The sequence below is a fragment of the Marmota flaviventris genome, chromosome X (genome assembly GCF_047511675.1).
Source record: "Marmota flaviventris isolate mMarFla1 chromosome X, mMarFla1.hap1, whole genome shotgun sequence".
Lineage (NCBI taxonomy): Eukaryota > Metazoa > Chordata > Mammalia > Rodentia > Sciuridae > Marmota > Marmota flaviventris.
This window is the reverse complement of record NC_092518.1, coordinates 306,899-442,741: the sequence shown is the minus strand read 5'-3', so window position 1 is coordinate 442,741 and position 135,843 is coordinate 306,899. Positions and strand designations below refer to the sequence as shown.

At 64.5% G+C, this 135,843-nt stretch overlaps 4 protein-coding genes and 1 long non-coding RNA gene across 12 annotated transcripts; 2 read left to right on the top strand and 3 right to left on the bottom strand.

Annotated features, from left to right (window-relative positions):
* The first annotated feature begins 17,082 nt into the window (after window positions 1–17,082).
* On the top strand, window positions 17,083–55,967 carry LOC114082137 (serine/threonine-protein phosphatase 2A regulatory subunit B'' subunit beta). Of its 2 annotated transcripts, none has more exons than XM_071606176.1 (13): window positions 17,083–17,421; window positions 37,231–37,416; window positions 43,261–43,364; window positions 43,570–43,672; window positions 45,317–45,391; window positions 46,418–46,504; window positions 47,682–47,838; window positions 50,853–50,901; window positions 51,843–51,932; window positions 52,334–52,509; window positions 53,421–53,539; window positions 53,616–53,722; window positions 55,402–55,967. In XM_071606176.1, exons 1-13 carry the CDS (start codon window positions 17,098–17,100, stop codon window positions 55,550–55,552), a joined length of 1,728 nt encoding a protein of 575 aa, XP_071462277.1. In that variant the 5' UTR covers window positions 17,083–17,097; the 3' UTR covers window positions 55,553–55,967. The 2 variants fall into 2 exon arrangements, with proteins under 2 accessions (XP_071462277.1, XP_071462278.1); XM_071606177.1 differs by lacking the exon at window positions 17,083–17,421 and adding an exon at window positions 27,894–28,148.
* On the bottom strand, window positions 55,634–58,421 carry LOC139703214 (uncharacterized). The gene is made up of 2 exons (XR_011705591.1): window positions 58,343–58,421; window positions 55,634–57,081 (listed from the first exon to the last, which is right to left on the bottom strand). It is a non-coding gene; the product is annotated as an uncharacterized lncRNA (long non-coding RNA).
* Window positions 58,422–58,569: 148 nt separating this feature from the next.
* On the top strand, window positions 58,570–68,270 carry Gtpbp6 (GTP binding protein 6 (putative)). The gene is made up of 10 exons (XM_027954094.2): window positions 58,570–58,933; window positions 62,542–62,679; window positions 63,281–63,351; window positions 63,491–63,621; window positions 63,916–63,986; window positions 65,012–65,170; window positions 65,962–66,170; window positions 67,024–67,172; window positions 67,459–67,611; window positions 67,958–68,270. Exons 1-10 carry the CDS (start codon window positions 58,570–58,572, stop codon window positions 68,079–68,081), a joined length of 1,569 nt encoding a protein of 522 aa, XP_027809895.2. The 3' UTR covers window positions 68,082–68,270.
* A 1,029-nt stretch (window positions 68,271–69,299) lies between these two features.
* Window positions 69,300–84,730, bottom strand: Plcxd1 (phosphatidylinositol specific phospholipase C X domain containing 1). Of its 7 annotated transcripts, XM_071606263.1 has the most exons (8): window positions 84,355–84,452; window positions 83,775–83,840; window positions 79,200–79,345; window positions 76,921–77,057; window positions 73,325–73,453; window positions 72,212–72,367; window positions 71,310–71,493; window positions 69,300–71,224 (listed from the first exon to the last, which is right to left on the bottom strand). In XM_071606263.1, exons 3-8 carry the CDS (start codon window positions 79,324–79,326, stop codon window positions 70,986–70,988), a joined length of 972 nt encoding a protein of 323 aa, XP_071462364.1. In that variant the 5' UTR covers window positions 79,327–79,345; window positions 83,775–83,840; window positions 84,355–84,452; the 3' UTR covers window positions 69,300–70,985. The 7 variants fall into 7 exon arrangements, with proteins under 7 accessions (XP_071462364.1, XP_071462362.1, XP_071462363.1 ...); XM_071606261.1 differs by lacking the exons at window positions 69,300–71,224; window positions 71,310–71,493 and adding an exon at window positions 82,161–82,298 and having other exon boundaries at window positions 71,500–72,367; window positions 84,355–84,453; XM_071606262.1 differs by lacking the exons at window positions 69,300–71,224; window positions 71,310–71,493 and adding an exon at window positions 82,193–82,298 and having other exon boundaries at window positions 71,500–72,367; window positions 84,355–84,453.
* A 23,111-nt stretch (window positions 84,731–107,841) lies between these two features.
* Window positions 107,842–120,931, bottom strand: LOC114083793 (regucalcin-like). The gene is made up of 7 exons (XM_071606053.1): window positions 120,910–120,931; window positions 111,833–111,998; window positions 110,642–110,824; window positions 109,927–110,142; window positions 109,172–109,303; window positions 108,196–108,350; window positions 107,842–107,930 (listed from the first exon to the last, which is right to left on the bottom strand). Exons 2-7 carry the CDS (start codon window positions 111,993–111,995, stop codon window positions 107,880–107,882), a joined length of 900 nt encoding a protein of 299 aa, XP_071462154.1. The 5' UTR covers window positions 111,996–111,998; window positions 120,910–120,931; the 3' UTR covers window positions 107,842–107,879.
* Between the last annotated feature and the right edge of the window lie 14,912 nt (window positions 120,932–135,843).

The window sequence follows — 135,843 nt, the reverse complement described above, 5'->3', positions numbered from 1 at the left end:
GCGGCCGCAGCGGCTGGAATGCTCCGGGCTCGTAAAGGTTCCACCGGCCCGTAAAACGCCCTTTACGAGGCCGCGTCCACTTAGCCAGGGTTTCCCCACAACCTCGGGGTCCCAGCAGCCGCGCGAGCCAGCCCGAGGCCGTCGGACGTGAGCCGACCTGGGCTCGGTGACCACAAGCCACGCCGCAGACCCTGACCCTCAGCGGGCGGATGGCTGGCGGAGGAGAGGACAAGGCCAGGCCCCCGGGCAGCGAGAAAGGCCAGCGCGGAGGGATTGGGCCGGCTCCGTGCGCGCACGCGGACCCCCAGGAGCTGCCCCCGCGGGTCAGGAGCGCGATGGCCAAGCCATCCAGAAGACGCGGTGTTGGAGGGCACGTGCAGAGATGGCAGCCCCGTGTGCAAACAGGGCACGGGGAGCGGGCAGTCTCTGGGGAGAGCGAGGAGGAAGTCCACTGGTCACCTGCAAGTTCCCTTCTGGGACTCCTCTGCAGAGAATTGCAGCCCAACAGAGCCCCTCAACAGCCTCATGGACGGCAGTTAAATGAGCAATCAACTGAATGCCCATCAGAGGCCACACGGACGAGCAGAGTCCGGCCACAGAGGGGAATATTACACGGCCTTGAAAAGGAGTGCCGCTCTGACACCTGCAGATGGGCCTTGAAGCGTGGTGCTTGGTGGGACAACCCAGGCACAGACGACCCCACCCCTAGAGCCTCGGACCCACACCGTCCTGGAGGGAAGGAGTGGGGTGTGCCCGGCCAGTTTTGCAAAATGAAAAAATTTCCCCCGAGATGGACCGAGTGGCCTCCCTTCCTCTGGGTCCCACCGCGGGAAAGATCTGAGCCTTTGGATTCTCTCCAGCCGCATTCAGTAGGTGGCTGACGGGTTTAAAAAGCGCAGGATGGTTTGTGGCATCTGGCGTCTGCCCTGAAATCTAACGAGGGACCTCGAGCTTGTCTTAATTAACGGTTTTCAAGTCCGTGCCTCCGGCCGCTGGCTGGTTCGTACCACCCGCGTGTTATTGGTAGGAACTTCATTGTCACCTGGAATGAACCCGAGTTTACAGCCCTGAGGCTGGCCCAGGCTCTGAGAGGCGTGCACAGAGCCAGGGAGGTGTGTGCCAAGAAAGTTCATGTCCTACTGGGTCCAGAAACGCAGGGCGGGGGAGGACGGGACGGAAACCCAGACGCCATCGCTGTGTGTTGGAGCACGCCAGTTGGTCTCCGGATGTCCCTTTAACAGCCGCCCCAGGTACCTGGCACTCACCTCTGTATGGCCGGAGACCCCAAAGCACTGTCGACCACAGCCCAGCCAGGTGGGGTGAGGGACACCTGTCATCCCAGCGGCCTGGGAGTCTGAGGCAGAAGGATCACAGGTTGGAGGCCAGCCTCAGCAACTTAGGCCATAAGCAACCACCAAGTTCACTGTGGACCTATTCGCCAAGGTGTGGAAGCAACTGGAGTGTCCATCAGAGGATGAGTGAACCATGTGGAGATGTATGTACACATATATTAAACACACCCCCACACACACACGTCTGTTTCTCTCTACATATACCCACACACATATGATTTACAGTGGAATACTATTCAGCCATGAAAAAGGGTGAGTCTTGTCATTTGCAGCAACATCGATGAACGGCAGAACATTAATTGACAGAGCCAGGCACAGGAAGACCGGTTCCACCCAAGCCCCTCAACCCTCGCCTCCTAAGGGCAGTGGTCACTTGGCTTTCTAGCAGGGTCCTCCGGAGCTAACTCGGGCAGCTTGACTCGTCTCCTTTTTCCTGGGTATTTCCTGTGGCCCTAAGCAGCTCAGCAAGACGTCCTTTGTCCTGGGCAAAGGACACTAACCCTAACCCTTTTTTGCTGTATTTTCCGGCGGTGCTGGGAATTGAAGCCAGGACCACTAGGCCCTGGCTCTGTCACTGAGCCGCCCCCGGCCAGAGCTCCTTCATTGGCAAAGGGTGCAGACCTGCGGAGGTCAGAGCCACCCTGGGTGTCCTGGGGCCCGGAAAGGCCAGGGTGCACACTCCGTGTTCCTAAAATGACCCACGGTGCAGAATCCCGTGCATCCACCCACTGGGGTCAGTGACCCGCTGCAGTAGTGGCCTCGACACTGCGTGGACGCTTTGTCAAGGTCTCTGCGCAGGCCGCCAGGTCAACCCGGGGGGATTCCAAACTCCCCCACGCGCGGGTGTAGACGCCGCCCTCGCCCTCGCTCCAGCTGACCGCGGTGTGCACTTGGCCCAGCCTGAAAATGCAGAGCGGGATCCGCCAGGCTGCGTGGCCACAGCGGGGCGGGGCCGAGGGGGACGCCGACCCCGGGTCACATCTGTGCCAGGGCCCTGGTCCCCAAGACACGCGAGGGTCCAAGGGGCTGAGGCAGGAGGCTGCGCGCAGCCGGGGCCCGGGCGAGACCCTGCCTCGGGGCAACGCCAGGGCGCGGGGGTCGCCCAGGGGTCCTCCCCGCGGGCCTGGCCAGCCCTGGCCTCGGGTTTCCGAATCTCAAGATGTCCCCTGCAGTCCCCCCCCCCCCCCGGGGATCTGCCGAGTTCGCGGGGCTTGGCACGTCGCAGACTGCCCCGTGGTTTGTTAGGGCTGGTTCCCGGGCAACGGCGACAGCCGGCGCAGGACACCTGGCCCCGGCTGACCCGGCTATTAATACCCGCGTCTCCGGCCACGGCGCCAACAGCCCGCAGCTGCCGCGCACCGACGGGGGCTGCAGAGGAGCCCGGGAAGCGCGCGGCTGAGCGCGCGGGTCCCCGCTCCGGCCCCCTCCCCCGGGCCCCTCCCTCAGGGTCCCCTCCCCCGGGGGCCCCTCCTGCGGGTCCACCCCTGCGCCCCAGCCCACATCGCAGCTGGCCGCGCGGCCCCCAGGGCACAGCCCGACCCCAAGCCGCCAGCCCGAGCCCCTCCCGGACCCAGAGCTAATCTGGAGGTGGGACATTCCCCGGGGCTGAGGTCAGGCTGCCTGGGGACAGCTCTCCGTCACCGTCACCGGGCCTGGCTGGCTGCGGCTGGGACCCCAGGGCGTGGCGTGGGTGGAGCCCGAGCTCGGGGCCGGTCCCGCCTCCTCTCCGCCCAGGCGGCTCCGGGGACCTGGCCACGGGGAAGGGGGACGCATTTCAGGTGGAGGGGACAGCGGTGGCAGCTGCCCCAGCCCCCAGCCCTGTGCCCCAGCCTCTCCAGCCCGGTGTCCCCGCCTCTGCCCGCAGCCTCGCTAGCCCCCAGCCTCCGGCCTCCCTCCCGGCCTCCGCAGCCCGGGCCTCTGAACCCGCCCCGTCTAAATCGGGCCCCGGCGCTAAGCCGTCGCTGGCCTCCGGAATGCGAGGTCGCCGGCGCCAGGTGAGCGGCCTCGCCCTGCTGCTGGCCGCAGCCTCGCGGCCGTTTTTAGCCCGCTAAGCCCGGGCCTTGGCTGCTCTGGGATTCCTGGTGCCGGGCCTGGGGGGCAGCGTCCGCAGCTGTGCCCGGGGGCGGGGGCCGGCTCCATTTCTGTTTCCGCCCAGCGGGCCGCAGGCTGCCCTCGCTGGGTCCTCCTGTAGGTGGCGGGGCACCCTGACCTGGTCAGCGACGGCCCTGAGCGAGCTCCACTCTTCCTCCCAAGTCCTCTTTGCGGACCAGCGTCTCTCCCTCCAGGTCACCAAGGGAGGTGCCACTTTACGCTCGAGATAACGCCATCCCGCTCCTGCTACAAGGCAGCCCTGTGGCCCACATCAGCCAGTAAGCCCCAGAGGGCCTCCACCCCCCAGCAAATCAGGGGCTCTGTGCCCCAAGGACACCCCAAGTCCATGCACATCTGACCCACTGGACCATCTCCCAGGGTCCAGCCTGCCCCCTCCTGGGCTCCCGACCCCCAGCTCCCAGGACCGCCCTCTCTCCCAGGTACAGTCCCGCCCAGCTGCACACTCCCAATCCTCTCCTGGTGCTGAGAGGCAGAGTCCCGGGCAGAACTTGGTGCACCCCGTGGAGTAGTACGCAGCCATGAAAAGGAGTGACGATCTGACACCGGCCACAGGGTGGACAGACCCTGAGGACCTGGAGGTGCTCAGTGAGAGAATCACACGTGAAGGTCCCCACAGGGTGTGAATCTGTCCATTCAGAAGGTTCACAACAGGAAACTCAAAGAGACAGGACATGGGTCAGGGTCGCCAGGGGCCGGGCAGGAGAGCTGGGAGTGGGTGCTACCTAAGGTACCAGGTGGAGGGAACGTGCTGGGACTTGACAGAGGTGACAGTTGTGCCACATGGTGAGTGTGCTAGACACCACCCTGCCACACACCTCAAAGCCTGATTTAGGTCTCTTTGTTCCTTTAGGGACTGACTGCCCAGCACCCCACACGGTGGCCACACCTGTCATTCTGCAGCTTGGGAGGCTGAGGCAGGAGGATTGCAGTGGAGGCCAGCCTCAGCAATTTGGCCAGACCCTCAGCAACTTAGCAAGAGCTTGTCTCAAAATAAAAAGTAAAAAGGGGCCTGGGGACGGGGCCCAGTTAGAGCACCCTGGGGTCCATCCCTGGCACCAACGCGGCCACCACGTCACCTGTTTCATAGGTGACCCACACAGCTCCTTCCCCGCTGGTGTGTCCCATCTATGAAGCTCCCCGCCCTCCCTGCCCTCCCGAGGCGCCTCCTCCTTGCCTCTGAGGCTGTGGACACTCCCTGGGCAGGGCCGTCCACTCTGCCTCTGTCTCCCACTGGCAGGTCCTGGGGTGTTGGAAAGGTCTTGGACCCCGGCCCAGTGGGGGCCACCTGGTTCCTTGAAGTCCAGGAATCTCTCCCTGTCCCTGGCGGAGGGTCCCCGGGCACCGGTGTCCCATGGGGCAGGGCCGGGTGGGCGCCCCCCGGGTTCCATCAACCTCTTCCTGAGCGCTGGACCCCGGGAGCCGTCAGCTGCTCTGCGGAGCTGGACACCCGGGTCAGAGGGAGGAAGCAGCTTGTGCGCGTGGGAGATTCCGGGCAGCTGGATGCCGCGGGAGACCTCCGGAGAACGCCCGGCTCTCGGAAGCAGCCGGCAGGTCCCAGAGGTCTGGGATGCCACTCAGGGTCCCCGTCACCAGCACCCGGGGTGCAGGGGACTTGGGGGTCGGCCACCTCCAGGCCCAGTGGGGAGACAGAAGCAGCCAGTGCAGAAAATCAATCCCCTGGGACGGCCCTCGTCCCTCGGTCCCCGCCCTCATGTCCCCAGGGAGGCTGGCTGTGCTCTGTGCCAGGGCGGGAGGCTCCAAGGAGAGAGGGACGCAGTGTCACCAGACGTGCGATCCCTGACCCTTGCCACCTCCTCCAGACCCCGGCCTCTCCGTCCACATGCACCAGGTCCCCGGGCAGCCGGGCTGGGACACCCGGTCTGCCCCCCTGCTCCTCCTCCTCGGGCACGTGGTGGCCAAGGGCAGGGTGCAGCTCAGCACCCCCAAGAGACGCACCAGGCTGGGGGCCCCTCCTTCCCCTGCAGGTCGGAAGTGCCCGCCAGGCAGGGGACCTTGGTGCCCCTGGACAGACAGGTGACGGACAGCAGGTAGCTGGGGGACAGACAGACAGCAGGAGGCCATAGCTGGATGGCAGGACAGGGACTGGAGCCCAGGGCTCCCTGGGTAGGTGCGGGAGGAAGCCGGGTGTGAGCGTCACTAGAGTAGTGCACGTGACAGCCGCTGTAGAAGTGACACGGTGCGTGTCTGTCTGCACACGTGTGGTCTCAGGGAGCCTTGGCCAGTGGAAACCTCCACTGCCCAGCACGTGGCCCATGCTGTCAGCCCAGCGGCTCAGGAGGCTGCGACAGGAGGATCACGGGTTCTCAGCAGCCGCAGCAAGTGAGTGAGGCTGAGCAACCTAGGGAGGCCCTGTCTCAAGGGAGAAATAAAAGGGGCTGGGGACGGGGCTCCGCGGTCAGCACCCCGGGTTCCTTCCCTGGAGAAGGAGGAGAGGGAGGAGGAGGAAGAGAAAAAGAAACCGTCCGTCTGAGCCAGACACAGTGTCAGGAGGCTGAGGCAGGAGGACCTCAAGTGGGAGGCCAGCCTCAGCAACTCGGGGAGACTGTGTCTCAAAAGGAAATAAAGGGTGCGGTCACCTCAGGGGTAGAGCGCCCTCCGCTGGCTGCCTAACGGGGGGTTTTCCGGTCCCTTCTCTGGGACAGCCCGGGTCACAAGCAGCCGGGCGTATTGATGTGGAAGGAGGCACGTGACACAGACGCTGGACACTTATCCTTGTCCTCAGAGCCCCAGGTCCCCTCCTGCCTTCCCCGGGGCACGAGGTCCACCCAGTCCCTGGGCACCTGGCCTCACTCCTGCTGCCCGGAGCCCTGCTCTCTGTCCCTGTCACCTGACTCTGTGCACCTGCCTATTGTCACCTACCTCCTGCCCTACGTCCCCCCAACTCCTGCCTCTGTCCCCTACATCTCTGTTCCATGGGTCCATTGCCACCAAGCCCTATGTCGTCCATGCACCCGGCCCTTTGGCATCTGTCAATCACGTATCTACCTGTCCTGTCTGCCTGCGTCTGTCCGTCCTCTGTGGACCTGAGTGGTCTACCTGTCCATCAGGGATCTGTCTGTCCATCATCTGGTCTTCATCTGCCTGCGCTCCATCACCCATCCCTCTGTCCATCACCCATCCCTCTGTCCATCACCCATCCATCTGTCCATCACCCATCCATCTATCATCCATCCATCTGTCCATCATCCATCTGTCCATCACCCATCTGTCCATCACCCATCCATCTGTCCATCACCCATCCATGTGTCCACTATCCATCCATCTATCATCCGTCCATCTGTCCATCATTCATCTGTCCATCACCCATCCCTCTGTCCATCACCCATCCCTCTGTCCATCCGTCACCAGCCTGTCCCGACCCACAGACCCCCTCCTTGGTCCAAGAGTGGCCCTCGGGGTCTCTGCTGCCCACCCCTGGTGCCTTCCCAGGGGGGACAGACACTGTTTGGGGGTGGCGTGGGGCTTGGGTGCTGCATGGGGAGGACTCGTGACCTAGTGACCCCGTCTTCACGCTGCCCCGTCCCTGTCCCCAGCCAACGTCGACCTCACAGGAAGTGCAGACCGTGCAGGGCCTGAGGCTCCGAGATGACCCTCCCCACGCGGTGGACGGGGCTGGGGACGTGGGCCTCCTGCTGAAGGCTCGGGGGCCTCCGCGTCTCCCAAGGCTGGGTGGTCCCCAGGACGCCCACCAGCCCCTCGGCCACGATGCCCCTCGGGTGGCCCTGCAGAGCACCCCGCAGCCTGCGCCCCGCGGACGACCCCGCGCACGTCCTGCGCAGCCAGCCGCGTAGCCCAGGGCTGAGCGCATTCCTGGGATTCTGCAGGAGGGCATCTGGGCTCGGTCCCCGGGGGCTGCGGCTTCCTGACCGTCCGGCGGCTCCCGGCCGGGACAGGAGCCAGCCCCAAATACCAGCCCTGAGCCCGCAGCTGCTCGCCCCTGGACATTCCTTCCTCTCAGCCTCCAGGGGCCACAGCCGCTCGGGCAGCAGGCCGCCCACCTCGAGGCCTCGCGGTGCAGAGTCAGGGGGTGCTTAGTGGGGTGCTTAGTGGGGTGCTTAGTGGGGTGCAGAGTCAGTGGGGTGCTTAGTGGGGTGCACTCAGTGGGTGCAGAGTCAGTGGGGTGCTTAGTGGGGTGCACTCAGTGGGTACACAATCAGTGGGGTGCTTAGTGGGGTGCACTCAGTGGGTACACAATCAGTGGGGTACACTCAGTGGGGTGCAGAGTCAGTGGGGTGCTTAGTGGGGTGCACTCAGTGGGTGCATGTTAGAGTGCTGCAGCCGGACTGCGGCAGGTGCAGAGTCAGTGGGGTGCACAGTCAGTGGGTGCAGAGTCAGTGGGGTGCACAGTCAGTGGGTGCAGATTTAGTGGGGTGCTCAGTGCGGTGCAGTCAGTGGGTGCAGAGTCAGTGGGGTGCTTAGTGGGGTGCAGAGTCAGTGGGGTGCTTAGTGGGGTGCAGAGTCAGTGGGTGCACGACTCTCGGCCACGATGCCAGCTGGAAGCCTGTGGAGACCCAGCCCCCTGTGCACCTCAGGAGCCTGTGACCGACCCCTCTGCTCACCCCACCACACGTGCCCTCTGGCATGGACCCCCCAGACCCGCCCCACCCCCTTACCCCCCAGACCCGCCCCACCCCTCGCCCGTCTTTCCTGGTTCATTCTTGAAAACAGACCTCACAGTCCACCCGTTTACGGCACAGCTCGGCAGCCCGGGGTCACTCACAGGGTGGGAGGCCATCGAGTCCACTCAGAGCGGTGCGGAGCCTGCAGAAGAAGCTGTCCCCCACCCCTACCTCCTTGTGCCTAAGCGATTAAGGAGGTGTCCTTCCGCTTTCCGCCCCGTGGGTGCCTGTCCTGCACATCTCCTGGCCGGGTGGGTTGCTGTCGCTGAGCACCCTGCCTTGACGGTCAGTCATGGTGGAGCAGCCGTTCCTTTTCACGGCCAAGTAATATTCCACTGCGCAGATGGACCCCACTCTATCCGTTCCCCAGTTCAGAGGCATCGTGGCTGTTTCTCCTTCAGGGGCATCGTGAACGTGGCGGCTCTGTGCACACTCACCCCGTGTGTGGCCCCAGCTGCCCACCCTGGGCCACTCCTCTCTTGCTCTGTGGGACCGTCCCCTGAAGCATGACAGAGTGAATTCTCTGGGAGACTCACTGCCACACCTAGGGCTCAGCACCCCGGGTCCCCTGAAGGGACCTCAGTTTTGGCCCTGTGGACGGGGCCAGTGGACACCCTCAGTCATGGGGTCCACGGTGCCTGGGAGACCCCGGGGTCCACCTCTGGCTGGGGTCACTGCCCCTGCGGGGTCCACCGACTGGGGATCCCACAAGCATCCTCTGTTCAGTCCACACCTGCAGCCAGCAGCAGGGTGCTCCTTTCTTGCCTGTCCCTGGGAATCCCTGGGCCCTCCTGCGGGAGCCACAGGCCCGGGACGCCTGGACAGCTGGGCCTGCGTCCAGGGCCACTTCCCCACGGGGCTATTTTGAGCCCTGAGGATGTGGCTATTTAAAGCGCGGTGGGTCTGAGCCTTCCACCCGCCGGCGGCTTCCAACACAGCTGTGGGCCGCGTCCCGGGGGCCCCCTCGGCAGCTCGGGGACACACGGGGGGCCCGCGGCTCACTTCAGGCTGGACCCGGCCCGCGTAGAGTTGGCACAGACCCCGCTGTCCCCTCTGAGCCCCCGACATCCGTGGGGTGGGGTGCCCCTGACCTCCCTCCTCTGCCAGCGTGTCATGAGGGGTGGGACGCTCAGGTCCACCCCAGGGACAGGTGGGCGCGGGCTGCAGACCGGGCAGTAATGGAGTGGGTCAGGCCTGCTGAGTGGACGTCCATCGAGTCCCGCGTGGGGGGTTCCCTGATAGAGGTGCAGAGCTGTTCTAGCAACGTCCAGCCCCGAGAGGCCCGTGGGAGCTCCTAAGTGACCGCCGTTTGGTCAGCAGGAGGGTGGGCCTGGGACCCGGGGACGTGTGCAGTGGGGAGCATGCTGGGGGCCAGCGGGGTCAGAAGCCCACCAAAGGCGCAGGCTCACCCAGAGCAGGGCACCTCGCGGGGGCTGAGGACCTGCTTCCCCCAGAGGCCGAGGGACAGCAAGTGCCTTCGCACAGCGGCTCCTCCCAGGACAGTCACCCCCAGCAAGGGACGGGCTGCACGTGGCAGAGGCAGGGTCCCACAGGGGGCCCGAGGCACTCTGAAAGCTCTCACGCCCGCACTGCTCCTTTTAAAGAGATCAGAGACGGGCGTGAGGGGCAGACCCCGGGCCCAGCCAGCGGGGAGGCTGAGGAAGGTGGATGGCAAGTTGGAGGCCAGGCTCAGCAACTGAGCGAGGCCCTGAGCAACTTAGCGAGACCCTGTCTCAAAATAAGAAATAAAGGGGGCTGCGGGTGTGGCTCAGTGGGACCTGGAGACGTCTGACCACTCCGTGACCCTCTGGCTGAAAACCAGTGAAATCAATAGAGGGCCACTTGCATGTTGTGCCGACGTCACAAAATCTGTCGGTACAAAATCTGGAAAGGGGAATTTCAGACAGAGCCTGAGAGGTTGTCTGGCGGCATCGCGGTGCTCTGAAGAATCTGCCGAGGACACTGTAACCCACGGAGCCGTGCTGAGGGATGACACACAAAATCATATTCACAATGAGCCCTTTGGTGGGCCGTGTTTAATCAGAGATGGCAAATGGGAATTACCGCCACTTAGAGTGTGAACTGAAGACGCAAGGTGCCCCTTGAACACGCATTTAAAATGCAGCCAGCCGTCGGCATCTGCAGGCTCCGGATCCGTAGATTCAGCCCAGCTGGGGTCAGAAATACTCAGGGAAGTGAGGTCGCCTTGGTATTGAACAGGTATAGATTTCTGCCTTCTCCTTATTGCCTCAAGGATACAATGTGACACTCTGCACAGAACATTTACATGGCGTCGGGTCTCACAGGTCATGCGGCCACCGCTCAAAGCGCACAGTCAAGCACCACACCATTTATGGCAGGGAATCGAGCTCCCGGGGGTGGTACCCAATGTGTGGGGACCCTGGACCTGGTGAATTCTTCCCAGTGTGCCTTAGGGTGATACACAGGGGGACAGAAGGTAGCCACCTGGACAGGGTCTGCTTCTTGGAGCTGCTAGTTTTAACGCACACCCGCAGATCCAAGCCCAGACCTCGGACCTGTGGCCCAGCGCGGGCGCTGCAGGCTGCCCGGGCCTGCACCAGGACCTCATCTGCGGGGACGCGTTTTCAATTCTGCACGGCCTCCCAAGGATTCATCTTCCCGGCTCCAATCCTCGCTGGGCAGGCGGGCGCTCATTAGGTCCGGCAGCTTCCCGGGTTCTGTCCAGGAGACGATCCATATTCCTCCACTCACGGTGGCACCCCCCCCCCCGCCCCTTGGCCCTGGTAGCGATTCCATTTCACGTTCCCGCGCATTAATTCTTAATTCCTGACCACATTTCCCTCCCCCCAACAACGGAGACGTTATTGGAAAGGTAATAAGAGAAAGCCCGGGTCCCGCGCCGCCAGTGCGCTCCGGACCCTTCGCAGAAGATCATGGAGACTTCATTATTTCTTTCAATAGCAGCGCGCACTCCGCCTTTTGATTACGCATTTCCATACGCCATCCATCACCCCGGCCGGAGCGAAACGCTGAATATTCAGATTAAATTGGAACTTTTTCCCTATGAATAAAGAATCTGATTCTATTCTGTAATATACACTGTCTCCGGGGAGAGGAAATTGAGTTGAAGGTTGCTGAAGGCAAGTGAGAAAATTGTATTATCCAAATACAAAATTCTTTTGCTCATCATCAAAACCTGAACCACAGCCGTGGGGGACGAAAGGGTCAGGAGAGAATTCAATTAGAGATGAAAATGGAAAAAAAAAGGGGCCTTTCCAACTTATGTTTCCAAACAAGTGGCGCGAGGTGCGCGCGGGAGGAAGCGGATGCGACAAGGTCCTGCGGGAGAATCAGGCCGCGGGGATGACTCGACCCCCCATCGCTCCCCACCCGGCCCTGCTCCGGGGTGCATGAACCCCTCGCAGGCCCGCAGGACCCCCGGAGGACGCACAGGGCGGTCCTGCGGCTCTGGGGTATCGGGGAGGCAGGTTGCGCCTTGGTCTGCGGCTGCTGCAGGGTCTCAACCATCCTGCGCACCGGGCGCGGCCCCCCAGCTCCCCCCAACTCAAATGCGCAACTTGCTGAGGGGCAGACGCACCCTCCACAGGGGAAAGGAGAGGCCCACAGCACGAGCCACTTAGGGAACAAACGTACCCTTAAACAAAGAGCGGGCCCTCCAGAGACAGGCGCGGGCCTGGGCTCTCTGGAGGAAGGGTGGCTCCCTTTGATTGGGCCTGGCATTTAAAATGCACCAAACTGACAAAATAGACCCACCAGGCAGTTTCTCAGAAAAGCACCTCCGCCAGGCTGGGTGGGAAGCACAGCTCTCCAGACCATTCCCCGAGGCCCCGGGTCTAAACAAGCTCCGCTTGTGACTTCCAACCCCGCCTGACCAGGTGCCAGACACCCAGGGCTTAAACCACAGGAGTCCAGCTCCCCAGTCCTGGAGGGCAGAGGCTGGACCAGGGTCCCAGGCTGAGCTCCCTCCACGGACTCCACCACGGAGGCTCCTCCTGCCTGTCCAGCTCCTGGGCTCCAGGTGGCCCTGGGCTGGTGGCCCCTCACTGCAGTCTCTGCCTCCGTCTCCACGGGGCTCCTCCTCTGGGTCTGTGTCCCCTCCTCTGTCTCTTGTGTGGACACGGCCATTGCAGGAGGGTCCCCTGACCCAGGAGGAGCCCATCTCAGAACCCTTCACTAACGACCCCTGCAGAGACCCTGTTTCCAATTAACCCCCCACAGTTCTGGGGTTGGGTTGGGCATGCCTTGGGCACCCAAGCGCCTGGGCTGGCGAGGGGCCAGGACACTAACGTACAGGAAACTGGCTTGTGGCGAGCTACACTGAGTGTTCACGACGTCACTGCCAACTGTCAACTCTCTTCAGATGTCCTGGTTTCCTCGTGTCCCGGTGAACAGCCCCACCTCACCAGACGGTCCTAAACCCTTCCTGGGAAATCCCACGCAAAACATGCCCAGCCCTGGGGGTGGGGGTGGGGGGCAGGATGAGAATCACTCTGGAACCTCATTGTCCACTGGGCAGCGAAGAAGGCAGACGCCAGTGCGCCCCCAAGACGGGAGCCGGACCCTCACGCGCTCCAGGTGCTGACCTAGGAGAACACAGACGCGGAGCGCTCTGTGCGCCCCCAAGATGGGAGCCGGACCCTCACACGCTCCAGGTGCCGACCGAGGAGAACGCAGACGTGGAGCGCTCTGTGCACCCCCAAGATGGGAGCGGGACCCTTACGCGCTCCAGGTGCCAACCGAGGAGAACGCAGACGCGGAGCGCTCTGTGCGCCCCTAAGATGGGAGCCACCTTGAGCACCCAATACGGGAAAGGGACCCTCAGGCGCTCCAGATGCGGGTTTGCCGGGGGTCCCTCTGATGGGGGCTGGCCACCCTCCTCGTCCAGCGCCTTTCCACCTGCCCGTGGCGCCCCTTCTTCCTACACCGTCCACAGGGGCTTTCCAGGGGCTTCTCGACCGCTCTCCTGCACAGCCTCCTCCCTCTTTGTGGAAGTGAAATTCGCTGTATGTGAGGTCGACCATTGGTGGGAGCTAACGGCCTTAGTTTCCTCTCCAGGTTGTGACCACCACCTCTGCCTTGTTCCAGGTCAGGCTCAACCCCAGCAGGAGACCCCTCCCCATTCCCTGCCCAGCCCTGGCACTGACCAATCTGTTTTCTGTCTGCGGTCATTGGCACAGTTTGTGCCCAGACACTGGACCTCAAAGTGATGGCCCAAAATGTGCCCAAGGGCTAAAGGACAAGAGGAGGAGGGAGTCCCTCCAGATGGACGGCCTCAACACAGACTCGATAAACTGGAGCAGGAAGCAGCCTTCCTGTTCCCCAGCTCTCTGCTGCGGGATCCTGAGCTTCCCAAGGGACGGTGGTCACCAACGTGTACCAGCCTCTCCCACCACCGAGGCCACACGTGGGCCCTGCTGTGGGCTGATCATGCCTCCACTGGCCCCAGGACCTTGGGATGTGCTGTGTGGGGGGGGCAGGTATGTGGCCTCAGGGTGGCCCTGACCCAGCAGGACTGGGGTCCCTGTAAGAAGAGGAGAGGAGGACACAGACACACACAGAAGGACGACCCTGTGAGGACACAGGGAGAAGACGGCATCTGTGAGCCCAGGAGACAGAGAGGCCTCAGGAGGAGCCAGCCCTGCCCACCCTGGACCTTGGACCCTCCAGCCTCCGGGACACAGACATAGACCTCTGCTGATCCAACCACCCAGGCTGGGGGCTTTGCTATGGCAGTCAGATACACAAGCAAACACAATGAAGGCCTTTCTGGGTGCCTAAATCAAGGGTCTTGAGATGGGGACATTACGCTGGGTCATCTGAGTGGATCCCATGTCACAACGGGCTCCAAGTGAGAGGGAGACAGAGGCAATGAGGTCAGAGGTGACCACAGAGACGGGGTGATGAGCTGTGAGGCCCGGCCCAGGAGCCCCCATAAGCTGAGAGACATGAAAATCACGTGGTCACTGTGCCCCCACACGGTGGCCGGGAGCTGGTCAGGTGGTGACCGTTCCTGTCGCTATAACACTTCCTGGGATGACTGACCGAGAACAAGGAACAGAGCAGAGCAGTTCTTCACCTCGTGGAGAACAAGAGGAAGAGCCCGGGGTCCCAGGATCCCCTTCCAAGCCACACCCCCAAAGACCTAACTTGCTCCCACCAGGCCCCGCCTCTTAAAGGCTACACCACCTCTCAGCAGCACCAAGCCACGAGCCAGGCCTTTATCACGTGGGGCTTTGGGGACACCCAGAGCCAACCTCTCAGGCCTGTGGCACCCGCTCACAGGCTGGCTCGGCACCAGCTTTCCTCTCCGCAGCTCAGCCCGTAAATACATTGAGACGGGTGACACCGGCAGAGCTTCTCACAGCAATTGGTCCCCGGGATACGAAGGCCCACGGCGGAAGCAGCACCAAACCACGAGTCAGGGTGAGGGGTGCAGCCTTCCTCTTGTCACAGGAAGGTCCCCTCTGCCTGACCCACACCCTTGGGCTCCCGAGGTCCCCCTGGGAGTTGGAATCAAGAAAGAAGCCGCATGTGGTGGCACAAGCCTGTAATGCCAGCAGCCTGGAGGCTGAGGCAGGAGGACAGCAAGTTGGAGGCCAGCCTGAAGAACTGAGCGAGGCTCTAAGCAAGTGAGCGAGACCCTGTCTCTGAGTAAAAAATAAAAAGGGCTGGGGTGCGGCTCTGTGGTCACGCACCCCTGGACCCCAGCCCTGTTAAAAAACAAAGCAAGAGGAAGCCAGAGTGCTCTGGTAAAGGCCGATCAAAATGGAGCAGAACCCGGGCCTGTGCCCATGCCACTGTATCCAATGTCTCCTTGGTGACAGAAGAGAAGGGACTCTGAGCCCATCCCGGGTCCCATCTGGGCGTCTGGGATTCTCAGCCCTCCTTGGCTGATGGTTGCCTGGTCTTTGGACGTGCCATGTCCCAGCGGCCTGACCCCTTCCCACGGAGCCACCTGGCAGTGCCACAGAAAAGCTAGCACCTGCACTTGTTTAAGACGTTTAGCGAGGGACCTTTTATAGGTTTGCAAACCAAACCAAATGCCGGGAGGAAACACGTCGCATTAAAGGAGAGCAAAGGACGAGGGACAGCAAGCCACGCTGGCGGTGGCATAGACTGGGTGGCACTTTCCCCTCCGGCTGCAGGACCCACACCTCTGGGGCTCACCCAGGGCCAGGTCACCCAGGCTGGCCAGGTCTCAAGCAGCCTCCAGGGCCGGGGGTGGAGGTAAGCAGGGCACTTCCTGATCCACAAATAAACAGGGCACTTCCTGAGCCACAGGCGCTGCCAGGGGGATTCTGCAAGCCCAGCAGCTGCAGGTGGGGCTGGGGACACAGGGGCTCAGGGCTGAGGTGGCAGGGGGCGGGCCTCACCTGGAGGCCCCAACCCTTAGAGCTTCATTGTGCCTCGAGCCAAGGAGGACCCCGGCTTCTGCTGGGGACAGCTCTGCAGACTCCAGGCCCCGCCAGCCAGCCCGGCTCCACAGCCCCTTTATTCTCCCTGCCCAGGGCCTCCCCGAGGGGACCCCAGGCCCGCAGGGGCCTGAAGGCCCACTGTGTCTGCCCCGCGCCCGCCCTGCCCTGGCGTCTCCGCGGTGCCCGCGTCTATAAATCCAGCTCTGCAGGCGCTCAAAGGAGCCCTTTCCCCGAAACCACAGCGATGAATCAAACGGCTCCTGTCAAGGCGCACGGTGAAAAGCGCCCCTGTTCCCGGCAGAGGTGGGTCTGCGCTCCGCGGACGCGGACCTGCCTGGGCGCACGCCTGGGCGCACGCCCCGGGGAGCGGAGCGCACACAGCCTCGGCACCTCGCCTCGGCCTCGGCCTCCCTGCGAGACGCGCCCCGGGACGAGCGCGCCACGGTCACACCCAGCAAGAAACGAGGCCCAAGTGTGAGACCCTCGCCCTCCAAATAGGCCGGCGCCTGGCTGCGGGGGAGCTCAGCTCCTGCCGGACCGTGCAGTTTCCCTGCCAAGCAGGCCCGGCCGGGAAGGTCGCCTTGGCGTCACTTAGGTCTAGAGGGTGAGCGGGGCTGCGGTCAGCTCGGGTGCTGGGCGGGGCCCCGGTGGCACGCCCAGAAAACCCTGTCTCCTCCGGCGGCCGGGCTACGTTGTGGCCATCAGAGCAGTTTATGCCCACCCTAGAGAGCCTGCGTGGAAGGACTCGCACTCCCCGGCCTGCCATTCTGCTTGATACGTGAAACCAACCGAAACACGGCCCTCGGTGTCCGAGGCCGCCCGCCGAATCGCAAACCCGACCTCGGGCCCCACTCGCACTCCTGGAGCCCAGGCTCGCTCCCGCGATCGGCGGGCACGCACCGCGCGTGCTCCTCCGCTTCCGCGCACACCCACTGCGCAGGCCCGCGGCCGTTCTCCGCCCTCCCGCTCGAGCTCAGCCGTGCCTCTGGCTCGCTCCTCGCGGGCCTGCACTGCGCCTGCTCGACCACTAGGCCTTCGGACTCTGGTCTTCAGCGGTCTGCTCCGCGCATGCTCGATCCAGGGGCCTGCCCCGCCTACTCCGGCGGGCACGCGCCGCGCATGCTCCCACCACTGCCTGTCCTGAGGCGTCGCGTGCCGCCCCCCCTTAGCTCCCGGAAGGCCGAGCGGCCTCCGGCGGCACGGCCATCGCCGCCCATTTCTCATCCCACTGCAGCCCCTCAGCCCGACCCAGCCCCCTGCGGAGGCCGGGAGGACGGCGAGGCCCGCGCGCCGAGCGGCGGCGTCGCCGTGGTGATGACGTGTTCGCCGTGGTGACGTCGCGCGGCGCGGTGACGCGCGACGCGGCGCCCGGGTGGGGGAGCGCGGCGGGCGCGCCCGTTTTGAAGCGGCGCTGAGCGGCGCGGGCGTCGTCGGGGCCCGGGCCGCCGCCCCGGCCCACCGCGCGACCCCCGCCGGGCCCGGGCCGCCCGCTCGCGGCCGCCGCGCCCCCGCCTCGGCCCGCGCCCCCGGGCGGCAGAGCCCCGGGAGGCCGGGGCGGCCCGGGCCGCGCCCACCATGCCGCCGGGCAAGGTGCTGCAGCCGGTGCTGAAGATGAAGGTGGACGAGCTGTTCCTGTGCTGGCTCAGCGAGGCCAGCACGCAGCGCATGCTGCAGGACGGCCTGCACCGCATCAAGGCGCCCGGCCCCGCCGCGCTGGGCGCCGGCGACGCGGGCCCGCCCGGAGCCTGGCCGCCCGCCTGCAGGCCCGGCGCGCCCGAGCCCCCGGGGGCCGCCGCCGCCACGCCCGGGCCCGCGCCCGCGCTGCCCCTGGGAGCCGCCGCCAGCCCCCGGCCCGGGCCGCACGCCCGCGGCGCCCGCAGGTCCGCGGGCCCCAGAGCAGTAAGTCGCTCTCGCCCCTCCGCCCGCCCGCGCCGAGCCCCTGCCCGCCGCCGCCCGCCGCCGAGTGGCCCCGCGTCCCCGGCCCTGTCGTGACAGTTGCAGTCCCACGGTGCACGCGCTTGGAGAGTCCAGCTCCCCGGGCTGGCAGCCCTCGTCCCCTTCCCAGAAGTCGTTTCCACCGGCCCCAGGAGTGAGCCGAGGGTTCCTGCCCGAGTGTGTCTGGGGTCCGGTGCCCGGTTCCGGGAACTCGACACAGTGTGTTGCTTCCTCCGTTAAAGGCGCCTCCTGTCATTTAACACTGCATCAGTTTAACGGAGTGCACCGTGGGCCCCGGGCGGGACAGAGAAAGGTGTGGTGGGTGCGCCTTGCACACCCAGGACCGTCCCTTGAGCTCCTTTGGCACACGGACAGTGCTTCCACTTGGCAGTGCCCGGCCGCCCTGAGCACGTCAGGAAGGGATTGTGATGCACCCCGTAGTCCCCTTCCCAGCCCGGAGGGTCTGCCCGCGGAGTCATTTGCAGAAGAGAGCTTGTCATTGTAAGGCTCTGGTGGTGGTCTGCTGTGACCTGATCTGGGACCCTTTACAGAAAGTAGGGCTCGGGGCAGTGAGTGACAGCTGGCGGCAGCCTTGGGGAGCACCTGCTTAGCCCCCACCCACCCTGGTGTGTCCGCCAGGGGGCTCGTCTCGGCCTGTAGAACGCGAGGCCCAGGACCCTCCCTTGAGCTCGGGGCCAGTGCCCTTTCCCAGGAAGCTGCCCAGCTTTGGCACCGCGGAATCCCGCCTGGATCCCCATTCGCTGTGGACGGGACGCGGCCGTTGGTCCTCCCAGCCCCGCCTGGCACTCTGAGTCATGGGTTGCTGATGAGCTGCCAGCCGGGGATAGAGGGGTCCCTCAGGAGTGAGGGGCTAGAGGGGAGAGCCGTGGTTATTTTCAGTGACAAAGCCAGAAGCCACTTGTAGCCCCTGACCCTGAGACTGTGGGGAAGGCCCGAGGGCTGAAATATGCACAGCTCTTCAGGGAGGGCACTTGTGACCTCTGCCTTCTGCAGAGCTGCCGCGAGCAGCCTGGGAGTGCAAGTGAAGCTCCGCAGGTGTGCAAAGCTCCACAGGTGTGCAAAGCAGGGAGAGGCCGTGTCTCTGCATGCAGACGTGGTCAGGGAGTGCGTGTGGCCAGGAAGTGGGGGGGGCCTGGGAGAGCGCCAGGGGGACTGAGCAGGGGTGGGTGGTGAGGGGTGGAGTCTGGCTCAGCCCCCAGGGTGGGCAGAGGGGCCATGTGGGCTGGCCGAGGCTGGGTGGGCAGGGTGCAGGACTCTGGGCTCGGGAGCCTGCTGGGTGTGAGGCTGCTGCTGCTGGCTTCTAGGGGCTGCCCACGAGCCCCCGGAGAGGGACCTGCTGCAGTCTGGAGGGTGGCCTTGGCCTGGGAGCCCAGCAGGGGTCGAGTCATGTGACCTGTGGCTGGGGAAGGGCGTCCGTAGGATCTCTGGCTCACAGGGTGGGGTGGGGACCCCACAGCTGGCCTGCAGCCGCCCGACCAGGACAAGGAGCCTGGTTTTGAGAGGGAGCAGGATGACGGGTGTCTGAAGTGTCCTAGGGTCTGTCTTCCCGACGTCCTGGGGTCTGGAATCTGCGGGTCACTTCAGTGCAGCTTCTAGAAGGCAGGTGTCCCACTCGTGTCACCATGCGTGCCAGTGTGCGGCAGAGCCTGGTGGGTCTCACGTCTACAGGAGGCACGCTCCCCCTGCTGAGGACACTCAGGGTCACGCTCACCCCTGCTGAGGACACTCAGGGTCACGCTCACCCTCCTGAGGACACTCAGGGTCACGCTCACCCCTCCTGAGGACACTCAGGGTCACGCTCACCCTCCTGAGGACACTCAGGGTCACGCTCACCCTGCTGAGGACACTCAGGGTCACGCTCCCCCTGCTGAGGACACTCAGGGTCACGCTCACCCCTGCTGAGGACACTCAGGGTCACGCTCACCCTGCTGATGACAGTCAGGGTCACACTCACCCCTGCTGAGGACACTCAGGGTCACGCTCACCCCTCCTGAGGACACTCAGGGTCACGCTCACCCCCCTGAGGACACTCAGGGTCACGCTCACCCCCCTGAGGACACTCAGGGTCACGCTCACCCCTCCTGAGGACACTCAGGGTCACGCTCACCCCTCCTGAGGACACTCAGGGTCACGCTCACCCCTCCTGAGGACACTCAGGGTCACGCTCACCCCTCCTGAGGACACTCAGGGTCACGCTCACCACCCTGAGGACACTCAGGGTCACGCTCACCCTCCTGAGGACACTCAGGGTCACGCTCACCCCTCCTGAGGACACTCAGGGTCACGCTCACCCCTCCTGAGGACACTCAGGGTCACGCTCACCCCTGCTGAGGACACTCAGGGTCACGCTCACCCTCCTGAGGACACTCAGGGTCACGCTCACCCCTGCTGAGGACACTCAGGGTCACGCTCACCCTCCTGAGGACACTCAGGGTCACGCTCACCCTCCTGAGGACACTCAGGGTCACGCTCACCCTCCTGAGGACACTCAGGGTCACGCTCACCCCCCTGAGGACACTCAGGGTCACGCTCACCCTCCTGAGGACACTCAGGGTCACGCTCACCCTCCTGAGGACACTCAGGGTCACACTCACCCCTGCTGAGGACACTCAGGGTCACGCTCACCCTCCTGAGGACACTCAGGGTCACGCTCACCCTGCTGAGGACACTCAGGGTCACGCTCACCCCTGCTGAGGACACTCAGGGTCACGCTCACCCCTGCTGAGGACACTCAGGGTCACGCTCACCCTCCTGAGGACACTCAGGGTCACGCTCACCCCTCCTGAGGACACTCAGGGTCACGCTCACCCTGCTGAGGACACTCAGGGTCACGCTCACCCCTCCTGAGGACACTCAGGGTCACGCTCACCCTGCTGAGGACACTCAGGGTCACGCTCACCCTCCTGAGGACACTCAGGGTCACGCTCACCCCTGCTGAGGACACTCAGGGTCACGCTCACCCTCCTGAGGACACTCAGGGTCACGCTCACCCCTGCTGAGGACACTCAGGGTCACGCTCACCCTCCTGAGGACACTCAGGGTCACGCTCACCCTCCTGAGGACACTCAGGGTCACGCTCACCCTCCTGAGGACACTCAGGGTCACGCTCACCCTCCTGAGGACACTCAGGGTCACGCTCACCCTGCTGAGGACACTCAGGGTCACACTCACCCCTCCTGAGGACACTCAGGGTCACGCTCACCCTGCTGAGGACACTCAGGGTCACGCTCACCCCTGCTGAGGACACTCAGGGTCACGCTCACCCTCCTGTGGACACTCAGGGTCACGCTCACCCTCCTGAGGACACTCAGGGTCACGCTCACCCTCCTGAGGACACTCAGGGTCACGCTCACCCCTCCTGAGGACACTCAGGGTCACGCTCACCCTGCTGAGGACACTCAGGGTCACGCTCACCCTCCTGAGGACACTCAGGGTCACGCTCACCCCTGCTGAGGACACTCAGGGTCACGCTCACCCTCCTGAGGACACTCAGGGTCACGCTCACCCCTGCTGAGGACACTCAGGGTCACGCTCACCCTCCTGAGGACACTCAGGGTCACGCTCACCCTCCTGAGGACACTCAGGGTCACGCTCACCCTCCTGAGGACACTCAGGGTCACGCTCACCCTGCTGAGGAGGGGGAGAGGGTGGGGTGTGGGGGGCCCATGGGGAGGTGAGGGGTGAGGGTGGGGTCCATGGGGAGGTGAGGGGTGTGGGGGCTTCTGTTAGGAAGTGAGGGGTGTGGAGGGGTCTGCAGGGCTCGGTCGGGAGTGGGGTGTGGAAGTGTTCATGGGAGGTGAGGGGGTAGGGGGTCCGTGGGGAGGTGAGGGGGTAGAGGGGTCCCTCGGGAGGTGAGGGGGTAGAGGGTCCGTGGGGAGGTGAGGGGGTAGAGGGGTCCCTCAGGAGGTGAGGGGGTAGAGGGGTCCCTCAGGAGGTGAGGGGGTAGAGGGTCCGTGGGGAGGTGAGGGGGTAGAGGGTCCGTGGGGAGGTGAGGGGGTAGGGGGTCCGTGGGGAGGTGAGGGGGTAGAGGGTCCGTGGGGAGGTGAGGGGGTAGGGGGTCCCTCAGGAGGTGAGGGGGTAGAGGGTCCCTCAGGAGGTGAGGGGGTAGGGGGTCCCTCGGGAGGTGAGGGGGCAGAGGGTCCGTGGGGAGGTGAGGGGGTAGGGGGTCCCTCGGGAGGTGAGGGTCTGCCGGGCTCTGTTGGTTGTGGGTGTGGCTGTGGAGGCACCTGGGCTTTGGGGTCCAAGGTCAAGGCCACCTCCCCACCCACCGTGGCTCTGGGGTGGCCTGCCTGGTCCCCAGGCCTCCCTGGTGGGTGCACCTCCCGGCCTCTGGGTGGCTGGGTGGGTTGTCCCAGCCGAGGGCGCCTGGTGCTGCCAGGGAGGTGGGAGGGTCTCCGTGCGGCTGCCCGCGCCTTGGGGCAGACCTGCAGTGGGTACCAGCGCTGTGGTCACTTCCCCAGGTGGCCCCGGCCTCACGTGCCTGCAGGGGGGCCCCTCACCGCCACGTGGGTGCCGAGGGCGCTCCCCAGTGCCCACTGGAACCAGGGGTGTCCCCGGCTCTGGCGCTGGGTGCACTTCCTGAGGCTGAGCGCCGGCCTGCGTCCACCCCAGGTGTCTCGGTCAGCTCTCCTTCACCCCCACGCTGCCCAGTGGCTGTGGTCTGCTGCTGAGGGCTGGGCCCCTCTGGGTGCTGAGTCCCGCCGGGGATGAGCTCCTGGGACTCTGGGTCCTGCTTTCTCCCACCGTGAGCCTCGGAGGCGTGGTGTCTCCACACAGGTGTCCCCTGTGCAGAGGACGCTACTTCCTCCTGTGCCCCGTGCCCCTCGCTGGTCTGCCACCGCTGCCTCTGGCAGAACCTCCCTCCTCGGCCCAGCGCGCTGACAGCGACTCGCCTGTGTCCAGGCTTGCGGGGGACACTCGCGACCCTTCTCAGGGCAGTGCGTCCTCCTTGAATTGGACTCCGGGCCGTCCTCCTGCCTCCTGTGCTGGGGACCTGAGGTCAGTGGGGCTGGGGCTGCTCACGGCTGGGTCCTGCCATGGCGTCCGCGTGTGGCGCGGGTCTCCTGGGCGCGGCCCTTTCTGGCCGGAGTCAGAGCGGGGGCCACCCGGCCTCTGGAGCGTGAAGGTGCTGAGCGTGAGGCTCCTGTGGTCCTGTGGGGACGTGGGGGACAGCGGCTCCGCCTGGAGGGGCCCTCTGACAGGTGGACGCTGGGTGCCACCTGGTTGTGCTGGACCTCACGGAGGTTCTCCGTTGTGCGGTGAGGGACCCCCACTGGCTTCTGTCGTCTGGCCTCGGCATGGGTGAGCTGGCCTCGGGTGTCAGCCTGCAGTGGTCCCTCGGTCTCCACTCTGGGTGACATGGTGCAGGATGGTGTCCCGCGTGGCCCCTCCCTCGAGAACGGGCAGGTGCCTGTGTTCCGTCCCCCTCCCCTGGCAGCAGGGCCTCCCCTTGGTCTGCGGAAGCCGTCTGGGCTGTGGACGGCTCCTCAGGCCGCGTCTCAGCAGCGTGCTGGGAGGGTCAGCGTGGGCTGGACGGCTCCTCGATGGTCGTGGTCCCAGAGGGCTGCCGGGCCCCAGGCGGGTGGGGCCCCAGGAGCCGCGCCTTCCCCCTCTCCCGGGCGCTGCCTCCAGCCTGCAGAGCTTGTGCCCACAGCCCAGGCGGCCATGCCAGATGACCTGCACGAGGGCCTCTTGCCTGCCTGCCCCCCGGGCGATGGGCTAAACGTCCCTGGGCTGCTTTCGGCAAGTTATTTATTTATGGCAAATTGCGGAAATAAATCTTTTACTGTCTGGCCAGCGTTTGGCCCAGTGTGGGGGGATTCTGGGGAGTCAGCCGCCTGCGTCTGCGTTGGACAGCCACGCAGAGAGGCCAGGGCCTCAGGGGCCCCCTGGCCTGTGCGGTGGGTCGAGGGCCTCAGGGGCCCCCTGGCCTGTGCGGTGGGTCCAGGGCCTCAGGGGCCCCCTGGCCTGTGCGGTGGGTCCAGGGCCTCAGGGGCCCCCTGGCCTGTGCGGTGGGTCCAGGGCCTCAGTGGTCCCCTGGCCTGTGCGGTGGGTCCAGGGCCTCAGGGGCCCCCTGGCCTGTGCGGTGGGTCCAGGGCCTCAGGGGTCCCCTGGCCTGTGCGGTGGGTCCAGGGTTCCTTTGGCCCCTGGCCTGAGGAGTGGGTCCAGGGCTCCTGGGCCCCCTGGCCTGTGTGGTGAGTCAGGGTGCGTCAGGCCTCTCTCGGGGCTGACCTCTTTCCGCCCACCCCTGGTCCTCTGTGTGCATTTGTACCTGGGGCAGAAATTTGCAACTCAAGCCCAAGAAAGGAGGCTGACGTGGCTGAGCGCGTCTCGCGTGGTGACGTGGCTGAGCGCGTGGTGACGGGTGAGCGCGTGTCGCGTAGTGACGTGGCTGAGCGCGTGTCGCGTGGAGATGCCAAGCGGGTGGCTTCCCGCTGTCCCCTGTGCGCCCCTGCTCTAGTCAGCCTCCACCTCTGTGACGTGAGGGCAGGTCAGCTGGAGAGGAGGGCAAGTCTGTGTGGCGCTCGGGGCTCTAGAGGTCTGTCCACGGAGGGCCAGCTCCCCTCCTCAGGGCTGCAGTCAGGCAGGACATCGTGGCGGAGGGACGCAGCTCACGGGTCATCAGGAAGCAGACTGCACTCTCCAGAGCCCACGGCCCAGTGACCCCTTCCTCCTGCCACACCCCGGCCTCCAGGTGCCACCCAGCTGGGGACCCATGACTGATCAGGCCCTGGCTCTGGTCACTGAGATGGCGGGCACAACTGCCGTGGGTCTGGTCACCGAGATGGCCGGGCACAACTGCCGTGGGCTCTGGTCCCCAGGGTGTGTCACGGGGATGAGGTTCAGAGCAGCAGAGGGGCCTCCCACAGTGGAGCCCGCCCATACTGCCCTGCTCCGCACCACGCCCTGTGGCCCAGCCACCCCGGGCAGCGGCCACCCCTGGACAGGTCTCAGGGTGAGGCTGGGCACCCTGCAGAGGGTCAGGGTGGGGCTGGCTGTGGTTTCCAGCACACGGACGGCTCCTCAGGTTTGCAGGAAGCAGGTGCAGTGGGGTGGCCCGTCCCCTAGGATGGCCAGAGCCCAGTGTGGGGTGACGGGCTGAGCCATGCCACCCGCCTCCTGGGGCTGGTCAGCCCAGGCGCAGGGCTCCTCCCCGGGGTCTGGCGCACCCAGGCTCAGGGTTGAGGCTGTGGGCGCTGCGGCAGCCTGGGTCCTGCCGCAAGGACGGGCAGAGGGGTGGGAGGGTGGGGTCCCCAGGTCCCCACGAGAGCCTGGGAAGGGCGGGGGTGGGGCATGGGGACATGTGCCGCTGCAGAGGCCCCGCGCTGAGGCCGCCAGCCACAGCCCAGCCGGGAAGGCGAAGGCCACGAGGACCCTGGGCTGGGCAGGTGGAGGACCCTGGGCTGAGGAGCAGGGGACGGGCGTGGAGGACCCTGGGCTGAGGAGCAGGGGCCGGGCGTGGAGGACCCTGGGTGGGCTGAGGAGCAGGGGTCAGGCGTGGAGGACCCTGGGCTGGGCTGAGGAGCAGGGGACGGGCGTGGAGGACCCTGGGCTGAGGAGCAGGGGACGGGCGTGGAGGACCCTGGGCTGAGGAGCAGGGTTCAGGGGCGTGGAGGACCCTGGGCTGAGGAGCAGGGGTCAGGGGCGTGGAGGACCCTGGGCTGAGGAGCAGGGGACGGGCGTGGAGGACCCTGGGCTGAGGAGCAGCGGGCAGGGGCGTGGAGGACCCTGGGTGGGCTGAGGAGCAGCGGGCAGGGGCGTGGAGGACCCTGGGTGGGCTGAGGAGCAGGGGACGGGCGTGGAGGACCCTGGGTGGGCTGAGGAGCAGGGGACGGGCGTGGAGGACCCTGGGTGGGCTGAGGAGCAGGGGTCAGGCGTGGAGGACCCTGGGCTGGGCTGAGGAGCAGGGGACGGGCGTGGAGGACCCTGGGCTGAGGAGCAGGGGACGGGCGTGGAGGACCCTGGGCTGAGGAGCAGCGGGCAGGGGCGTGGAGGACCCTGGGTGGGCTGAGGAGCAGCGGGCAGGGGCGTGGAGGACCCTGGGTGGGCTGAGGAGCAGGGGACGGGCGTGGAGGACCCTGGGTGGGCTGAGGAGCAGGGGACGGGCGTGGAGGACCCTGGGTGGGCTGAGGAGCAGGGGTCAGGCGTGGAGGACCCTGGGCTGGGCTGAGGAGCAGGGGACGGGCGTGGAGGACCCTGGGCTGAGGAGCAGGGGACGGGCGTGGAGGACCCTGGGCTGAGGAGCAGGGTTCAGGGGCGTGGAGGACCCTGGGCTGAGGAGCAGGGGTCAGGGGCGTGGAGGACCCTGGGCTGAGGAGCAGGGGACGGGCGTGGAGGACCCTGGGCTGAGGAGCAGGGGTCAGGCGTGGAGGACCCTGGGCTGAGGAGCAGGGGACGGGCGTGGAGGACCCTGGGTGGGCTGAGGAGCAGGGGTCAGGGGCGTGGAGGACCCTGGGTGGGCTGAGGAGCAGGGGACGGGCGTGGAGGACCCTGGGTGGGCTGAGGAGCAGGGGACGGGCGTGGAGGACCCTGGGCTGAGGAGCAGGGGACGGGCGTGGAGGACCCTGGGCTGAGGAGCAGGGGTCAGGCGTGGAGGACCCTGGGATGAGGAGCAGGGGTCAGGCGTGGAGGACCCTGGGCTGAGGAGCAGGGGTCAGGGGCGTGGAGGACCCTGGGTGGGCTGAGGAGCAGCGGGCAGGGGCGTGCTTGGGCAGGAGATGTCCCCCTGCCCCTCTGCAGACCGGGGACGCAGCGTGGCCGGGAGACCTTGGCCCTGTGCTAACGAGAGGAGTCCCCCAGGTCGGAAGGACAGGGACCGTGACAGGACGGAAAGCGAAGTCTGTCGACAGAGGGGAGGGCAGAGCCCAGGGCACCCCTGCCTGGAGTCAGGCCACCGCCTTCCACCCGCTGTCCCGGGGGCCAGGGGGCTGTGTCTCTGGTCAGGTGCCCGCCAGGGCTCTTGGGGACCTGAGGCCCTGGGCCCCTGGCTGGCTGTCGGGCGACGGTTGCACTCGGTTCCTCCACTGGGCGCGACCCAGCCCTTGTTGCTTGCTTGCTTTTTAGTGTTCTGGGTTTTCAGTTTTGCTGCACACCACGTGTTTATTGTGTTTTTTACGCGGTGCTGAGCATGGAACCCAGCGCCCCGCGCAGGCCAGGCGAGCGCGCCATTGAGCCGGTCCCCAGCCCCCTGTTGCTCTTTGACACAGACGGCGGTCCTCCTGGTGGTCCTCCTGCCTCGGCCTCGCGGCCTGGGACCTCAGGGGTGTGCCCGGCTTCCCCCTCCTGAGGGGCGCCTTCTCCTGGGGCAGCCGGGGCTGGGTGGCCTGCCGGGGCTGGGTGGCCTGCCGGGGCTGGGTGGCCTGTCGGGGCTGGGTGGCCTGCCGGGGCTGGGTGGCCTGCCGGGGCTGGGTGGCGCGGCTCCCTAGATGGGGCACGGGCTCCCTCGCAGGCCCCGGTCAGTGCCTGGGCTCCCTCTCAGGGCCCCCCCTCGGTCAGTGCCTGGCCCCTGCAGGTGCCCTGTCCTGCTCTCTGTCCGCCTGTCTGTCTGTGAGCCTGGCCTGGACTGGTTCTGAGGGTTGGTCAGCAGCCTGAGGGCCAGGCCCTGCTGAGGGCAGCCAGCGTGGGCACTTGCATCTTCCTCCTGCTGGGGACAAGCGGGAGGCCCCTGTGCTGCCCTCGATGTGCCCTGAGCCAGCTGCCCACGGCCCTGCTCTCCCCCATGTGGGCTGGGCCCTGGGCTCCTGGCAGTGTGTGAACTGGACCTCAGAGAGACGCTGGGCCCTGACCCCTCTCAGGCTGAGAAGGACGTGTTGCCTTCCGCTGCAGTGGGCTGGCCAGGGAGGGTGCGGCCAGGCAGGTGGACCCCTGTGTCCAGCGTGGGGCAGGGGCCTGCGGGGAAGGAGCCAGCCGTCTGGCCCCAGGTGCAGGCCGCAGGGTCTGGTCGTGGTGCGGACGGGCGCCACAGTTCCGTGAGGGACGGGCCTCTGGGTCCCCGTGCTGTGGCCAGGCCAGGCCCCCCTGAGGGAGACTTGTTTGTGCTCAGGGGACGAGCCACGTGACGCAGGGTCACCGCCTGAAGCTCCCGCTGCTGGGCGGCCCCTCCTACAGGAGGGAGAGGGGCACCGAGGGGAGGAGCCACGTGACGCAGGGTCACCGCCTGAAGCTCCCGCTGCTGGGCGGCCCCTCCCACAGGAGGGAGAGGGGCACCGAGGGGAGGAGCAGACGCCCTGCTCAGTGCAGGCAGCTGGGCCCTGCTGCTGCGTCCTGCTGCTGCGTCCTGCGTCCTGCCCGCTCCCTCAGCTCGGCCGGGCCTGGGAGGGGCGCCTGCCGCCTGCCGCTGCCTCCCCCGCCTGCCTTCGCCATGCGCCCTTCTCAGCCTGTGGAGTGCGCGCGGCCCAGGGCCGGTCCCCAGAGCGCCCGGCCGGGGACGCATGGAGCTTGCTGAGCCTGGCGGCCCCCCAGAGTTGACCACCCGCCCCGGCTCTGCCCCGTCCCGAGAGCGCGGTGCCCGGCCTGGCCCCCGGAGGCCCATGCGAGCCGACGGCATGCGGCTCAGGGACCTGTCCCTTCGCCAAGACCCGGACCTGCGGCAGGAGCTGGCCTCGCTGGCCCGGGGCTGTGACTTTGTGCTGCCCTCCCGCTTCAAGAAGAGGTTGAAGGCCTTCCAGCAGGTGGGTGGGCGCTGAGGGCCGGCCCCAGGAAGGGTCTGGGGGTCCTGTGTCCTCGCCAAGCGAGGGTGAGGAAGGGGCTCCCAAGAGGTGGGGCGGGGGCCTGCGGTCCTGCCTCACTGGAGGGGTCTGCGGGGCTCCCAGCAGGTGGGGCGGGGGCCTGAGGGTCCCAGCAGTGGGCACATCGTGACTTGAGGGGCTCCCAGCAGGTGGGGTGGGGGCCTGAGGCTCCCAGCAGTGGGCACATCGTGACTTGAGGGGCTCCCAGCAGGTGGGGCGGGGGCCAGCTGTCCTGTGCCCGGGAGAGGCCTGAGGGCTCCAACAGCTGTGTCCAGGGACTTGAGGGGCTCCCAGCGGGTGGGTCAGGCCCCCTGCCGTCCTGTCCCCTGGAGTTGGGGAACCTGGAGGACCCCGGGCCAGGTGGTCGCAGGCCGCCGGCCAAGCCCCTAGAGGAGACCCTGGGCCCCGGGACCTTTGAGTGCCGCCGACTGCAGGAGGGTGGATGTGAATAGGAGGCGGCCGTGTGATAAACACTGCAGACACCCGCCTGGTCACCCTCCCGAGTGCCGTGCCTCAGTCCTGGCCAAGCTGGGCTTAACAGCTCCTGGAGACCTCCGTCACAGCCACGGTCACAGGCCCGGTCACCCGGCTGGGTGTGCAGTCGAGCGCTGGTCAGTGGGCAGTGCACTTGAACTTGAACCTTGCTTCCCACGAGCGCTCAGAGAAGCGCTGTCTGTGCCTGTGTCACCCACGGCCCTAGGGCGTCACGTGACTCGCGTGAGTCCTCCGTGCCCACCAGTGCTGCTGCCCTGTGGGTCTGGCTGCACGTGGATCTCCTGTGGGCAGCTGGGCAGGCTGCTGGGGGGCAGAGACAGGCTGCTGGGGGGCGGGGGCCGGGGCTGCGGGGCTGGGCTCCTCCGCGGCCTCATGTGGCTGGGGCACTGGGCACGGGCAGCTGGTGTTGTGGGAGGCGGCCCTGGCTGAAGTGTCCAGGGGAGCCTCACTGTGGGGCAGACCCGCCTGCCGTCCACCCTGCCTTGCCTGCAGCTCCCCGCCGGCCTCTGGCTCCTGTGCACCCAGGAGCTCTCCTCGCACACTCGATTCTCCCTGCCTGCACACTCAGGGGTTCTCCCGCATCCCGCACACTCAGGAGTTCTCCTCGCACACTCGATTCTCCCTGCCTGCACACTCAGGGGTTCTCCCGCATCCCGCACACTCAGGAGTTCTCCTTGCACACTCGGGCATTCTCTCTTCTCCTTGCACGCTTGGCTCTCCTTGCACGCTCAGGAGTTCTCCTTGCACACTCAGTTCTTCACCTGCGCACTCGGCAGTTCTCCGTCGGCCTGGGGGCTCCTCTCGGGGCGGGGGTCCTGAGTTATTTTGGAGGCCAGTCTCCTTCCCGCCCTGCTGATGGGGGGGCTGACCAGGTGGGGCCTGGGGAAGTGTCCAGGGCAGGAGGCCCGCGTTGGGCAGGTCAGCGGCCGCCCTGCCCGCCATACCTGGAGTGTGGTGGCTTCTGGTTGTGTCCTTGGTTCAGGCTCCGTGACTGCGTGGGGATGTTTACCGCAGGGTCCCCAACTCCAGGCGGAGCCTGTGGGGACAGTGGGGACCGTGGGGGATGGCAGTTTAGAGGTCACGTTTGGAAGCTGGACGGCTCTGGCAGGCGGCTGCCTGGGCGTGGGCCTGAGACCCGGGCTGGGAATGGGTGCTCTCTACTGCGGTGGCGGGTGACGGCAAGGTGCCGGGGAGGTGTCTGGCCTCCGTCGCTGCCAGCACCTGAGGTCGGGGTTCTGTCAGGGCCCAGGCCTGTCTGCCTGGACGTGGCCCGTGGGCAGGGGCTCAGCAGGCCCAGACGCTCCAGCCGTGGCCCTGTGCCGTCTCGGGGGTCCAGAGCTGCCGCCCTGGGTGGCTGCGTGGTGCTGCTCTGGGGTGCTGCGCTGGCCCCTGCCCCTAGGAGGCCACACCTGTGGGCCACAGGCCCTGCTTCTGCTTGGCTGCCCGCAGCCTCAGCCCTGTCCTGTTCGCAGCTGACCCTGCTGCTGTCCTGTCCTGCAGGAGCGGAGCGGCCAGAGCTCGTCCACTGCCCGCCATTGCTGGGTCCCCGCCACTGTGACAGCCCGGCTTGGGGCCTGGGCGCCTGTGGGCCCTGGGGGGCTGGCCCTGGGCGAGCCCACGGCTGTCACAGCTGCGAAGCCCGGACCTCCGCCCGCCCCTCCAGCTCTGTCCACGCCTGTGCTCGACCCTGTCCTGATGACCGCCCACGTCCCCCTCCGTGGGCCAGGTGGTGCGGCCACCAGGTGGGCCTGCAGGCCGCAGTGTCCAGCACAGGAGTGGCCTGCAGGCTCTGCAGACGCTGTCCTCGGGACCCTGCTGCCCTGCCCGGGCCTGGGGGGCCTGTGTGGGTGCTGCCCGCCCCAGCCCTGGCCCGTGCGACTCTCCCCGTGTTGTCACATGTCCTGGTCACGCAGACGCGGTCCTGGGTCTCCTGCGGCCGGCACGCAGCGCAGCACTGTGCCCTGAGTGCAGTCTGCGTCCCAGCCCCAGCTCTGCCCGGCACCTGGCCTCGGGGCTCCCGTGGGGACGCGCTGGTTCTCCACCCTCCTGGCTCCTGGCACCCGGAGCCCACCGCCACCCCGCCCTCCCTGGGTGGTGGACACGGGCGTCCTCCGTGCTCGCCTGTCTTCCACAGTGGGGTCCACCCAGACTCGTCAGTGAGTCCCCCAGCCCGGTGCACGTGTCACCCGTCTTGCAGAGGGGTCAGGGCCAGGCCGTGTCCTCGTGTGGATCAGGGCCTCCGCCCCCCGCCTCAGTCCAGAGGGACTCGTCCCCCCCGGTGTCCTTCACCTGCCCTGGGCAGCTCCCCTGGACGTGAAGCCCTGGGCTGTGTGCACCTTTGCATGGACCCTTCACCCAGTGCCCCGACCTGGTGGGAGGTGGCCCTCGCGTCCTCGCTGTGCTCCTGGTCACAGCTTCCCCTGGGGCTGGGGCTCGGTGGGAGGAGTCTGCCTGGGTCCCGGGGCTCAGTCCCCAGCGCTGCAGGAGCGCCAGGCCGTGGGTGCTGCCTGTGCCCAGCTGCGGCAAGGTGCTCCCGGGGGCGCTGGTCTCCGGGCCGAGAGGACAGCTGCTGGCCTGCAGCGGGTCCTCCCGCCCAATAGTGGCCACCGCCTGGGCGACAGCCCAGAAGACGTGGGTGTCCCCGGGCCCACCTCCCTCGTCACATACCCAGGGACCCCGGGCTTCACACTGCCCCTCAGAGTGGCCCCTCCTGGGGACAGTGGGGACGCTGCGTGCCTTGAGCCTACCTCGAGCATCTCTCTGGGCCTCTGTGGGGCGTCCCCTGCGCCGTAGCCCTGCCCAGCGTCCCCTCCTCGGGTGGTGCCGAGGGTCTCTGCTGCGCGTCCTGCTCACGCTCTGTGCTGCCCCCCCCCCCCGAGGCCAGCCTGGTGAGACAGGTGTCTGCAGAGGCGCTGCTGCCAGGGTGCCAGGGTGGCCAGGTGCCTGCAGCTGTTTCCTTGTCTCTGCCCTCGGGGGGCACCTGTCCCTGCACCTGAGGAGGTGGCATTCATCCTACGCAGGGCTGGGGTTTTGCAGTGCCTGGACGTGTGTGTGCTGAGGCCAGAGGGTCCGAGGTGGGTCCGTGGTGGGCGGGCGGGCGCAGTGAGTGTGCCCTGGGCAGGACCAGAACTGGCCCCCTGAGGAGGGGTCATCTGTGTCGGTGGGGTCAGGGCACGCTCTGCACAGCGCCGACCAAGCCGGGCAGTGGGGCGACTGGCCGCGGCTCTCCCTAGCGGGTCCTCAGTGGCAAGAGCAGGACCTAGCCAGGCCCTCTGCACGCACACACAGACGTTCTGCGGGGCGTTGCCCACGATGCGCAGCGTGACCACGGCCACTGTGGTCAGGGAAGTGTCTGCACACCCTCTGGAATCCGCCGAGACCCGCCTAGGGCTGGGAAGTGCCCCTCCCCAGCTGTCCGCGTGTCCTGTGTCAGAGGAATGTCCTGCAGCTGTGCGGCCGGTCTATTTACGTCCAGGAGACTGAGCTGGTAAATCCCCGCGTCCGTCCGTCCGTCCGCAGGCTGTTTTGGTCTTGTCCTCCCGCCCACCTGTTGCAGTCTGCTGGGCGGCCGGGCTCAGCCCTTGTCCCTGTGTCCCCGGACTCCCAGTTCCCCAGGCAGAGCCACCCCCTCTGCGCTGCGGCCGTGCGTCAGCCACCGGTGGACACAGCCACCCGTGGACGAGGAGGCCCTTCTTCCTGCTCGCTGGCCCTGAGCCCCCGCCGGGCCCTCTGCACTCTCCCGCGCCCTCGCTGACCCTCAGCCCCACGGGGTCTTCCTTGGCATTACACTGGTCCAGCACTGCCCACCTCTCCTGTGAGGGCACTCGGGGCCTTTTGTGTGGGCAGTAGCACTTGTGAGAGGCTGGGGAGGCCCGTGGTGGCCCCTGGGCCTGTCTGACCCGGCAGGGTGTGCACCTGCGGTCGGCCGCCCACTGCTGAGCCGCGGCTCAGGGCGGGGCCTGTGTGTGTGAGCTCTTGGTGACCAGGCCACAGGCCCCACCCAGAGGGCTTCGTGAGACCCGCTGCTTCCTCAGGCCTCTCCGGAGACCCTCAGGGAGGGGAGGGTGTCCCTGCTGTGGGGGTGGGGAGCATCCTCTCCCATCCTGGGGGCCGCAGCTGCACCAGGGTCAAGGCCCCAGGGGCTCCTCCTGCCTGGGCAGCTCCTGGGCCCCAGGTGGCCTCACTGCGGTCTCTGCCTGTCTCCGGGCTCCCCCTCTGGGTCTCCTCTTCTGCCTCCGCCTCTTTTTTTCTAGTTCACTGTCCGTGTGGTCTGCTGTGCAGGACCCCCAGTGGGTCTGTGCCCGTTGGTGTGTCCTACGCAGATGGGGTGATGGGTCCTGAGGTTCTGAGTGTGCAGGTTGCAGGGCCGCGGGGGTCCTGCAGGCGCACGCACACACACACACACACACACACACACACACACAGACAGCAACAGCATGTCTCTTTCTACGGCCTTCCTGTGCCCACATCCCTCTTCTCCCGCCCGCCCCTCTCCTAGTCTAAGGTGACTCCCTTGTCCCTAGTGCCCCCCGTGGTGGATTGACATCTGCACATCAGAGAACGTCTGGCCTGGGTCTGGGATTGGCTGAGTTTCTTAGCATGATGTTCTCCAGCTCCAGCCTCTGCTGGCAAATGCCATAGTTTCATTCTTCTTCAAGGCTGAGTAATGTTCCATTGAACACACAGACCACATTTTCTTTATCCACTCATCTGACCCGCGATCACCCCATCTAGAGCACGAGGTCACCCTGACCCGCGATCACCCCATCTAGAGCACGAGGTCACCCTGACCCGAGATCACCCCATCTAGAGCACGAGGTCACCCTGACCCGGGACCACCCCATCTAGAGCACGAGGTCACCCTGACCCGAGATCACCCCATCTAGAGCACGAGGTCACCCTGACCCGGGACCACCCCATCTAGAGCACGAGGTCACCCTGACCCGAGATCACCCCATCTAGTGCACGAGGTCACCCTGACCGGGACCACCCCACCTAGAGCACGAGGTCACCCTGACCCGGGATCACCCCATCTAGAGCACGAGGTCACCCTGACCGGGACCACCCCACCTAGAGCACGAGGTCACCCTGACCGGGACCACCCCATCTAGAGCACGAGGTCACCCTGACCGGGACCACCCCACCTACAGCACGAGGTCACCCTGACCGGGACCACCCCATCTAGAGCACGAGGGCCACCCTGACCGGGACCACCCCATCTAGAGCACGAGGTCACCCTGACCCGAGATCACCCCATCTAGAGCACGAGGTCACCCTGACCCGAGATCACCCCATCTAGAGCACGAGGTCACCCTGACCGGGATCACCCCACCTAGAGCACGAGGTCACCCTGACCGGGACCACCCCATCTACAGCACGAGGTCACCCTGACCGGGATCACCCCATCTGCCTGCTGACCTTTACCGGGGGACACGGCTCAGCGTGGCCGTGGTGGCTGGGCACTGTGTTTAGTGTTGCCTCCGGGAAAAGGCCCTGGGACGCCAGCCTTGGCCACGGCCTCGCCCAGCGGCGGCCACTGTGTCTGGCTCTGTCCCGCCCGGGGCTGGGCACGCGAGGCCCACTGACCTGGAGGCGTGGCCTTGCTCCGGGTTTCCAGCATCGGCTGGCACTGCCCGGCCTGCCTTGGTCCAGCCCGGGGCCAGGTCAGCCGCGCTCGGGCTTTCCTTCCCTCACGCCCTGCAGGACTGACGCCTGAGCTCAGCCTGGCCACCCCTGCCCACGGCCGGCCCGCTGCCCTGCCCAACCCCTGCTCCATGTCCCCACTGCAGGCTGTCGGTGGTGGTGAGTGGACGTGCAGCCTTCAGTGCCGTGGGTGGTGGTGAGTGGACGTGCAGCCTTCAGTGCCGTGGGTGGCGGTGAGTGGACGTGCAGCCTTCAGTGCCGTGGGTGGCGGTGAGTGGACGTGCAGGGCCTTCAGTGCCGTGGGTGGCGGTGAGTGGACGTGCAGGGCCTTCAGTGCCGTGGGTGGTGGTGAGTGGACGTGCAGCCTTCAGTGCCGTGGGTGGTGGTGAGTGGACGTGCAGGACCTTCAGTGCCGTGGGTGGTGGTGAGTGGACGTGCAGCCTTCAGTGCCGTGGGTGGTGGTGAGTGGACGTGCAGCCTTCAGTGCCGTGGGTGGTGGTGAGTGGACGTGCAGGGCCTTCAGTGCCGTGGGTGGTGGTGAGTGGACATGCAGGACCTTCAGTGCCGTGGGTGGTGGTGAGTGGACGTGCAGCCTTCAGTGCCATGGGTGGTGGTGAGTGGACGTGCAGGACCTTCAGTGCCGTGGGTGGTGGTGAGTGGACGTGCAGCCTTCAGTGCCGTGGGTGGTGGTGAGTGGACGTGCAGGTCCTTCAGTGCCGTGGGTGGTGGTGAGTGGACGTGCAGGCCCTTCAGTGCCGTGGGTGGTGGTGAGTGGACGTGCAGCCTTCACTGCCGTGGGTGGTGGTGAGTGGACGTGCAGCCTTCAGTGCCGTGGGTGGTGGTGAGTGGACGTGCAGGCCCTTCAGTGCCGTGGGTGGTGGTGAGTGGACGTGCAGGTCCTTCAGTGCCGTGGGTGGTGGTGAGTGGACGTGCAGCCTTCACTGCCGTGGGTGGTGGTGAGTGGACGTGCAGCCTTCAGTGCCGTGGGTGGTGGTGAGTGGACGTGCAGGGCCTTCAGTGCCGTGGGTGGTGGTGAGTGGACGTGCAGCCTTCAGTGCCGTGGGTGGTGGTGAGTGGACGTGCAGGGCCTTCAGTGCCGTGGGTGGTGGTGAGTGGACGTGCAGGGCCTTCAGTGCCGTGGGTGGTGGTGAGTGGACGTGCAGCCTTCACTGCCAGTGGGAGGGGCACGTGTGCGCTGGCCTCTGCAGAAGGGGTGGCCCTAGCCACCAGGGCCCAGGCTGGGACGGCTCATGAGGACGTCCCTGAGGCGAGCTGGGCCCTTCCCCAGGGGCACAGGGGACTGTCACGGTGGGACTAGCATCTCAGTGCGTGTCCACTGTGCCTGTGAGGTCTTCTGCGGTCACTGAGGTCGGGGAGCTGCGTGCACTAGATCTGGGGTGGCCAGGGAGGGCTTCGCGGGGCCAGGGGTCACTCTGTAGGACTCGGGGTGGGCTTGGGTTCTGTGACGTTGTCCGTGCGTTTCTCTGGGGGTCCTGGGGGTCGGCCCAGGTATCCAGCATGGTCAGCATGCACCCCACCCCGGGCCACCACCCCGCCCCCTGTGTGCGTCTCGAGAGCGTCGGGGCCCCCTGGGGGTGGCTGGACGGGTGGGGGCCTGCCTTCCTGGTGGCCTCTCCCCAGGTGGGTCCTGGGGCGGCCGTCCTTCCACGGGCAGGTCCTGTCTTCTCCCTAGCTGTTCTGGGTCCTCCTGTGGCCCTCGCTGTCCCCTGGCCCAGGTCCGCCGGCTCCGTCTGTGGCCGTCACTCTGCTGGCCCTCACTGACACGGGGGTTTGTGGGTCAGGACTTGGTAGCTGTGTGTGTCCAGGTCTGAGGCTGCCCACTCCTGGGTGCCCTGGGGCCCGGCCCTCCAGGGCTCGATGCCCGTCTGCATGGCCCACTGCCGAGCATGCTGTCCTCGGAGTGGCCACAAAGGGACCGGGCTGGGAGACCTGCTCAGTGCCACGGTTCACCCCAGGACTTTGACCCTGTGGGGGCACCTCACGCAGGGTCCCGTCACCCGTGGGGACACGTCACGCAGGGTCCCGTCACCCGTGGGGGCACGTCACGCAGGGTCCCGTCACCTGTGGGGCCACTTCACGCAGGGTCCCGTCACCCGTGGGGGCACGTCACACAGGGTCCCGTCACCCGTGGGGGCACGTCACACAGGGTCCCGTCACCCGTGGGGGCACGTCACACAGGGTCCCGTCACCCGTGGGGGGGCACGTCACGCAAGGTCCCGTCACCTGTGGGGCCACTTCACGCAGGGTCCCGTCACCTGTGGGGCCACTTCACGCAGGGTCCCGTCACCTGTGGGGCCACTTCACGCAGGGTCCCGTCACACGTGGGGGCATGTCACACAGGGTCCCGTCACCCGTGGGGGCACGTCACGCAGGGTCCCGTCACCCGTGGGGGCACGTCACGCAGGGTCCCGTCACCCGTGGGGCCACTTCACGCAGGGTCCCGTCACCCGTGGGGGCACGTCACGCAGGGTCCCGTCACCCGTGGGGGCACCTCACGCAGGGTCCCGTCACCCGTGGGGACACCTCACGCAGGGTCCCGTCACCCGTGGGGAGCACCTCACACAGGGTCATGTCACCCGTGGGGACACCTCACGCAGGGTCCCGTCACCCGTGGGGAGCACCTCACACAGGGTCATGTCACCCGTGGGGGCACGTCACACAGGGTCCCGTCACCCGTGGGGAGCACCTCACACAGGGTCATGTCACCCGTGGGGGCACGTCACACAGGGTCCCGTCAGTCCACCTCAGGGGTCATCCAGGAGGACGTGGTCACTCCTGTCCATGCAGTCCCTCTGTCATGACCATAGCTAGGAAACAGGGTGGACAGTCCCAGGGTCTGATGAGCTGTGGCCATTTCATCCCTCAGGTCCAGGCACGCAAGGCGGAGCCGCTGCCCCCGGCCGCCAGCCGCAGCATCCCAGCCTTCTACTTCCCCAGAGGGCGGCCCAAGGACACGGTGGACGTGGACGCCGTCATCACCTGCATCGAGCGCACCTTCACCCAGTTCCCTCACGAGAGGGCCACCCTGGAGGACATGGGCAGGGTGGCCAAGGTGAGTGGGGCGCCCCACAGTGAGAAGACCAAGAGCCACGGGGCGCCTGGGCAGGAGGCCAGCGTCACAGGTGGACAGCAGGGCCCCTCAGCCCACCAGGCACAGGAGGTGGGCAGGAGGCCAGCGTCACAGGTGGACAGCAGGGACCCCTCAGCCCACCAGGCACAGGAGGTGGGCAGGAGGCCAGGTGTCACAGGTGGACAGCAGGCGCCCCTCAGCCCACCAGGCACAGGAGATGGGCAGGAGGCCAGGTGTCACAGGTGGACAGCAGGCGCCCCTCAGCCCACCAGGCACAGGAGATGGGCAGGAGGCCAGGTGTCACAGGTGGACAGCAGGGCCCCTCAGCCCACCAGGCACAGGAGATGGGCAGGAGGCCAGGTGTCACAGGTGGACAGCAGGGACCCCTCAGCCCACCAGGCACAGGAGATGGGCAGGAGGCCAGCGTCACAGGTGGACAGCAGGGCCCCTCAGCCCACCAGGCACAGGAGATGGGCAGGAGGCCAGCGTCACAGGTGGACAGCAGGGACCCCTCAGCCCACCAGGCACAGGAGATGGGCAGGAGGCCAGCGTCACAGGTGGACAGCAGGGCCCCTCAGCCCACCAGGCACAGGAGATGGGCAGGAGGCCAGGTGTCACAGGTGGACAGCAGGCGCCCCTCAGCCCACCAGGCACAGGAGGTGGGCAGGAGGCCAGGTGTCACAGGTGGACAGCAGGCGCCCCTCAGCCCACCAGGCACAGGAGATGGGCAGGAGGCCAGCGTCACAGGTGGACAGCAGGGACCCCTCAGCCCACCAGGCACAGGAGGTGGGCAGGAGGCCAGCGTCACAGGTGGACAGCAGGGGCCCCTCAGCCCACCAGGCACAGGAGGTGGGCAGGAGGCCAGCGTCACAGGTGGACAGCAGGCGCCCCTCAGCCCACCAGGCACAGGAGGTGGGCAGGAGGCCAGCGTCACAGGTGGACAGCAGGGGCCGCTCAGCCCACCAGGCACAGGAGGTGGGCAGGAGGCCAGCGTCACAGGTGGACAGCAGGCGCCCCTCAGCCCACCAGGCACAGGAGGTGGGCAGGAGGCCAGGTATCACAGGTGGACAGCAGGCGCCCCTCAGCCCACCAGGCACAGGAGGTGGGCAGGAGGCCAGGTATCACAGGTGGACAGCAGGGACCCCTCAGCCCACCAGGCACAGGAGATGGGCAGGAGGCCAGCGTCACAGGTGGACAGCAGGGACCCCTCAGCCCACCAGGCACAGGAGATGGGCAGGAGGCCAGCGTCACAGGTGGACAGCAGGGACTCCTCAGCCCACCAGGCACAGGAGATGGGCAGGAGGCCAGCGTCACAGGTGGACAGCAGGGACCCCTCAGCCCACCAGGCACAGGAGGTGGGCAGGAGGCCAGGTGTCACAGGTGGACAGCAGGGCCCCTCAGCCCACCAGGCACAGGAGGTGGGCAGGAGGCCAGGTATCACAGGTGGACAGCAGGGACCCCTCAGCCCACCAGGCACAGGAGGTGGGCAGGAGGCCAGGTATCACAGGTGGACAGCAGGGACTCCTCAGCCCACCAGGCACAGGAGATGGGCAGGAGGCCAGCGTCACAGGTGGACAGCAGGGGCCCCTCAGCCCACCAGGCACAGGAGATGGGCAGGAGGCCAGCGTCACAGGTGGACAGCAGGCGCCCCTCAGCCCACCAGGCACAGGAGGTGGGCAGGAGGCCAGCGTCACAGGTGGACAGCAGGCGCCCCTCAGCCCACCAGGCACAGGAGGTGGGCAGGAGGCCAGCGTCACAGGTGGACAGCAGGCGCCCCTCAGCCCACCAGGCACAGGAGATGGGCAGGAGGCCAGGTGTCACAGGTGGACAGCAGGCGCCCCTCAGCCCACCAGGCACAGGAGATGGGCAGGAGGCCAGGTGTCACAGGTGGACAGCAGGGACCCTTCAGCCCACCAGGCACAGGAGGTGGGCAGGAGGCCAGCGTCACACGTGGACAGCAGGGACCCCTCAGCCCACCAGGCACAGGAGATGGGCAGGAGGCCAGCGTCACAGGTGGACAGCAGGGACCCCTCAGCCCACCAGGCACAGGAGGTGGGCAGGAGGCCAGCGTCACAGGTGGACAGCAGGGACCCCTCAGCCCACCAGGCACAGGAGGTGGGCAGGAGGCCAGCGTCACAGGTGGACAGCAGGCGCCCCTCAGCCCACCAGGCACAGGAGATGGGCAGGAGGCCAGGTGTCACAGGTGGACAGCAGGCGCCCCTCAGCCCACCAGGCACAGGAGATGGGCAGGAGGCCAGGTGTCACAGGTGGACAGCAGGGACCCTTCAGCCCACCAGGCACAGGAGGTGGGCAGGAGGCCAGCGTCACACGTGGACAGCAGGGACCCCTCAGCCCACCAGGCACAGGAGATGGGCAGGAGGCCAGCGTCACAGGTGGACAGCAGGGACCCCTCAGCCCACCAGGCACAGGAGGTGGGCAGGAGGCCAGCGTCACAGGTGGACAGCAGGGGCCCCTCAGCCCACCAGGCACAGGAGGTGGGCAGGAGGCCAGCGTCACAGGTGGACAGCAGGGACCCCTCAGCCCACGTGGCGAGTGGTGGGAGACAGCATCAGAGTCGGGACACCTGAGGTCCGGCGGTCCTGGCGGGCACGTGGGAGGCGGGGTGCCTGTGGGGTGCCTGTGGGGTGCCTGAGGGCCGGCAGCCTTGGAGTCCGGCGGTCCTGGCGGGCACGTGGGAGGCAGGCGAGCTTCTCACAGGCAGCCCCGCGGTTCCAGCACCTTCTGATGTCATGGGGGCGGGCCCGGGACTTCCTGGCGCCCTCCGAGGTGGTGCCCATTTGTGGCGTGGCCCCGGGGCCCTGTTGCACGTGGCTGCTGCGTGTCCTCGGCTGTGGCTCAGCGCTGCCTGCAGCTGGACGCCCGTCTCTAGCCTCCTGCCGGCCACACACGGTCAGGAAGGCGGGCTCGTCCCTGGGGCCTCCTGTGCGGACAGGGTTACCCGCTTGCTTTTCACACCTCGGTGGACGGAGGTGACTCACGCAGGTGACCGACGGAGGCTGACGGGCAGCCTGCATGAGCACGTGGTGCTGTGTGCTGAGTACTGCTCCTGCAGGTTGACTTGGTGCAGTCCTGGTGACCTGGTGCACAGCTAAGGCTGCTCCTCCTCTCCCCTGTGAGCACGTGGTGCTGCGTGCTGAGTACTGCTCCTGCAGGTTGGCTTGGTGCAGTCCTGGTGACCTGGTGCACAGCTGAGGCTCCTCCTCTCCCCTGTGAGCACGTGGTGCTGTGTGCTGAGTACTGCTCCTGCAGGTTGGCTTGATGCAGTCATGCTGTCCTGGTGCACAGCTGAGGCTGCTCCTCCTCTCCCCTGTGAGCACGTGGTGCTGTGTGCTGAGTACTGCTCCTGCAGGTTGGCTTGGTGCAGTCCTGGTGACCTGGTGTACAGCTGAGGCTCCTCCTCTCCCCTGTGAGCACGTGGTGCTGCGTGCTGAGTACTGCTCCTGCAGGTTGGCTTGGTGCAGTCCTGGTGACCTGGTGCACAGCTGAGGCTCCTCCTCTCCCCTGTGAGCACGTGGTGCTGTGTGCTGAGTACTGCTCCTGCAGGTTGGCTTGATGCAGTCATGCTGTCCTGGTATACAGCTGAGGCTCCTCCTCTCCCCTGTGAGCACGTGGTGCTGTGTGCTGAGTACTGCTCCTGCAGGTTGGCTTGCTGCAGTCTTGGTGACCTGGTGCACCTGGACACTTGGTGCTGGTGACCTGGTGTGGCATGAGGCCCCTCCCCTCCTGGTATCTGCTTTGCCTGGTGCAGGAGGATGGCGCAGGTTCTTCGAGGTGCACGCCTTCAGAGCCGTCTCGTGGGCACTCCTGGGCAGGAACCATCTGGGCCTCGTTGCTGGAGGTCTCTGGGCAGGTTTCAGGAGGCCGGGGCCTGGCTGGGCCCCCGGGGCCTGTTGTTGGGCCCCGCGCGTCTGCTCTGCTCCTGGGCTGTCTGAGGCTGCAGGTTCTGGGTGGCCATGGTCTCGCGTGCTGCTCACACGGGCGGGTCATCCGCCAAGCCTGGTGTGGACCTGTGTGCGGGGAGGGCCGTGTCCTGGGCCCTCTTGGTGGCCTGCGGTCCGTCTCTGATCAGCAGCGCCCTGGAGGACTGTGCGCAGCACTGCAGAGCAGCAGCCTTCGACTAAATGCCCCTTCCTGGTGGCTCAGCCCTGTGCTGGGGCACTGGCCGTCTGTGTGGGTGTCCTCCTGGGTCCAGCAGCTGTGCTGGAGATGGTCACTACTTCCGGCACATCGTCGCTGTTCTGGAGCTGTCCGTCCTCGCTGTGTGACGCAGATGGTGACGGTCCCCTCCTTCCCCATCCTGTGTCAGCTTCTTTGTCCAGCCCAGCGTCCACGGTGACTTGGGTTCTTGTCACGACACAGGGACGGAGTGTTCACAGTCTGCACTGTGTCTGGTGACCTGTGGGTTCCGTGGGTCACGACTCTGTCCGTGCCATTCTGTCACCAGTGACCGCGGCTGCTCAGAGCAGCAGGCAGGGACAGGTCAGCTCTGGGCTGCAGCCCGAGATCCAGGCGGGGCCGACCGGGGTCAGCTGAGGCTGCTCCTGCTCCCAGAGGGGCCTTCTCCTGGGTCCTCCATGGTGGACGGGCAGGGGGCTCTCGGGTCTCTGGTGAGGACCCTCGTCCTCTTCAGGGGCTGCTCCTAGGAGCTCCGCCCTCCCAGAGCCCCCCCACAGCAGCACTGGGGTGAGGGTCAACCCGGGAACCTGGGGACACCCCTGCCGACCTCAGCTCCCTTTTCCAGGATGAGGGTGTCCCCCACCTTCTGGGTTCCTGCTCCGCGTTCTGTGCAGAAGCCATTTTTGGAGGTGTTTTGCCCTTTGTCCTGGTGCGGTGGCTGCACTCTCGCAGGCTGGGGTCCTTGACAGGTGGGGACCTCGGGTCTCGCTGCTCGGAACCGGGAGGAGCCTGGCGTGGCCCCTTCCTCGGTGCCTGGTGGGGCTGTCCGGTGCCTCGGGCCTGCGGAGCCCTGGGGCCTTTCTACTGCTGGGGGCGGTTTCTGTGCCCAGGCGGCTTTGGGCAAGAGGGCCATCATGCCAGCCCAGCCTCCCGAAGGCCAGCCTGCTGGACACGTGACCACCCTGCGTGGGCTCCGTGGCCGCATGGCTGGCGCCGGGCCCCTTAGGCCTGGTGTGTTTTCTCGTTTGTGATCTCTACCGTTTCAGTTGCAGTGGACACAAGACCTTTGTTCTCTGTTTCCTTATCTTTACGGGGTGCTGAGAGGGGGACCCAGGGCCCGCCACGCTGGCCAAGCGCCCTGCCGGAGCCCAGCCGGCCCACTGCGGTTCTGCTTGTCCTGGGAGAGCGCAGGGCTCCCTGGTCTCAGGCCCCCGGTGCTGGGTTGGCCGTGTGGAGAGCTCCGTGGACGTGCTGTGGCCCTGCTGCCCTCCTGCGGCTGCGAGGCGGGACCCGGGCCTGAGGTGGCCTCCCACTGTGCTGTGCCCTGCTGTGGCTGGCCCTGTTGCAGCCCCGGGTTTGAAGTGTGTGGTTGCTGGTCTTGTTGGGTTGGGGCAGTCAGCCGAAGGTGGGGCTCTTCTGTGTGTGCTGCTGGGCCCCTGGGCCTGGGCACAGCCAGGCTCCTTCCAGGGACACCAAGTGCTGTGTGCTGTGGGGTACTGTGCACCGAGCACTGGAGCCAGCGCCACCCCTCCCACCCCCAGGGCTGGCGGTCGCCCTGCGGCAGGACAAGGGCAGCTCTCCCTGCTCCCTGGGGGCGGAGGGCTGCGTGGTCTGCGGCAGCGCCCTCCCTCTCTGCTCAAGTGTGTGCCGTGTGTCCAGGGCCCGCTGACCGCTCCCTCTGTCCCTCAGGCCTGCGGCTGCCCACTGTACTGGAAGGGGCCTCTCTTCTATGGAGCCGGCGGGGAGCGCACAGGCTCAGTGTCCGTCCACAAGTTCGTGGCCATGTGGAGAAAGTGAGTCCCGGCCAGGGAGGGCACAGAGGGGGCAGGGTCCCTGGGTCCTCCTCCCCAGTAGCCATCCCCTGGAGCTGGGTCATTCACAGGTGCGCATCCATGGCCCGGCCTCCTGTCCACCCCAGCCTCCTCGCTCATCTGTACTCTGTCCACCCACCCCCGCGTCTGGGGCAGGAGGGTGGCTCAGACCTCCTCGTGTCCCCAGGATCCTGCAAAACTGCCACGATGAAGCCGCCAAATTCGTCCACCTGCTCATGAACCCCGGCTGCAACTACCTGGTGCAGGAAGACTTCGTCCCCTTCCTGCAGGTGAGCGTCGCACCTGGAGGGACACCGTGTCCAGATGCACGCAGGCCTGGGCCCCACCGCTGTGCTGCCCCAGGACCCCCGCCGCAGTGCGCAGTGTGGACTGCGCGTGTGGGTCCCGTGGGCGGCTGTCCTGGGAGTGCAGGGGGCGGGGCTGCTCACCTGGGGCTCCTCCCACACAGGCCTGGGCCCCGCCCCCCGCTGCCCCAGGACCCCCCAGCCGCAGTGTGGACTGCGCATGTGGGTCCGGTGGGCTGTAGTCAGGGGAGTGCAGGGGGTGGGACTGCTCACCTGGGGCTCCTCCCGCACAGGCCTGGGCCCCGCCCCCCGCTGCCCCAGGACCCCCCCAGCCGCAGTGTGGACTGCGCATGTGGGTCCGGTGGGCTGTAGTCAGGGGAGTGCAGGGGGTGGGACTGCTCACCTGGGGCTCCTCCCGCACAGGCCTGGGCCCCGCCCCCCGCTGCCCCAGGAACCCCCAGCGCTGCGCATGTGGGTCCCGTGGGCTGCTGTCCTGGGAGTGCAGGGGGCGGGGCTGCTCACCTGGGGCTCCTCCCACACAGGCCTGGGCCCCGCCCCCCGCTGCCCCAGGACCCCCCAGCCGCAGTGTGGACTGTGCATGTGGGTCCGGTGGGCTGTAGTCAGGGGAGTGCAGGGGGCGTGGCTGCTCACCTGGGGCTCCTCCCGCACAGGCCTGGGCCCCGCCCCCCGCTGCCCCAGGACCCCCCAGCCGCAGTGTGGACTGCGCATGTGGGTCCGGTGGGCTGTAGTCAGGGGAGTGCAGGGGGTGGGACTGCTCACCTGGGGCTCCTCCCGCACAGGCCTGGGCCCCGCCCCCCGCTGCCCCAGGACCCCCCAGCCGCAGTGTGGACTGCGCATGTGGGTCCGGTGGGCTGTAGTCAGGGGAGTGCAGGGGGTGGGACTGCTCACCTGGGGCTCCTCCCGCACAGGCCTGGGCCCCGCCCCCCGCTGCCCCAGGAACCCCCAGCGCTGCGCATGTGGGTCCCGTGGGCTGCTGTCCTGGGAGTGCAGGGGGCGGGGCTGCTCACCTGGGGCTCCTCCCACACAGGCCTGGGCCCCGCCCCCCGCTGCCCCAGGAACCCCCCAGAACCCCCGCTGCAGGGCCTTCCGTGTGGTGCGGACTGCGCATATGGGTCCCCTCGGCTGTGTGGCCTGGGGGTCAGGGGAGGCCGCTCACCTGGGGCTCCTCCCACACAGGCCTGGGCCCCGCCCCGTGCTGCCCCACGAATCCCCAGCTGCAGAGCCTTCCGTGTGGGTGCGGACTGCTGACTTGGGCCTGGGGTCCCTGGGGCCTGGGGGCCGGGGCAGGGTCAGTTGGTCCCCTGGGGCTCCTCTCCGCTGCTGGGGCCCTTTTCCTTGCTGGGCTGGCTCCCTGGGCGTGGCTGCCCGGCTCTTCTCACCCGTGGAGGGCGGGGCACTGAGGGGCCTCGTGGGGAGTGGCTGAGCCGGTGGGGTCCACAGGTGGAGTGCTCCCCGCAGCCCGCGGGGTCGTGAGAGGCGGTGCCAGGCTGCCTGGGTGGACCTGCAGCCTCTCCCACGGCCCTGGCGTGGCTCGGCCGAGTCTGGCAGGGCGACCCGCACCGCACTGGCTTGGGTGGCTCGGCCTTCATTCTGTCCCTGTGCCTGCAGGACGTGGTGAACACGCACCCTGGCCTGTCCTTCCTGAAGGAGGCGTCCGAGTTCCACTCCCGCTACATCACCACGGTGAGTCCCAGCGCCAGAGCCCCCCTCGCCGGGCCAGTGTTGGGAGAGCAGCTGCGGGGTGACCAGGGCTCCCGCAGGCTTTCGCCCCGCCCCTGCTGCGACCGCCACCGAGTCAGAGTCAGACATATCAATCACGAGCTTGTGGGCCAGGCACCGGCGCTGCCACCCCTGAGGGACAGCACGTGGCCTCATGACACTGGAGCACCTGAATGCAGCGTCCGCTGGCCTCGGGCTTCTGGGTGGTGACAGTGCTCATGTGTCCGGCAGGGCTCAGGGACGTGGTGAGGTCTCCTGTCCCGGGGCCATGGGTGGCAGGGACATGTCTGCCCCGGGGGGGTCGTGGGTGGGGCAGAGTGGACTCCTTGGAGCGCTGCCCTCCTTGCATCTGGTGGGCTCAGTTGACCCTGCTGCCCACTCACGGGGCTGTGGGTCTGCACTGCCCATGAGCAGAGGGGCCGGATTTCCAGAGGCAGCCTGCGGCTCGGGGCGTGAGACGTCGCAGCGCCAGGGCGGGGGTGAGCAGGGGGCGCGTCCTGGGATCAGCTGCGGCCGCCCCTGCCCTGGGGCAGAGCTAGCCCCGTCCGCAGGTCAGGCTGGCTGTGCCACGTGGGAGGAGGTCGCGGCCACCGCGTGTGCCTCCGCATGGTGCCGGGCTGTTTGTGGAAGTCTCCGCAGGTTCTCACCCCAGGCTCACCTGGCACTGTCCTCAGCCTCTGCCGTCCCGCCCTGGCCCCCAGCTCACCTCCTGCCCTGAGAGCTCAGACGCAGCCCTGGGCCTGCAGAGCCCTCCTCATCCCTCCCTGCAGCCCGGGCAGCACTCCGTCCCTGTCCAGCACAGCCCTGCCCTGCTGCGTCCCCCAGGGCAGCCCCAGCACAGCAAGGCTCTGCCCTTAGGCAGCTGGGCCCCTGTGGTTCTGAAAGGCCCCGCCTGACTTGTGGGGGCGGGCGCCCTCTGCTGGTGGCTGGAGCCCTGCGCAGGCCCCCTCCTGACCCGCCGGTGCTGTGCTGAGGGTCCTCCTCCCGCAGGTCATCCAGAGGATATTCTACACCGTCAACAGGTCCTGGACTGGGAGGATCACCTGCACGGAGCTCCGGAGGAGCACCTTCCTGCAGGTGCGCCCGGGGAGGTGGGCTCCTTCCTCTGCTGGAGGACCCGGGTGCGGGCCCCGGCACAGAGGACCCTCAGGCCACCAAGCACCAAGTCCCATCAGGGGACACAGAGTCTCCAGCATGGCCAGCCTGTCCTCGGCATGGCCCGACATGTGTGCCTGCCCTGCGCCTTGGCCTCCCTGCAGACTTCCTCCACTCACCCCTGAGGAAGCTGCCCTCTCTCTGAAGCCGCCCCTTCCTCAGAGCAGAGCCCGTCCCCTAGACACAAGAGGCTCCGGGCCCCTTTTCACGAGCTCTACCAACCCATTTCTCCACCTTCAGGAGGCCCCTCCCACCCGCTGCTCCATCTTCAGGAGGCCCCTCCCACCCGCCGCTCCTCCTTCAGGAGGCCCCTCCCACCCGCTGCTCCTCCTTCAGGAGGCCCCACCCACCCGCTGCTCCTCCTTCAGGAGGCCCCTCCCACCCGCTGCTCCTCCTTCAGGAGGCCCCACCCACCCGCTGCTCCTCCTTCAGGAGGCCCCTCCCACCCGCTGCTCCTCCTTCAGGAGGCCCCTCCCACCCATCCAACATCATCAGGAGGCCCCTCCCACCCGCTGCTCCTTCTTAAGGATGCCCCACCCTCCCACTCCTCCTTCAGGAGGCCCCTCCCACTCACTGCTCCATCTTCAGGAGGCCCCTCCCTCCCACTCCTCCTTCTTCAGGAGGCCCCTCCCACTCACTGCTCCTTCTTCAGGAGGCCCCACCCTCCCACTCCTCCTTCAGGAGGCCCCTCCCACTCACTGCTCCATCTTCAGGAGGCCCCTCCCTCCCACTCCTCCTTCTTCAGGAGGCCCCTCCCACTCACTGCTCCATCTTCAGGAGGCCCCTCCCACCCGCTGCTCCATCTTCAGGAGGCCACTCCCACCCGCTGCTCCTCCTTCAGGAGGCCCCACCCACCCGCTGTTCCTCCTTCAGGAGGCCCCTCGCACCCGCTGCTCCATCTTCGGGAGGCCACTCCCACCCTCCTCATCTTCGGGAGGCCCCTCCCACTCACTGTTCCATCTTCAGGAGGCCCCTCCCACCCGCTGCTCCATCTTCAGGAGGCCCCTCCCACCCACTGCTCCATCTTCGGGAGGCCCCTCCCACCCGTGCAGGCTCCTCCCCTCAGGACCCTGCTCAGCCACTTCCTGGTCCTTTGCAGAACGTGGCCCTGCTGGAGGAGGAGGCGGACATCAACCAGCTGACGGAGTACTTCTCCTACGAGCACTTCTACGTCATCTACTGCAAGTTTTGGGAGCTGGACACAGACCACGACCTCCTCATCGACGCGCAGGACCTGGCCCGACACAATGACCACGGTGAGCCTGGCTGCAGGACTTGGGGCAGGGCACTGTGCAGGCCCAGGTGACACCGCACACGGCTCAGGGAGCCTGGCGTCCACCCTGGCCCTGCCCTCCTGGCCTCCCCCTGCCTGCGTGCTCCTTGCCTGCTGTCCTGACCCAGGACACTGCCTCTGTCACTGAGGTGGTGTCTGGGACACGTGGTCCCTGTGTAGGAGGGCCACGCTGCACGATGAGGTGGAGTGGGGCATCCTCAGCCTTCAGCCCTGCCCTCCCCGTCCCTGTCCCCTGTCCTCAAAGCCCCTGTCCCCAGGCTGCTCGGGCGTCAGTGTCTCTGGTCCATCCCCAGTGGCCCCAGCCCTTCACCCCTGTTCCTAGTGGCCAGACCTCTGACCCAGCTCACTGGCCACGCATCCTGCATCCTGGTCACTGCTGGAGCCTGCCCTGTCCCGTGGTTGGTCTCTGAGGAACCTCAGGTCGGGTTCCCAGGCAGAGCCGGCCTGGGTGCTGTCCCCAGCTGCCCCTCCAGCCGCCCCTCCTTGAGCTCCTGTGGCTGCCCAGGCCAGGATACCTGCTCTCCAGTGGTCACCGGGGTCTCCTGCCCACCCTGAGGAGTCCTGCTCCTCAGGTGGACCCTGTTATCTAGGATAGAGGTTCACACAGGCGCTAGCTCACCCGGGGTCGCCTCCAAACCAGGAGACGTGGGTCCAGCAGGGGACGCTGTCTCTGAGGCCCTGCCCTGTTGCTTCACTTTCCGCTGCCCCTTGCTCCCTGACGTTGGTGTCCCAGCTCCACAAGCGCCTGTGGACAGTGCCCTCTCCCTCAGGCTGCCGCAGACGGTCACCGGGGCTACTCCCCCTCCCAGTAATCAGAACTTCAAGAGGACGCAGCTGACCCGCACGTGTGCAGGGTCACCTCCCCTTCCTAGTGATCAGGGACACCACTGACCCACAGGTGTGCAGGTCACCTCCCCTTCCTAGTCATCAGAGCCTCAGGGACACCACTGACCCACAGGTGTGCAGGTCACCTCCCCTTCCTAGTCATCAGCCTCAGGGACACCACTGACCCACAGGTGTGCAGGTCACCTCCCCTTCCTAGTGATCAGAGCGTCAGGGACACCACTGACCCACAGGTGTGCAGGTCACCTCCCCTTCCTAGTCATCAGCCTCAGGGACACCACTGACCCACAGGTGTGCAGGTCACCTCCCCTTCCTAGTGATCAGAGCCTCAGGGACACCACTGGCCCACAGGTGTGCAGGGTCACCTCCCCTTCCTAGTCATCAGCCTCAGGGACACCACTGACCCACAGGTGTGCAGGTCACCTCCCCTTCCTAGTCATCAGCCTCAGGGACACCACTGACCCACAGGTGTGCAGGGTCACCTCCCCTTCCTAGTGATCAGAGCCTCAGGGACACCACTGGCCCACAGGTGTGCAGGTCACCTCCCCTTCCTAGTGATCAGAGCCTCAGGGACACCGCTGACCCACAGGTGTGCAGGTCACCTCCCCTTCCTAGTCATCAGAGCCTCAGGGACACCGCTGACCCACAGGTGTGCAGGTCACCTCCCCTTCCTAGTCATCAGCCTCAGGGACACCACTGGCCCACAGGTGTGCAGGTCACCTCCCCTTCCTAGTCATCGGAGCCCAGTGTCCCTGTGAGTCCCCCCATCCTGTTTCCACGCCCCTGGCCAGTCCTCTCATGGCTCGGGGACAGTCGGGGGCTGCAGTCGTGAAGCAGGGTGACGCTGTTGTCAGATTCCAGGGCGTCCTCAGGACCCTGGTGACTGGTGTGCTACCTGCAGTGGGGCAGGCAGGAGCTGCAGCAGGCCTTGCCCTCCCCTGGTGGCCACAGGGCTTGGTCCTTCCCCCGCTGCCCGTCGTCCACGCGCTCCTCGGCTGCGCCTGCCTGCAGGTGAGGGCAGCAGCACCAGCTCTGCCCATGGCGGCCGGGCTCCAGCTGCGTCGGGCCAGCTGCCTGGGAGGCGTCCCCTCTGTGGCCTTCCCCTCTCCCGAGACCACTAGCCTGCAGAGCGCCTGTGGGCTGCGCCAGTCCCCAAGGCTCCGGCCAAGGTCCCACACTCAGGAGCAGGCAAAAACCCCCGGGCAGAGGACGCAGACCCGTCCCCGGCTGAGCCCCCTCCAGGGCTCCAGGGGCACCTCCTGCCTGTCCAGCTCCTGGGCTCCAGGTGGCCCTGGGCTGGTGGCCCCTCACTGCAGTGTCTGCCTCCATCTCCACGGGGCCCTCCTCTGGGTCTGTGTCCCCTCCTCTGTCTCTTGGGAGGACACGGCCATTGCATGAGGGCCCCCTGACCCAGGAGGGGCCCATCTCAGGCCACTCCACTAAGTCCCTCTGCAGAGACCCTGCTTCCCCACGAGGCCCCTTCACAGGACCAGGGCAGGACGTGAGTTGATCCTGTCTTTCCGCGTCGGGTGTTTTGGGTCAAGCAGGGTGAATCCTAGAGGTCAGGGGAGACTCTGGGGCTCTCTGTCCCGTAGATGATGCCTCTTAAGGGTGAATTTTGTCCTTCCAAAACTCCGAGGTCACAGCCCTGACCCAGGACCTCAGAATGGGCTGTGTGGGGTGCAGGGAGGTCCCAGGGTGGCCCTGGCCCAGCAGGACTGGGGTCCTCGTAGAGGAGGAGATGAGGACACAGACGCACACAGAGGGACGCCCCGGGGGGACACAGGGAGAAGACTGCGGCTGCCAGCCCAGGGGAGAGGCCTCGGGAGGAGCCCGCCCTGCCCACCCTGGACCTCAGGGCCTCCGGCCTGCAGGACTGGGCGGTTCCCGTGTGTGGGGTCGGCGGTGCTCTGCTGCCCGGCGTGTGGTCATGTCCTGGGCACTCGGGACAGCTTCACTGTGCTGTTTTCTCTGAAGGACTTTGTCTCCTCATCACGGCGCATGGGCTCCATGGGCAGCGACGGTGACCGGGCTGCGCTCGAGGACAGCGCGGGAAGCACCGGCTGCGGTGCCGGTGCTGGTGCTGGTGCCGGAGACCCGCAGCTGTGCTCACGGCCCACTCTTCCCTTGCAGCCATTTCCACCAAGATGATTGACAGGATCTTCTCGGGCGCCGTGACGAGGTCGGTGGCCCTCAGCTCCCTGCCCTCCCAGAGTGGGTGACTTCCAGGAGCGGGTGCAAGTGCTCTGCGCCCTTCCCGACGTGGCCCTCGCTTCCCGTGGGGCCCCATCACGCAGTCAGAGAGGGGAGCCGCCTGTCGGCGGGGGTCCTGCCGAGGGCTGGCTCAGGCACCCGTGTGTGGTCCACCGCTGAGTGTCTCAGCCCCGCCGGAGGCCCCGTCCCCTGGGGCGCCCTGAGCCCGCGGCCCTGCTCATGCTCGCCTGGAGCCCGCTCCTGTGCGCACAGGGAGCACGCAGCACGCAGCACCTTTCCTAGGGCTGGAGGGACCCCGCATGTCCCGCCCCCAAGCCCCCCACGCGCCCTTCCTTCCCTGTCCTCCACTCCTTCCTTCTCCCGCTCCGCCCCTCCCTCCTCCGCCCCTCCCTCCTCCCTCCTTGGCCCCTCCCTCCTCTGTCCCTCCCTCCTCTCTCCTTGGCCCCTCCCTCCTCCCTCCTCCGCCCCTCCCTCCTCCCTCCTTGGCTCCTCCCTCCTCGGCCCCTCCCTCCTCCCTCCTTGGCTCCTCCCTCCTTGGCCCCTCCTTCCTTGGCTCCTCCCTCCTCCGCCCCTCCCTCCTCTGTCCCTCCCTCCTCCCTCCTTGGCTCCTCCCTCCTTGGCCCCTCCCTCCTCTGTCCCTCCCTCCTCCGCCCCTCCCTCCTCCGCCCCTCCCTCCTCCGTCCCTCCCTCCTCCCTCCCTCCTCCGTCCCTCCCTCCTCCATCCCTCCCTCCTCCATCCCTCCCTCCCTCCTCCACCACTCCCCCCTTCACCCTCCACCCCTCCCTCCTCTCTCCTTCACCCCTCCCTCCTCCACCCCTCCCTCCATCTCCCTCCCTCCTCTACCCCTCCCTCCTCCCTCCTCCACCCCTCCCTCCCTGACACCATCCTCTCTTCCCTCCTGGACACAGAGGTAGAAAAGTCCAGAAGGAAGGAAAGATCAGCTACGCTGACTTTGTCTGGTTTCTGATCTCTGAGGAAGACAAAAAGACCCCAACAAGGTAGGAGCTCGGGTTCATTCCGAGGCGCATGCGGCCCCCCCCCCCACATCTGCTCCTGTAGGCCCCAGGTCAGCCTGTGCAGGGTGGGCGTGTCCCGTCCTGGTCAGCCTGTGCAGGGTGGGCGTGTCCCGTCCTGGTCAGCCTGTGCCGGGTGGGCGTGTCCCGTCCTGGTCAGCCTGTGCCGGGTGGGCGTGTCCCGTCCTGGTCAGCCTGTGCAGGGTGGGCGTGTCCCGTCCTCGTCAGCCTGTGCAGGGTGGGCGTGTCCCGTCCTCGTCAGCCTGTGCCGGGTGGGCGTGTCCCGTCCTGGTCAGGCTGGGCCTGGGTGGGCGTGTCCCGTCCTGGTCAGGCTGGGCCTGGGTGGGCGTGTCCCTGGCAGCCCCGCTGACGGGCCCCAACACTAGCATCGAGTACTGGTTCCGGTGCATGGACCTGGACGGGGACGGGGCGCTGTCCATGTTCGAGCTGGAGTACTTCTACGAGGAGCAGTGCCGCAGGCTGGACAGCATGGCCATCGAGGCCCTGCCCTTCGAGGACTGCCTGTGCCAGATGCTAGACCTGGTCAAGCCGCAGAGCGAAGGTGAGGCGTGTGGGGCGACCCGGGGAGGGACAGCAGGAGGGCCTGCAAGGAGACCCCCAGGTGGGCTGCCCATTGCCAGGTGCCAGCACCGGGCCTCATCTGCAGCACGGGTGGACACCCGAGGAGCCCATGGGAAGGCCCATCCCTGTGGACTTGGGACCAGGTCCTCACTGAGGGTGTCCCAGGAGGCAGCACGTGCCATCACTGGGGATGGGCGCTCGAGTGCAGGGTTCAGCCCTGCCTGGTGTGGACACCACCAGGTCCACTGTCCCGCCCAGCTGTCCTGCCCAGCTCTCCCAGCCCTGTCATCTCCCCGTCCTCTGAGGTCACAGGGCAGGAGGGGTGGCCTCAAACCCAGGCCTGGAGAGGAGGGGCTCCCTGCACCTTAGAGACAGGAGGACCCCCTGCACCCTAGAGAGAGAGGGGGCTCCCTGCACCTTATATAGAGAGGAGGGGGCTCCCCACACCCCAGAGACAGGAGGACCCCCTGCTCCCTAGAGAGGAGGGGTCCCTGCTCCCTAGAGAGAGGAGGGCTCCCCGCACCACCACCTGGTTTTTCCCGTACCCTTTGGAGGTGACCAGGTCTCTGAGGACGGCGCAGGCGCCTGCTGTCCCTTCCTCTGAAGTGCCTCCGCCCCCCTGGGCAGGCCCCCCGGGGTCCTGGACAGCTCAGATGGTCTTGGGCTGGGGTGTCCGGGTGGCTGCCTGGCCCAGGGCCTCAGGGGCTCAGCAGGCCGGGTGCCCGCGCCAGTCCTCCGGCTGCGCCTGGGGCACAAGCGCCCCCCTGCGCCCTCAGCCCCCCCCCTGCGCCCTCGGCCCCCCCCCCCTGCGCCCTCGGCCCCCCCCCCCCCGCCTGTGTCCAAAGGCCCCTCCCTCCCTCGTCCCTCGTCCCTCGTCCCTCTGTCCGGCAGGCAAGATCACCCTGCGCGACCTCAAGCAGTGCAAGGTGGCCAACGTCTTCTTCGACACCTTCTTCAACATCGAGAAGTACCTGGGCCACGAGCAGAAAGAGCAGGCCTCCCTGCTGCGGGTGAGTGGGCGGCCGCCCCCCCGGCTGCCGCTGACCGCGGGGCCTCCCGACCCCAACGGCTCCCTGTCTCCCGCAGGAGAGCGACAGCGAGGGCCCCGAGCTGTCCGACTGGGAGAAGTACGCCGCGGAGGAGTACGACATCCTGGTGGCCGAGGAGGCCGCGGGGGAGCCCTGGGACGACGGGTGAGCGCCGCGCCGCGGGCTGCGTGGGACGGGACAGGGCCCGCCGTCCTGTGTGGTCGGACATGTGGGGCGGACCTCGGCGCCGGGCCCTGACGCCGCGTGCCCCTGGGGCGCCCTGAGGTCTGGTGCCCTGGTCACCTCTGACACGAGCCGGCCGTCACTCCTGTCATCAGGCCGCACCCGGGAGCGGGAACACCCACCTGCGGCCGGGCCTTGGTGAATGGCGGCTGTGCGTGTTGGCAGGGGACTGGACGGGGAGGCCGAGTCCAGTGCAGCCCGCGGGTCCTCTCCCTGGGCTGCGGCGGGCAGGTGGACAGGTCAGAGGGCACCGGCTGTTTCCACCGGGACCCAGTTCACCGTCTGCTCGTCCCCGGGTCTGGGTGACTGGCCTCCTGGCGGTCCTGGGGCCCAGCTGGCCTTGGCATGGGAGCTCCTGAGGCCCGAGGCTCCGGCACACCCCGTTGGGGGCACTGGGGCGCTCTGGGCAGGGCAAGCCGACGCCACTCTGCCAGCTGCATGGGCTGCCCCCGGTGCCCACTGCAGCCTGAGGCTCCGCCTGAGGTCCCCTGGCGCAACGGTCCCTGGGCCTGGCTCAGCCCCTCAGTGTGTGGGAGACTCCAAGGCCCGGCCCTCCTGGCTGTCCAGGGCCATCTGTGGAGTCCAAGTCCCTGGGGCACCTGGCTGGGCTCCAGGGGCACCAAGTGGCACCTGGATGAGGCACCAGCACTGCAGGGAGCTGCCCCCCAGGAGTCTGTCCGTCCCCACGTGTGTCTTTGCTTGTACTTCCCTGGTCACTCCTGACATTGGCAGGACGCAGTGACCCCACACGCTCATGGTGGCTGGGTCTTTACTTCAGGGATCTTATCAGCAACCCCTGGGGGCCACCTCCCTGGTGTCCCCTGGTGTCCCCTGGCTCCCGCTGCAGAGACCCCCTCCATGCCTGGGGTGGACGCTGGGGTCCTGTCTCTGGGCGGTGATCGCTGGGCATCCATGCGCCAGCGAATCCGTCGTCCTGGCTGGTCAAATGCCGGTGTCCAGCCTGCGTCCTCCACCCTCAGGAGCGCTCCTGAGACCGGCCCTGTAAACCGCAGGCCCAGTCCTGTCCTGTGGGCCCTCTGCTTCCCGGGCTGTGTGTCCCCATGTCCCCCAGGTCACTGACCCCTCGGGTCCCTGCTCCCAATACTTCCCTGTCCCTTCCCTTTGTGGAGCAGCTGTGGCCAGTGACACGTGTGTCTCCTGCCACCCTCCCCTCCTGACGCAGCCCGGTGCCCACGAGCAGGTGGCTGTGCTCGGCTGCTGCCTCTTGGCTGTGGAAGTGCGGGTCAGCAGCTTGCAGCCACCTGTGCTGACCCGGGTCACCCCCCTTTCTGGAAACCGTCTTGCTACCTCGGGGTCGTCTCTTCAGCTCGCAGGGACTGACCAGCTGACAAGCTGCCTTAGGCTTTGGGGGAGACCCGAGGCCACCAGTTCCCACCCTGGGGGAGCTCCTGTGCCGAGGCCCCGGGCGGGCTGCGGGCTGGACGTCCCCGGGCTCCCTGGCCCCGTGCGCGCACCCCTTGGGAGCCTGGTGCTGACCGGAACCCGCGGTCTCCAGCGCGGCGCGAACCTGGCCCCGGCGAGGGCGGCCCTGAGCGGGAGAGGGCGGCCCGCCCGCGGTCCTCACCGGCCGCTCCTTGCAGGTACGAGGGGGAGCTCAGCCCTGTGGACCAGAAGCTGAGCGCGCTGCGGTCCCCGCTGGCCCAGAGGCCCTTCTTCGAGGTGCCCACCCCGCTGGGCGACGTTGACCTGTACGAGTACGCGTGTGGCGACGACGACCTGCAGCCCTTGTGAGGCCCTCGCGGCGTCCCCAGCGGCCGGGTTGGCTAACTGTCCTGTCGTGGACACCGAGTGCGTTTGTACGGAGTGATGATGTTTATTTATTCACCGCGGAGGTCGTCAAGGGTTATTGACGGCGCACGCACGTCCCCACCGCCCGAGGGACTGACACTCGTCCAAGAACTCCAGGCCGCCGGCGCGGACGCTGGCCAGGGTCAGCCGCGGGGCGCCCGGGTGCGCGCCCTGACGCCGCCTGCGCGCTGAGCGCCCCTCCCCCAGCGTGTGGGTCGCGAACATTCCGCGCGCACCGCGGGTGCGGTCACGCGCGCACACGGGCGTGCAAAGACGACTTCATCTGCTGTGCAGCGCAGCTTACCATGTGGTACGCGGCCACGTTTGTATTTTTGAATAAAGAGTTTAAGGATTTTCAGCCCCTGCTGGGTGTGGTCAGCCGCCCAGGGTCAGCGCCCGGGTCGGGGTCCTTCACAGGGCTGCAAAGCTCAGTGCTGCTGCTGCTGCTGCTGGGGACAGCGCTGCCGCGGGAGCCAGCAGTACCCAGGTTGTGTGGCCACACCCTCCATGCCCAGCTGGCCTGCCGCCCGAGGAGTCCACTCCAAGACCGCGGCCACAGCCTCTGCACCCGGGCAGCTGTGGAGGCCACTCGTGTTCTCACGGGTGGAGTGGGCGGTTCAGTCAGAAGACCCCCCCAGACCCATGGGGACATGCCCAGAGAAGGATGGCAGAGGAACCCTGGAGGAGCCAGTGCCCCAGCACCAGGCCAAGGTGTTCAAGGGAGGAGGGTCTGGCCGTCCACACCGGAGCCGGCAGGAGGGCAGTGACCAGCTGCAGGTGCCTCCTGCAGGGCCTCCACACCATGCAGTGCCCCCCACCCCATGCTCCTGAGGTCCCTGTGTCCAGCTGGGAGCCAGACTCCAGGGGTCTTGACCTGGGAGGCCCACCACCCCTGGCCTAAGAGGGAGCCTTCCCACCCGTCGGGCTCGAGGCAGGGACGCCAAGCAGAGCCAGCAACCGGGGCCTAGGCAGGAGATGGCAGACCCCCCCATGTCCCCACCAGCCTCACCTGCTGAGGTCCCTGTGAACCCCATCCTCGTGTTCCGCTCCCCCCGACGTCGCCTGCACTTCTGGTCAGTACTGTTCCTCTCTGATGTCCTGGCTCCCTACCACGGCCTCCAGAAGGCCCAGACCTGGACTCCAGATGAGACGAGTACCGTGTCACGTCCTCGACCATGAAGGCTGTGTCCTCAGAGGACAGGAAGCCAGAGCCTGTGTGGCTGGGTGGGCAGGGTCCTCCATGCCCCATGCCCAGGGCCACGACCCAGACTCGTGGTACAGCACCCAGAGGGGCACACCTGCTAGAGCTCAGCAGCCCAGGCGCCTGGGGCCTCCTGGCCCCGGAGAGCAGCAGGGAGTGTCCAGGTGCCCTCCTGTGATGGACGGCACCATCCCGGGAACCCCCAGTGTCCGGGGCCGTGTCTGCCAGCCTGGCTGCCTGGTCCCTAGGACTGCGTGCCCAGTACTACAGCCTGCAGTGGATTCAGAGATTTGGGGATCCTTGCCGCCCAGTGCCTCTGCCACCCGGGAGTCCCTCCCCAGCAGTGGGCTGAGGGGCAGCTTCAGACAGGACTCCAGAACCCATGGGAGCCCTTTACTGCAGGGGCTAAGAGATGGCATGAGTGTGGGAGATGGGGCGCCCCCACCTCGTGCTGGGATTACACGCATGTGCCATCGCGTCCAGCAGGATGGAGTGCTTAAGGCCCCTAGTGCAGGCGTCCAGTGGCTCAGGACCACTTTCTGGACGCCAGCGCTCTGGAAACTAACGACAGTGGCTTCAAGACCTGAAACGAGGCGGTCGGGTGGGGATCACGGCTTGGAATGAAGTGACGACCAAAACCTCCCGCCAGGTGGCGCTCAGGTCCCCCGCCTGCTCCGCCCTCCGCTCAGAACCCCGCTCTTGGGCGGCCAGCAGCCCTGGTTCCTTGGCCTGGGCTCCTTGAAGCCCTCGCCACGGGGCGCAGGGCACCGGGAACCAGCAACTGGAGGATACCGACCGCGCGACATCATCAACTCAAGCGAGTGTGCGAGGGACTCGGCCGGGAGCCCCAAGGCACCCCAGGTTCCCCGCGACGCCCCACACCCATTCCTGGGTCGGTTTCCCGTGCCCTCGAGACCACATTTCTCCCCCATTCGGTCCTCCGCCTGCTCCTTCCTTCTCTGCTGTGACAGTTAACATAAAGTCACCCAGAAAGCCCAACCCAGTCCTTGGGTCTGAAGGACTGTGACAGCCCAGAATTAGGGGCCACTGTGGACTGACACCCGCTCTTTTCGGGGAATCAAGGGGGACGACCAGTGGGCACAGCGGAGCACACTACAGGCACCGCCCATTCTCGGGCCAGCCAGTCTCAGGGACCCACCAGCCCCAATCCTGGTACCCAGCTCCCACGCCCCCGGGAGGGAGGAGGAAAGGGGGCCACAGCGGTGAATTCCAACACCTGGGCCCTGGACAGCTGGATGTGCCCACGGCCTGCTGGGGAGGGCGGCTCCTTTGGGACCAGGTGGACTTCGGTGTTTTCTAAATTCCAACTCCGTGGCCAGGTCTCCCCTCTCGCTGGACGGATCTCCCAACTCAAATCCCGGGCCTTTAGGGCTGGACTCTGCCCCCACCCCCACCCCCGGCCGGACTTGAGGCCCTAAAGACGACGCGGGGACCCCCGGGCGGGTCCGGAGCCTCCAGCCGACCTCGGGACCTCCTGATCCCCGGGGAGGGACTGAGTCCCCATCGCGGACCTCAGCACAGCGGAGGGGGCCGCGGTCCAGAGCGGCTGCGGTAGCAGACCACGCAGGCAGAGCTGGGCCGGAAGCGAACTCGGCTCTTTAACTGGCCCGGGCTCGGCCTCCCGCCCGCCCATCGCGGGCACGTGACGCAGCGCGACCCACAGGCAGCCCGTCAGAGAGCGACCCGACGCACGACTCGGCCCGGGTCCCCGCCCCTCCGCGTACGGCGCGGACGCGGTATGTGGGCCCTGCGGGCCGCCGTCCGCCCGGGGCTGCGGCTCTCCCGTGTAGGCCGCGGCCGCCTGGTTTCCAGGGCCGCACCGCCGCCGCCCTGTCCCGTGCGCGCGCTCGCCGCCACCGGCCGTTATGGCCCGGGGGGCCGGGAGGGGCCGGGGAGCGCTGAGCGGAGTAAAGCGAATGGTCGGACCACACGCGCGGGAGAGGACGAGGAAGAGCCCGAAGATGAGGGAGAGGAGGAGGAGGAGGAGGAGGAGGAGGAGGAGTTGCTCAGGAGCGACCCCCTGCTGCCGGCCGGGACCCAGCGCGTGTGCTTGGTTCACCCTGAGGTCAAGTGGGGACCCGGGAAGCCGCAGCTGACCAGAGGTGACCGGGACCCGGCGAGAACACAGAGAAAGCGCTCAGATGGCTGAGGCGCTGGGGGCGGAGTCTGCGAGGGGCAGGGACCCAGAGGAAGCGCTGATAGGATCGAGATTCCGGGAAGGCGGAACCTTCGAGGGGCGGGAACACAGCGGAAGCGCTCATAGGGTAGAAGTGTCGGAGAGGCGGGGCCTCAGGGGGCGGGGATCCAGGGGAAGCGCTCATAGGGTGGAACTGCTGGGGGGGCGGGGCCTTAAAGGGGCGGGTACCCAGGGGAAGAGATCATAGGATGGAGATGCCGGAGAGGCGGGGTCTCAGAGGGGCGGGGATCCAGGGGGAGCGCTCATAAGGTGGGGGGGGAGGGGAATCCAGGGGGAGCGCTCATAGGGTGGAAGTGCTGGGGAGGCGGGGCCTCAGGGGGGCGGGGATCCAGGGGAAGCGCTCATAGGGTGGAACTGCTGGGGAGGCAGGGCCTTAAAGGGGCGGGTACCCAGGGGAAGAGATCATAGGATGGAGATGCCGGGGAGGCGGGGCCTCAGAAGGGCAAGTGACCTAAGGAAAGTGCTCCGCACGGGGCCTGCGAGGGGTGGGAACACAGTGCAAGCGCTCATAGGGTGGAGGTGCCGGGGAGGCGGGGTCTCAGAGGGGCGGGGATCCAGGGGGAGCGCTCATAGGGTGGAGATGCCGGTATGGCCGCCTGCGAGGGGCGGGAACACAGTGGAAGCGCTCATAGGGCGGAGGGCCGGGGGCGGGGCCTCCAGAGGAGGAACCGAGGATGGAGCTGTAGGGGCACAGTCTTTGGGGGCGGGGACTCTGAGGGACGGGCGGTCGTGCTGGAGCATCTGACTTCTCTTGCAGCCCGACAGCGGGCGCTGCTAGCAGGTTTGGGGTCAGGGGAAGGTGAGCAACAGGTGATGTCACACCTGGTCCCCACACCCTCGAGGCACGAAGGTGTGCGACTGGAATGGCCAGTGGCCGGCAGTGCCTTTTGTTCCTGGGTATTGCCAGAGGGAGCACACAGATCTGGGGCAGTCTGCAAGGGGCTGGGCCCAAGGGAGGGTGGTCTCAGGAGCACGTCCTGGGATCTCCCCACACGGGGCTGGCCACTGTAGCTGGGGACAGAGCTAGCCACACGGTCCTGTAGTCTTGTAGCAATTGGAATTTTCTCTCTATGGGCACTGGGTATCCAGCAGGTGGTGGGCACCAAACAGTGGGACCTTGAAGTTGTTTGGGGGGATTTTAGATATAAGTCATGTATTAAATATTTTGAAGAGTGCAGTTCCCAACAGCCACCACCTCTGTATGGTCCCAAAACATTCTTATCACCCCAAAAGGAGACCCCATGCCCATGAGTCACTCCCCCACCCCAGCCCCTGGCAGCCTCGAATCCACTTCTCTGTCTGGGTTTGTCTGTTCTGGACATGTCCTGTAGATGGCCTCCTGCGGCAGCTGGACCGCGGTGTCCAGCTCCCCGCGGTGTGCCTGTGCCAAGGCCCGTCCCAGCTACAGCTCACGTCAGCACCTCGCGTTCTGCTTATCATCCACCCTGGACGCTGGCCCAGAACAGCGCTGCTGTGACCGCGAGCTGGGTCCTGGGGGTGCACACCTGGGTGGCACGCAGGTGCCTCAGACCTCCTGGCAGGTGGCTGTGTGGAGAGGCTGCACAGCTGGGTGGGGTGGGCTCCCTGCAGTGCTTCTGATGGGGCCGGGCTGGGCCCCAGCGGGGATGGCGGGAAGAGGTGCCACCAGAGTTTGGGATGGACAGAAGGTCCCCGTAAGGTGGGGGCCAGAGCTGACCCCCCACGTGTCAGATCTGAGCCACCAAGAGGGTGAGCTGGGAAGACTGGAGACCCGGCCCCTCTTGGTGCCGAGGCTGGGGGACCCACTTATGGCCTCTGCTTAGCTGCCACTCGCCACCCTCGTCACTGAGTGTCCCTCTCCTTGGTGTCCTCGGGTCCACCAGTGCCGTGAGTGGTGAGGACTGGCGGATCTAACCCTAACCCCTGCGTAGGGCACAGTTGGTCCTGAGGGGACCACCTGCTGTGGCTGAGGGCTCAGCTGAGAGAACGTGCTATAAGAGGGGACACTCCTGGGCGTGGGGCCGGGGTGGTCCCGAGAGAGCTTGGCTGTTGTCACCTGAGAGGAATCAGCCTGCGAACGAGGAGTTGGTCCTGACCGATGGGGAGGAGCTGGGAGGGGCCCAGCTGTCCGGGCAGCTTATGTTACGAGGGTCCTAAGCTGCTGCACACTGCGTGGCAGGAACCCAGCTCCCCAGCCCTGGGGGCGGAGGCTGGACCAGGGTCCCAGGCTGAGCTCCCTGCACAGGCTCCAGGTGGCCCCTCACTGCAGGCTCTGCCTCCGTCTCCACGTGGCTCTTTGCTGTGAATCTCTGTCTCCAAATCTTCCTTTCCTTTATAAAGAGGCCTGAACTTACGGTTCACCTTAGTAAGTCGCACGGTTTCGCGCTGAGCATCCACTAATTTCCTCTCATTGCATAGCGGACCCTGTTCTGAGTGTCCTGGTGGCCAGATAGGCCTAGGGTTCTCCATTCAATAACCCTGACCCAGGCGGGGCTCATCTCAGGGTCCTTCACCAATCACAACCTGCAAAGACCCTGTTGGCCAAGGAGATCCCATTCGGAGGTCCCAGTGGGCATGGCTTTGGGGGACAGGATGCCTCCCAGAGGCACCCAGGAAGGCAGGAGGACTGTGGGGCGTAGATGTAGGTACTTACTGCACCCTAACTGCAGACCCTCTGGGTGCCCTTCCCAAGCCCCAGGATGCAGTGGGAGCTGCTCTCAGAGCACCCCTGTCCTTGGAGCTCAGTGTCACAGGTGTCCCTGCGTCTGTCCGCCCCTCCTCCTGCCGTCTTGCTCTCCAGAAAATGAGAGAAGCACCAGGCAGCGCCTGTGTCCAGCCCGAGTGCCCAGTGCCTTCTCCCAGGCTTCCTCAGCCCCGGGTCCTCCTGGACCCCCACTCACTGCCTGGGCCTGATGACCCACCCAGCCCCCTCTCAGGACGCTCCAGGAGCTCCGTCCACTCCCCCTGCCTCCCGGGTGGACACTGCCTTTCCAAGGCCCTTCAGATCATCCGTCACATCATCCTGCACATGTCCTGAGCCCCTGGGGGACACTGTCCTGGCAGGCCAGCAGGGCAGCCAGTGGCCTCCATGAGTGTCACCCAGCCAGGCCAGCGCTGGCCCTGGGCCAGCTGGGAAAGAAGCTGCTTCTCGCCCACGGGGCTCACAGTCTGTCCTGAGAGTTCAGGGCCCACCCGGGTCTCTGCACCCACCTGGGCTGTCGGGCTGCCTCAGGGGTATGCCACGGAGGCCATGCTGCACACGTCCCAGGTCCCAGCTGCATCTCCCTGAGTGAACCCCCAGGGAGAGAGGGGCTGGTCCTGGTGACCTGTGGGGGCTACGGTTTCCTTCCTGTGTCCCCCCACTGGTGCCCCACCTGGGGTCTCCCAGGGAGGAGCCCTGCTGCTCGGGAGTACCCCCGGGCGCTGGGCGTCTTCTCCGACCGACTTCTCAGGGGTGGAGGGCAGGTGGACGTGTCCTGGGTGGGTGTGGATGGCCTGCTCCCTACCCTGAGGGTGGCTCGTCTGCTCCTACAGCCGAGTGGCAGGTGGCAGAAGCCCGGGCTCTGGTCCACACGCTGGCTGGCTGGTCTGTGGTGGAGACCATGGTGGTGTCCACCAAAACGCCTGAGAGGAAGCTCATCTTTGGCAAAGGGAACTTTGAGCACCTGACAGGTGAGTCCCTTTGGGTGTGTCCCTCCCCTCTGTCTCTGCCAAGAGCAGGCAGGCAGAGTCCTGCAAGGGCTGGCTCCCTGGGGCCCGGGAAGCAGCCGGGCAGGTCTCAGGTGGGAGGGGACAGCAGAGGAGGGGGTTGCAGGATGTCCCCACAGGCCTGTGCATGGGGCTCAGATGGGTCACAGGTTGGATGAGTCACCTGGGGGTCCCAGGGGGCAGGTCCGTGCCAGCAGATGGGGTAACTGCACCCGTGGCAGCCCCAGCGCACCCTCCCTCCGACATTGCACCACAGTCGGGGCCCTTTGTACCTCTGTCCCGCTCAGTTCCAGAGCTCCCCACTCCCCCTGAACCCGAAAAGCCCGCTGAGGCTGGACGGGTGGTCCTATTGAACCAGAGCCCAGACGTCTCTGAGATGCTGCTGTGCGTGCGTGCGTGGGTGTCGCCTGTGCACCTCCAGATGGTCCCTGGCGACTTCTCCTGCAATGCACTTGGGAATTCGCGGAACCCTCCAGCCACTGTGCGTCCCACTGCCGCGCTGCGAGGTGGGTCTGAGCCACGACCCCGGGGCAGCGCTTCTGACAGGACCTTCTCTTGCCCTTAGAAAGAATCAGAGGGTCTCCAGAAATCACGTGCGTGTTCCTGAACGTGGAGAGGCTGTCCCCGCCCACCAAGGTACCTCGGAGTGTCCCCACACCGGCGTTGAAAGCTTCGCTCTGCAGCACATGGCCAGGGTGTCCCGCGGATCCCGCCCGAGGCCAGCCGCAGTGGCGGGTCCCTCCGAACCCTCTCCCTGCCCGTTTCTCCTTTCCAGAAAGAGCTGGAGGCCGCCTGGGGCGTGCGGGTGTTGGACCGCTTCACCGTCGTTCTGCACATCTTCCGCTGCCACGCGCGCACCAAGGAGGCCCGGCTGCAGGTGGCGCTGGCCGAGATCCCCCTGCTCAGGTACCGCGGCCCATCCGGCCTGACTGCCCCGGGGCCCCTCTGGATTAGCTGGTTTGTCACACGGGCATCAAGAGAAGAGAAGCCACGGACAGCTCGGCTCCGGGGGGCGCCCTCTCCACGTCCTCCCCCTAGGAGCCCCAGGTGTGGAGCGCCACCCCGTGGCAGTGGGGGACCCACCCAGGGAGAGGCCCCCTCAGCGCTTCCCTCTCTGCCGTCAAAGCCCCTGCCCCTGCCTGGCTCTTCGGGAGGGACCCCGTGTCCGCAGCAGGTAAGTGCGTCCTGTTTCCACACCAGGTCGAACCTGAAGCACGACGCGGCTGTCCCGGACCGAGGCGGCGGGGGCTCTCGGTACATCATGGGGTCCGGTAAGGCGTGGCCTGGGGCGGGGCACGTCAGCGCAGCCTCCCTCGGAAAGGGGAGGCAGCCCGGGGAGGCTCGCAGCGGGCCTGGTCTCACATCCGAGCTAATGTTATCTTCATTTCTGTTGCGTCACTGAGCACCACAAACGGGCAATTGATAAGAACAGAGTCTGTCGCCAGGCGCGGTGACACACACCTGTAATCCCAGGGGCTCGGGAGGGTGCGGCAGGAGGATCGCGAGCTCAAAGCCAGCCTCCGCAATGGCGAGGCCCTAAGCGACTCATGAGACCCTGTCTCTAAATAAAATCCAAAATAGGGCTGGGGGTGGGGCTCAGTGGTCGACTGCTCCTGAGTTCGATCCCGGGTACCCCAGCGAACAACAAAAAGAATAGTCTGTCCGGCTTATGTCCTGATGGCTGCAAGTCCAAGAACGAGGTGTCAGCCAGCCTCTGTTGGGGACTGGTGGAGTGACCCATAAATAGACTAACCCCCGACCACAGATTAGCGCACTAACGCAGTGGGGACTGATGAGTGAGCACCCAGTCCTTATGTGGATTAATCCACTAATCCGTGAGTGGACTCATCGGACTCCTCCGCTCATCCACGAATGGATTAGTCCATTGTCCGCGTGGCCCATTCATCTCCCAGGGACCCCACCTCCGAACACAAGTAGCTACTGAGCTGGCAGTTGGGTCTCCAGCACCCCAATGCTGGGGACACGCACAGCCTGGTCCCGGTCATCGCCCTCTCTGGGCTGAGGTAGCAATGACCCAGGATTGGGGGGCAGGGCAGGGACATGCGGGCCACGTTGGCCCTATTGCATGTCATCCCAGGCTGCCCTCCGAGGCGCCCCTCAGCTGGTTCCCCCGGGGTAAAGGGAGCTGGCCGGGGTCCGGTGTGGAAAAGCTCGGTAGAGGCGCCAGGCCTCTGCAGAAGTGGGTGGGCGGGCCCCTCTGAGAAGGCGCAGGCGCAGTTGGCTCCTTCGCGACCCTCGCGCCTGCGCCTGACGCGCCCGCCCTCGGGCTCTGCAGGAGAGTCCTTCCTGCAGCTGCGGCAGCGCCTCCTGAGGGAGAAGGAGGTGAAGCTCCGGAGGGCCCTGGAGAGGCTGCGCAGGAAGAGGCAGCTCCTGCGGAGGCAGCGCGCCAAGCGGGAGTTCCCGGTGGTCGCCGTGGTCGGGTACACCAACTGCGGTGAGGCTCCGCCCGCAGAGTGCGGCCTCGGGGGGGCAGGGCCCAGGCCCGGGTTCCGCGGCCAAGGCCAGAGACAGCTGCGGGCAGCTCTGCAGAGGCCCGAGCAGGACGCGGGCTCTGGCTCCCCTGGTCGCTGCCCAGGATAAACGCCCGCGGCCAGCCCGCCGTGTGCGCGCTCTGCACGCGGGAGGATCCCGGTCCGCACCCCCGGGGCCCCGGGGTCCTGCCTGAGAAGGGGCAGCCAGGTATGGCCCAGGTGCCCCCGAGGCAGGTCCAGGGACCAGCCCAGTGGGGAGGCCGGTCACCAGGGGCCACCACAAAGCCACCTTCCTCAAGACACCACTGCACAGCGCCAGGCCCGTGTACACCACCCCACACCAGGTACACGAACCAGGTCTGTCTACACCACCCGCAAGAACCAGGTCCGTCTCCACCACCCCACACCAGGTGCAAGAACCAGGTCCATGCACACCACCCCACCCCAGGTGCACAGAACCAGGTCCATCCACCCCACACCAGGCTGGTCCACAGCACCCACCCCACCGTCTACACCGCATGCTGTGTGCACACGTCACCTGCACCACCACCCCTCCTGGCTGCACACGACCCAGGGCTAGTCCTGTACCTTCCCTCTCTGGCCACCAGGGTCGCTGAGGAGCTGGCACCCAGGGCCTGGGTAAACTGGATCTTGCTGCCTCTGCCAGGGCCGGGTCTCAGGGGTGGACAGGGCCTGTGGCCAGGCCAGGCGGGGCTCCCTGGGACCTCATGTGTGTGTCCTGTGCCTCCCCCAGGGAAAACCACACTGATCCGGGCCCTGACCGGTGACGAGGCCGCGCAGCCTCGGGACCAGCTGTTTGCCACACTGGACATCACGGCCCATGCAGGATCCCTGCCCTCGCGCATGACCGTCCTCTACATGGACACCATCGGCTTCCTCTCCCAGCTGCCCCACGGCCTGATCGAGTCCTTCTCTGCCACCCTGGAGGATGTGGCCCACTCGGTGAGTTGGGTGGCCCTGTGGACAAGACCCCATAGACAAGCCCTGGGGGCCAGGCCCCTCTGTAGGACATGATCCTCCAGCTCCAGCAGGAGTCCCTGGGCCTCCTCAGGGGACAGAAACCACAGGAGTCCAGCTCCCCCAGCCCTGGAGGGCAGAGGCTGGACCAGGGGTCACAGGCTCCAGGGAGGCTCCTCCTGCCTGTCCAGCTCCTGGGGCCCAGGCGCGGAGGTGAGCGGACGGGCAGTGTGACTGGTGGCGCAGCCAGGAACCTCCCATGCAAACCGTCTTGCGGTCCAGCCCCGACGGGGTGGACTGTCCCCACCCGTGGGCCACGCTTCTCCTGGAGAAGTTGCAGAAGTCACAATGACCTCACGGAGGCCCAGGCTGTGCGTGGGGGCCAGGGCAGGACGCCGGCCAGCCTCCACGGGCAGCTCCTCGTTCTGGGGCCCGGGAGGCCAGGCCAGCCACTGAGCGCAGCTCTCCCTCCAAGGAGACGGGGTGCTGGCGGGCGGTGGCAGGACCCAGGCACAGGAACTAGGAAGCCTGTGTCCACCTCGGACATGTCCTGGCCTCCAGCAGCCCTGTCCACTGCCACCTTCCTAGGCGGTGGTGCCCTCGAGCCCCTCCTGGGCCGCCCACAGGCAGGTGAGCACGACCCCGGAGCCCTGTCCCCATCCTATTTTGTGTTTTATTAGAGACTGGGTCTCCTTGAGCTGCTTAGGGCCTCACCTTTACCCCCTGACCATGTGGCCTGTCCACAGGCAGCTGGGGACAGCAGTCCCCTGACCATGTAGCCTGTCCACAGGCAGGTGGGGATGGAAGTCCCCTGACCCGTGGCCTCCCTGTCCACCAGGATCTCATTGTGCACGTGAGAGACGTCAGCCACCCCGAGACGGAGCTGCAGAAAGTCAGCGTCCTGTCTGCCCTGCAGGGCCTGGGCCTGCCCGCCCCTCTGCTGGACTCCGTGGTCGAAGTGCACAACAAGGTGGATCTGGTTCCGGGGTGAGTGGGCCGCGCTGCACCCACAGGCTTCTCCTTCCCTGGACATCCCCATCGGGGAGGGTCGGGGTGGACTGTGGCTTTCCCACGAGGGACAGACGTGTCCATCTCCCAGTGCTGCTAAGGGCCATTGGCATCCAGCCTCCCTGTGACATTGGTGGCAGTGGCCTTTCCTGTTGAAGTGACTTGGTCCCACGAGGAGCACCCAGAGCACCCAGGCTGGGCCCCTTGGGTGGGACCTCACCTCTGCAGCTGCCCCAGGGCTGACAGGTGTGCTGGCCTCTCTCAGGTACCGTCCCCCAGACCCGAGCGCAGTGGCCGTGTCCGCCCTCCTGGGACAGGGGCTGGAGGAGCTGAGGGTGGGGCTGGAGGAGGCCGTGCTGAGGGCCACCGGGAGGCAGGTGCTCACCCTGCACGTCAAGCTGGCCGGGCCGCAGCTCAGGTGAGGGACGCAGACCCGGGTCTGCCCCGGGACGGCGGTGGGCCTGGGCCTTGCAGCATGGCCACCTTTAGCTGCCTCTGTGCACAGAGGGTGGGTAGTGGGCGTGGAAGTCCATGCTGATGCTGGCATGTGCATACACCAGGTGCTTAAGCTGTGCTCGCTCATGTTGCAGGGCTGCACGTCCTGTCCACCTCCAATGTGCCCGGGCCTCCAGCAGCCCTCTCCTGGGGGCGGAAGGAGCCGCTCCCACCACCACCTTCCGGGGCTGGGGAGCGCTGTGGGCAGTGGGGAGAGGTGGGCTGGGCTTCAGAGACGGCCACGCCCTGACGGGCCTCTCTGCCCCCAGCTGGCTTTACAAGGAGGCCACGGTGCAGCAGGTGGACGTGCTGCCTGAGGCCGGGGCAGCCCACGTGAAGGTCATCATCAGCACCTCGGCCTATGGCAAGTTCCGGAAGCTCTTCCCAGGATGAACTTGCCTGCGCTGGGCACTGTGTGGCTTCCGAACTGGAAACAAGTGGCCGCCGCCTCGCTGGCTGCACCCCCACCCCGTCCACGGCCGAGCAGGGCCGGCGGTCGGCCCAGCCTGCACCCCTGCCGCAGCTGGTCAGCCTGTGGTGTCCCTGCTGCTATTAAAGTCCATGTCAGGTGTGCGAACAGCACCGCTCGTTGCTGGGGTGCTTGCTGGGGACAGTGGCCAATAGGGAGCAGGGCCGCTTCCGTGTCCAGCCGCGTGTTCGGGCTCACAGCGGCCTTGTGATTGAAGGCCCTCATGCTGGAGGGGTCATCAGGGGCCCCAAGCAGGAAGGAGGAGGGCAGCCGGCTGCTGGAGGGGGAGGAGTCTGCAGAAGGTGGGAGGAGCCTGCAGGACTGGAAGGAGGCAGCCTGAGGTGGGAGGAGTCTGTGCGAGGTGGGAGGGGCCTATGGGAGTGGAAGGAGGCAGCCTGAGGGGAGTCTGGGAGGTGGGAGGAGTCTGCAGAAGGTGGGAGAAGCCTGCAGGAGTGGAAAGAGGCCGGAGGAGGCTGTGGGAGGAGTCTGTGAGAGGTGGGAGGAGGCAGCCTGAGAGGAGTCGGTGGGAGGGGGCTGTGGGAGGTGGGAGGGGGCTGTGGGAGGTGGGAGGAGCCTGTGGGAGGTGGGAGGAGGCAGCCTGAGGTAAGAGGAAGCAGTGGGAGGTGGGAGGAGTCTGGATGGGAGGAGGAGTCTGGGGGAGGGTTCAGGCGACCCTGCGAAGGGCGCGTTCCCAGCAGGGCCTGTAATCCCACCTTTGCTGGGCGGCTGGGTCCAGCTGTGGGTCCTGCTCAGATCATCAAGAACCTCCCACCCTGGCCATCTGGTCTCCTGATACCTGCCCAGGCTCCTGTCCCCCAGCTGACCTCCAGCTGCCCAGGGTCTTACCAGACTCCTCACTCTAGCCTCCTTAGCCCAGACCCTGAGGATGGGAAGAAGCTGGGGGTCTCTATGGCCCAGGGAGAGGAGGGGCCTCCCTGAGCCCAGAGGGAGGCTGGGGTCCCTATGGTCCACGGGACACGCCGCGGCCTCCCTGAGCCCAGGGCCGAGGCTGGAGGTCTCGGAGTCCCAGGGACAGGGCCTGGGCTTCTCAGGGGACAGGGGCAGGACCCCCCCCCCCCCCAGCAGCAGCCTCTTGTCGCAGGCTCCCTCTGTTCCCGAGTCTGGCACCACAGTCACACGTGTTTGGCTTGGTTCCTTTTAATTGTCCTCAAGGGTGGACTAACCCTGAATGGTGGCTCCTAAGACAGGAAATGACGCCCTTGTGACCTGAGCATCCAAGGGCTGTCCCCAGGGTGCTTGGTGGTGGGGAGGGGCCAGGCAGTGCTGGGATGTGCCCAGAGCTGGTCCTGCTGTGCCGCGTCTCGGCAGTGCCATGACAGTTGACCACAAAGCCCGAGCAGCTTCCTCTGAAACCACCCTGCGGGTCCCAAGTGCAACAGGCTTCACGGACCAGGGCGCCATTTCCAGACGGTCCTGAACACCCAGGTCTGCGCCCTTCTGTGACGGCAGGACGGCCCGTAACGGGTGCTGTGACACGTCGTGGGCATTGAGATGACCAGGGAACACCGGCTCTGCAGGGCTGTGGCAGGCTGCAGGACCAGGCCTCTCGGCCACCTGCGGGGTTTAAAGGGACCTGGGACCGGGAGGTGGCACCCCAGCCACAGCAGCTGCGGGAGGTCCAGATTGACTCAGTCACGGGCGCCTGCAGGGCCAGCGCCCAGGGAGCCCCCCAGCCTTGCCCAGGCCTGCCCAGTGGGCAGGAGGCTGGGAAACAGCCCGGGGTGGGCTCCTTCAGTGCCCAGGGCCTCCAGCAGCGGGTGCCCACCAGGAGGGTCTAGGAAACGCTGGCCCTGGAGAAGCCCGCCTGCAAGGGGCGGGGTCTCAGGAGCCTCTGACCTCTGGGGACAGTCCCCCCCCCACCCCGGGCTGCAAGGCCAGGCGCCCGAGCTCCAGGATGCAGAGACTAGAACACAGACCAGACCGCCCGTGACACTGTGGGGCCAGCAGACGCAGGGCCGCCCACTGGCCACCCCTCAGGCCCTCCACTAACAGCTGGCCAAAGCAAGATGGACCAGGGTCCCCAGGAGCCTGCTGCCCGGGGAAAGGGCGGCGTCAGAGTGAGCTGACAGCCAGGCCGTGTGTTGACTACTGCAAGAGGGTCTCTGCACAGGTCCCCACCCCATGCGTCCAGGGGACGTGACACTCTTGGAAGCGGGGACTTTCTAAAGCACAGGGTGAGGAGGCCCTGACCCCTCTCCTAGCATCCCCACCCTGCACAGGCCATGCTTCCCGCTGGGCTGAGTAGGCCTCGGTGACCAGGGCACACCGCTGGACACATCCCCATGGTCATGGCTGACCAGGGCACACCGCTGGACACATCCCCATGGTCATGGCTGACCAGGGTGCGCCCACTGGCCTATCCCAGCAGTCATGGTTGACCACAGCACATTCGTTGGAGCCATCCCTTGGTCGCGGCTGACCAGGGCACACCCGCTGGACCCATCCCAATTGTCATCGTTGACCACAGACAAATCTGCTGGACCCATCATGATGGCCATGCCCATGAGCACATCCATGGCTGACCAGGGCACTTCCGTTGGACCCACCCCGTGGTTGGGACTGCCCGGGACACACCCGCTGGACCCACCCCGTGGTCATCCCTGACCACAGGCTCATCCCTTGGATGGAGGTCTTCTCGCGGGATCTGGAGCTCGGAGGACGTCTTCTCGCGGGATCTGGAGCTCGGAGGACGTCTTCTCGCGGGATCTGGAGCTCGGAGGACGTCTTCTCGCGGGATCTGGAGCAGCGCCCGCCCAGCCGGGGCCAGGGCTGCCCCCGGGCTGCCGCCGGCTGACCGCAGGGGACCGTCAGCCCCACAGCAGCTTCTGGTTGAGCCCGATGACGTCGCCGACGAAGCTGTCGGCGCCCACGAAGTCGCCGGCGATGATGTTGGTGCAGCGGGCGCCGGGCCCCGGGCACTGCTCGCGGACCCAGGCGCCGAGCGCGGGCAGGCTGGACAGGGTCACCTCCTTCAGGGACCCGGCCGGGTGCGCCAGCACGTACTCCAGGTCCTCGGTGAGGTTGGTGCCGGCCACGAACAGGCCCCCTGCGGGACACGAGCGTGAGGGGACGCCGGCCAGGCCGCCTCCTTGACCGTCCCCCCCGTGGGCCCGGGAGGGCCGGCCTCCTACCCGGGCGGCCGCAGCGCTTCATGTCCTCCAGGTAGCGGATCAGGGCCTCCGACTTGACCTTGTTGCCCCACCAGTAGGGGACTCCCGGCCACAGCTCCGGGTGCCGCCGCACCGAGGCCTCGTCCTCGTAGGAGAGCAGGACCTGCTGGCCCCGCGCCCACAGCTGCCGCAGCGTGGGCAGCTCCTGCAAGGGACGGGGTCACTGGGGTGGGGTGCCGGGTGAGGGGAGCCTGGGGCTGGGTGGCCCGCCCGGCACTGCGCCTCTGAGGTGACGCCGTGGCTTAGTGTCCCAGGAGGGCACCTGCAGTGACCCAGGGCCCTGAGACCCAGAAGGGCACGTGCAGGGACTGGCCCGGATGCAGGACCTACTACAGCTGACCCCTGGCTGTGCTGAGGGCGACCGGTGTCCCCAGCCCACGCTCCAAGCCCCCACCCGGGACCTACTGGGAACGGCTTTGCGGGTCTCATCAGCTGCATGGGTCACTCTGGAGGGGCCAGGCCCTAATCCCGTGACGGGTGCCCCGTGCTGTCAAACGGGGTGTTGGGCACAGACACACGGGATGCCGGGCCACAGCAGGACACCCCCAGCAGCTGGAAGGTGGCCGCATCCTCTCGGGAGCCCAGTCAGCACCGGGGCTGGCCTCTGGCCTCCAGGGCTGCGTCTCATGTCCTGAGCCCCGGCTGGGTGCCAGGTGAGGGCCAGGCAAGTGCCCGGTGGGTGACACAGACCATCGCGTTGCTGCACGCTCGCCCCAGAGGCCCTCCCTGCCAGGCTGCCCGGCCCCCCTCACAGGGAAGCCAGAAGGCCCTGATGACCGGCTTGTCCCCGCCAGACCAGACACACACACCAAGCCCTGGACACAGTGCCCAGGAGAGCCCTGGGGCACAGGCACCCTCCTCACCCCTCGGGGGCACAGCATGTCCCCAAAGATGTTCTTGATGCAGGCCACCAGGTACTCATGCAGGTCCTCCGTCATCCCCTCGAAGTTCCTGCAGGCCAGGATGACCACCTCCCGGGGGTGCTGCTCCAGCCACTCGGAGATCTCCGTGAGGGTGTCCTGGGTGAGGGGCCAGGGCTCAGTCGGGCCCAGAGGGCAGCAGGGCCAGGGGCCTCCTGGGAGGTGGGCCTCCTCGGCTGCAGACGGGAGGCCGGGCTGCCCAGAGGACACATAGCCTCCCGGGAGGGGGGCGGGGGGAAGCCAGCAGGAGGGAGGGTGGCCCAGGCACAGGAGGGCATGCACGGTCCTGTGTGCACGGACACGTCTGTTCACGGGTGTGAGTGCACACGGAGCATATCTGTTCACAGGTGTCTGTATCCATGTCCGTGCACATGCCTGTACGTGCATGTTGTGTGCATGCACATCTGTATGTGTGCATGTCAGCACATGTGAATCTGGATCTGTGTGCTGCCCTGTGTTCACGCGTACACAAACGCATACGTGTCCATCTGCACGACACGTGCATGTGCGTATCTGTGTGTGTTCGTGCATGTCTGTGTGTGTGCGCGTGTATGCTGGGTGTCTGCATTTCTGCGTGTGTCTGTGTCACATGCGTGTGTACACGTGTGCAGGTGTCTGTGTAGAAGCACACTCCAAACACAAGCCTCTGTGAGTCAAAGGTGTGGGGTCCCAAGGCTCCGGGGCGTGAGCCAGGCCAGCGGTACAAAGTGACCCAGAGTAGGTGCTTCTAGACTGGGAGCCTGGGGTGCAGTGGGGACACGGGGTGGGGACACAGGGAACAGCCCGCAGGCTTTGGGAGGACGCAGCTTGTGCCCTTCAGACTTTAGAAAGCCTCGGGCATTCGGGAAGAGAATGGATTCCGAAAACCTAACGGGTCTGGGGGCTGGTTCCGCCCACTTTGCAAATGTGGGGAGTCTCTGCCCACTGAGTGGGGAGACCGCCAAGCCCAGGGAGCGCTGTTCAGGCTATCTCCAAGGTCTGACCACCAGCCTGGACCTGCACGTGGCTGCCCCGCCCCTGGCAGCCGACCTCCTGCCCCACCAGGCCCCTGTGTACCTCCACCAGCGCCGTCGTGTACACCATGTGTACGAAGTGCAGGTTCTTCTCCGAGCCCTCCAGCATGTGCGCGATGCGCAGGTCCAGGTACCGCACCCCGGCGTCCAGCTGCTGCGTGACGTCCAGCGCCTGCCGAGGGACGCCCGTCATCTCTGCCCGGGCCAGCAGGCCGCTCCCTCCTGGCAAGTGACCCTGTCCCTGGGGCTCAGGAGGCGCGGAGGTTGCGCACTGTGCAGCACTGTCTGGGGCCCCCGCTGGGTGTCTGTTGAACCGCCAGCCTCACGCGGGGCCAGAGCTGCCCGGGCCCCACCCTGGGGAGACCTGCTCTGGGGAGAGCAGCCTCAGCTGCACAGCCAGGGCCCGCTGCCGTCCTGGGCTTCAGTCCACCCCAGCCCCGCTTAGACGCACCCCAGCCCTAATGCTGGTCTCTGGGACATCGGGCAGTCACGGTCACCCTTGTCCCAACAGTCTCTGGGAAGGAGTCCCACTAGGGGCGCATGCCCCACAGCCCTGGATCCACCCAGCCCTTGGCATCCCCAGTCAGGATGCAGGATGCTCAGCAGGACGCCAGACAGAGTGGGAGGGCCATGCAGTGGGAGTGGACAGCCCCGGGGCAGGAGAGGACGACCACCAGAGGACAGGTGTGGGGGGATGCCCCCCTGCAGGGCCACTGTCTGCAGCTCCCTGACAGGATGGGGGACACCCCCCTGCAGGGTCACTGTCTGCAGACCCCTGGCAGGATGGGGGACACCCCCTGCAGGGTCACTGTCTGCAGCTCCCTGACAGGATGGGGGACACCCCCCTGCTGGGTCACTGTCTGCAGCTCCCTGACAGGATGGGGGACACCCCCCTGCAGGGTCACTGTCTGCAGCTCCCTGACAGGATGGGGGACACCCCCCTGCAGGCAGGGTCACTGTCTGCAGACGCCTGACAGGATGGGGGACACCCCCTGCAGGGTCACTGTCTGCAGACCCCTGGCAGGATGGGGGACACCCCCCTGCTGGGTCACTGTCTGCAGACCCCTGACAGGATGGGGGACACCCCCCTGCAGGGTCACTGTCTGCAGACCCCTGGCAGGATGGGGGACACCCCCTGCAGGGTCACTGTCTGCAGACCCCTGGCAGGATGAGGAGATGCCCCCTGCAGGGTCACTGTCTGCAGCTCCCTGGCAGGATGGGGGACACCCCCTGCTGGGTCACTGTCTGCAGACCCCTGGCAGGATGGGGGACACCCCCCTGCTGGGTCACTGTCTGCAGACCCCTGGCAGGATGAGGAGACGCCCCCTGCAGGGTCACTGTCTGCAGCTCCCTGACAGGATGGGGGACACCCCCCTGCTGGGTCACTGTCTGCAGACCCCTGACAGGATGGGGGACACCCCCCTGCAGGGTCACTGTCTGCAGACCCCTGGCAGGATGAGGAGATGCCCCCTGCAGGGTCACTGTCTGCAGACCCCTGGCAGGATGGGAGACACCCCCTGCAGGGTCACTGTCTGCAGCTCCCTGGCAGGATGGGGGACACCCCCCTGCAGGGTCACTGTCTGCAGACCCCTGGCAGGATGGGGGACACCCCCTGCAGGGTCACTGTCTGCAGACCCCTGGCAGGATGAGGAGATGCCCCCTGCAGGGTCACTGTCTGCAGCTCCCTGGCAGGATGGGGGACACCCCCTGCTGGGTCACTGTCTGCAGACCCCTGGCAGGATGGGGGACACCCCCCTGCAGGGTCACTGTCTGTAGCTCCCTGACAGGATGGGGGACACCCCCCCCTGCAGGGTCACTGTCTGCAGACCCCTGGCAGGATGAGGAGACGCCCCCTGCAGGCAGGGTCACTGTCTGCAGCTCCCTGGCAGGATGGGGGACACCCCCCTGCAGGGTCACTGTCTGCAGCTCCCTGACAGGATGGGGGACACCCCCCCTGCAGGGTCACTGTCTGCAGACCCCTGGCAGGATGAGGAGACGCCCCCTGCAGGCAGGGTCACTGTCTGCAGCTCCCTGACAGGATGAGGGACACCCCCTGCAGGGTCACTGTCTGCAGACCCCTGGCAGGATGGGGGACACCCCCCTGCAGGGTCACTGTCTGTAGCTCCCTGACAGGATGGGGGACACCCCCCCCTGCAGGGTCACTGTCTGCAGACCCCTGGCAGGATGAGGAGACGCCCCCTGCAGGCAGGGTCACTGTCTGCAGCTCCCTGGCAGGATGGGGGACACCCCCCTGCAGGGTCACTGTCTGCAGCTCCCTGACAGGATGGGGGACACCCCCCCTGCAGGGTCACTGTCTGCAGACCCCTGGCAGGATGAGGAGACGCCCCCTGCAGGCAGGGTCACTGTCTGCAGCTCCCTGACAGGATGAGGGACACCCCCTGCAGGGTCACTGTCTGCAGCTCCCTGACAGGATGGGGGACACCCCCCTGCAGGCAGGGTCACTGTCTGCAGCTCCCTGGCAGGATGGGGGACACCCCCCTGCAGGGTCACTGTCTGCAGCTCCCTGACAGGATGGGGGACACCCCCCCTGCAGGGTCACTGTCTGCAGACCCCTGGCAGGATGGGGGACACCCCCTGCAGGGTCACTGTCTGCAGACCCCTGGCAGGATGAGGAGACGCCCCCTGCAGGCTCTGACCCCTGACAGGTGCTCATCCCCCACCCGGCAGGTCCCCACAGCTCCTGCTGCCCCCGTGGTCACTAAGACGCAGAAACAGTACATTCAACAGGACAGAGCTGGACGTTGGGGGCAGTCTTGTGTCCCTGGGAAATCCCTGACACTCAAGCCTTTTGTCACCAACAGTCTTCGGACAGGAGGCAGAGGGGGACGAGTGGTCCATCTCCTCCCCGGGGTGGGCCCCACTTCCTGCCAGCCTTCTTCCTCCCCAGAATGGAGGGGCGCCCCTTTCCCCGGCCTCTCCAGGGGTGGCTGAGGCCAGCTGAGCCTCCAGGAGGCCCCCTCTGCACAGCATCAAATCAAATGCCCTGGTGGGTCTAGGGCACCTGCCCCACCTGGGCAGAGGGCTGGGTGCAGGAGGGGGGCACCTGGGGTGAAGGCAGAGATGCCCTTCTCTCTGATGGGGCCAGAGGAGACAGCCTCGGCCCTGGGGCAGGGAAGAGACCCCCCTCCTCCTGCAGCAAGGAGAGACCCCCCACACACACCTGCCCTGGAGCAGGGAAGAGACCCCCATCCCTCAGCAGGGAAGAGGACCCCCTCCTCCTGAGCCCTTCCCTTAGGAACCTGCAGCGTGGGTCCCTTCTGCCTCTGGGAGTTGACCCGCAGCTGAGCAAGCCCCAGGGAGGAGCAGGGCGCCCTCCCGAGTGGGGAGAGGGGCCTCGGGAAGGGTGCTGCTGGCTATCTAGGCCGCAGGAGGAACGGCCTGTCGCCTTGGCCAGCCCCAGGCACCCCCTGCCTGTGGCCCCGCTCAGCCAGTGACCAGCCGCCTCGGGTGTGATGCTGCTCGGTGACCAAGCCCTGCCTCTGCACCACCTGGGGCGGCCTCAGGGTCTTGCTCTCCCCCCATCTCCGGCATGAGGCAAGAGCGCCCACCAGGGGCACCTGCTGCTTTGTGCGGAGCGATGGCCCTGCCGTCCACCTCCCGGCCCCAAGTGGCCCTTACCTGGGTGACAGACCACCTCAGCACCACGGGGCGCGTCACACATGGCACCACCTTGCTCAGCAGCTGCAGCAAGCGGGACTCGCTGTGGGACACGGGGGACTTCTTATTCAGACAGTAGGTCATGGTGTCGTGGCTCCCTGGAGGAAACACAGGGACGGCCATCAGTCCCCCAGCTGCAGTCCCCCAGCTGCCCTCACAGCCAGCGGGTGGACAGCGCCCCAGACACGCCCACCTGCAGCCTGGGCAGGGGCCCTGCGTGGAGACCCCGTCTCAGCCCCTGCCCTCCAGGGCTGGGGGTCACGACGCCCATGATTCTAAGCCCTGGTTTGTGGTGACTTGTTACATCAGCCCCAGGACGTGAGTACGTGTTGACTGCAGAAACACGAGTGTGCAGATGAGAGGACCGTCCCTGTGCGTTATAGGAAAAGAGTTCCTGTGCGTCATGGGAGGACCCTCCCTGTGCGTCATAGGAAAAGAGTTCCTGTGCGTCATGGGAGGACCATCCCTGTGCGTCATAGGAAAAGAGTTCCTGTGCGTCATAGGAAAAGAGTTCCTGTGCGTCATGGGAGGACCGTCCCTGTGCGTCATAGGAAAAGAGTTCCTGTGCGTCATGGGAGGACCGTCCCTGTGCGTCACGGGAGGACTGTCCCTGTGCGTCATAGGAAAAGAGTTCCTGTGCGTCATGGGAGGATTGTCCTGTGTATCATGGAAGGACCGTCCCTGTGCGTCATAGGAAAAGAGTTACTGTGCGTCATGGGAGGACCGTCCCTGTGCGTCATAGGAAAAGAGTTCCTGTGCGTCATAGGAAAAGAGTTCCTGTGCGTCATGGGAGGACCGTCCCTGTGCGTCATAGGAAAAGAGTTCCTGTGCGTCATGGGAGGACCGTCCCTGTGCGTCATGGGAGGACTGTCCCTGTGTGTCACGGGACTAGAGTTCCTGTGCGTCATGCGAGGACCGTCCCTGTGCGTCATAGGAAAAGAGTTCCTGTGCGTCATGGGAGGATTGTCCTGTGTATCATGGAAGGACCGTCTCTGTGCGTCATAGGAAAAGAGTTCCTGTGCGTCATGGGAGGACCGTCCCTGTGCATCATGGCAGGACCATCCCTGTGCGTCGACGCACATTATCGTGTGGCGTTATGTCTTTACGCATCTCTTACACCAACAACGGGACGGCTCTGCCAGCGTGACAGCCGCCCTTTCTCTGGTCATCCCTAGGACGGGCCGTCTCTCCAGCCTGCCACCTGAGCCTCCGCGGTTGATCCAGATGCGGATCTCTATCGAGCACGGGGTTTTCCGTTGGGAGCTCTTTTTTAAGCTGTGGAGCACGTTAGTCGTGCAGAACGGGGTTCCGCTGTGGCACGTTGGCAGGTGCCTTAACACAATCCAGTGACTCCCACCCGCAGGGCCTCCCTCCTTCCCCCGGCCCTCCTCCACTGCTGCCTGCCCTTCTGCATGTCGTGTGAGCGTGTGGATCTGGGACCGAACCCAGGGCTCTCCACCACTGAGCCGCACCCCAGCCCTGTCTAGTTTCTATCTCGAGACGGGGTCTCGCTGAGTTGCTGAGGCTGGCCTCTGACGTGCATCCTCCTGCCTCAGCCTCCGAGTTGCTGGGATGTCAGGCGTGGCTGCGGCGCCTTCTGCCGTCACAATGTCCTTGGGTTTTGCTTTTTGTTTCCCCCCTGGCTTCCACCTGTGCGAGAAGCCAGCAGGACTCTCTTCACACCTCTGTCTTTGCTGTGCAGAGGCTTTTAACAGGGCGCCACCCCGTGTGTCGTCTATCGATTCTTGGCTTTATGTCCTGGCTTTTGCAGACCCCCGAGGAGCCCTGCTGGTCTCCATCGAGCGCCGACCTAGGTTTTCTCCTAGCGGTGCAAAGGGTCTCGTGCTTAGATGCGCGCACTTGGACAGAGGGATCCGCTGTCAACCCCCACTTTAGCGGTGCAGCCTCCCCGCCGGCAGAGGGCGCCCGTTTCCCCATCCTTGGCGCCTGTCCCCTGCAGATCGGCTGATGGAAACCATCTTACACTTCGTTTTCTGCGGAGTGACACGGATGGCACTTTCACAACCGTCAGCAACCACGCTGCCTCAGTCATGTCTAACCGGCGTCGCCTGAACCACCGCCCACCCTCCTATGCCACCTTCCGAGCTGTGTGTGTGTGTGTGTGTGTGTGCGTGTGTGTGTGTGTGTGTGCGCGCGCGCATGCACACAGGTGCACCAGGCCCGGCCGGTTCCCCACCAGGACCCACCCACCATGGGGACGCCCACCTGAGCGGCCTCACCTGGGATGGACAGGTGGTGCAGGGGCACATCCCAGAGCCGGGGACACAGCGCCGACATCCAGTCCGCATTGGCATTTGCGCAGGGCAGGCTCCGGAAGCTTCCAGAAGCGCTCACCTGCCCACCCATTGGAAGCCAACCGTGCAGCCTGAGAAAGGAAAAGGGTTTTTTTTTGTTGTTAAACTGCTAGTTACACAGGGGTCCTGGCTCCGGGGAAAATGCAATCAATAGACTTTCCCTGGGAGGAGAGGGATGGGGTGGTGGGCTGTGGGGAGAGGGAGGGAGGGAGGGAGGGAGGGAGGGAGGGAGGGTCATGGTCATGGGCTAAGCCCAGTCTCCCTAAGATTCCTCTGCTACGACCCTGGCCCCAGGACCTTGGCATGTGCCGTGTGTGGAGACAGGTCTTTGCAAAGGTGATGGAGGTGCAGTGAGCTCCCCAGGGTGGCCCTGACCCACAGGACTGGTGTCTTCATAAGAAAACGAGATGAGAACATAGACGCACACAGAGAGAGACCCCGAGAAGACACAGGGAGAAGACGGTGTATGCAAGCCACCCTGCACTCCTGAGCCCTGGTGCCTGGTGGCGCCCTGTCCCCTGCTCTCAGGCACCGTGGGGTCCAAGAGCCAGGCAATGGCTCCCCAACTGGGCTACACCCCCAGCCCTGTCGCTGGTTTTGGTTGATTGTGTGCTACAAATCCCTCACATGGGTCTGCGACATCCAGACCCAGATCCACCCCTTTGTTCTGGGGCACCTTACTCTAAACACTGGGGCGTGTGGTTACTTTATCGCACAGGACCCCAGTAAAGGGCGCCGTGCCATCTGCCCCCCAGCTCCCATCTGCCCCCCAGCTCCGGGCGGTAGACCACGCATGCGCATTTCCTCCCACCAGCTCCATGCGGTAGACCACATACACACGCATCTCCTCCCCCACCACCAGCTCACCCACTGTGGACCACCTATGTGTGCACCTCCCCCACCAGCTCACCCACTGTGGACCACCTATGTGTGCACCTCCCCCACCAGCTCACCCACTGTAGACCACCTATGTGTGCACCTCCCCCACCAGCTCACCCACTGTGGACCACCTATGTGTGCACCTCCCCCCACCAGCTCACCCACTGTGGACCACCTATGTGCACCTCCCCCCACCAGCTCACCCACTGTAGACCACCTATCACCTCCCCCACCAGCTCACCCACTGTAGACCACCTATGTGCACCTCCCCCCACCAGCTCACCCACTGTGGACCACCTATGCACCTCCCCCCACCAGCTCACCCACTGTGGACCACCTATGTGTGTGTCCCCCACCAGCTCACCCACTGTAGACCACCTATGTGCACCTCCCCCCACCAGCTCACCCACTGTGGACCACCCATGTGCACCTCCCCCCACCAGCTCACCCACTGTGGACCACCCATGTGCACCTCCCCCCACCAGCTCACCCACTGTGGACCACCCATGTGCACCTCCCCCCACCAGCTCACCCACTGTGGACCACCCATGTGCACCTCCCCCACCAGCTCACCCACTGTGGACCACCTATGTGTGTCCCCCACCAGCTCACCCACTGTGGACCACCCATGTGCACCTCCCCCACCAGCTCACCCACTGTGGACCACCTATGCACCTCCCCCCACCAGCTCACCCACTGTGGACCACCTATGTGCACCTCCCCCCACCAGCTCACCCACTGTGGACCACCCATGTGCACCTCCCCCCACCAGCTCACCCACTGTAGACCACCTATGTGTGTGTCCCCCACCAGCTCACCCACTGTGGACCACCTATGTGCACCTCCCCCACCAGCTCACCCACTGTGGACCACCTATGTGTGTCCCCCACCAGCTCACCCACTGTGGACCACCCATGTGCACCTCCCCCACCAGCTCACCCACTGTGGACCACCTATGCACCTCCCCCCACCAGCTCACCCACTGTGGACCACCCATGTGCACCTCCCCCCACCAGCTCACCCACTGTAGACCCACCTATGTGTGTGTCCCCCACCAGCTCACCCACTGTAGACCACCTATGCACCTCCCCCCACCAGCTCACCCACTGTGGACCACCTATGTGCACCTCCCCCACCAGCTCACCCACTGTAGACCCACCTATGTGTGCACCTCCCCCCACCAGCTCACCCACTGTGGACCACCTATGTGTGTCCCCCACCAGCTCACCCACTGTGGACCACCTATGTGTGCACCTCCCCCCACCAGCTCACCCACTGTAGACCCACCTATGTGTGTGTCCCCCACCAGCTCACCCACTGTGGACCACCTATGCACCTCCCCCCACCAGCTCACCCACTGTGGACCACCCATGTGCACCTCCCCCCACCAGCTCACCCACTGTAGACCACCTATGTGTGTCCCCCACCAGCTCACCCACTGTGGACCACCCATGTGCACCTCCCCCCCACCAGCTCACCCACTGTGGACCACCCATGTGCACCTCCCCCCACCAGCTCACCCACTGTAGACCCACCTATGTGTGCACCTCCCCCACCAGCTCACCCACTGTGGACCACCTATGTGTGCACCTCCCCCACCAGCTCACCCACTGTGGACCACCTATGTGTGTCCCCCACCAGCTCACCCACTGTGGACCACCCATGTGCACCTCCCCCCACCAGCTCACCCACTGTGGACCACCTATGTGCACCTCCCCCCCACCAGCTCACCCACTGTGGACCACCCATGTGCACCTCCCCCCACCAGCTCACCCACTGTAGACCCACCTATGTGTGCACCTCCCCCCACCAGCTCACCCACTGTGGACCACCTATGTGTGTCCCCCACCAGCTCACCCACTGTGGACCCACCTATGTGTGTGTCCCCCACCAGCTCACCCACTGTGGACCACCTATGTGTGTCCCCCACCAGCTCACCCACCCATGGTGGACAACACATGGACACATGGGCCTTTCCTTCTATACAGCTGGTCCCTGACCACCTACCAGCACACCCCTGCCTGCCCACAGGCTGTCACCTGCCCCTCAGTGGAACTCAGGCCACCAGAATCGTCAGCGAGACTGTAACCAAATCGGTGTTAAGGGCTATGGAGGTCCTCCAGACTTTGATCACAGTCCTACAACCTGTGACATAAGAATGACATAAGAATGAGTGGATGGGGCGAGGGTGGGTGGATGGGTGGGTGGATGGGTAGAGAGTGGGTGGATGGAGGTGGATGGGTGGGTGGATAAGTAGGTGGGTAGAGGGTAGATGCATAGATAGATGGGTGGATGGGTGGGTGGATAGTGGAGGGGGTGGGTGGATAGATGGATGAGTAAATGGATGGTAGAAGGATGGACAGATGAGTAGACGGGTGTGAGTGGGTGGATGGACAGTCAGAGTGGATGGGTGGTGGGTGGATGCAAAGGTGTCCACAGTCCCCAAATCCCCAGATACCTGAAACTTATCCTGCCACTGAAAAGTGTCCCCACACCCCAGGGCCCTCCTCACAGCAGGTTCTAACACTGGGGACTGGCTTGTCCCCAGACCATCAGACGAGGCAACACCGGGGACTGTCCTGTCCCCAGACCCTCACACCAAATGACAATGGGGACTGTTCTGTCCCCAGACCACCACACCAGGCGACAGTGGGGACTGTCCTGTCCCCAGACCACCACACCAGGCGACAGTGGGGACTGTTCTGTCCTCAGACCCTCACACCTGGCAACACAGGGGACTGTCCTGTCCCCAGACCACCACACCAGGCGACAGTGGGGACTGTCCTGTCCCCAGACCACCACACCAGGCGACAGTGGGGACTGTCCTGTCCTCAGACCATCACACCAGGCAGCAGTGAGGACTGTCCTGTCCCTAGACCCTCACACCAGGCCACAATGGGGACTGTCCTGTCCACAGCCCCTTTACACCAGGTGACAATGGGGACTGTCTTATCCCCAGACCATCACACTAGGTGACAGTGGGGACTGTTTTGTCCCTAGACCATCACACTAGGTGACAGTGGCGACTGTCTTGTCTTCAGACCCTTCACACCAGGTGACAATGGGGACTGTCTTATCCCCAGACCATCACACTAGGTGACAGTGGGGACTGTTTTGTCCCTAGACCATCACACTAGGTGACAATGGCGACTGTCTTGTCTTCAGACCCTTCACACCAGGTGACAATGGGGACTGTCTTGTCCCCAGACCTTCATATCAGGTGACAGTGGGGATTGTCCTGTCCCCAGACCTTCACACCAGATGACAATGGGGACTGTCTTGTCCCCAGACCCTTCTCACCTGGCAATAATGGGGACTGTGGTTTCCCCAGACCTCACACCAGGTGACAGTGGGGACTGTCTTGTCCCCAGACCCTTCTCACCTGGCAATAATGGGGACTGTGGTTTCCCCAGACCTTCACACCAGGTGACAGTGACCCACCACAGCAGGTCCTGACACTGGGGACTCTCCCACCTGCCCAGAACCTAGGCGTCACCTGACACAGGGTCACCTGCTGCATCCCTGAGCTGGCTCCTCCCGGTCACTGAACAAGACTGGGGTACAGACCGGGAGGCCGGAGGGTTCTGCCCCCCCCCAGTCTCTGTGTCCCTGGCCACACACCTGGGGGTCCCGCGAGGCCAGCACCTGCTCCTCTGATCTTGCCTGTCTTCACAGCCAAGGGGCCACCTGGGAAGGAGAGGACGCGTGTGACTGGTGACTGGTCCACCCCAGCAGGTTGCCAGGTGAAGGGCCGGGAAGAGTCCAGGGCAGCTCCTGGTCCAGGGCGTGTGCCCTGCGTGACGGTAGGGGACAGGCAACGCGTAGCCGTGTGGTGAACAGGGGAACCGGGTGGACGTCCCGCGGCCGCCCCGCGCTCCTCACCTGGCCCCAGCCCTGACCCAGCGCCTCCGCCTCCCGCAGCCTGGGCCTCTGGGGCGGGGTGCCCGGGACAGCAGCCGCCTCTGCGGTCGACCGCGAGGAATTCCCAGATCCGGGCAGCGCCACCCGGGGGGGGGGGCCTCGGGGAGTCCACCTGGGAGCACAGGCCCCCGCTGACCCGGCCCCCTGCAGCCCGAGTCCGCGCGGGGGAACCTGGGGTCCTGAGCGACGGGAACCCTGCGCCCCCTTCAGCTGGACTGCGCTGTCGCGGCCCGGCACCCGCCTGGCCCCTGCGCCCTGGAGGGACGCGACTGGCACCTACCTCCGGGCAGCGGGCTTCCGGCGGCTCCGGTCGGAGACTCCAGCACTTCCTAAGAGGCTCTGGCCGGCTGCCACCAGGGGCCGGCCGCCTCCCGCGGGGGACGGAGGCGTGGCCTCGGGAGCAGACCTGTCCCAGCGCGGCTCGGCCACCGCAGGCCCCGCCCCCAGCCCCGCCCCCAGGAGCCCGGCAGGGGTCCTCACCCAGGCAGGACCGGCGGGGCCCCGCGGGGTCCCCAGGGAGGGACAGCAGAGACCCCCCCCCCCCGGGACTGCACTGCCCACCCCCGTGGCTGCTGCTCACCAGGGTCACCCGAGCTGCCTGGGATTGCGACATCCCAGCGCCGGTGGCTTTGGATCTGTGAGCACCGCCTCAGCAAACTGCCGGTCCTTCCCTGGAGTGTTGACCTTCCCTGAAGTGAGGGCCTCTCCTCCTGAGTGGCCCCGGTGCTTGTCGCCGGAACCTGGCCCTTGTCCCCGAAGCCAATCCAACGAGCAGGAAGTGCTTTGGAGAAAAGGGAACACGGGGTTATGGCTTTGCTGGCCAAGAAGCACCACACTCGGGTCCCAGAGGTGGGGTCCTGCCCTCGCAGCAAAGGGCGTTGAAAGAGGGGACCCCAAGGCCGCCGTCCCTGGTCTCTGCTGAGCTGTCACCCACTGCTGACGGGGGCGATGGCCATTACTGAGGTCCTCTGGGGCCATCCCCAAAGCCTGGATGACTCCAGTCCTGTGGTGGGTGTGGGCTCAGGGACAGATACCTCTGCCTCGGAGGAGGCAGGAAGGTGACCCTGAGATGAGGGAGGGGACATCAGGGAGAGGAGGAGAAGAGCCCGTCCCCAGAGCAGCAAGGGCCATTCTCAAAGCTTGAGTGGACCACTGTCACAGACCCAGGTGAGGACCAGGGGACACTTCCACACCCACAGCCCACCGGGACACCTTCGCTCTGTGGGGCTCTTCTCTGGTCCAATATGGACACTGTCTGACATGAACCAGTGGTCACCAGGAACTGGCCACCACCTACTCTTGGAGTGACAGAGGTCAGTGGTCACCAAGGCCTGGTCACCACCTGCCCCGGGTGTGATGGAGGTCAGTGGTCACCAAGAATTGGCCACCACCTGCCCTTGGAATGATGGAGGTCAGTGGTCACCAAGGCTTGATCATCCGTTGTCCCTGCCATGGGAATGACATGTAATGTGGTCACCAAGGCCTGGATCGTCCTGCCCTGGTGTGACATGTGACGTTGTCACCAAGGCCTGGAATCATCCGTTGTCCCTGCCCTGGGAGTGAATTGTGACATGGTCACCAAGGCATGATCATCCACAGCTGGAGCCTCCTGCCCGTGTGACGTGTGACCGTGGTCACCGTGGGGGGCCATCCGTTGCCCGGGCTCTGCGTGGCTGGGTGCTGACTGGCGGGCGGTGTCCCTCAGGTGTGCCCAGCCCCGTGGGCGCCGTCCTGTGCTGCCAGCTCGGGGTTGGGAAACGGCCTGACTCAGCAGCCAGGTGTGCGGGCGAGAGGAAGCCTCCGTGCTTCTCCAGGGACGGAGGAGGGAGTGCCCGCTGGACTTCCGCAGTGGACAGCACTCCTCTCCTGGAGGACCCCGTGAGCTGGCCCTCAGCCCTGCCCTGGGCCGGCCGTGGGCAGTGACACCCTGGAGGCCCTGGGCAGCGTGAACAGAGCCCGTGCATGTCCACAGCCCGAGGCCGCCCCTGCTAGGAGGACCCTGCCCGCTGGCCTGGCTGCCGGGCAGTGGACATGGGCATCCTCTGCTCTCTGGAGGTCCAGTGACCGATGGGAAGTGCTTCTTGCTGGCACCGCTTGGACACTGGCTCACCCACCGTCCCCCAGACCACAGCTCTTCAAGGGCCGGGTGACTCTACAAAGCAGGAAGTGTCCCGTGCAGGTGGCCATCTGGACAGGTCTGGCCAGCGATCTGCCCCCCGCCGTCCACACCACAGCACCCCTGACCAGAGCCTGGGGTATCCGGAGCCACCAGGGCGGTTCCAGGTGGTGTGAGCTGCACTGTGTCCACGATCTCTCAGCCTCCGCAGGGGCGGTCAGCAGGGCCACCAGGGCCAGCGTTTCTCCTGCCAGCAGTCCACATGGCAGGAGCTGACTTGGTGCTGGCCATCCACAGCTGCACATGGCCCCCTGACCCCCCACTGCCACACGTGGCCCCCTGGACCCTCCACAGCCACCATAGCATCCCTTGGACACTCCACAGCCACACATGGCCCCCTGGACCCTGCATAGTCCCACGTGGCCCCTTCGTACCACACGACCACAACCCAGCCACGTAGGGCGGGCGTGGCCAGCGGAGCCCTAGCCAGGCTCATGAGGTGAGAAGTGCATCCTCTGCCTTTCTTCATGGTGCTGGGGACAGAGCACCGCGAGGCCCCGAGGGTCACCCCCGACCCACACGGCAGACTGTTGGTCGCACTGGCCCCTCCGAGCCCACCCTGTGCTGGACTGGCTCCTGGACTTCCCAGGCGTGGTACTGGGGGCTGCTTTGCCACTGAGCTGATCTCCAGCCCTTTCCATGTTTACTTTGAGAGAGAGTCTCTCCAAGTTGCTGAGGCTGGCCTCCAACTTGTGATCCTCCGGCCTCAGCCTCCCACGTGGCTGGGATTAGGGCCCTGCAGCACCGCGTCCGCCCACCCCCGTGGATGTACTCTGCGATCTCTGGTGCTGCTTGGCTCCTGCTGTGGTCCTGGTGAAGTGTCCGGCTTTCTCTTGCCTGGACGTCCCAGCAGGGTTGAGCCCACCTCGTGACTGTCTGCTAGCGCCAGCCTCCTCTGCACGCAGTCCCGGCCGGCACCCCCAGAAGTGTCCGAGTGAGGTTCCACAGCTGCTTCCTGGGGCCCCGGGGCAGCTCAGTGACAGGAGGGTGACTGTGCACCTGAGGAGCCTCGGGCAGTGCCACACGGTGACCCTGGATGCCTCCCAAGCGTCTCAGCCCAGTGGGAGGACTGGGAGGAGGCAGAGTCCACCTGCCAGCTGCCTCCTCCGTCCGGCGTGCCCCGGTCACTGCACACCCTGAGCCGGCCCTCCACTGTGCACGTCCAGGGTCCCTCCCCGGGCGCTCCTGGTGCAGAGGAGACCGGGAGGCTGTGGGAGGCGGGAGGTGACCGGCAGCTCTTGCTCAGTGTCCGACGCAGGCCTGGGGACAGCAGGCTGCAGACTGCGGGTGCTTTGGTGGGGGGCGTTCGCAGGTGCGTAATGAAGCACCTTGGGACCCACCCGGGTCCAGGCACGACCCCTCTATGCTCCTCACCCACCTCGGATGCGGAGATCCTGCAGGTGGCCCCAGGGGGCTGCGTCGTGCAGCTGTCCTCTGGTGGCCACTCAGGAGCTGGAGCGGCCAGGGCCTCTGGGCATCGTGGATGGGGGCTGGGGGCTCGACACTCATGTCACTGCAGCCAGAGGAGGGCTCGGTCAGGGTCAGGTTGGGGGGCTGGACCCTAACCCCGACCCTAACCCCACCATGGCCTGGCTCTAGGGAGAATGGGGACATGGGAGCCAGGAGTGACGCCTGGCAGGGGTCAGTGTGGGGCCTCTCCTGGGACACCCGAGCCCAGGCCCGTCTGTCCTGCAGGCCACCTCTCATTGCCCTGGAGGACCCGCAGACGGGCCAGGTGGGGGACATGTCCTCCCCAGGGAAGAGGATGACCCTCAGCTCCACCCTCAGGATGTACTCCTAGGTGCTGCAGCCAGCCTGTGTCCAAGCACCCCTGGACGGCAGTGAGGGGTGTCCACTGCAGCCAGCCTGTGTCCAAGCACCCCTGGACGGCAGTAACAGGTGACCACTGCAGCCAGTCTGCCCCTGAGCACCCCTGGACAGCAGTGAGGGGTGTCCACTGGAGCCAGCCTGTGTCCAAGCACCCCTGGACAGCAGTGAGGGGTGTCCACTGCAGCCAGCCTGCGTCTGAGCACCCCTGGACGGCAGTAACAGGTGACCACTGCAGCCAGCCTGCGTCTGAGCACCCCTGGACGGCAGTAACAGGTGACCACTGCAGCCAGCCTGTGTCCAAGCACCCCCTGGACGGCAGTAACAGGTGACCACTGCAGCCAGCCTGTGTCCAAGCACCCCCTCGACAGCAGTAACAGGTGACCACTGCAGCCAGCCTGCGTCTGAGCACCCCCTGGACGGCAGTGAGGGGTGTCGACTGCAGCCAGCCTGTGTCTAAGCACCCCCTGGACAGGCCTGGAGGGCAGGAACAGGTGTCCACCGGAGCCAGCCTGTGTGTCCACTGGACGGGCCTGGAGGGCGGGAGTGTGTGCTCACTGGCGGATCAGGCCCGGGGCCAGGGCTGATGCAGGACCTCAGCCAGTGCTCGTCCTGGGGGCAGCGTGAGCACCGGCTAGTGCCCAGAGCCGGGCGAGACACAGGGACCCGGAGTCACGTGGGCCCAAGTGGCTGGCCCAGCGTCCCCCACCGGAGACCACGGCTGGCTCCACTCGGGAGACCGGGAGGTCGTGAAGCAAAGGGCGTGTGAGCTGCTGCAGACGCTGGCCAAGGGCACGAGGGGCCACTGCCCAGGCCAGCAGAGCCCTGGTGCACGAGGACCCCTCCCAGGAGGCCGTCAGTGGGGGCTGCCGAGGGGAGGGCCCAGGACATCTATGGGTCCCAGGGAGGGCCAGGGGCAGCCGAGGGTCCCAGGGAGGGCCAGGGGCAGCCGTGGGTCCCAGGGACGGCCAGGCACGGTGCCCTCTGAGGGGTCCTAGGCACGGCAGGGCGGCTGCGGGTCCCAGGAGGGCAGAGGCGGGGGCTCTCAGGTGGCCCCTAGCCCTCTCCACAGGAGGAGCTCTCCACACTGTGACGTCCAGAGCCCCCCCACCCCCAGGTCTGTCCCCACCCCCTCTCTGAGGAGGGGCCAGGGAGGCTTCGCTGGCCTGTGGGCCCCAGGCACCAGCACAGGACTGGGCGTCAGGACCGTGCCCCCCCACGGCACCTCCCAGGGCTGGGTGGACCCCGGATGTGGGGTGGGGTCCTCCCTGCACATCAGGGAGGACGAGGGGGCCACCAGCACAAAATGCTCCACGCAGCGCTTCAGAAGAGCCATGGCCAGCAGGTCCCGCCTGGGGGCTGGCTGGGGAGACCTTCCCGTCTCTTCCAACATGGGCAGGGTGGGCGGTCGCGGTGGCCCTGTGGGAGTGTCCTGGGCTTGATGGCCACTCTCAGGGACTTCAACAACAGGAGTCCAGGTCCCCAGCCCTGCAGGGCAGAGGCTGGACCAGGCTCCCAGGCTGAGATCCCTCCTGGGCTCCAGGTGGCCCTGGGCTGGTGGCCCCTCACTGCAGTCCCTGCCTCCGTCTCCACGGGGTCCTCCTCTGGGTCTGTGTCCCCTCCTCTGTCTTTCGTGAGGACACGGCCATGGCATGAGGGCCCCCTGCCCCAGGAGGAGCCCATCTCGGGACCCTTCACTGATGACCTCTGCAGAGACCCTGTTACCAATCGAGGTCCTGTCTGACATTCCAGGTGACATGAATGTGGGACACACTGTTCAACCCACAGAGGACGCATCCACATTCGAATCCTCAGACACTGAACAAGACCTTCTCTGGAGAAAGGTCTTTGCTGGTGAAATGAAGTGAAGGATCTTTAGAAGAGGTCTCCTGTCTTCTGGGTGGACACAGATCCAGTGACCTGTCCATGTCAGAGGCCACCTTTGGGGCTTGGCTGTGCTGTGAGGGTTCCCCAGGCCGAGGGAGGTGGCTGTGGTGTAGGGCAGGGAGCCGCGAGTGGTCTACAAGACCCCTGGCCCTTGGGGGCTCTGACGTCCTCCCAGACACAGGAGGGGGCACAGGGTCAGGGAACTGTGCTGACCCCAAGCGGAGCTTCCAGCAGGTCCATGGAGGGAACTCGGGGCTTCTGTTTCTGTGCCTCCTGTACACAGCTCCGTGAGAGCTTCGTAGGCACACACACGTGTTCCGGGTCACTGAAGCACACACGCGTGTTCCACAGCATGTGGGGTGACCTCGACGATCTGTCACATATTCCAGCAGAGCTGGAAGAGGGCATCCCGAGGACACAGGAGGTGTCATGAGGGACATGGCCCTGACGGTCTTCAGATGGGTCACACTGATGGCTCACTGCCACAAGTGGGCAGGCTGCGCCATTCCTCCACTGAGCTGCTGCCCGGGGGACCTCCCTTCGGTCCAACTGCCCAGGGCTGTCTGCCGAGCTCTGGGAAGACGGCCTCGTGTCCGGGGCTGCCCCGAGGCAGGGACGACCAGAGTGTGCCGGTGCTGCCCGAGGGTGGGGACGGTCCAGCGCCCAGAGCAGCCCTAAGGGGCCTGGAACCCAGGACAGCACAGCGGAATCGTCCTGGAATTGCTGCCTGGACGAGTCGGAGGAAGACCGTGTCCTTGCGCCTGGGGGTGGGGTCATGCAGGGGGACCTCCAGAAACGGCCTCCCGCAAGCGACTCTCAGCCCAGAGTGCAAACCGAGCGACCATCGCAGCACAGCGCGCGTTCCCAGAGCGCAGAGGGGACGCCGAGCGCGCCCCGGGGCCGCGCCCGCAGCGCACGGACGGACGGTCCCGGCCCGCCCTCCTCCAGCCCTCAGCCCGGCCTGGCGCTGTCCCCGCAGCTCCTGGGGTCAGGGCCAGGCCGCAGCGTCTCTCGGAGAAGGCCCGGCTTGGGGGGCAGGGACGCTGCAGGCGGGTCCTGACCGGGAAGCGACGCCCACCCCCGAAGACCACGGACGGCAAAGGACTCGGGGCTCCAGGGGCTCAGCCGCCATCGTGGCCGGGGGGGGGGGGGGGGGCCCTGGCCAGGGGTCGGCGACTGAGAGGGAGCCAGGCCGGGAGGGAGCCGGGGGACGCGGGCCTGGGCGGGGCCTGGGCGCAGGGTCAGCGCAGCAGCCGAGCTCCGCCAGCAGGTGGCGAGCGGGAGCCGAGGAGCGGGCAGGCGGGTCCCCAGCCGGAGGCGGCGCGCGGGGTTGGGTGGGGGGGCCAGGCTGGCCTGGAGGAGGGCCCCGAGACCCCAGGGCCCCCGCCCCTGCGACGCCCACACTCCGGGAGCCCGCAGCCCGCTGGGTGGACGCCTGGTCTGCTGCAGCAGCGAACCCGGCGCAGCGGCCTCCCCAGCCGGGGTCCCCCAGAGGGGGACGCTGAGACCAGGTAGAGCCGGCCCTGGCGCTTCCGCGGGGCTGCGGTGCCTCCCTGGCTCCCGGCCTCGGGGCGCACCTGTGGAACCCAGAGCTGGGGACCCCGGCTGGCAGCCCTAGTCCATGCGGGTGTGGGGGCGCTGGCCACCCAGACACCCTGACTTCCCCTGAGGGGCCTCTGTCTGAGGACCCACCTGGTGGGGAGCGAGGCTGGGACGCCTGTGGTCTCCCCGAGCCCCGTCCCTGTGCCTCCCTGCCATCGTGGTCGGCCATGGGGGACACCCCAGGGTCTGCTGTCCCACTGTGAGCACAGGTCCCACAGCCCATGGAGGGGCTGTGTCTGTCCTTCCCAGGTCCAGCGGGGAGTGCTGAGGTGGCGGACATTCTGAGCACCTGAGGCATGTCCCTGAGGGGGTGGCACCACACCTGTGATGGTGGCATTGTCCCTGTGGGGGTGGCACCATCCCTGTGGAGGTGGCATTGTCCCTGTGGAGGTGGCATTGTCCCTGTGAAGGTGGCATCGTCCCTGTGAAGGTGGCATCATCCCTGTGAGGGTGGCATTGTCCCTGTGGGGTGGCGTCCCCCTGCGACATGCACCATCCCTGTGGCCACAGGCTGGTGCGTGGGGCCACTTTGGCTTTGCAGGGTGAACAAGGGGCCAAGTGTCCCTGGTGGGCTGTGGACAGTGCTGCTGACCAGATGGGCAGAAGAAACTGCCCAACAGTGCTGGGCAGCAGGACCAGGGGTCTCCAGGGGCAGACCTGGGTCAGAGGATGGCTGGTGCAGGGCCTCCATGACAATGAACCAACCTGGGATGAGGGTCTGCCAAGCCTCAGAGTCCAGCGCCCCAGCCCCGGAGGGCAGAGGCTGGACCAGGGTCCCAGGTGAGCTCCCTCCACCTCTTACCATGGTGTCCAGCTCCCTCCACGGGCTCCAGGGAGGCCCCTCCTGCCTCTCCAGCTCCTGGGCTCCAGGTGGCCCTGGGCTGGTGGCCCCTCACTGCAGTCTCTCCATGGGGCTCCTCCTCTGGGTGTGTGTCCCCTCCTCTGTCTCTCGTGAGGACATGGCCATGGCATGAGGGCCACCTGACCCAGGAGGAGCCCATCTCTGGACCCTTCACTAACGACCTCTGCAGAGACCCTGTTTCCAAATAAGGATCCGTTCCTGGTTGGGGTTCATATGGGCTGAATTGTCCCCCCCTCCTCTGCTGCAGCCCTGGCCCCAGGACCTTGGGATGTGCTGTGTGGAGACAGGTCTTTACAGAGGGGATGGAGGTGCAGTGAGGTCCCAGGGTGGCCCTGGCCCAGCAGGACTGGGGTCCTCGTAGAGGAGGAGATGAGGTCACAGACGCACACAGAGGGACGCCCCGGGAGGACACAGGGAGAAGACGGTGGCTGCCAGCCCAGGAGAGAGGCCTCTGGAGGAGCCAGGCTGCCCACGCCTGGACCGTGGACCTCTACCCTGTGGGACGAGGAGCTACATCTCTGCTGTTGGGGCCCCCGGCTGCGGGGCTTTGCTGTGGGGCTTCGCTGTGGGGCTTCGCTGTGGTGCCCGGAGAGCTATACCACCAGCTGCTCAGGGGTCCACCAGATGGACTGCAGGGGCCAGAGGGGCCTGTGGCAGGGCCAGGCGGACACCACCCACAGGGCTCCCTTGCCCAAAGGGCCCTGGGCTGGAAAACCAGCCGGAGGTCACCTGGCTTTAGCGGCTCTGCGTGTGCGTCACCTGCTTTAGCAGATTTAGGCGCAGGCCGCCCAGTTTAGCCGATGTGCATGTGCCACCCAGTTTAGCAGATTTCCCTGCGTCACCTCTCTTAGCAGAGGTCCCCGTGTCACCCTCTCTGCAGATTTCCCTATGTCACCCTGACTTAGCAGATGTGCATGTGCCACCCAGTTCTAGCAGAGGTGCCCGTGTCACCCTCTCTGCAGATTTCCCTATGTCACCCTGACTTAGCCGATGTGCATGTGCCACCCAGTTCTAGCAGAGGTGCCCGTGTCACCCTCTCTGCAGATTTCCCTATGTCACCCTGACTTAGCCGATGTGCATGTGCCACCCAGTTCTAGCAGAGGTGCCCGTGTCACCCTCTCTGCAGATTTCCCTATGTCACCCTGACTTAGCCGATGTGCATGTGACACCCAGTTCTAGCAGAGGTGCCCGTGTCACCCTCTCTGCAGATTTCCCTATGTCACCCTGACTTAGCCGATGTGCATGTGACACCCAGTTCTAGCAGAGGTGCCCGTGTCACCTGACTTTGCAGATCTGGGTGCATCTCCAAGACAAGTCTGGACAGACCCTCCTTCTCTGAAGGCCGTGCTGCAGCAGCAGGAACCTGAACGTTCAGGTTGCATCAGAAACCACCAGACAGACAGCTCCCAGGGGCTGACCCAGAGCCTGGTGTCGGCTGTTTCAGACTTCCCCCGGGACTTGATGATTCCTCACGGGGTCTTAGGCAGGTCAACAAATTGGCTCCAGGTGGTTACTTACAACCTCTGAGCTGCTGATCCTCCTCCATCTGCGGGTCTGGGGAGCATCCTCCAAGTGGTGCTATGTCCCAGGGAGGTCTGTGCTGTCTGCAGTGGTGCTGGGTGCTGAGTCTCAGGAAGGTGTTTGTTGTGCTGTCTGCAGTGGTGCTGGGTGCTGCGTCTCAGGGAGGTCTGTGCTGTGCTGTCTGCAGTGGTGCTGGGTGCTGAGTCTCAGGAAGGTGTTTGTTGTACTCTCTGCAGGGGTGCTGGGAGCTAAGTCTCCAGAAGGTGTTTGTTGTACTCTCTGCAGTGGTGCTGGGTGCTGCGTCTCAGAGAGGTCTGTGCTGTGCTGTCTGCAGTGGTGCTGGGTGCTGAGTCTCAGGCTGTGTTTGTTGTGGTGTCTGCAGTGGTGCTGGGTGCTGAGTCTCAGGGAGGTCTGTGCTGTGCTCTACGTTGTTGGGGTGCTGCTCCTTTCTGTTTTCCCGGGTCTTCTTGAGTCCTGGGGTCCTCACCTCCTCACCCCCGGGGCTCCCAAGGCCCTGCCGCCAGCACCCTGAATTCCTCCTCTGCAGTCTCCGCCCGGTCCTCCCACGCTGGGACGAGGATCCGCCCGCACAGGCCTGGTCAGGGGAGCCCACCTCTTGGCTCCCGCGGCGACCGCTTACCCTGGGCTCCTGGAAAACTTCAAAGCCTCCTACACATGCCGCACTGCACCACGCTCCTCACTCCAGTGCACACGCCACGCACATGTAACAGCACGCAGGCACAGCACTCGCCGCGCACACCCAGCACACACCAGGCACACCCAGCACCACACCCACGGCATACCACACGCACAGACTGTCACGTGCAGCAGCACACCTGTGTCACGCGCACACGGCATGCGTGCACACTACGTACAGAATGTCCCACATATGCACACGCCACCCCCCTGTGCACAGCACGCACACCCCGTGCACAGCATGCCACACACAGATTTTAATAATTGCCAGCGTACACCTCAGGTCCACGCACAGCTGCTGCCCCCTGGAGCCCTACCCAGGTCCTCTTGTCCCCTTCTCCTAACAGAAGACTGTTGCTGCCACTCGTGTGGCCCAGAGCTGGTCAGGCACTGGCCACGGTCCATGCAGAGGATCTTGCCCTGCTGACCAGTGACCTCCCTCCTCAGCGGCCCCTCCTCAGCCCACCCCAGGCCATCGGGCTGTGCCCACTCGTCCCATGTGGTTGCTCATCCTTGCAACTTCTGGTTGACACAGGAGGCTGCTCTACAGAAGGTCCTGCAGGGTGGACGTGCCGACGGCGTCCTGGGTGGCCCGCCGCAGCCCCAGCTCCCTGACCGCCGGAGCTAACGCAGGGGCAGGCTCAGGCCCGCGGCCCGTTAGCGCAGGGCTGAGCACCGTGTGGACACAGAAGGACACCGCACAGCGTGCCCAGGCACCTGCGTTCACATGCACAGGCGTGATCTGCGTCGTGGGCTTTTGTACCCACCGTGTCTTCACTCGGGTTCCGGCAGGACAGCCTGGTCACACGGCCTGAGATGCAGACAAGGTTCCCACCTCGGGAGACCCCCAGGCTGGCCGTCACTCCTGCCCCTCCCCAGCCCTGCCACCGCTCTGCGGGGGACGCTGCAGCCCAGCCTCCCGGGCTCTGTCCTGTGCTGTGCGCGTACGGGCCCCCTCTGGAGGCCTGCAGGGTGGGGGAGGACGATGTGGACCTCGACAAGACCTCGGCAGAGCTCTCTGCTGTCCCCAGACCTGCCCACCACCCAGAGAGCAGGCGTCAGCGGCACGTGGAGAGCCTGTGGGAAGACGTGCCCGGCTCCCGATGCCCAGCATCTCCCGGGGTCCGCACACAGGAACCTACTGTCACACCCCAGCTGGACCCGAACCATGGGGCCGTGCCCTCACCTCCCACCCCATGCAACGCAGCTGGGGCAGCTGTGGACCGCAGCTGGGGCACCACACTGTCCCCCCACCCCGTGGACTGCAGCTGGGGCACCACACTGTCCCCCCACCCCGTGGACTGCAGCTGGGGCAGCTGTGGACTGCAGCTGGGGCACCACACTGTCCCCCCACCCCGTGGACTGCAGCTGGGGCAGCTGTGGACTGCAGCTGGGGGACCACACTGTCCCCCCACCCCGTGGACTGCAGCTCGGGGACCACACTGTCCCCCCACCCTGTGGACTGCAGCTGGGGGACCACACTGTCCCCCCACCCCGTGGACTGCAGCTGGGGGACCACACTGTCCCCCCACCCCGTGGACTGCAGCTGGGGGACCACACTGTCCCCCCACCCCGTGGACTGCAGCTCGGGGACCACACTGTCCCCCCACCCTGTGGACTGCAGCTGGGGGACCACACTGTCCCCCCACCCCGTGGACTGCAGCTGGGGCACCACACTGTCCCCCACCCCGTGGACTGCAGCTGGGGGACCACACTGTCCCCCCACCCCGTGGACTGCAGCTGGGGCACCACACTGTCCCCCCACCCCGTGGACTGCAGCTGGGGCACCACACTGTCCCCCCACCCCGTGGACTGCAGCTGGGGCAGCTGTGGACTGCAGCTGGGGGACCACACTGTCCCCCCACCCCGTGGACTGCAGCTCGGGGACCACACTGTCCCCCCACCCCGTGGACTGCAGCTGCGGGCAGCACTGTGTCTGGTCAGTCTGTGTCAGGGCCCCAGTGACCCCTCCTTCCCAGGAGGCCTAGGAGCCTGCCTTGTTTGCTGCCTTCTTTGCTGGCTGGGCCGCCCTCTGGTCATCCTTGGTCCAGGCCTCTCCAGGGACTGTCACATCCTCTGCCACCTCCTCACCTGGGGACAGAAGACCCTCTAACAGCGCGCACATGCCCTTGGAAGGTCACGTCCCCAGGACCTGAGTGGGTGAAAACTGTCCTTTACCTGCGCTGCTCAGCCTGGGGCCACCCTCGTCTCAGGACAGAGGTGTGGCCCTGCGCACAGACCTCCTCAAAGGACAGTCCTCTGTCCCAGCAAGTGGGCTCTGCTACGAGGCCACCTGAACCTAACCCCAACCCTGACCTTGACACAGACATTGACTCTGACCCCAAACTGAACAATAAACACTGACCCTGACCCTTAACCTGACCCTGACCCTGACCCACCCTAAACCCAACCCTGACCCTGGCCCTGGCCCTGGCCCTGGCCTCACACCCAGGGAAGGAGGCTCGGATCTCGCCACCTGGGAAGCCGCCACCTCTCCTCTCACCCACTGCCTTGGAGAGGACCAGAAAAGGGAGCACGGTGTCCCCAAGCAGCACAGAGGGGCCTGGTGAGTGGCAGGCACACAGTAGGTGCTCATCACGGTCACACATTGGGTGTTCATCACGGTCACACAGTGGGTGTTCTGCAATGTCACACAGTGGGAGCTCAGCACTCCCACACAGTGGGTATTCATCACCGTCACACAGTAGGTGTTCTGCAATGTCACACAGTGGGTGTTCATCACCATCACACAGTGGGTGTTCTGCAATGTCACACAGTGGGTGCTCAGTAGTGTCACACAGTGGGAGCTCAGTAGTGTCACACAGTGGGTGTTCATCACGGTCACACAGTGGGTGTTCTGCAATGTCACACAGTGGTGCTCAGTAGTGTCACACAGTGGGAGCTCAGCAGTGTCACACAGTGGGTGCTCAGTAGTGTCACTCAGTGGGAGCTCAGCAGTGTCACACAGTGGGTGCTCAGTAGTGTCACTCAGTGGGTGTTCTGCAATGTCACACAGAGGGTGCTCAGTAGTGTCACACAGTGGGAGCTCAGCAGTGTCACACAGTGGGAACTCAGTAGTGTCACACAGTGGTGCTCAGTAGTGTCACACAGTGGGAGCTCAGCAGTGTCACACAGTGGTGCTCAGTAGTGTCACACAGTGGGAACTCAGCAGTGTCACACAGTGGGTGCTCAGCAGTGTCACACAGTGGGTGTTCTGCAGTGTCACACCGTGGATGCTCAGCACCGTCACATAGTAGGTGCTCAGCACCGTCACAGTGCTCAGTACTATCACACTGTGTGCTCCGTACTGTGGGGAGCAACCAGATGCACCCAAAGACACCCACTTGTGCAGGGTGGGGGTCCTGGAATCTGCTCACCCTGAGGTGCAGCTCAGACCCCAGGCTCTTCCCAGCCTCCAGGGCTGCTCTTGAGGGCCCCCTCTGTCTCCTCAGGGAACAGGCGGGGACAGGACAGTGAGGCACAGCCCCCCACACCCCCTGAGCCGCCCTGGCCCCCTCACGCCCCACCCCCACCCCTTTCCTCATGGTCCCTCTTGCCCCCCAGGTCCTCCTCCCTGGGCTGGGTGCAGGGAGTCAGGAGGTGAGGGTCTCCTTCCCAGCGCCCACGACCCACCTTTCAAGAGAGTGCACGGCTCCGCTTTACCCGCTGCACCCTCTGGAGAGCCCCATTGGAGCCCGGGGCTGCGGGTCCCCAGCTTCCTGCCCCTGGGGTGGCCACTGCCTGTGAGGGACCATGAGCACGTGGGGCCCGAGGAGCCAGCCTCTGGCTGGGGTCCTGCGCGACCTCCCTGGGCGTCCTGCGGTCCCTGCCTGCCTTCGGGGGTGGGGGGGGGGCTTCTGCGGGTTCTGGGGTGCGTTCTTTGGGGGTGGGGGGCGTTCTGTGGTTCTAGGGGGCGTTCTATGGGGGTGGGGGGGTGTTCTGGGGGCATTCTTCGGGGCTGGGGGGCGTTCTGTGGTGCTGGGGGGCGTTCTATGGGGGTGGGGGCGTGTTCTGGGGGCATTCTTCGGGGGTGGGGGGCGTTCTGTGGTTCTGGGGGGCGTTCTTTGGGGGTGGGGGGCGTTCTGAAGGTTCTGGGGGGCGTTCTTTGGGGGTGGGGGGTGTTCTTTGGGTTCTGGGGGGCGTTGTTTGGGGGTGGGGTGTGTTCTGCGGGTTCTGGGGGCGGCGTTCTTCCAGGGGCGGGGCGCGGGCCCTGCCGGCATCCCCGGGCGTCCTGCGGGCCTGCGCGGCCTCTTGTGGGGGTGGCTGAGCCGGCCCTGCGCAGCCCGATCCTGCCCGCCGCAGTGGGCCTCCCGCCTCCTGGCAAAGGAACAGTGGGCGCAGCAGGTCTCCAGGGCCCCAGGACCTTGGCAGCCACTTTCTCTCTCTTGAGATTTAATCACGGGTCTGAGCCCGGGAGCCAAGAGGCGGTGCTGCCCCGTGATGGGCCTCCTGACTGCACCCCGCGGGGCCACCCCGACCTGGCAGCTGCCTCGCCCTGCGCGCGCTGACTCACCTGGCCTGGCTCACTGCACCGGGCGCGCGCACACACACACTCAAGCGCTCAGGGGCTCACACACACTCATGTGCACACCCAAGGCACACACACACAAGCACCCAGGGGCTGGCACACACTCAGGACACACTCAGGCGCACACACACTGGCCCACACGTCCACTGATGCACTCGAGGCTCGTACACACCCGTGTGCACACGGCCGTTGCATGAGGGCCACCCTGACCCGGATCAGCTTATTCCAGGACATGAAACTGAATTAGTATGCCAAGACCCTCCTTCTGCAGAGACCCTCATCCCCAGGAGTGAGAGATCAGAGTATGGATTTTGGGGGGGCATTCCTTCAACCCACTGCAAGATTTTTAAAAAGTGTTTTATTATTTTCTAGGTTTTGCGACTTTCCAGAAGTGGACTGTTGTGCGCCAAATACACTTAATGATGTATTGCACGGGGAAGTTTCTAAATGGGCATACCCCATGCTGGTCACCACAGAGACGCCACACTGACATGTGGAGGGACAGAGGTGTCAGCCTGCACGGCCGCCACCCACTGTGTGCGGGACACATGGCACCACCCCAGAACGCGCCGTCATTGGAGGGTTAAAGGGAGCGTCAGAACACAGCTGGGGCGTACCTCCCAACAGCAGCACACGGATCCCGGGGATGCGCAGGACGTCCCCAGCCCAGAACAAGGTCCTGAAGGGACACCCTCACCATGCAACCGCCAGTGGGACTAGGTGCTGAGAGAAAAAGGACCTGTGACCTGGTGTCACTGCAGGCTGACCAGCCGTCCTCTATACTCCTGTCACCACCAGGGTGCGGTTTTCCTGGTTCTGCCACCTGGTGACGAAACTCAGGGAGAAGCCAAGGACGGGCAGTGGCCTCCAGCACAGGAGGACACGGAAAGGAGCACGTGCCGCCTGCTGTCCAGGGTCAGTGTGCTCCTGGCGCACTGTCACCAGGCCCCTGTGTCCTGGGCCCAGTCTCCCTGGTGCAGTGTCTCCAGGTCCCCGTCCCCCCCTGGGCCCAGTCTCCCCTGGTGCTGTGTCTTCAGGTCCCCGTCCCCCCCTGGGCCCAGTCTCCCTGGTGCAGTGACTCCAGGTCCCCGTCCCCCCCTGGGCCCAGTCTCCCCTGGTGCGATGTCCAGGCTCCCGTCCCCCCTGGCCAGAGTTTCCACCTGGTGTAGTTTTTCCGGGTTGGTGTAGGGTGCCCACTGTCCCTCCTATTACCCCTCCTGTGCTCTCTCTGGGCTGGCAGAATGTGGGCCTAACACCTGGTGGCCCCGCCGCGGGGCCCTGTCATTCTCCTGGGTTTGTGCCTGGGTTCTGATGTGGACTCTCCTAGATTCACAAGTGGACACTCCTGGCTGCAGTGTGTGGAACAGCAGGTGCATCCGTTGCTCGGGCACAGGGACAAGATGGCCCTGTGTCTGGAAGATGCCCAGCATTTCCTCAAGTCACCAGGATGGCACCAGTGCGACCAGCCTGTCCTGTCTGTGCTCAGGACAACTGCCCATTTACTCCGCCCAGTTCTCTACTGGGCACCTGTTACTGGGTTAGGTGCCGGCGCTGCAGATGCAGTTCCATGAATACAGATGAGCACATGCAGCCGAGGGTGCAGAGTGCACAGGAGCTGACACAGAGCTGCAGCCGTGGGTGCAGAGTGCACAGGAGTGACACGGAGCTGCAGCCGAGGGTGCAGAGTGCACAGGAGCTGACACCCAGCTGCAGCCGAGGGTGCAGAGTGCACAGGAGCTGACACCCAGCTGCAGCCGAGGGTGCAGAGTGCACAGGAGTAACACGGAGCTGCAGCCGTGGGTGCAGAGTGCACAGGAGCTGACACCCAGCTGCAGCCGAGGGTGCAGAGTGCACAGGAGCTGACACGGAGCTGCAGCCGAGGGTGCAGAGTGCACAGGAGTAACACGGAGCTGCAGCCGTGGGTGCAGAGTGCACAGGAGCTGACACGGAGCTGCGGTGTGCCATGGCTGCGATCAGTGGATTCACTTTGTAGTGTTCATGATGAAAATTTCCTAATTGTAGCAGGGTGACATTCACGTCTTTCTTTCATAATTACTCAAGGTGTCAAAGAAGCAGATGCCTATTTCCTATGAGTTTAAGACTTACAACCTCTTCAGCCACCGGCGCCCGAGCGGCCTTCTCTGCACGGCTCGGGGGTCCCCACCTTTCTCTTGTGGACTATTTCACCTGGGTGCCCTCCTCAGCCCTGACCTGACCTGCATCTGCCTGGGCCCCAGGGCTCCTGCAGCTGCTTCTGCTCCCAGGGAGGCCTCACGTCCCTTCTGACGCCCTCCTGAGGTGACAGCCACCCTTCTTCACCTGCACCCCCTTATCTGTTGGTGAACAAGGCTCTGTTTAGATGAGCAAGACAGGAGCCTGCGCTGGGTTACAAGTTTTACATGACGCAGGGCTGCAGAAACAGAGGCCGGGAAGCACAGCCCTGTGCAGTGTCACGCATCAGCTGGACGGAGAAAGGGACGTCACGGGTCCTTCCCAGGGGTGACCTGCTCCAGGGGAGGTCACGGGTCCTTCCCGGGGGTGACCTGCTCCAGGGGAGGTCAGAGGGTGCTTCCCGGGGGTGACCTGCTCCAGGGGAGGTCAGAGGGTCCTTCCCGGGGGTGACCTGCTCCAGGGGAGGTCAGAGGGTGCTTCCCAGGGGTGACCTGCTCCAGGGGAGGTCACGGGTCCTTCCCAGGGGTGACCTGCTCCAGGGGAGGTCAGAGGGTGCTTCCCGGGGGTGACCTGCTCCAGGGGAGGTCAGAGGGTGCTTCCCAGGGGTGACCTGCTCCAGGGGAGGTCACGGGTCCTTCCCAGGGGTGACCTGCTCCAGGGGAGGTCAGAGGGTCCTTCCCGGGGGTGACCTGCTCCAGGGGAGGTCAGAGGGTGCTTCCCGGGGGTGACCTGCTCCAGGGGAGGTCAGAGGGTGCTTCCCGGGGGTGACCTGCTCCAGGGGAGGTCAGAGGGTCCTTCCTGGGGGTGACCTGCTGCAGGGGAGGTCAGAGGGTCCTTCCCAGATGTGACCTGCACCCGGGGAGGTCAGGGGTCCTTCCTGGGGTGGACCCGCCTCAGGTGGAAGGGCAGGGGAAGTGAGAGGGCCTCCCCCTCCTGTGTTCCCTCCAAGCTGCGGTGGAGGGCTCTGCAGGTCCCTGACGTCCCGCTTGCTGAAGGCTTGCTGTGCCGCGCAGTGACGTGCAGAGCTGCGCTGGGGGAAGGGACTGGACCTTGAGGGACTGCGATAGAGAGTCAGTGCTTCCCCCCTTTGGTGGCTGGCTGGGTGCTGTGTCGCAGGGTCACCAGCCGACAGGCACCAAGGCCCAGCTCGGGGGTAGTGCGTCCAGGGCCGCGTCAGCGCCGAGTGCTGCCCGGCTCCGCAGCTCTCCCTCTTGTCCGTCTGGAACTGCTTCTGTCCACAGCCCTCAGACAACGCCACTCCAGGGCCACGCAGTGTGTGCCCAAACCCCTTCCCCGTCACCCACCTAACTAGCCACGGTGTCCACGGATGTCTCGCTTTATTTCCTGTGGCCATAAACGGCAGGGGTACTCCTCCTGAATCGTCACCACCGTCACCACCATCACCACCATTGTGAGTCCTGTCCACTCACTGAGCAGCAAACAGACGGATTTGAAGGGCCTCGTACCCCAGGAGAGCTCCTGCCCTCCTCCCTCCCCCCTCCTCCCTCCCCCCTCCTCCCTCCCCCCTCCTCCCTCCCCCCTCCTCCCTCTCCCCCCTCCTCCCTCCCGCCCTCCTCCCTCTCCCCCCTCCTCCCTCTCCCCCCTCCTCCCTCCCGCCCTCCTCCCTCTCCCCCCTCCTCCCTCTCCCCCCTCCTCCCTCTCCCCCCTCCTCCCTCCCGCCCTCCTCCCTCTCCCCCCTCCTCCCTCCCCCCTCCTCCCTCTCCCCCCTCCTCCCTCTCCCCCCTCCACCGTCTCCCGCCCTCCTCCCTCTCCCCCCTCCTCCCTCCCGCCCTCCTCCCTCTCCCCCCTCCTCCCTCTCCCCCCTCCTCCCTCCCGCCCTCCTCCCTCTCCCCCCTCCTCCCTCCCGCCCTCCTCCCTCCCCCCCTCCTCCCTCTCCCCCCTCCTCCCTCTCCCCCCTCCTCCCTCTCCCCCCTCCTCCCTCCCGCCCTCCTCCCTCTCCCCCCTCCTCCCTCTCCCCCCTCCTCCCTCCCGCCCTCCTCCCTCTCCCCCCTCCTCCCTCCCCCTGCCCCCCCCTCCATCCATCTTGAATCCAGGAAGGACCTTGAAGTCGTGAGGGAGAGCAGACCCTGGAGCAGATGGCTGGTCCTGCTCCTAGACAGGGTGCCCGTGAGGGTGAGCCAGCGGGAGGACGGTCTTGCTGTGAACGTCCCTTCCGTCTTTCAGCACCTCCCTGCCACAGGCCGGTCCCACATGGACGTCTGTCATCCCTCCTCTGACAGGTGATCAGCTCCTCTTTCAGTCTGCGGACAGCAAACAATGGTGCTCTCCCGAGGATTTACTGCCCACTTAGGATAATTGGTCCTTTCCTGGCCTCTGGGAAGGGGGCCAAGGGCTGTGCCTGCGCGGTGGCCCTCAGCCACCCATTTGCCCCCGTTCCCTCTATTCTGTCCTTGGACTTTCCCGTCTAACCTGATGCGCTCGCAGCCAGGGGCTGGGGACCCGCCCGTCCCTCCCTTGCCGAGGCAGGCAGGCAGGCTGGTGACCGCGGGTGTCCCCGGAGCCTCAAGTCTCTGCGCGCTTACGTCACTCGCAGCACCGGCCGCAGGCGGGTGGCGGAGGCCTGCACAGTCCGGCTGCCCGTCGGGGACGGCTGCCCCTCCTGCCTTCCGTGGCTCCTGTCCCCCGGGTGGATGACCACAGCTGAGGCCTTCGGAGCCCGTCTTGATGGAAAGGGCCTCTGCGTTCTCTCTGACCACCCCTGCTCGGGCCTCCGCGACTCAGCGTCCTTGGAGCGCAGAGGGCGCAGCCAGGAGAGCTGTGGTCCCCACCCAGAGGCTTCCTCGCACCCACCTGCCCCTCTCCTACCCTCGGGGACCCCTCGGGTCTGCGGGCCGCGGAGCCTAACTTATGCAGGGCCCCGGGATCCCAGGCGGGGCCCGGAGACACCCGGGCTCTGCTGGTGCCTGCGGTCTGCGCCATCCGGGCGCCTCCTGGGCCTGGGCGCGGCCGCTGCTCACCTGGTCGGCGGGGTCAGGACCCTGCCCGCGGGCTGCCCTCTGTCCCGGCGCAGAAAGGACCCGCCCCTCGGAGCCCCTGCGGGAGCCCCTGCCGCGCGACTCCAGGCCGGTCGTCGCACTTTCCCTTGGCACCTTCCCGGGGTTTTAGAGTTTTTGACCATTTTGGAAAGAGGCTGAGAGTTTTGAACCGCAGTAAACGCGCCACGTTGCTGTCCCCAGGTGATTGTCAGGACCTGCCCTGTCTTGGATCGCTCAGCATAAAGGCTGCGTTGGGTGGCACGTTGCCTACAATCTGCTCTTAAATCTGAGGTGAAGAATGAGTTAGGAAACGTCTGATTACTTCATCACGCCTGGCAGTATCCAGGTCAAGTGTGGACAGGTTGAGCCTCACGGTGCACTGTCACCGCATAACCTGCCTTTATTTCTCCTTTATATCGTGATTAGGACTGCACAGAGACGTAGGTTTAATGGGGTTTAAATCGCAGGCCCAGTGCACTAAGCTTATCTCTGCATCTCATTTTAGAAAGTGCAGAGCGTGTCCCCGAGACACGTGATAGACAGGTGCGGTGTGGGGGGGGGGGAGCGTGAAAGGCTGCTTGTCGCCCACCAAGGTGGCTGTAATCGGAGGACTGATGGCGTCGAGGGAGAAATGGGAGCCCTCGTGTGCTGGTGGGAAGGCGAAAGGCGCGGCCACTTTGGAGAGGGCCGGCCTGTTGGTCGAAGTCACGACCCACCCGAGGGAATCGCAAGCGGGTGTAGAAACAGGGCGCGCAGGTCACGGCCACCGAAAGGTGCAGATGGAGGCCTCCGGCGCCTGCGCACCTGCAGCCGTCCCCGAGGACCTCCCACCGCGTGCAGAACCGAGCTCGGATACACCTCAGTGCTGGGGGACCCGGAGCACTTGTCCAGACAGAGCAGCGCTCGCACCGGCCACAGCTGTGGCTCCAGGCACATGAGAGGTCCCCAACAGGCAGAGCCACAGGCAGGAAAGTGGACTTCTGGCTGCCGGCGCTGGGGACTGACCGCTGAGGGTGCGCGAGTTTCTCCGTGCAGAGGCGGAAATGCCCTACAACTGACCGTGCGTGGTCATGATGGACAGCTCTGGGAACACGCTGACCTGTGAGCGGGCATCGTGGGCGTGAGAACTACAGCTCACAAGGCTGTTCTAACGTCCTCACTTCGCTGGGTACAGAAACACAGGCCAGAGCTGGATTCAGTATATGGGCCCGGGCCAGAGTTTGCTTCTGTGCTCTTCAGACCAGGGAGTTTTGAGGAGATTTTTCAGGGATCACATGGGAAGGGTGCCCCTGAGAAGCAGATTCACTGGGAAACAGCTTGAACATCCCCCCTGTCTTGTCCTCTGTTAGGTGATGCCTGGAGCTGCAGCAGCCATTCTGGGAGCAGGAGGGGACCAGGCCAGAACAAGGGCCCACACTGGCTGCAGTAAGGAGCAAGATGGACCAGTCCTGAGCCTCAGGCTGTTGTCAGGAGCCGGATGGACCCACCGGCCTTCAGACCTTACGGCTGTCCAGACAGCCACATAAGCCCCGTCTGCAGTCAGGTGCAGGCCAGAGGGGTGATACTGCCAGGGGTGTGGGAGTAGTGCATCTGCGTGTGTGTGCACGTGGGTCTGCACACACGTTTCTGCATGTGCATCGCCTTTGCACCATGTGCACATGCTTCTGAGTGTGCACACATGTTGACTGATGTGCATGCGTGTCACACAGCTATACTGTGTGTGCAGATCTCCTCTCCAGCGCCCTGTGCGGCACACACCGGCTCCGCACAGAGGGTGGACCCTAGTGCTTTCCAACGTAGACAAGGCAAAGCCCAGTTGTGCTGGGTTTCTGTTAGCGACTAAAAGGCTCAGGGGTCACTCCAGGTAAACTGGGCTGACTGGGCTGTGCCAAATGACCACACAACAGACACAAACACGTTTTTTTTTTTTGGGGGGGGGTCGCTGTGACGGCTCCTCTGATCTTAAGGGTCCGCAGGAAGAGAGAGCGAGAGCACGCGCTGACCCCTTTTATTGAGAAGCTATTCAAATGAGGCAAGGGGTCAGGTCAGGGGGCTGAGTCTATCTTCGCGATGTCCACTGTCAGCAGGTTGACTGACACCTGGGTAGGACACACCCAAGGGCACAGTAAGAGGAGGGGACACACACGAGGCACTTCCATGGAAGATTCTACCCTAAACAGGGCAAGGGGTTATATCACAAAGGAACAGGTGAGCGTAGCTCCGCCCATGGGCTGTAGCAGGACATACCATGCCCGATCACCGACCCTCGAACCCAAGAAGGTGGGGAAAGCTCTACCACGTTTCTGTGACTGAGCGCCTCAGCACCCAGCCGGGGAGTGTGACTCAGTCACATGCAAAGTTGGTCTCCCACACAGTTGCCTCCTGGACTCCCACCCCCTGAGCAGACAGTGGTGGTCAGGAGGAGGATGCCCACTTCCTGGGCCCCTGCTTGGCCTCCCTAAGGTCCCCGCCTGGCCCCTCAGCACCCTGTATCGGGGGCTGCACCTGAGACCAGGTCTCTCCCTCTTCCCAGCCCAGCCATCCTTCTCCAGGACTGACCACTCAGCCAGGACCAACTCCACACAGGCCTCACTCCCAGATGGAGGCTCGAGCCCCAGAATGTCCCTTCCTGGTCACAGCACTGCCCGGCCCTGCCCACAGCACAAGCTGCACTCTGCCACCATGACCACGGGGACCCCAGGACAGAGACTCCCGGCAGCTGGCAAGCAGAGCCGTCTGCACCTGCAGGCCACCTGTGTGAGCCCTGTGCTGAGCCCTCTGGAGTCGGGGACTCAACGTTCTACATCACTCTTAGCATGTGTATGTGGGAGGGCAGCGTGGAGCCCCCGTGCAGGGACAGTGCCCAGGGGCCTCTCGGGGTTACGCAGGGAGTTCCCACTCCACCAGCACCTGCAGCCTAGGTACATCCCTGAAGACCCAGAAACAGACGCTGGAATGAAAACTTGTGTGTGAATATTCATAGCAGCACCATGCACAAGGGTCAGAAGGGAGAAGTGACCCAGTTGTCCACTGAGGAGGAATGGGGAACAGGATGAGTCCATCACATGATGGAATATTACTCAGCCCTGAAAAGGACTGCAGCTCTCACACGTGCTGCAAGTGGGACAGACCTTGAGACCTGGGGCTCGGTGAGAAAAGCCGACACAGAGGGTCACATAGTGTGGACTCCATGGGCAGGACCTATCCACAGCAGGCCATCCGGAGAGTGGAGGCAGAGAGGCCAACCTCAGAGACACCAGTGTCGGCCACATGTTCTGGGGAGTGCAGGTGACTTGTGGGGACCTTGGAGAACACACGAGGGCATTACAAGCCGAAGCTGGGTGACCCTGGACAGAGCGTGGGGCGGTCCCTGGGGGGACCACATCCCGGGGCAGCAGCTACAGAGATGACATTGAGGTGGCCACATTTATTGTCAGCTGTGAACAGCGGTCAGGTAGGGAGCACCCCGCCAGAGCCGAGCTTGGCCTGACCCCAGGGACGGACGCCTGGCTTGAGCTGCGCTGGACAGTGGGGTCCCTCAGCCAGCGAAGGGGCGGGACGCGAGGCCCCTCACCCCCAGGCCCGTGACCTGTGGGAGGAGAGGGTGGAGGTGAGTCCCTGGGCGCGGCTGAGTCTCCCGGCAGCCACAGCCACGGCAGCTTCCTAAACCTCCCGTAAAAGTCTCTGTGCACAGCAGGGCATGTGGGGCCTCGGGAGGGCTGTTTTCCAGGTGGACAGAGGTCCCCACGGATGCTGCCAAGCCCGCTCCAGTCCCTGAGGTCAAGATGCGTTACACCTGGCTGAGAAGACGTGGCTGGGAGCCAAGCTGACCCTGGCAGGGAGACCCCACTGACCTTGAAGACGTGTCCTGCCTGTGGCTCCCGCAACAGCTGCTCTGGACTCAGGCTGTCCGCTGCAGAGGTCACGTACAGGTCGGAGTAGTCAGCCCCCCCGAAGCAGCAGGAGGTCACTCTGGACACTGGCATCTCCAGGGTGCACAGCCGCGTCCCTGTGAGTAAAGCTCAGGTACGTCCCTGAAGCCCAGCCACTGGCCTGCTGCAGGACCCCAGGTGGCCTGACTGTGCCCACTCCCCAGTGGGGCCCTGGGCCTGCTGGTTCTCCCTGGCACCTGCAGCACTTGGTCCCCAACTCTGCCCTGCCTCATGGACTGCAGGGGTCAGCAGGGCCACCTGGAGCCCAGGAGCTGGAGAGGCAGGAGGAGCCTCCCTGGAGCCCGTGGAGGGAGCTGGACACCATGGTAAGAGGTGGGTCCTGTCCACATTTGCACCCCAGAACCTGTGAGTGGGACCTGCTGTGGGAACAGGGTTTCTGCAGAGGTCATTAGTGAAGGTTCCTGAGATGGGCTCCTCCTGGATCAGGGGGCCTCATGCAATGGCCGTGTCCTCCCCAGAGACAGAGGAGGGGACACAGACACAGAGGAGGAGCCCCGTGGAGACGGAGGCAGAGACTGCAGTGAGGGGCCACCAGCCCAGGGCCACCTGGAGCCCAGGAGCTGGAGAGGCAGGAGGAGCCCCCTGGAGTCTGTGCAGGGAGCTCAGCCTGGGACCCTGGTCCAGCCTCCGCCCTCCAGGGTGGGAGAGGACAAGGTCCTGTGGTTTTCAACCGCTGGTTTGTGGTCATTTTCTACATCAGCCCCAGTGTTCCCTGCACTGGCCAAGTGCTGAGGGGCCACCCTGGCACTCCCGCCATCTGCACAGTCCCCCTGTAGCTGGACAAGCATGTGGTGCTGCCCTCCCACTCCCGGACCCTGAACACCGACGCACAGAGCACCGCATGTCCCCTCCTAGACCGACTGCCCTGTGCACACACCTGTCTCGGGGTCCATGCGGATCACCCTGCCTCCGTCAATGCAGGCCACCCAGAGTGTCCCCGTGGTGTCCACGCACAGCCCATCTGGCATGCCTTGCTCTGGCTCCAGCTGGCACACCAGCCGTGGGTCTGCTGCGGCAGGACAGACAGAGGCGCGTGGCCCCTCACTGCCCAGACCAGGAGGTCACATAGCCTGGCCTCAACAACGGGAGGGAGTGACAGACCCGGTGGTGCCTCTGTGACCCCAGGAGGGGACTTGCGAGGATGTCGGGGGAGAGCCACGGAGGCTCCCGCCCAGGGAGGGTGGGGGACGCTGGCCACAGAGGCCTCTATCCTGCGAGGGTGTGGGGGTGGCCACTGGAGGCCCCGCCCAGGGAGGGCGTGGGGGCTAGCCACGGAGGCCCCGCCCAGGGAGGGCTTGGGCGGCGCTGGCCAGGGAGGCCCCGCCCAGGGAGGGTGTGGGGGTGGCCACTGGAGGCCCCGCCCAGGGAGGGTGTGGGGGTGGCCACGGAGGCCCCGCCCAGGGAGGGCTTGGGCGGGGCTGGCCAGGGAGGCCCCGCCCAGGTAGGGCATAGGGGGCTGGCCACGGAGGCCCCCACCCAGAGAGGGTGTGGGGGCTGACCACGGAGGCTCCTACCCCAGGGAGGGTGTGGGGGGGCTGGTCACGGTGGCCCTGCCCAGGGAAGGTGTGGGGGCCTGGCCATGGAGACCTTCTCCTGGGGAGGGCGTGGGGGGCTAGCAATGGCGGCCCCTACCCAGGCCTCCTGTCTGCACGTCGTAGTCATAGGCCCGCACAGAGTAGTCCAGGCTGTCCACGTGGTAGAGAGTGCGGTGGTCCAGGGACCAGTCCAGCCCGTTGGGGATGCCCAGCTGGTCCAGCTGTCTGACCACGGAGCGGTCAGCGTAGAGTGTGTACAGGGAGCCCTGCCCCGGCTCCCACAGTCCTGGGGCGGACGCCTCTGGCATGGTGCCTGGAGAGAGCGGAAGGTCAGTGGGCAGCGCCCCACCCTGCCCTGTCCACCCACACAGACCCGCTGTGCAGAGAGCTGTGGTCACCCTCAGTCGGGGGACAGCAGGCAGGATGGCCCTCAGGCGGCGTCTGTGAGTGAGCCTCTGTGCTGGGCGAAGGGGGGACCCCAGAGATGTTCCACTGGGAAGAGGCCTGCTCAGGCAGAGGTGCAGGGCCCTCAGCTGCACGTGAATGGCCTCTGGCCACCGGCCCTGGCCGCTGCCCCACCCTGGCGGCTTCGACCCTCCCAGGGTCCTCTCTGGGCAGGGACCCAGGAAGAATGACCTGGAAGCCATGGGCTTTGGAGAGGGAGGGAACCTGTGGGCTGCCCAGCACCTGCATGGCCTCGGGGGGCCGCTTGCCCGCAGCCTGGGGAGGGCTCCTGAGGTCCCCACCCAGCCAGCACCCGCCATGACAGGAGGCTCTCCAGGTGGCCTGGGCCAGTCCTTTCAGCAGCCCACCTGCCACAAACCTCCCGGCGGGGTCCACCTTCCCGTCGTTGAACCTGTTGTGGGGCTTGTCCCTGTCCAGCCAGGCCGCCCACTCCACCTGCCCCGTCGCCCAGTCCAGGAGGCCAAGGCAGGTGCCAGAGGCCACCACGTAGCTGCCCTCTCTGCGCAGAGCCACACAGCCAACAGGGTCTCCTGGGAGGACAGAGGACAGCAGGGTGGCCTGGCTGCTGCGTCTCGAGGAGACGGTGCCACCCCACCCATGGGGCTCCCGCCAGGAGGCACCATCAGGGCACAGAGCACGTCTCAGCACAGGACCAGTCCTGCTGGGCCTGGTGGACCACCTCTCTGCACCCCCTCCCCACGACGGCCACCACAGGGCCTCTAGATGGGACTGGAGGCTGCCGAGCCTGCCTGCAGGGCCACCAGGACTGCAGGAGTGGAGAGCACTGGCCTCTCCTCACGTCAGTGCCATGTGAGAGCCGCGGGTGCCCCTGAGCCCTCGGGTAGGACCGCTGGGCCTGGGGCAGGCTCCACAGGAGGGTGCCTGAGGCCAGACACAGACTTGGGGCCAGCCCTGATCTGCAAGGGGGACAGGGGCACCTGCCCTTGGGGAGGGTGAGGGTGAGTGGGGGACGCTCCCAGAGTGCTGCTTCTGCTCCTCAGAAAACCCATGGGGATCGTCAGCCACACAGGTGTGCAAGCCCCACAGACACACAGGTACCTCCCAGGTGTGTGGGTCCAGAGGGGTCAGCAGTCCACACAGGTGTGCAAGCCCCACAGACACTCAGGTACCTCCCAGGTGTGTGAATCCACAGGGGTCGTCATCCACACAGGTGTGCAAGCCCCACAGACACTCAGGTACCTCCCAGGTGTGTAAATCCATAGGGGTCGTCATCCACACAGGTGTGCAAGCCCCACAGACACTCAGGTACCTCCCAGGTGTGTGAATCCACAGGGGTCAGCAGTCCACACAGGTGTGCAAGCCCCACAGACACACAGGTACCTCCCAGGTGTGTGATCCCATCAGGGTTGTCAGCCACACAGGTGTGCAAAATCCACAGGCACACAGGTACCTCCCAGGTGTGTGGGCTCACAGGGGTCAGCCATGAGGTGCGTGAGCCCAAAGTTGTCATCAGCCACACAGGTGTGCAAGCCCTAGGTACCTCAGGCCCACCCTCTGCAGCCCCCAGGTCCACTTACTCAGGCCCACAGTCTGCACCTCCCCAGACAGTGGGTTCCACCGGCACACAGTCCTGGCGTTGATGTCCACATACACCAGCTGCCCAGTCTCCTCTTCCCACACGGGACACTCCCCCATCCTGTGCCTCTCCCTGATGACAGCCTCGATCCTGGGGGACGCCATGGCCTGGGAGGAGGACAGGGCTGTGAGTGCCCTGTTCCCTGTCCCATTCTCCAGGTCATCAGGTGAGGGCTGCTGGACCATGCAGGCTGGGCGCTTCCGGGTGTGTGACACATCCTGTGGTCTCAAGGACAGCCCTCTTGTGCTCATGAAGCCTCACCCAGGCAGGCATGGGGATGCAGAGAGGGAGCCAGCAGAACTCACGCCCCTCCTGGCTCCTCTGTGCCACCTGGCACTCTGCATGACCCGAGAGGTCGACAGAACGTGCAGGTGCCCTGTCACTTGAAGAGGCACCCCCTGGCAAGGTTCCAAGAGCCCCCCTTTCCTTCTGGTGGCACAGTGTGCCCACCTCCCCCACCTTCCAGGACCCCAGCTACAGCCTGGGAAGCAGTGGCTGCTAAGCTGAGCCACTGTCCAGGTGGGCCCGGCTCAGAGGCTGGGGTGGGGTGCCATCTGCAGGTGGCTGCCTCCGGAGCACACACCCTGCCCTGTCCGCCCAGGAGACCTCTGCCCCAGAAGGGCTCACTTCACAATGCTCCTGTTAATTGGGCTGCTGTGAGACCCCTGCGCTCCGTGGGACTCAGTTCACAGGGCCCTTCCTGGACGGCACCAGGAGGCCCAGCAGCCCAGGGCTCCCATACTGGGGCGGCTCACGTGCTCCTCAGCCCTGGTCCTGTCCTGCTCGCTCAGCTCTTGGGACTCCACCGCACTCTGGCCTCAGCCAGCTGAAGGCTCCACTGAGTGGGGGCGGCAACTCCCTTCCGCCCTCCCCTCCCCGGTCCCTCCCTCTGTGCATCGCCAAATCGACAGAGCCCGAGGCAGTGGCAAGTCCACTGCTTTGTCCTGCAGAGCCAAGGTAGCAGTTGCAGGAGTCGCCCGTGCACTCTGCATTAGAGTGGGAGAAGCAGCAGCCCCTGGGACCTCGCTTCCGTAGAGACCCCCGAGGTCGCGGCCAGCGCCCCGCCAGGCATCCCTGAGACTTCCCCTTAGGGCCCACCACGCGCCTCCTCAGCCCTCCTGGGTTCTCCCCTCGCACAGGCGCTGCCCTGGGCAGCGGGACACTGTGCTCCTCTCCTACTGCAGAAGAGCGCCCGCTTGCAACTGGGGGTCCACGGGGCTCACCCAGGCAGGCTCATAGGGAGCACAGGCTTGGCCGGGCAGGCGCAGAGGGGGCGCAGGGGAGGCACGGGGAGCCCTGGGCAAGCACACGGGGCGCTGGGCAGGCGCAGAGGGACGCAGGGGAGGCACGGGGAGCCCTGGGCAGGCACACGGGACCCTGGGCAGGCGCAGAGGGACGCAGGGGAGGCACGGGGAGCCCTGGGCAGGCACAGGGGAGGCACGGGGAGTCCTGCGCAGGGACACGGGGCGCTGGGCAGGCGCAGAGGGACGCAGGGGAGGTAGGTGGGTCCCTGGGCAGGCACACGGCACACTGGGCAGGCGCAGAGAGGGCGCAGGGGAGTCACGGGGAGCCCTTGGCAGGCACACGGGACCCTGGGCAGGCGCAGAGGGACGCAGGGGAGGCACGGGGAGCCCTGGGCAGGCACAGGGGAGGCACGGGGAGTCCTGCGCAGGGACACGGGGCGCTGGGCAGGCGCAGAGGGACCGCTTTCTTCCAGCAGGATTGCCGGGGCACTCCGCAAGGAGAGGATTTTCGCGGGAGGTGCTGCCCTCTTGCAGGCCCACACCAAGGGTTCCTCCCGCTGTGGAGCAGGGCTTGGCACAGGAATGTCGTCCCTCGTCCCCGAAAGGAGAGGTGCTGGCTTGGTGGAGGTGGAGTCCCCGCACCCACGTCTCCATGCCGCTAAGTGAGCCCAGCTCCTCCACTCCCCAGGCTGCAGCCCCGGAACCCGAGGACCCCAGGCCCCACGGTCCCCTCCCCATGGGCTAGAACCGGCCTTGTGGGTGAAGGACTCCCTTGGGAACCTCCTCTGCCTGGGTTCCAGCCAGCGCTCCGCAGCGTCCTCACCCCAACCCTGGTTCCAGAGCTCCTTAGGGCCCTGGACTGCAGGCGCCTGTCTGGGAGACCACCAAGTTGGGTGCCGGGGGTTGGTTCCTGCTCCCACAGCCCAGGAGAGGCCACCGCCTGGGTGGAGGGGTCTAAAGGAAAATGGATGGAGAGCTGGACCTGGAGCTCCCACTCCATGAAAGGTGCTGGGGCTCTTGGGAGCACTGGCTGCAGCCAGGGGGCGCCCCCTCACCCCGAAGGCTCCTGCTCAAGGTGAGGTCAGTGTGTAGCCCTGGCTCTCACCCAGGTTGGGAGGGGCCCTCTGGTCCTCCTGGATGGCCCTCAGGGTTTGAAGACAGGCCAGGCCCCCTCCTGGGCAGCCTGCAGTGGCCCCTGGAGCCGACCCCAGCATGGGTGTGTCCACTCACTCTGTGGCCACATGTGGGCAGGACACACACCTACTCTGCGGGGCTCTTGTGGGAGCAGACACCTCCCAGGACCACCAGTGACGTGCAACTCTTCAAAGCTAAGGGGACATATTTAGGGAGCCATGTGGGACCCTGAGGTCAAGATGGCTGAGGTGGCCCCTGATCCATCCCGATGGCTCTCCTCTCTACTCTCAAGCCGAGGACAGGCAGTGGCCGGACAGCGTCAGACCTCAGGACATCTTGGGCATCAGGACACAATGCTGCCTTGGCTTGGTGGGAGGGTACAGTGGGCTGGAGACAGAAACCAAAGGTGGCAGGCAGTCCCTTGGCTGGGCAGGCAGGGTGGTGGCCTCCATGCAAGAGGACCTAGCTCTCCCTGAGACACACTGTGAGGGCACAGAGCCCCACACGCCCTTTGCTCCCACATTCCAGGGGCCCTGGCACCAAACCAGTTGTCATGCCCCTGTGACCCCACAACAGGACACCAGGCACCCACCCTTCCCCGCTCCCTGGTGGTCCGGCTGTCCTACCTCCAGAGTGCTCGTCCTCCACCTGCCAAACGCTGGCCCGTTCCCAGGCCCTGCCTGGAGTCCCGGGGCAGCTTCCTTCTGCACCTGGGGCGGATGATCTCATCTGTCTCATGACTTACACCCTCCGACCTGCCCACGACTCCCCTGTTTGTAGATGAGCACACACGGGCTCCCAGACGGGACTCCGTGCCCAGCACCCTGCTTGGAAGTCTATCAGGCATCCCACATGGGCTGGCCCACTCACCCCTGCTCCCCTGCCTTCCTCCTCCTGACAATCACCTGCCTTCCTCCTCCCCACCTGGTATGCCTCCCCATGTCCTACCCCAGTGGGGTGACTAGCACCCCAAGTGCACCTGGGACCTCGGGATAGGGCTTCTTTGGCATGTAGGTCTCTGCAGATGTAATTAGGTAATGATCTCAAGATGACACCATCCTGGGTCAGGGGGCCCTCATGCAATGGCAGTGTCCTCACTAGAGACAGAGGAGGGGACACAGGCACAGAGGAGTAGCCACGTGGAGACGGAGGCAGAGACTGCAGTGAGGGGCCACCAGCCCAGGGCCACCTGGAGCCTGGGCAGGGCTCTCAGCCTGGGGCCCCTGGTCTTGGCCTCTGCCCTCCAGGGCTGGCAGAGGACAGGTTCCTGTGGTTTTCAGCTGCTGGTGTGTGGTCATTTCCTACATCAGCCCCAGGGTTCCCCTGCACTGGCCAAGTGCTGAAGGGCCACCTTGGCACTCCCGCCATCTGTAAAGTCCCCTCTGTAGCTGGACAAGTCATGCCTGGAGCCTACCCTGGAGCCTGGGGAGATAGCTAAGCCCTGTGACCCCTGGTCTCAGCCTTCTGCCCTCCAAGGCTGGGGGAGAAGATCCCACCGGACTGGGGAAATGGTTTCAGCCCCTGTGACACTTTGTTTCCAAGTGCAGGACACTAACAGGGCCATGAAATTGCATCCAAAGTTGGCCCCTCATCTCTGCCTTCCAGATGTCCTGTCCACCAGGCTCCTCCCTCCCTCCCCCCTGCTCAGCTCTGCAGCTCCCTGGGCCCTGGGGCTCCTTCCTGCCTCCCCCTGGTCAGTTTTGCAGCTCCCTGGGCCCCAGGTCTCCTTCCTGCTCAGCTCTGCAGCTCCCTGGGGCTCCCCCCTGCTCAGCTCTGCAGCTCCCTGGGGCTCCTTCCTGCCTCCCCTCTTCTCAGCTCTGCAGCTCCCTGGGCCCTGGGGCTCCCCCCACCCTCAGCTCTGCAGCTCCCTGGGGCTCCTTCCTGTTCAGCTCTGCAGCTCCCTGGCCCTGGGGCTCCTCACCCCCTCTCCTCTGCTCAGCTCTTCGGATCCCTGGGTTTGGGAGCCTCTTCAACCAGGTCTCCCTGGCACCACCCTCTCCCCATCTGCTCCCCCAGAGCAGGAGCCTTGTGCCTAGTCAGTGTGAGCCTGTGTCCCCTGCAGTGACTCCTCTGATGTCCTGCTGCCACCCTGCAGGCGTGGGGTGGGCTCCCCCACCAGAGCAGGGCTCAGTCACATGGACAGTGTCCAGTTCTCACCCTCCTGGTGACACTCCTTCCTCCCTGTGGGACAGCTGGAGATAGTTTGCTGGACTCGGCCTGCTGGCCCCACGTCCCACTTGGCTGTCCAGAGAAGCCGTGGTGGCCCTGAGGCACCTTGGGAGCTGCAGTGACCTGCGTGCTTGTGGGGAGCCCACCAGGTGGGACTCCCTGTGGGAGACCTGCTGGAGTGACTCGCTGGACCCCGACACAGGCCTAGGCCCCGGGGTCACGCCCCCTGCCCCCTGGTGGGTCAGCTGGCTCCCTCTGTCCCTGAGCATGAGACCCTGCCCTCCTCTCTTTGGGTCTGTGAGTGGTGGCTCTGCTCCATCATGTCTCCTGTCTAGGAGTGGCCTCCTCTGGGGCTCAGCTGAGCACCCCCTGTCCCAACTCCTTCCTGACTGTGGTTGTCGCCCAGGGGCTGTGTGACAGGAAAGCACCCTGGGTCTGCCAGAGCCTCGGGTCACCTCGCCTTAGGCTGCTTCCTGGGAGAGGCACAGGGCAAGGTGGGGCTCAGGCTGTGGGTCTGCCTGGGGACAGAAGTCTCCCTGAGAGGCTCAGTGCTCCTCCATCACCAAATCCCGTAGCCCAGGGCCTGAGCCTCCCTCCTCCTGCGCCCAGTACTCCATGTCCCTCAAGAGCCCTGGCTGGGCCTCAGGGTCCCGCTGGAGCACTTTACTCTCCCACGAGTGACTGGCTGACTTGTTCCCCAGGCTGTGGCCTGAGCCTCCACCTGAGCCTCTCCTGAGTGACTGGGTCCTGCAGCTGCCCCCGTCACAGCCCTGAGTCTGTGTCACGGTCACCTTCCACGATCACCTGTTCATCAGACTGCCCGGTGTGTCCAGTGCCGGCAGGACCAGGACAGCCCTGCTCACCTGCCCTGTGTGTCCACCGTGGGCAGGACCAGGACATCCCTGCTCACCTGCCCTGTGTGTGTGATCATGGGATGGACACACTCCCTGCCTCAAGGCAGACAGCGGCGCAGAAGCTCAGAAGACTGCCTGCGCCACCTGCTGGTCGCCGTCAGCCTTACACCCTCGGGGCTCAAAGCACCTCCTGCCTCTGGTCCACATCTCTGGGGCTGGGGTCCTGAAGGGCAGGCCGTCATCTGCAGGGTCCTGGGAAACTCCTTCCTGCATCTCCACCCCCCCTCAGGACCCCAGGCCCTAGCCTTGGGTCGTCATCACTCCAGTTTGTCTCCCTGTCCCCTCTGTCCCTTCTCCATCTGCCCCTCTTCTCAGCACCCTGCTGACTCCTTGGGCCCCAAGACCCTCCAGGTCATCTCCCTCTCCGCATCCCTACCTCGTCAGGTGGCAGAGGGCCTTTGGCATTCCTAGGGCCGGCAGTGGATGTGGCACTGACATTAGCGGGCCACAGAACTCATGCCCTGCGCAGCAAGGACCTCCCTAACCAGAAGAGAGTCTTTGGGAGACCCTGCCCCAAAGGCATGACCCCCACAGTCCCAGGAGAGCTTCTGGGGAAAAGGGGGAGCTCCCATTTGGAGAGACTTGGAACCCTGCATCCTGTAGACCTTCCCTGACCCTAGCAGCTGTGGGGTGGGGGTGCCCAGTAGAAGGTCATCTGCTTGTAGAGGGATTCGGGGCACCCACCCACCTATCCCTGCTCACAGCCCCTGTACCCCTCCCTCCCTGTCCCTGCTCATAGCCCCTGTACCCCTCTGTCACGAGCAGCTTCTCAGCCTTGTCTGGTTACCAGGAGTTCCCTTCCGGATATCTGCACTGGACCCCGGACCGCGACGTACGCGAACACCAAGCACGAACTCGATTGCCTTTTGAAATGCTGGTTTATTCGCACACCACACAAAGCAATACACGAGGTGGCTGGCACACAACTGCACGATCTTACTCTCAGGCGACGAGAGTTAGTTGTGAGCAATTACATGGAGTTTCCCCCGCGCTTATATACTTTACAAGTTGTTCATACCTAACTTATCTAACATAAGCATACTGCCTGACTACTTTATTATCCTATGACCACAACTTAGAAGGTTACATCATCCACACTCAAAAAGGTTACATCATCCACTTATCTAACATAGACACACTCTCTGGTCATCTTGTGACCAGCACTAAAAAGTCACTGAGTTACTGCAAAGTCCAAACAAGTCCAAACAAGTTTCTCTGCTGATCCATGCTGACCCTTCATTCCTGATGTTTTACTCCTGTCACCCTCCCTCCCTGTCCCTGCTCACAGCCCCTGTACCCCACCCTCCCACTCCCTGTTCAGTCCTGTTACTCTACTGAGGGTCCCCACCTGCTGCAGAGCTGAACTCTGACCCACCTGAGTCAGTCTGTCCAAAGACACCAGCTCTTCCACGGTCTTTTGTGCAGACAGTGTCACACAGCTCCTGGTGACCGCTGCAGCAGGGTCCCTCTGCCTTCATGATACCCACACAGCAGAGGGCCTGCTGGAGCCAGTGACCACCAACCTGGGGCCTCAAGTGGAAATGCATCTTCCACGTGGCTCCTCCTCTGAGGCTGTCCCCTCTTCTGTTTTAAGGACACGGCCATTGCATGAGGGCCACCTGACCCAGGAGGAGCCCATCTCAGGACCCTTTACTAACTACCTCTGCAGAGACCCTGTTTCCACACCAGGTCCCACTCACAGGTTCTGGGGTCAAGATGTGGACAGGACCCGCCTGTTTCAATGGTGTCCAGCCCCCTCCACAGGCTCCAGGGAGGCTCCTCCTGCCTCTCCAGCTCCTGGGCTCCAGGTGGCCTTGGCTGCTGGCCCCTCACTCCAGTCTCTTCCTCCATCTCCATGTGGCTCCTCCTCTGTGTCTGTGTCCCCTCTTTCTCTCTTGGGAGCACAGTGGCATTGCATGAGGGCCCCGTGTCCAGGAGGAGCTCATCCCGAGATCCTTTACCTATTACACCTGCGCAGACTCTTTCTCCAGCAGCAGACAGCTCACAGTCCTGGGGGAGGTTCCTTTTGGGGCCCATCCATGCCTACAACGTCACCTCGGGAGATGGCCAAGGTCAGTACCCTGGTATAGACAGCAGTGGGGACAGGAGGGGGCCTTGGAGACCAATGGTACAGAAAGCCCCTCCTGGTTGGGGGGATCCAGAGCCCACTCTGTCTAAAGGTGAAGTTGCCTTGGAAAAATTCAGCTGCCCTTTGCCCAGGAAGAGGGCGGTGCAGAGCCCAGGCCCTGGGCAGCTGCTTCCTCTGGCATTTCCCTGTGGAGAAGGTCTCCTAACAGATAATCACAGCCCAGCAAGACAAAGCAGGAGCACAGGCAGGTGCCTGGACTGCCAAACAGGGCGGCTCCAGCAGGGGGCAGGTGGCCTGGGGAGCCAACAGGGGCCCTTCCCAGGGCTGAGTCCTTCCCGCGTGGGCCGGGAAAACGGGAATTGGGTCTTTGCTGGGTTTGTGGGCCAGGTACCTTTGTTGCTAGGGCAAGTCTAAGTTCTGAATGGAGAGTCCCACAGACAGGGCTGGAGGTGGGGGCCTCCTCCATCGGGCGACCTTGAAGACAGGTGCCCTCCAAGGGAAGTGCCTCGTCTACTGTCTGGGGTGTGCACACAAGTGCTCCTCATGGTCACTCTCATGGGAAGCCAAGGTCACTGAGGAGGATAAGGGGTCCGGTGTGTATACTGCAGGAGGACACTGTGTCCAGAGTGTGGGCTGGAGGAGGACACTGTGTCCCCAGTGTAGGCTGGAGGAGGACACTGTGTCCCCAGTGTAGACAGGAGGAGGACACTGTGTCCCCAGTGTAGACAGGAGGAGGACACTGTGTCCCGAGTGTAGGCTAGAGGAGGACACTGTGTCCCCAGTGTAGACAGGAGGAGGACACTGTGTCCCGAGTGTAGGCTGGAGGAGGACACTGTGTCCCCAGTGTAGACAGGAGGAGGACACTGTGTCTGAGTGTAGGCTGGAGGAGGACACTGTGTCCCTAGTGTAGACGGGAGGAGGACACTGTGTCCCGAGTGTAGACAGGAGGAGGACACTGTGTCCCTAGTGTAGACTAGAGGAGGACACTGTGTTCCGAGTGTAGACTGGAGAAGGACACTGTGTCCCTAGTGTAGACGGGAGGAGGACGCTGTGTCCACAGTGTAGACTGGAGGAGGACGGTGTGTCCCAAGTGCCGACTGGGGGAAGACGCAGTGTCCTGGGTACATTCACGACCCCATCCCTGCCAGGACTCTTCAGGCTCTGTGCCCTGGACTCCATCAGGTCTCTGAGGGGCGTCGGGCTGGGTACTTCTGCAGGGAGACTCCCTGAGGGACACAGGCTCCCACGTGTCCTCTTCCCACTCTGACCACAGAAGTGGAAGTGGTATTCCTCTGGCTGTTCTCAGGCTACACCTGACCTGGGCCGACCCTAGGAGGTCCCCGCTCAGGACCTGGACACTTTGTGCCGCCCCTGAACCGGTTCTTTGGCCCTCGACTACTCTCTGCCAACATCGGCTCTTTGGGTCCCCCTTTTCCACTCTGCCCTCGACCCTCGGCCCTTTCCGTACACACTCGGGTTTCTCCGTACATACTCGGAACTTCCATCTCCCTCGGCTCTTCGCGTTCTCTCGGGTTTCTCCGTACACACTCGGCTCTCTTCGTGAAGTCTCCGCACCTCAGCCGCCCTCGACTCTTCGCGTTCTCTCGGGTTTCTCCGTACACACTCGGCTCTCTTCGTGAAGTCTCTGCACTTCAGCCGCCCTCGGCTCTTCGCGTTCTCTCGGGTTTCTCCGTACACACTCGGCTCTCTTCGTGAAGTCTCCGCACTTCAGCCGCCCTCGGCTCTTCGCGTTCTCTCGGGTTTCTCCGTACACACTCGGCTCTCTTCGTGAAGTCTCTGCACTTCAGCCGCCCTCGGCTCTTCGCGTTCTCTCGGGTTTCTCCGTACACACTCGGCTCTCTTCGTAAAGTCTCCGCACTTCAGCCGCCCTCGGCTCTTCGCCTTGTCTCTCGGGTTTCTCCGTACACACTCGGCTCTCTTCGTAAAGTCTCCGCACTTCAGCCGCCCTCGGCTCTTCGCCTTGTCTCTCGGGTTTCTCCGTACACACTCGGCTCTCTTCGTGAAGTCTCTGCACTTCAGCCGCCCTCGGCTCTTCGCGTTCTCTCGGGTTTCTCCGTACACACTCGGCTCTCTTCGTAAAGTCTCCGCACTTCAACCGCCCTCGGCTCTTCGCCTTGTCTCTCGGGTTTCTCCGTACACACTCGGTGATGTCCCACCACCCTATATCTGACCACTCGTTCCCCGATAATGTCCCATCACCCCGTTATTGATCAGCTTCCTCCCCTCCCCCGTCCCCAGGTGGCATCTGCTCACCCCAATATCTGATCCCATGTCCCACCACCCACTCTCCCAGGGGACATGAGAGGAGCAGTCGTGGGGAGCCCCTGAGGGCCTGTGCACACAGGAGCCAGCCCTCTGTCCAACCAGCTGAGATGAGAAAACACCGCCCACTGCCCAGGAGGCAGGCTGGGTGCAGGCTGGGTGGGATTGCTAGCCAGAGCAATGAGATGACAAGTACCTAAACCACAGGGACCACTGTCCCCCCATTGCCTCCACTGGGGCCCCCCGCTCTCCCCTCCCCAGTCCCTCTGAGCTCAGGCCAGTGGCCTTGATCTCCCAGACCCCAGGTTCCCCTCTATATGCCTGGGTTGTTGGTCCCCTCAGAGCTTAGCCCCCAGGCAGACGAGGGGGCAGGAGCCCTGAGGGTCCAGGCCTGTCCCCCTTATCTCCAAGGAACACAGGTGTCACTGGGATGTCAACATTCTTGGCCTGAAGCTTCTGTCCTGCCTGGTAGCAGCCATCCTGGAATGCATGATGACCTTGGGCTAGGATGGCAAGGCCAGGGGTCATCCCCCCTCATCACAGGCCCCTCGAGACATCATGGCTCCTGCCCCCTGCCCAGCACCTGAGGGCCCACCTGTGTGACCAATTTTTACGGAACTCCCAGAAGGTCCCACCTGGTGTCCCATTAGAAAGCATGGGGACCTCGACTTCCGGGAAGGGGATATCACCATAAGGGTTGCGTGTGCAGACCTCTGGACTACACTACCAAGAATGCTCAGGGACCTCGGCTTCCTGGACGTGGGGCAATCACGGTGAGGGTTGCATGGGCAGACCTCTGGACTACACTACCCAGAATGATCTGGCCGAGGCTTACGGGGAGGGGCATCACGGTGGGGGTGGCATGGGCCAATCTCTGGACTACACTACCCAGTATGCAAATGGCCCTCGGCTTCCGGGGAGGGCCAACACCCTAATGGTTGCATGAGCTGACCTCTGGACTACACTACCCTGAATGCTCAGGGTCCTCGGCTTCCGGGGAGGGACATCACCTTAATGGTTGCTTGAGCCGATCTGGGGACTACACTACCCAGAATGCTCGGGCTGCGGCTTCCAGGGAGGGGCATCACGGTGGGGGGGGGGAGTTTGCATAGACCTACCTCTGGACTACACTACCCAGAATGCTAATGACCCTCAGCTTCCAGGATGGGGTGCATCATGGTGCGGGTTGCGGGGAGCGGGGTGGGGCGGTCGACCTCTGGACTACACTACCCAGAATGATCGGGGACGCGGCTTCCAGGACGGGGGCATCAGGCTGAGGGTTGCGTGGGCAGACCTCTAGACTACACTACCCAGAATGCTAATGACCCTCGGCTTGGGGGGGGGGGGGGCATCACGGTGAGGGTTGCATGGGCCTACCTCTGGACTACACTACCCAGAAAGCTAATGACCCTGGGATTCCAGGAGGAGGGGGGGCATCACGGTGAGAGTTGCGTGGGCGGACCTCTGGACTATACTACCCAGAATGATCGGGGCCGTGGCTTCCGGGAAGGGGCATCACCGAGAGGGTTACGTGGGCAGGATGCTGGACTGCAATACCCAGAATGCTCCAGAGACCATCATGTTGAGGGTGCCTGGGGAGAACGCTGGATTATAGTGCCCAGAGGCCCTTGGCTTCCAGGGACCATCATGGTGAGGGCTTCCGGGGCTGGATGCTGGACTGCAATACCCAGAATGCTCCAGGGTCATCATGGTGAGGGCTTCCTGGGCTGGATGCTGGACTACAATACCCAGAATGCTCCAGGGGCCATCATGGTGAGGGTTGCGTGTGCAGGATGCTGGACTGCACTGCCCAGAATGCCTGGGGCCCGCCTCCCCAGAGGCCTCTGCGGCCTCCCACAGTTGGGCACAGAGGTGAAGAGTCCTGTGTGCTGTGTGGAGTGCTGGCCAGCTGCAGGTGGCCACGCAGGGCTGACTGGGACCGGAGTGTTCATTCCTCTGCCTGCTCCACGGGCTTCAGCTGTGCTTGGTGGGGCTGAGTGCAGAGGATGGCGCTTAGGAAGGTGGTCTCTTTGACGCTTTCTCCTGAACGTCCACTGCAGTGATGTCACCGATGGGTACAACTGGACATGAGACGATGTCCACATCTGTGATGTCACCGATGGGCACAACTGGACATCAGATGTAGCAGTGGGTCAGATCTCACTAGGTAGCTACTGAAGGTGGAGGAAATAGCCGAGTTCCATTATGGTCTGCACAGAGGTAATTTGGGCATAGTACGGAACTCCCAGTAGGTCCCACCTGGTGTCCCATTAGTGGGGTGCAGCTCCCCTTAGTGTACGCCAGGAGGCACCAGGAGGATTGTTATGGACACAGCTGAGGGGTGGACAGATCCTCTGTATTGGGGGCTGAATAGGAGAACACTTGACTACAATATCCAGAATCCTCCCGGCCCGCAGCTGCCCAGGGTATCTGCAGTGACACCACAGAGCGCCAAAGCACACTACCCAGAATCCCTGGGGGCCGGCTGCTTGGCGGGGGAGGGGGCCCATCTCGGTGAGAGCTGCGTGGGCAGACCTCTGGACTACACTACCCAGAATGCGAATGGCCCTCGGCTTCCGGGGAGGGCCAACACCCTAATGGTTGCATGAACTGACCTCTGGACTACACTACCCAGAATGATTGGGGCCGCGGCTTCCAGGAAGGGGCATCACCGTGAGGGTTACGTGGGCAGGATGCTGGACTGCAGTACCCAGAATGCTCCAGAGACCATCATGTTGAGGGTGCCTGGGGAGAACGCTGGATTATAGTGCCCAGAGGCCCTTGGCTTCCAGGGGCCATCATGGTGAGGACTTCCGGGGCTGGATGCTGGACTGCAATACCCAGAATGCTCCAGGGTCATCATGGTGAGGGTGCCTGGGGAGAACGCTGGACTACAGTGCCCAGGGGCCTTGGCTTCCAGGGGCCATCATGGTGAGGGTTGCGTGGGCACGATGCTGGACTGCAATGCCCAGAATGCCTGGGGCCCGCCTTCCCAGAGGCCTCTGTGGCCTCCCACAGTTGGGCACAGAGGTGAGGAGTCCTGTGTGCTGTGTGGAGTGCTGGCTAGCTGCAGGTGGCCACCCAGGGCTGACTGACACCGGCGTGTTCATTTCTCTGCCTGCTCCACGGGCTGCAGCTGTGCTTGGAGGGGCTGAGTGCAGAGGATGGCGCTTAGGAAGGTGGTCTCTTTGACGCTTTCTCCTGAACGTCCACTGCAGTGATGTCACCGATGGGCACAACTGGACATCAGATGATGTCCACGTCTGTGATGTCACCGATGGGTACAACTGGACATCAGATGGTGTCCACGTCTGTGATGTCACCGATGGGTACAACTGGACATCAGATGATGTCCACGTCTGTGATGTCACCGATGGGTACAACTGGACATCAGATGATGTCCACGTCTGTGATGTCACCGATGGGTACAACTGGACATCAGATGATGTCCACGTCTGTGATGTCACCGATGGGTACAGGTGGACATCAGATGATGTCCACGTCTGTGATGTCACCGATGGGCACAACTGGACATCAGATGTAGCAGTGGGTCAGATCTCACTAGGTAGCTACTGAAGGTGGAGGAAAGAGCCGAGTTCCATTATGGTCTGCACAGAGGTAATTTGGGCATAATAAAGGGGGAAGGAGGGAAGAGTTCAGCTTGGGACTCGGTGAAGTAAGAAGTGGAGTCAGTCGTTGTGAATGCAGTTAGGCCAGCTGTGTTGGTGGCAGTTGTCTAAGAATTCTGTCTTCCCCCAGAGACTGGGAGAGAGAACCTGTCCTGCTGGATGACTGTATTTCGAGGTAATGGCCCTCAGGCTCTGAGCCCCTCTGAGTTGCAAGAGGTGCATGTTGTCAATTGCAATTCCTTTCTATTAAATGACCGGAGAAAGGGAGGTTGGGGCCTGTCGCCAGGTGTTGGCCAGGACAGAGTAAGTTTTCTTGGAAGCCTTGAGCTTTCCTCAGGCAGTTGTTTTGAGGGACGAGGTGGAGGTGGGGGTGTTGCACATGAGGCACAAACTATGCTGAGTCCCTGAGCTCAGAGGATTTGCTTCCAGCAGGGTGTGTGGACTTGGGGGAACACCATCTTCCTACCTGCCTCAGGAGGACTGGGCTCATGCATGCCCCACCAGGAAGCCCCCCCACCCCAGACTCTAGAGGGCAGAGGCAGTGACTGCTCTGCCTTTGGCTGCTATGAGGAGTGCCCGTCCTCAGCCCCCCAGGAAACACGCAGAGTCCCTAGCCATCCCTGTGTTGGCCTGTGGCCTTTTCTGCGGCCAGCAGGGCCTGGTGTCCCACAAAGGAGGTGCCTGTAAGGGAGGCACAGTTGGAGGCCTGGGCTGTGAAGGGCCTTTTGCTCCTCCAGTGCTGAACAGGCAGTGTGCTAGTCCTGAAAGTCAGAATCCTGACTCAGCAAGCTGTGTCGTGCCCATTTTGGGAAAATGGACTAAGTCCCTGGAGCTGCCCCTTGGCTGGGACTGGGCCTCCTGAGAAAGGGTGCCTGTGCAATTATCAGAGGCCCTGGATGGAGGCAGGGGGTCCCTCTTCAGCACCTGCACTCGGCCTCTGTGGGGAGACATATCCACCCTCAGCGTCCTGACAACCAGCCCCCCCCATTCCCCTCTCCCCTTTCTGTCTTGTTTGACCCCCAGGCTGTTCTTCCCTCACCTCTTTAAAGGGCCAGCTTGGGCCCAGTGGACACAGGTGAGATGCCTTGACCAGGTGGAACGTCCTTTCCTTTGCCTCCTGAGATTAAAAGGGACATCTTTGCTGTTACAAGCTGTGGATGGCTGAGAGGTGGGGTGAAGGCCATGTAAGGGGTGGGATTGGTCTAGTTCTGTGCTTTCTGGGGCCCAGGAACAGCAAGGTGGAGGCTCAGTGTCCAGTCCCAGGAAGGCTGACCTCTTACCGCTCCTAGTCCTCATCCTCCACTGGCCCCAGGAGGTTGAAAGCTGAGGCCAGAGTGCCCAGACAGTCAGTGTGGGAAGTGACCACCTGGCAGTGGTGAGGGCCTGTGAGGTGCCCTGCTCCTGCCCCCTCCCTATGTGGGGTGACCTTGGGGAGACAGGTATCTGCAGAGGGTGAAGCCGAATGTGCCTGTGTCATTCTCCTAGGGCTGCCTAGCAAAGTGCTACCAACTGGGTAGCTTAGACACACAGAGACTTGTGGCCTCAGACTCTGAAGTGCAGAGCTCTGGAATTGAGGTGTCGGCCACATTCCCCAGGATGGTCTCCCTGCAGCCGCTCTAGTTTCCTGGGTTTGGCAGCAGAGCTCCAGACTCCAAAGGGTGTCTTTCCTGGGTCTGATTCCTCCTATTTATAAGACACAAGGCTATGCAGATTTTTTTCCATAAACTTTATAATTTTGCACTTGAAAATTGGACTTTATGGATTATTTTGAGTAGCTTTTTGGGTGAGCCATAAAGATTGCGTTCGAGTTTCACTTATTTCATTTTTATTTTCCCAACTGTTCTGCAGCCATTCATGGTTACAGATTTTTTCTCTCCATCGAGTGGCCTTTGTCCCTTTGAGAGGACACTTGACTGGTTTTACATGGGTCTTTCTGAGCTCATTCTTCTGTTCCTTTTGTCTATTTCCAATGCCTTTCCCCCTGTCACACTCTGGGATCACTGAAGCTTTATGATAAGAGCTGTAACCAGATGTGCAGAGTCTTGAACTATTTTTTAAAATCTCTTTATTTTGTTTGTTTATTTTTGTGTAGTGCTGAGGATCCAACCCAGTGCTTCACATGTGCGAGGCAAGTGCTCTGCCACTGAGCCACATTCCCAGCCCCCTTTTGAGCTATTTTTGATCACTCCTTTGCCATATCTTCTAGCTCAGCATTTGTAGGTATCTTCAGTGGTGCTGGGATTGGGATTCTGCTGCATGTAAAGATCAAATTAGAAGAAGTATCTTCCCAACATTAATGGTTGAATTGATTCCGAGCAAGGAAAATCACCGCACTTATTTATGTTTCTTTCCATTCCTTTCAACCATGTTCAAAGTTCTCTGAATGCATACTTGTATATGTGTTGTCAGAGTAATCTTTCAGTATTTCAGGAGAGCTATTTTTTTTAGAATTCAAATTCCAGTAATTCCTGTGTTGCCTACATATAGCAAGTTTCCTTCTCCTGGGGACCCACATGGGAAATGCCACATCTGGGGATGCCTGGGGGCCCTAAGGTGAGCAGCAGAGGTTCATTACCCTGGGGACCCTCTTGGGGAGACATCATGACCTGGGGATGCCTGGGGGCTCTGTCTAAGGTGGGGACCAGGGCTTCCTTACCCTGGGGACCTTCTTGGGGAGACATCATGACCTGGGGATGCCTGGGGGCTCTGTCTAAGGTGGGGACCAGGGCTTCCTCACCCTGGGGACCCTCTTGGGGAGACATCATGACCTGGGGATGCCTGGGGGCTCTGTCTAAGGTGGGGACCAGGGCTTCCTTATCCTGGGGACCCACGTGGAGAGACACCATGGCCTGGGGATGCCTGGGGGATATGTCTGTGGTGAGGTCCAGGGCTTCCTTCTCCTTGGCAATGGAGACTCCACTGTGGATTCAGGATGACCGAGGTCCAGGTGAGGAGAACATGAGGAAGAAGCTTCCTGGGCACTGCCTGGTGTGCTGAGGAAGAAGTTCTGCCATGTCCTTTGCTTTCCCAGGTAATATTTCAGCAGAACTTCTTTTACAACAGTATTCCTCACTGAGGGTTTGGCTGCTCATCATTATGTGACTTCAGTGTGTTTTGTGGCCTGAGTGTATTTTGGGGAGAAATCCAAGGACACAGGAGAAATACAGATGGCCACTCAAGATGGTGCAGGGAGGCCCAGCGCCTGGAGTCCCACTGGGGCCTGAGGGGACCTCATTGCTTGCTTTTATTCATGTTTTAATGAGTGAATTTTCTTATAGGTTTAAGTACTTGAGAAAGAATGAGAAGTTGATGTGTTAAAATTCAAAGTTACATTAAGTGTAAATATTGCATTTGTGTCGGTTACAAGAAGAACCTTGTGGTGGCGTTATAGACCAGGGGTGGAGTGCTCCATCCCAGGCACTCTGAGATGAAACCAAATGAAGAAGCAAAACAGAGACTTGAAGATTTACAGTGTAAATTAACCACAAGTAAAGGAGGACTTCAGATGTATTAATCCAGTGTACTGCATGCTCCTGTTAGAACCTCATTTGTCATTGTCTAAAATTTATTTGAAATAGCTGGAGAAATCTGTGTATCAGTTGGGTATTAGATATTAAAGGATTATGATTATCTTCAACTGTGGCTGTATTAAAGACTTCTTTCCATTACGTGACCACAACTTGTTAGAAGAAACAGGATGATGCTGGGGTTTGCTGGGTGAGTCTGTTTCCAGTGAGGTGGGCCCTCTGACCAGTCCCACAGTGGTGATGGCTGTGTGGGCAGTTTCTTGGCTAAAGTATCCATAATACTTGGGGTACCAGGACCAGAGCCTCTGAGGGGCCTGTGGGCAGAATGCTGGACAGCAGTGCCTAGAATCCTCGGGGCCCACAGTTCCCAGGAGCCTCTGGTGAGAATTGCATGACACACCAGTTCTACCCAGAATAACGGGGGCTCCTGGCAACTGTGTGGCCTGCAGATCCCAGAGGCCTTTGTGGAGGATTCTTGGCTGGGCGGGCAGTTGCCGGGATATGCTACCCAGAATCCTCAGTGTACCAGGGCAAGCACATGGCCCAAAGCTTCCAGGTGCCTTGGTGGATGCTGAGCGGCAGAATGCTGGACTGCACTGCCCAGAGTCCCCGGGGTGCTTTGTGAGAATGCAGCCAGCAGCTCCCAGGAGACTCTGGGGTGAGAGCTGCGGAGGTTATGATGGCTGCCCTACCTAGAATCCTTCAGGGCCTGCCATCACCAGAGCCCTCTGCAGTGAGGGCAGCATAGGTCAAATGACAGACGGCAGTATGCATCACCCTCGGGGACCTGCAGCTTGCAGGGACCTCTGGAGTGATGGCTGTACTGACAAAATGACAAACTGTGCTACCCATTACCCTTGGATGCCTGCTGTTCTAGGGGCCCCCGTGTAGCAGCGTACAGAAACTTCTGCAATGGACTGCACTGGCCAGAATCCTGGAGTATGTGGTACTTGCAGCCTCTGTAGGCTTCTGTGGTGAGGCCTGCGAGGCCAAAACACCTGACTACACTGCCAGGGTCCTCCAGGTGCCAGCACATGGCACACAGCCCCATGGTCCTCAGTGCTAAGGGCTGTGTGGGCAGGACACCAGGTGACACTGCCAGGGTCCTCCAGGTGCCTGGACCAGCCTGTGGCACACAGCTCTCAGGTCCTCTGTGGCTAGGGTGTGTGGGCAGAACACCAGATTTCACAGTCAAGAATCCCTGGGAATTCTGAATGAAAGTGTAGCCTGCAGCTCCCAGGGGCATCCATGACTAGAGCTGAATCACCTAGAATGAATTATTTAGAATTAGTTACAATGCCCCAAGGCAGGGGCTGAAGCCTGCCTTCCCAGAATCACCAGAGGGTTAGATCTGAAGTAAGTGCTCCTCCCCTTGACAGTGGTCACCATGGGCTGAGATTCAACTGTTTTGTTTTGTTTTTTTCCACCAGGTGTTGAACTCAGAGGTGCTTAACAACTGAGCCACAACCCAGCCCTGTTCAGTTTCTATTTTGAGGCAGGGTCTTGCCAAGTTGCTTAGGGTCTAACTAAATTGCTGAGACTAACCTTGAACTTGTGATCCTCCTGCCTCACCCTCCAGAGATACTGGGATTTCAGGTGTGTGCTACAGCATCCAGCCTTAACTTCTTTTCTGAAAAACCATGATCTGAAAATGGGGCAGCCTCTGGCTAAGTCACTCTGTCTCAAAGACCACTTCCCAGAGACCTCTGCAGTGGGCTGTTTCTGGGCTTCTGTTGGGCTCATGAGTGAATTTCCCAGCCTCTGCAGCTGCACAAGTCTTCACCCCTGCCCACCTGGCCCCTGGCTACAGCAGCGCTTGGCCTGGTGGAGTGCAGGGCTGGGGTGCAGGTGTTAGGTAGTAGCTAGCAATGAGCAGTGAAATGCAGGCAAGGTCCCAAGAGTTCTTTAAAGTATTCCCAAAGTAGATGAGAAAGCAAAGGTGGTAGTTAATTTGTAGAAATAAACAGAAGCAGAGGAGTTAGTGGGAAGACATATCAAGAAAAAGGAGTAATGGGACTAACTCTTGGACTGTCCACTGAGGTTGGTGTGAAGCTAGAAATCATGGCTAAAGGTGGCTCCATTTGTCTGGAAAGGAAGTGCTGCAGGGCACAGACCAGGCAAGACACCAAACAGGAAGCAGATTTTCTTTGGCTATAGCCAGGTTCAGAGGGCACAGCTTTTGGTGTAATCAATCAATCCCCCTGAACTTCGAGTTCAGGTAGTTTCAGAACTCTATACCCAGCATGTAAGGGGAGGGGCTCAGAAGTTCCCAGTCTGCAGAAGTTCACACAAAAGCAGCTTTGTCTTTCACTGTTCTGGGCAAGTTAACCCTTCAAGGACAGCGACTGAGAAGGGGGGAGCTGCTTCTCCCCTCCCTTCCTTCCCCTGCCAGCTCTTACCACGGAGCCCGATTGGTAACTTATCTCAGAGATGTAGCCGTCTCAGTGAGGCTCCAGCTCAGGGTCAGAGGCCTTGTTACAGGATTTGTCTTTTTTTTGTTTATTTTTTTATCACATTAGACAGTAAGAATGATCAGGCAATAAAGACCTCCCTTAAAGGAAATAAACAACATTTTAATAGGTTTTTATCATGTCAAGATATGGACAAAATGTTAGCTCACATTAGCATAGTAAAATTAGGGAAATAGCCTGAAATATTCTTGAGTTAATCAGGTAAAATTTTGATAGTCAGTACAGTACATATAAATCTCTTTTTAATTGTTTTAACTTTTTATATCATCTGTCTAGATAATGATATAAAAATTTTCTGGTTTAGGTAAATACTTTTATCATTAAAATCTGGAATATAAAGACCTTGTTTCTCCCAAAGATGATTTTTTGATTCTTCTTAGCACCTCCAATGTGTGCTTCCTCTCGGTTGAAGAATCTTTTCCTTTTAGAATTTTTCCTGGTTATACTTTGGAGTAATTTTTGAAAACCTTAGAATCTAAACAAATTTTTGTACTTTGATAAGACGAAATATCAATGAAAATATAGTTAAAGCCCTTGAATATTTCTGAAGATAGAATTATATTTGTTTGTCATCGTATAAAAGTTTATACAGGAGCTGGGGTTGTGGCTCAGCGGTAGAACGCTTCCCTAGTACGTGCAGTGCACTGGGTTCAATCCTCAGCACCACCTAAAAACATTAAAAAATGGAAGTATTGTGTCCAACGACAACTAAAATTAAAAATTAAAAAAATTGTATGATAACTTTGAGAACTAGAGATTACTTGAAGGTTGTATTCTCTCTTGAAAGCAAATTTATAGTAAAATATATTTATCTAAAATGTCTGTATCTAGAATATCTGTAAACAGAAGCAGAGGAGCTAAGGCCTCTGCCTTCCTCCTCCCCACCTGGGATGGCTCCCCATGTCCTACCCCAGTGGGCTGAATAGCACCCCAAGTGCACCTGGGACCTCGGGATAGGGCCTCTTTTGCACATAGGGTCTCTGTAGATGTAATTAGGTAATGATCTCAAGATGACAGCATCCTGGGTCAGGGGGCCCTCATGCGTGGCAGTGTCCTCACTAGAGACAGAGGAGGGGACACAGACACAGAGGAGTAGCCACGTGGAGACGGAGGCAGAGACTGCAGTGAGGGGCCACCAGCCCAGGGCCACCTGGAGCCTGTGCAGGGGCCTGGGGCCCCTGGTCTTGGCCTCTGCCCTCCAGGGCTGGCAGAGGACAGGTTCCTGTGGTTTTCAGCTGCTGGTTTGTGGTCATTTCCTACATCAGCCCCAGGGTTCCCCTGCACTGGCCAAGTGCTGAAGGGCCACCTTGGCACTCCCGCCATCTGTAAAGTCCCCTCTGTAGCTGGACAAGTCATGCCTGGAGCCTACCCTGGAGCCTGGGGAGGGAGCTAAGCCCTGTGACCCCTGGTCTCAGCCTTCTGCCCTCCAAGGCTGGGGGAGAAGATCCCACCGGACTGGGGAAATGGTTTCAGCCCCTGTGACACTTTGTTTCCAAGTGCAGGACACTAACAGGGCCATGAAATTGCATCCAAAGTTGGCCCCTCATCCCAGCCTTCCAGATGTCCTGTCCACCAGGCTCCTCCCTCCCTCCCCTCTGCTCAGCTCTGCAGCTCCCTGGGCCCTGGGGCTCCTTCCCCCCTCCCCTCTGCTCAGCTCTGCAGACCCCTGGGTTTGGGAGCCTCTTCAACCAGGTCTCCCTGGCACCACCCTCTCCCCGTCTGCTCCCCCAGAGCAGGAGCCTTGTGCCTAGTCAGTGTGAGCCTGTGTCCCCTGCAGTGACTCCTCTGATGTCCTCTGCCACCCTGCTGGCATGGGATGGGCTCCCCCACCAGAGCAGGGCTCAGTCACATGGACAGTGTCCAGTTCTCACCCTCCTGGTGACACTCCTTCCTCCCTGTGGGACAGCTGGAGATAGTTTGCTGGACCCGGCCTGCTGGCCCCACGTCCCACTTGGCTGTCCAGAGAAGCCGTGGTGGCCCTGAGGCACCTTGGGAGCTGCAATGACCTGCGTGCTTGTGGTGAGCCCACCAGGTGGGACTCCCTGTGGGAGACCTGCTGGAGTGACTCGCTGGACCCCGACACAGGCCTAGGCCCCGGGGTCATGCCCTCTGCCCCCTGGTGGGTCAGCTGGCTCCCTCTGTCCCTGAGCATGAGACCCTGCCCTCCTCTCTTTGGGTCTGTGAGTGGTGGCTCTGCTCCATCATGTCTCCTGTCTAGGAGTGGCCTCCTCTGGGGCTCAGCTGAGCACCCCCTGTCCCAACTCCTTCCTGACTGGGGTTGTCACCCAGGGGCTGTGAGACAGGAAAGCACCCTGGGTCTGCCAGAGCCTCGGGTCACCTCGCCTTAGGCTGCTTCCTGGGAGAGGCACAGGGCAAGGTGGGACTCAGGCTGTGGGTCTGCCTAGGGACAGAAGTCTCCCTGAGAGGCTCAGTGCTCCTCCATCACCAAATCCCGTAGCCCAGGGCCTGAGCCTCCCTCCTCCTGCGCCCAGTACTCCATGTCCCTCAAGAGCCCGGGCTGGGCCTCAGGTCCCGCTGGAGCACTTTACTCTCCCACGAGTGACAGGCTGACTTGTTCCCCAGGCTGCGGCCTCAACCTCCACCTGAGCCTCTCCTGAGTGACTCTGTGTCCTGCAGCTGCCCCCGTCACAGCCCTGAGTCTGTGTCACGGTCACCTTCCACGAGCACCTGTTCATCAGACTGCCCGGCTCACCCGCCCTGTGTGTCCAGCGCCGGTAGGTCCAGGACAGCCCCGCCCACCTGACCTATGTGTCCAGCGCGGGCAGGACCAGAACAGTCCTGCTCACCTGCCCTGTGTGTCCAGCGTGGGCAGGACCAGGACAGCCCCGCCCACCTGCCCCTGTGTGTCCAGCGCCGCAGGACCAGGACCAGGATCAGGACATCCCTGCTCACCTGCCCTGTGTGTCACCATGGGATGGACCCAGTCCCTTCCTCAAGGGAGACAGAGACGCCGATGCTCGGAAGACTGCGCCTCCTGCTGGCCGCCGTCAGCCCTACACCCCGCACTGCTCACCTGCCCTGTGTGTGAGCAATGGCAGGACCAGGACAGCCCCGCCCACCTGCCCCTGTGTGTCCAGCGCCGCAGGATCAGGACAGCCCCGCCCACCTGCCCCTGTGTGTCCAGCGCCGCAGGACCAGGACATCCCTGCTCACCTGCCCTGTGTGTCACCATGGGATGGATCCAGTCCCTGCCTCAAGGCAGACAGAGGCGCTGATGCTCAGAAGACTGCCTGCGCCTCCTGCTGGCCACCGTCAGCCCTACACCCTCGGGGCTCAAAGCACCTCCTGCCTCTGGTCCACATCTCTGTGGTTGGGGTCCTGAAGGGCAGGCCGTCATCTGCAGGGTCCTGGGAAGCTCCTTCCTGCATCTCCCCCGCCCCCCTCAGGACCCCAGGCCCTAGCCTTGGGTCGTCATCACTCCAGTTTGTCTCCCTGTCCCCTCTGTCCCTTCTCCATCTGCCCCTCTTCTCAGCACCCTGCTGACTCCTTGGGCCCCAAGACCCTCCAGGTCATCTCCCTCTCCGCATCCCTACCTCGTCAGGTGGCAGAGGGCCTTTTGCATTCCCAGGGCCGGCAGTGGATGTGGACACTGATATTAGCGGGCCACAGAACTCATGCCCTGGGCAGCAAGGACCTCCCTAACCAGAAGAGAGTCTTTGGGAGACCCTGCCCCAAAGGCATGACCCCCACAGTCCTAGGAGAGCTTCTGGCGGAAAGAGGGGTCTCTCATATGGAGTGACTTGGAACCCTGCATCCTGTAGACCTGGGGTGACCTTGGCAGCTGTGGGGTGGGGGTGCCCAATGGAAGGTCATCTGCGTGTGGCGGGATTCGGGGCACCCACCCACCCATCCCTGCTCACAGGCCACTGTACCCCTCCCTGCCTCTCCCTGCTCACACCCCCCTGTACCCTCCCTCCGTTTTCCTGTTCACACCCCCTGTACCCCTCCCTCCCTCTCCCTGCTCACAGCCCCCTGTACCCCTCCCTCCCTGTCCCTGCTCACACCCCCTGTACCCCTCCCTCCCTCCCTCTCTCGGCTCACAGCCCCGGTACCCCTCCCTCCCTCTCCCTGCTCACAGGCCCCCTATACCCTTCCTTCCCTGTCCCTGCTCACACCCCCCTGTACCCTTCCCTCCCTCTCCCTGCTCACAGGCCCCTGTACCCCTCCCTCCCCCCCCTGCTCACACCCCCTGTACCCCTCCCTCCCTCTCCCTGCTCACAGGCCCCTGTACCCCTCCCTCCCCCCCCCCCCCCCGCTCACACCCCCTGTACCCCTCCCTCCCTCTCCCTGCTCACAGGCCCCTGTACCCCTCCCTCCCCCCCCCTGCTCACACCCCCTGTACCCCTCCCTCCCTCTCCCTGCTCACAGGCCCCTGTACCCCTCCCTCCCTGTCCCTGCTCACAGCCCCTGTACCCCTCCCTCCCTCTCCCTGCTCACAGGTCCGTGTACCCCTCCCTCCCCCTCCCTGCTC

What these genes read in the sequence shown, in the direction of transcription:
- Gtpbp6 (XM_027954094.2), top strand. Translation starts at nt 58,570, where the DNA reads ATGTGGGCCCTGCGGGCCGCCGTCCGCCCGGGGCTGCGGCTCTCCCGT. An exon ending in GGTCGGGTACACCAACTGCG is followed by an intron (nt 65,171 to 65,961) that starts GTGAGGCTCCGC and finishes TGCCTCCCCCAG; the next exon opens with GGAAAACCACACTGATCCGG. An exon ending in AAGGTGGATCTGGTTCCGGG is followed by an intron (nt 67,173 to 67,458) that starts GTGAGTGGGCCG and finishes GGCCTCTCTCAG; the next exon opens with GTACCGTCCCCCAGACCCGA.
- LOC114083793 (XM_071606053.1), bottom strand. Translation starts at nt 111,995, where the DNA reads ATGGCGTCCCCCAGGATCGAGGCTGTCATCAGGGAGAGGCACAGGATG. An exon ending in CGTGCAGACAGGAGGCCTGG is followed by an intron (nt 109,304 to 109,926) that starts GTAGGGGCCGCC and finishes GTCCTGCCGCAG; the next exon opens with CAGACCCACGGCTGGTGTGC. An exon ending in CCGCATGGACCCCGAGACAG is followed by an intron (nt 108,351 to 109,171) that starts GTGTGTGCACAG and finishes CTTTACTCACAG; the next exon opens with GGACGCGGCTGTGCACCCTG.
- LOC114082137 (XM_071606176.1), top strand. Translation starts at nt 17,098, where the DNA reads ATGCCGCCGGGCAAGGTGCTGCAGCCGGTGCTGAAGATGAAGGTGGAC. An exon ending in ACTTCGTCCCCTTCCTGCAG is followed by an intron (nt 43,673 to 45,316) that starts GTGAGCGTCGCA and finishes CTGTGCCTGCAG; the next exon opens with GACGTGGTGAACACGCACCC. An exon ending in GGCCCGACACAATGACCACG is followed by an intron (nt 47,839 to 50,852) that starts GTGAGCCTGGCT and finishes CTTCCCTTGCAG; the next exon opens with CCATTTCCACCAAGATGATT.
- Plcxd1 (XM_071606259.1), bottom strand. Translation starts at nt 79,326, where the DNA reads ATGGGTGGGCAGGTGAGCGCTTCTGGAAGCTTCCGGAGCCTGCCCTGC. An exon ending in GCACCACCTGTCCATCCCAG is followed by an intron (nt 77,058 to 79,199) that starts GTGAGGCCGCTC and finishes TGTTTCCTCCAG; the next exon opens with GGAGCCACGACACCATGACC. An exon ending in ACACGACGGCGCTGGTGGAG is followed by an intron (nt 72,368 to 73,324) that starts GTACACAGGGGC and finishes CCCCTCACCCAG; the next exon opens with GACACCCTCACGGAGATCTC.